The sequence below is a fragment of the Sander vitreus genome, chromosome 21 (genome assembly GCF_031162955.1).
Source record: "Sander vitreus isolate 19-12246 chromosome 21, sanVit1, whole genome shotgun sequence".
Taxonomy (NCBI): domain Eukaryota; kingdom Metazoa; phylum Chordata; class Actinopteri; order Perciformes; family Percidae; genus Sander; species Sander vitreus.
In genome coordinates, this window is record NC_135875.1 from 20,196,214 (window position 1) to 20,340,392 (window position 144,179).

The 144,179-nt window shown below is 41.4% G+C and overlaps 2 protein-coding genes and 4 non-coding genes across 7 annotated transcripts; 1 reads left to right on the plus strand and 5 right to left on the minus strand.

Annotated features, from left to right (window-relative positions):
• The first annotated feature begins 7,088 nt into the window (after positions 1–7,088).
• rab26 (RAB26, member RAS oncogene family) lies at positions 7,089–120,725 on the plus strand. The gene is made up of 9 exons (XM_078279163.1): positions 7,089–7,380; positions 10,000–10,110; positions 51,835–51,876; positions 55,796–55,862; positions 73,914–73,966; positions 104,347–104,412; positions 106,520–106,576; positions 108,988–109,064; positions 117,659–120,725. Exons 1-9 carry the CDS (start codon positions 7,204–7,206, stop codon positions 117,759–117,761), a joined length of 753 nt encoding a protein of 250 aa, XP_078135289.1. The 5' UTR covers positions 7,089–7,203; the 3' UTR covers positions 117,762–120,725.
• Positions 54,063–54,134, minus strand: trnam-cau (transfer RNA methionine (anticodon CAU)). Its single transcript has one exon. It is a non-coding gene; the product is annotated as a tRNA-Met (tRNA).
• Positions 54,141–54,213, minus strand: trnar-ccu (transfer RNA arginine (anticodon CCU)). The gene has a single exon. It is a non-coding gene; the product is annotated as a tRNA-Arg (tRNA).
• On the minus strand, positions 54,556–54,627 carry trnam-cau (transfer RNA methionine (anticodon CAU)). The gene has a single exon. It is a non-coding gene; the product is annotated as a tRNA-Met (tRNA).
• On the minus strand, positions 54,634–54,706 carry trnar-ccu (transfer RNA arginine (anticodon CCU)). Its single transcript has one exon. It is a non-coding gene; the product is annotated as a tRNA-Arg (tRNA).
• LOC144536503 (uncharacterized) lies at positions 91,927–96,699 on the minus strand. 2 transcript variants are annotated; one of them, XM_078279680.1, is made up of 3 exons: positions 96,569–96,699; positions 94,962–95,966; positions 91,927–92,881 (listed from the first exon to the last, which is right to left on the minus strand). In XM_078279680.1, exons 2-3 carry the CDS (start codon positions 95,941–95,943, stop codon positions 92,823–92,825), a joined length of 1,041 nt encoding a protein of 346 aa, XP_078135806.1. In that variant the 5' UTR covers positions 95,944–95,966; positions 96,569–96,699; the 3' UTR covers positions 91,927–92,822. The 2 variants fall into 2 exon arrangements, with proteins under 2 accessions (XP_078135806.1, XP_078135805.1); XM_078279679.1 differs by having other exon boundaries at positions 91,927–92,884.
• Positions 120,726–144,179: the final 23,454 nt, after the last annotated feature.

A 144,179-nucleotide genomic window follows, 5' to 3' on the forward strand; every position in this document is an offset into this window, starting at 1 on the left:
TCAGATTTGATCCCCCTTTCTCCCAATTTGGTAGCCAGTTACTCCCAACCTATTATCCAGTAGCAATGGACTACAGATGGAATGTAACCCTAACCCTAACATAGTAACATAACATAATGGTCTTTATTCCCCGACAGTAATAAAGAACTTATGGGCTCTGAAAAAGGAACAGAAGTTCGATCCGTCATCTGTAGCTGCTGTAATCCTGTAAAAACGCACCCACCGATCACTGCCTCGAGGTCCGCTTGGACTGTTTACACATGGCTAACAGTAGTCGTGTTTGTTTTAAACATTCGGTATGATAGTATTAGGTGTTTGCTTACCAGTGAATGATTAATGGAGTAACATTGCTGTGGGGTTAGATGGAGCCCCAAGGAAATGCTACTTTCAAATCTTGCTAGCTTTTACCAACCCTGCCTTTTAAACTGATATTGATGTTTATATGTTGTCCTTTTTTAGATGCTTGATTCTATCTGCTTCTCCAAACTGGAGGCGTGCCAACCGCCATCTACTGTAGCTTATACACTGACTATGGATAATTCCCCGATACAACCACACTTCAAAAGATCCAAATTATCCCTTTAAGGCTTTAGTGCGTAACCTTTTTGATATTAATGAACGTCCGTTACATTCAAGCCGATGCCGAATGAGTTGCTACAAAGCTAATCGAGACTATCGGCTCCACACAGCTCTCTCTGGATTTCTCAGCATGGCTATGTTCAGAAGATTGTGTTGTCCGGTGACTTTCGCATGCAGAAACTCGAGTGATAATGACCTCTTCTGAAGAGTCCATCATTTTTTTTTTTATCCTCCGTGTCCTCTTTGGCTACCAGCAACTGCGTGGAGGAGGGGTGGCAGCTGTGCGCGATCGCGGAAGGCTTGTATCATGTGGACGCGCTGACAGTTTTGTTGTCATTACTTAGAATTCCTCATGGGGGCGACAGAAACTACGCACTATAGCTTTAAGAGAGGCCAAATATATTTATAATAAAATTGTTAATATAAAAACAAAATTTAAAAATCTTTAGTAAGCATGAGGTTACATTTTAATGATTTTGTTTCACAATTTATTGTCCCATTTGTAGAACTTACACTGTTTACTGATTGTTTCTAAATGTGTTGTTGATTTATTCAATATTAATCCCTAGGGCTCCACAAATATGTGCTTTCAGTAATATGAAGTCACAAATTATTCGAAGGGTAAACAAACAGCTAGGTGGGATCTCTGTTTCAACATCAGTGGTGGATGTGTGTGTGTGTGTGTGTGTGTGTGTGTGTGTGTGTGTGTGTGTTCCTGTTGTTTGCGGCTCATTGGTTTTGACGATGCACCGCTCACACAGCATGGGTCTTTTTAATAGTCTCCTCATCAAACGTATCTGCATCCTGTTTGTTGTGTTCCCCCGGCCTTCGGACTGCAAATAAATTTCCCCGCAGAATCGCTGTCGCAGCTTTTCTTGCACTTTTATGTGACTTCTAGTGTTAACTTACAGATTATACGCTGGATCACATTTCCTTTTTTTTGGTGCTCTGATTGTGTATCAGACAGCAGGGACATGCTGTCTGTCTCATCTCTACAGCCCCAGTTTGGATCAGGCCATTTTCCCCGTTGTTCCTCTGATATAATATTAAAGCGGGTGAGGCAGCAATGCTCAAAGACTGGTTATGTCCAAAAGCGTTTGTCGGTTTGATACCCTGCGGGGAACGTCTGGACGGTAGAAGTGAGTGAATCACATCACAGCCAATGGCTACTCGTTGTAGTGGGCAGCTCTCGGGTGTGAACGTTTCTCACTAAAGAAGATTGTTGCAGAAGAAGGTGCTCAAGGGAGTCACCAGTGGACGGATCATCCTCTGTTCATTGTCACGTAAAATGCTTTATGGAATATGTATCGTCACAGTGAACGCAGGGAAATGTCTGTTTGCTTGCTATTTAAGGTAAAGAGCTGTATGACATAAGGAGTGAGTCATGATCACTATCACATTGCTAGTCCTATTTCCACAGTGCTGCGGAGTAAGGTCTGGCTACACCACACGTACATTCCAGGATAGGAGAAAAAAAAACTCTGGGTTGTTTGCATTACTTTAAACCAATCACAATCACTTGTTTTGGTGGAACATTTGCACTCCGCAAAAGTGCCAGACGCCATCGAATGCGAACATTTGCGGTTACGACGACGAACTGCAGTCAGGTCGAGAGAGAGAGAGAGAGGGAGAGGGATGAATCCTAACCCTAACCCAAACACCAGATACTGACTGGTTTTCGGACCTCCCCAATATAGTAAAACTGCACATTTTAGAGTGGCCTTTTATTGTGGCCAGCCTAAGGAACACCTGTGCAATAATCATGCTGTCTAATCAGCATCTTGATATGTCACACCTGGGAGGTGGATGGATTGTCTCGGCAAAGGAGAAGTGCTCACCAACACAGATTTAGACAATATTTGAGAGAAATAGGCCTTTTGTGAACATAGAAAAAGTCTTAGATCTTTGAGTTCAGCTCATGAAAAATGGGGGCAAAAACAAAAGTGTTGCGTTTATAATTTTGTTCAGTGTATATACAAAGAAGCTTGGACTACAACACACAAAGAGGGAGTGTCACTTCATTCTCTGCTCACGATGCCATTACTCCACTATATCTTTACATAGCAAATAATTGTTTGCTGCTAAATTAACGTTCTGAATATTGATTACATCTTCTTAAAACCGAGTCCGCAATAACAGACTTTTTTTTTTTGGGCCGCAGCCAAAACAAGCCTTAAAAATACAACACTTGACATAATTATCACCTTTTTAATACAGTTGATACAGTGAACTGGTTAGCTAGCAGTTTTTTTATTTACACATCCAGCAGGTACAGAGGTACATTAGCATTCATTTGGAGTCGTGTTTCTGTCCACCTGTTAAAAAGGGAGTCCAGGATTCACTCTTCTTTCAAGCTCCGTTTCAAATATCAGGCTCTTTAGCTGCTTAAACGTTCCACTATGTTCACCAGCTTTGTTTTTTTAATTTTTTTTTACATCTTTACGCTAATGATAGTGGTAATGGTGAAGCAAAATGCTAACTCTACTGGCAGGAAAACCACAACAATGAGCTGAAAGATGAGAACTGCAGGCAGGTCATAATTATCCGTGGGTTTGTCACTATATGCGTGGGATCCATTGCTAATATAAAAACATTGATTATAGCTGCTTTAAGGAGACGTAAATAAATAAGAATGAAATGCCTTTGCTGGATTGACTGATGTATTATGCTTCTATGGTGGTCTCAGGCCTGTTGTTGCTAAACCTTTGGTTTATTTTTTTTTTTTTTTTTTTTTTTTACAGTGGACAAAATTATTTAAACGGACATAACAGATGTGGTAACCTTCTGCTCACTTGAAATTTGCCTTAAATGGACGCTTATATTTTGATACCACCCGGCCTCTGTCCCAGTTTTCAATACTTTCCCACAGTCCTCTAGTCCTGTGTAGTGGCCATGCATGCCTACCCTCCATTTCATTTCACCTTTTTCCTGGGCTTCAGTTAGAGCTGCGCGATATGAAGAAAATTAAATATCACAATATTTTTTTACCAAATACATCGATGTCGATATTGCAGCGATGACTATTGGTGCTTTCAGAAAATATTTACACAATGCAATTTTTGATAAATAATCATCAATAACGTGGATATAATGAATACGTGGGTAAAGGCAAATAATAGAACAGCTAGACCAGTCTGATAAGTTCAGAACATTACATAATTTTACTGTAATGCAGCCTTTAAAACCAGGAAAAGACAATATCACATATCATGATATTAAAAATTTAAGACGATATGTAGTCTCGTATGTCGATAGAATATCGATATATCGACCAGCCCTAGCTTCAGTCACATTACCTGTATCAACTGAGGCTTAACCAATGAGATTTATTTCTTCTCTGAGAGCAACTCTGAATCCCAAATGCTTTATGTGAAACATGCACCTGCTGGTCACACTGTGAAAACGCACTCTATACCCTTTAAAAGTCCAATATGTAATATTGACAGTTAGCGTTTGAAATGGTTACTGTAGTCCAAATTCAAAATACTGAATGTATTCAAAATACATGGGAGTTGCAAGGTTGAGAACGCTAAACCCAACATCACAAAATGTCAATGTTAGCTTGATGCTAGTCTCGCATTGCCAGACAATCCACAGCGCAGCGGAGTTGCTTGATGCTGCTATGTTGACATTGTCATAAAAGCCCGTGCTCTCACGGAGCTCTGAACCCGGCTGAAAGTCATCTTTTAATCAACTAAATGTAACAACTACGGCCACTAAAAAGACCGTGACCTTGCGGAGCTTTGTGCGTGACTGACAGCCACCTTTTCTCGGCTTAACGTCACTGCAACAGCTGCTAGAAAGACCATGACCTCACGGTCGTCTGAACTCAGGGCACAGTCTGTCGGCTACGCCTGCTGAACAGAAGCGGGGAGACAATTTCGGCAGGGGGGAGATTGTCGGTACTACTACTTCCAGCCCTGTTATACAGCTTGTCTATACACTGTACAGTCAGTACATTACACATTATGGTCGCAGGCCAGTTTGTAAGAAAGTGGGAATCATCTTGCTGTCCAACATATAACCGTGAAGCTGGCGATGGTAACGTTAGCCACAATAACATAACGTTACGTACATTACAAAGCGACCTGTAGAGAACACTGTTGTACAATCCAATAATTCAGGCTACGGCGTGTTTTGCCAAAGTTAAATTGCATGTTTCCATTATGAGGAAGTCAAACTTGCGGTTTCTGACATATGTCATGGCTCCTACGTTAGCAGTTTGCGTGTATTAGCATGGCGGCGTTAGCACCAGTCAGGATCACTCTCATTTTCTTTTAAGAGTAACTAACTGGAGTTCTCTATATAATTTAATGCGAGCACATAAATGTTGAAATGAATGAAAATGACTATCCCTACGTTAGCCGTGATATAAATGAATTAAGATCAACGCTTACCTGTTTAGGAGAAATTAGTCAACTCGTTGTCCTTTTAGGCTCTAATCTGTCTCCGTCTTTTAAATGCATCTCCAATATTTACCTGTGTTTTTCCTCGTCTCTGGTTATGCAACCGTTTAGAAAGATGGCAAGTTTTTTTTTTAGGGCGGGTAGAATTAATCTATCTCCGTTGATCCCGTTCGTTTGTTTGCTGCTTCCATGGCTGTACTACAGCTGTAGCGCGCTGGGTTTTTGTTTTTTTACAGGTATATCTGGCAGCCCGGCCCGGCTGTCTAAATGGGCAGTTAATACCAACACACAGGCCAAAACACAAACAGACATTCCGTCACGGAACGGAAATTTCAGAAGGAGAAAATACTGGCTTTAGCATTGTTGTCAGAAAACATAGTGTTTCAACTTAGCATGTTACATTAATATCTGATGACACATTGTGATAATTTTTTGATTAAATACAGTACATATATTACATATTGCACATTAAGTCCCACATTGTACAACATGCCTGCTGAACGCCTGCTTGCACGTGTGCACCATCCATAACTGAGCGGAGTGATTCAGCCTTCAAATTGAAGGTGTCTGTGGAGAAAATGTCACGCTTCCCATTACAAGCGGTCATACAGACTGCACCTTTAAAAGAAAATTACACCCTAAATTACAATTTGTCATTTCTACTACACTGTACAACTCATTTTTTTCATTATACACTGGCCCCATTTAGTCTCTCCTTAAGATGAAGAGTAAAGTGATAAATGATGTGATCTACAAACAGATCCTGGAGCTGCCCCGTAGCGTACACTGTGATGGGCACTGAGCACTGAAGCCCCGCATTCAATTGATTTGGATTGAGTATTCAACATTTTTTTCTCCAGAATTACTCAGTGTAATCTAATCTTTCAAAAATGGCTGCGTCACATCATCACTTTGAGGAGTGTTCTCATTTCCAGCTTAGACAGACTGCTTTTGTTGGCATCAACTAATGTCCCACATAGGGCTGGGCAATATATCAACATTATATCGATATTAATATATAAGGCTAGATAGCGTCTTCAACGTTGGATATCGTGATATGACACGTGTTGTCTTTTCCTGGTTTTAAAGGCTGCATTACAGTAAAGTGATGTCATTTTATGAACTTACCAGACTGTTCTAGGCTAGCTGTTGTATTATTTGTCATTATATCCAAGTTATTGATTTTTTTTTTTTTAAATCTCATTGTGTAAATATTTCGTTAAAGCGCCAATAGTCAACCGTACAATATCGCAGCAATATCGAAATATTTGGTCAAAAATATTGTGATATTTGATTTTCTCCATATCGCCCCAGCTCTAATCCCACATAGCCTACAGTATTGTAACGGACTGTGTTATTTCTTCAGGTTAATGTGTTTGTGTTAATGTTAAGAGTATCACTGTTTAGAGGCAGCCGTTTGGGCCAGATTAGTGATGTTGAGGTAAACTCTGAGATTTCCTCCTGTCAGTAAAGTAAACATGTGAGTTTAGATGCTGTGAACCCTGTTTACATGTCTTCCTATGAGAGTGAGCCACGGGAGATTATACACCTGTTATACACCTGTAGTTGGCTGAGAGCTGGGGGGGAGAGAGAGAGAGAAAAAAAATAGACGGCTGTTATGTTCTGCAAGGAGGAGTTCAGTTTTTGGAGATGGGGAGCTAGCAAGTGGCTAACGTCAGGTAGTTGACTTATTTTTGGCGTTGGCAACGGCCCACAGTAGCCTGTATTCCGGTCAGTAATACAACTCCGTAAACTGGCTATAACGTCTCACTGACTGCTCATTGAGGGACGTCACAGTATATTGGAAATGTAGCCTACATTATTTCAGTGTTAGGGTGGATTTTCCCTACAAACGCACCGAAACAACCATGCCTTCACGCGCTCCCAACATCACAATACGAGAGAGGGAGGAGTGAGAAAGAGAGAGAGAGAGAGCTGTTTACATTGTAAGCCAGAGCTCAGATGTATCCAGCTACACCACCGGGACAACAACTGTCTCGCTTTATAGCCACTTTGTGTCCGTTGAACCGCTTCTAACTGACGGTCATGATTTAGACGCGCAGGTGAACTTCCTTCGCCACAACGCTCTTCGACCACAAGAGAAAAAAAAAAAGAAGTGTTTTAAGACTGAAAGAACCCCCAATATTTTAAACTCTCCTGCTTTTCCTAATTCTTCGACCTTAATTGCTCGGAGCTTAACAGGTTTTCACTAGTCATTATGTCCAGGAAGAAGGCAGTGAAAGGCAAAGGGAGCGCCAAGAGCCCCAAGGCGTCGCCGAGAAGCGGGAGGACGGGGAAAGGTCTGGCCGCCGCTGGCGCTCCGTCCTCCGGACTGGTTTACCCCAGCAGACCGTCCATCAGCAACAGCGGGGAGTTTTACGACTTCGCCTTCAAGGTAAGCCGACAGCTCAGGCTTATAATGAGACATTCTACAAGCGTGCGTTCAATCAAGCAATCAATTAGAATGTTAAATGACCACAGGTGCGAGGTTTGAAACAGTCAGTAAACGCCTTTCAATTCCCACTTTTTAAATGAGGTTTTAAGTATCTTATTGTTTCTTGGAAGTTTAAATTCTACTTGTTTGCAGTTTCGTTTAAATTTGTTCTAAGAAACCAGAGTAAATGTGTGTGTCGCTGAATTTAAGGAAATGATTGAAGCAAGATCACTTGAAAGCAGCAGCATGCCCATTATAACTGTCTTTTCGTAAAATAAAAGGTGTGTTAGGTTTCACATTTAGTTGTCATCTTTTGTTGAAACTCTGTAGACGTTTTCACGGACATGTGAGACAGCCAGGTATGGAAACCCATTTCCGCCCCCACATTTTTTTATTTTTTTAAATTTTTTTTGCCTAGCTACATGAAAATTTACGCATTGTTTTCACGGATGGGATCGCCTTTAGAACACAATCTCGTATTTTACGAAAATAGTTAACTGAAATGTGTTTCTGAAAACATTTTAAGCGAGAAATAGGCTAAGCAGTTGCTGAATCTGTCTTCATTTCAGATCGACAACGGTCAGTTTAAAAGATTGCCGTCAGCTTTTGAGAGGCGCCGAGCTGGACGCTCCATATTTGCATAAAGTTGGCTGGATTCAACTTTATGCAAATGAGGAGCGGGGCAACTCGATGCTTCGCTTCTTCAAAGTCCCCGCAACTCTACCAGAATGCATTGCACGGCTGCTCCCATAGACATGAATGGGAAGCGTGGAAAAACACATTCCAAAATGCAACAGCAACAGCCAATTTCCCCTTTTACCAAACCAACGCATTTCCAGAACTTTAAATTAGGGGTGCACGATTCAGAAAATGTCACGATTCAATATCGATTTTTAGGCTCAAGATTCGATTCAAAATCGATTTTTCGATTAAAAAATGATTCTCGATTTAAAAAAGCGATTCACAGTATGTAAATGTAGTTACTTTTACCATGTGATTGCAGTAGACATACAATTATAAAAATAAATAATAATAATTAATCGATTTTTGAAATTCTAGGAATCGATTTTGAATCGGTTTCGCTTAAATCGTGATACGAATGAATCAATTTTTTTGCACACCCCTACTTTTAAATGTATTTTTTTATGGAAAATGTCATAAATAGAATAGAATGTTAAATACCTACACATGAAATGGATCAAATAGTGTGCGTGCGTCTCTCCCAAGTCAGAAATGTGTCCTATCCTTTTTGTTTGTACAGCTTACAAAATACTGTAACAATTCCAAATTTTACCGTACAAGTAATTGTCTCAGAAATAATTGTGATTTAGCAATATTATGTCTCTTTCAGTCAAATAAAAAAAAAAAAAATATATATATATATATTTATTTAAGTATTACTTTTTAAAACAAATACAGTCTTGAATGAATCCTATGATACGTCTTTTGGTTCCATCACTGTCATGTGACCCAGATAATGTAATGTAACACAGTGTTACGACCCCTCCCATTTCTGCCTGCTGTTGGCTTCTCTGGCTTTCCTGGCTGAGCTGGCAGTATGGGAGGGGTCGTTAGTTAATTGGCGGACACCTGGGTAGGCCTCAACCAAGGCTATTTATACAAGTCATGTCTGGTTGTTTTCTCTCTGCATTCTCATTCTCCTAGGCTCCACATCTCCTGGTTTGGGTTTGGTTTAGCTCCATTGTTGCAGTTGTCCACACATCTTTCACTCGCACACCGAACACACTACTGATAACATTTCTTCCACACCTGTTCTGATTCTTTTGTTAATAGTAGTTTGTTTACTTTACAATAAACACTTTATTGGCATTTCTAACCCGTTTGGTCTCCCCTCTGTGTCGCATGCATTGAGCCGGTTTGTGACACACAGGTACACAGCCTATGAAGTGAATCACGCCTCCTTTTTATTATTTTTAAAACATTGTATTTTCCTCTTAAATGACTAAACATCAACAATTACCATCAACAGTCACACCACTTAGGACCTTAGCTAATGTTAGCAGTTAATTGCGGTTAAACGAAGAAACGGCCATTGCGTCAAATATTTGCGATTTGACAACGATGTAATAACTGTTACAGGCCTACAACATACACACTCTGTCTCCGTAGGACTATTATAATGTTGTAATGTTGCGACCCGTAAAACATTTCAAAGTGTTAACCAAAACTGCCAAATATTTCCTGGTCCCCTTGGGCTTGCATTTTTATTAAACTTTTTGTCTTGGTTCATTTTTCATAGACCAAAAATCTAAATGATTGAATTTGATGAATAATCGACCGATGAATCAATAAACTCTGGGTCCCACATCTCTCTCTCTCTCTCTCTCTCTCTCTCCCCTCTCTCTCTCATCCCCCTCTCTCTCTCCATCCCATTGGTCTGTACAATCTGCTCTCTCCCTCTGGAGTGAGTGTGACGCTCTGTTTCCTCTGTAGATGGGAGTTCGGGGAGTGTGTGTTGTGTTGCCTAAACTTCTGTATATTTGTAGATAGATTCCCAAACGCAGACACAGGGTTTCATTAAAACGTCTCTGTCTGTCTGTCTGTCTGTCTCTCTCTCAGGTGATGCTGGTTGGGGATTCAGGGGTTGGAAAGACCTGTCTGCTGGTTCGCTTCAAAGATGGAGCCTTTCTTGCCGGGAGCTTCATTTCCACTGTGGGCATCGACTTCAGGGTAAGCATGCGCACGCTCGGAGGAAAAGTGTACAAAGCCCGAAATGAAGGTGCATGAATGTTAATGTGACTTTTATTGTCTCCCTTGGGAAATTGCTGCGTCAAGGCCAGACATCTCAGTAAAACGCATTAACTACAACACGTGCAAACATCAGCCTGAGATCAAATGTTTCCATCATTGCTGCTCAGACCAACTGCATGCTTCGTCGGCCCCAAGTTGCAGCTCAATGTAACTGAAAGATTGAAACGTGTAAACTTTCACAAATCCTTTCAGAGTATGGCAGACACGTTATTGTTATCCTTAAAGCTGGATTGTGCTTCTGCAGAGTATACATGTAAACGACCTACGGTTACCCATAACACCCTTCTCTGGGTAGGTTTGCACATGAGCCGACCGGCAGAACCAAATCTCAAAAACACATCTCCTGTGTTCCAGTACCCATACTACCATATTCATTTCAATCACAGCAGTCCTCATTTGGAATGAATAATCCAATTTTATTCAAGTGCATAATTACAAGAGTAGTGGAGCCGTGATTAGGTCCAAATATTTTACCCTGGGGGTCTAGACACTCGAGATGCGGGACTCATGAACATTTTTTTTATTTTTAGGAAACGTCTGATGAGTTGACCGTAACCTATATCCTACCTACGTAACACATTACCGCCAAATTCTACCGCCACACATGAGAGAGGACTACAAACATGTCATCCGCACCGACAGCTGCTGTGCCATTCCTCAGAAGCTTTGGCTTAAAAAACTTTAGACAACAAGGCCCAAACAAAAGAAGCGCTGACTTAAGACTTGACTTGGACTTAAGCGCAGAGACTTGAGACTTGACTCGGACTCTAGCTCAGAGACTTTACTCAGACTCTAGCTCAGAGACTTGAGACTCTACTCAGACTCTAGCTCAGAGACTTGAGACTCCACTCGGACTCTAGCTCAGAGACTCTACTCAGACTCTAGCTCAGAGACTTGAGACTCTACTCAAACTCTAGCTCAGAGACGTGAGACTCTACTCAAACTCTAGCTCAGAGACTTGAGACTCTACTCAGACTCTAGCTCAGAGACTTGAGACTTTACTCAGACTCTAGCTCAGAGACTTTACTCAGACTCTAGCTCAGAGACTTTACTCAGACTCTAGCTCAGAGACTTTACTCAGACTCTAGCTCAGAGACGTCACTCGGACTCTAGCTCAGAGACTCTACTCAGACTCTAGCTCAGAGACGTGAGACTCTACTCAGACTCTAGCTCAGAGACTCTACTCAGACTCTAGCTCAGAGACTCGTGAGCATCTCTGCTCTGATATGATGAAGACTGGAGGTGAAGGGGTTGAGGATGCGTCGCATTTGTTCATACTAAAATAACAACTGACGGCAACAGATGAGAACAAATAAACATGGCACAGAAAGTAAGGAAATTAGTGTTTGGTAGATTATTTCTCTGTGGTAACAATGCTTTTTGGCAATAGCCTGTTTAGTTCCCTTTCAAATGGTGCCCCATTTGTAAGGAACATGCATTTGTGGGATGAGCAGCATTGGGACACAACACATTGGAATTGTATTAAGCTAAATGAAAAAAGTAATTTAAAGTGAGGTTATTTATTGACGGCCTTATCCTTTTTCTTCACTGCTAATGGCTAACCTATTTTCCCATTGTGCCCTGAGGGGAATTGCAGTGGCAGAAAAAAATAAAATAAATAAATACCAGCCTCACTTTAAGTGTCACAGCAGTGCAGTAGAAGCAGTGACCCTTTCAGTCTTTTGCTGTCTTGTTGCTTCCCAAAGCAAGTTTACTATAACTGCAGAATCTGACACAGCTGTGTGGAAAGCCCTTCCCGCAGGGAGGCATTCTCGGCCCCATTTCACCGAGGCTGTCACCCACAGCAACTTGCAGCAGAACAAGTGTAAAACGGTTATATTCCAGGATATTAACTGTGTGAGTGCGAGTGCTGAAAACACAGTGTTGATGCAGCCCAGCTGGATGTCTCAGGATGTGTTAATTGACACCCGTAGCACAAATGGGAGGCATCGCGGCATAGTACGTTAACAGGACCACACTGTATATGAAACATGCAACATAACTAAGCACATTCTCATGAAAGGGTCCGTTTGATATCTTACGAAAGCTGATGCACACCAATTCGTGTGATATCTTGCGAAATTAGTCGACCGCCGGCTACAGAGCTCCGTGAGCTGTTGGTCCTATCAGAGGCCGTTGCTAGTTGGGTGTAGCCAACAACATGTGACTTTGAGCGGGCTACAGGGCACGGCGCGATGATGGTCCTTTAGGAATTTGAGGCAGTTGAGTTTAGCCGACAAAAGGTGAGCGTCACGCGGCGACGACAGTTGTTTAGGCACCAAAACAACTAGTTAAAGCTTTAGCGCATGACTTTTTGACATTAATGTACGTACGTTACATTCAAGCCATTGCCAAATGAGTTGCTACAGGTAACAAAGATAAACTAATCTGCCTACCAGCACCTCTAAAGCTCACTAATGAACATGTTACATGTTGTTTGTTGAATCTGTACTGAATGACTAAACTGTCACTTTTTAAACCTTTTGAGCTGAGTCAGGCTAGCTGTTTACTAAGGCTTGATTCTTTCACGATTCGATGTGTGATTCTAGAGTAGTAGCAGTATTGCAATTCGATAGTATTAAGTTGAATAATACACTTCTAGAGACAATATATCATGAGACATTTCTAAAATCTCATTGTTTTCTAAATAGACTGCACATGACAAGTCCGTCAGTCTGACATTTATTTCATTTGTAAAGAAGAACATGGCACGTATTTTCTGCTTTCGCTCTGTTTACCTGGAAACGGATATGTAGGCGCCGTCAACGGTACCACTTAAACAGAAAATATTCAGGTGAATCATCGGTAAAAATGAAAAATATTGATTTTAGGGAAACGAAAATCTTGATACATAAGATTTTCAAATGTTTTTCCCCATCCCTACTGTTTACCTGTTTCAGCCTGTATCCTGAGCAGATCTAACTGTCTCCTGCCTATAGCTTCATATTTAGCCTGCGGATATGATGATGGTATCCATCATCATCATCATCATCATCATCATCATCATCATCTTTTGGCAAGAAAGTAAAAAGCAGGATTAAAGTGTCTTTACTTTCAAGGTCTAAAAATCTTAATATAGGTTCTCAAAATGATCTAAAAACAAGAGTGCACACACACACACACACACACACACACACACACACACACACACACACACACACACACACACACACTCACACTTCTCATCTCTTTAATCTGCTGCTTTGTGTATATGTTTTTGATGTCTACAGCTCTTTGTAACAGATCTGTTGGTTGAAAGAGTATTATTTGACTGGCAGTCTTTTGGAATGAGTCTGCTTCGTCAGCTTACCTAATATAGGATAAGCACATTATGTACATGGTCATGGTAATAATTTAGCAGGGTTAATACATCAGTATGCACTTTGTTTTGAGATAATCATTTTGGAGAATGATATTATTGTGATGATGTTACATGCTATGATGCTATTTTTAAATCGCAGAAGCCACTTCTCTGTTTCTTTAGAAAGAAAAGGCAGTGGACGATCGAGTCGGGTTTAATCATTTGCTGTCATGAGTGCCCCATGTAGAACAGATGGAACACACACGCACACGACTTTGTAATATGTTTTTTTGACCACACATTGTCTTTTTCATAGTACGTGACCTACCTACCTTGAGAAAGACCGTGTGTGATGGGAACCTTGACAAGCTGCACACAACTGAAATTCACCACACGGTGAATGTGGCTTATCGTCTGTGTACAATAAACCTGGCTACATTCGTTTTGTTGAGTTAAAGGGATAGCCTAGAAATCTAGACGCACCCTAGCCACAGCAAATGTAATTTGCAGCCAGGGTCGTCTAGCAACTCTCCGTTGGCTTGCGAGCTGGAAAAAACAAATGGAGTCGGTGGGCGGACTTAACATAATGACGGCAGAGTTACGCCGATTCCCTGCTACTTGAAAACAAAGAAGATGGCTGCTGCTGCTGGCGAACAGCGGCCTTTCGATCGGCTTTGGCCGCGACTCTGGAAGACTTGGATTAACCCTAGCCATTGACTTTTCTTTGAGAAAAGAACAAAGCACGGCACTGAAGTCATTCTTAAAAAAGGAAGCTGTGTTTGGAGGTTTGCCGACCGGATACGGCAAAAGTTTAATCTATCAAGTAGCGTCGCTCTGGTTGGTTGTAGCGCTGTCCTGTTGCGTGCAGAGGGAATTTGAAAGACAACCGTTTATCCCGCCCCTCGGATTGAGCCCTGCCAATGGTGAGTTCCCAGACCCAACATCATGATGTGGATCTGGCTTGTCAGGCTAGTAAAGGGACAGTTCACCACAATATTATGTACGTAATGACACACAATGGCTGGCTTTACACTGTTACGAGATGTGGCAAATGGAGACCGACGGCAAGAATACTTGCTGGCAAACGAGGAAGCGTGGCCTCAGAGCCGGTTCCGACTGTCTCGAGCTGTCCTGTTGGATCTCTGTGCTGTTTTGGGCCCAGCGTTACAGAGGAGGGCACGCCGTGCCTGTCCCGCTTCAAGAGGGGTCAGCTCCGGCGTCCCGTGGCAGAAACACTTCCTCTGTGTAGCGCTAGGCGTTTTTTTTTTTTTGCATCAACTTCAATATCGGACCATTTCTTTTTAATTTGGGCCACGGTCCGATCTCTGAGGCTGTGGCATTAACTGCGTCTGCAACATGTTGTCACGCTACAGCTTTCTTGGCATTAGTAATGCCCACACTGTGCACTCCAGACATATTTTCCTCTTTCCACCTCTCTAACAAGAACAACAACTTCACATTGAGTGAAAGTCCTTTGCTTTGCTTGTTTTCCTCTCTGCTCATGATGTCGGTATGAATGAATATTAATTTGAGGCGTTTCACTGACTATTTAAAAGTCTCATTGCATGATAATTTCACTTTATGAGGTTTTTTAACATTAATATGAGTTCCCCCAGCCTGCCTATGGTCCCCCAGTGGCTAGAAATGGCCATAGGTGTAAACCGAGCCCTGGGTATCCTGCTCTGCCTTTGAGAAAATGAAAGCTCAGATGGGCCGATCTGGAATCTTGTTCCTTATGACATCATAATGAGAAAGGTTACCTCCCCTTTCTCTGCTTGGCCCGCCCAGAGAAGTTGGCCCACCCATGAGAGAGAGGCATCATGGCTTTCAAACAAGCAAAGTGGCAGTTGGTCAAGGCCACACCCCCACTCTCCTCCTCAATATCTACAGACACAGAATTGGCACATCCTAAGTAAAGCTCATTGTGGGACTCGCTCTAGTGGCTGTAATTCTGCACCAAGGCTGAATTTCGGGAAAGAGACTTCAGATACAGCGGGGACCACTAAGGTCTATATAAAAGAGACTTCAGATACAGTATTAGGGGACCACTAAGGTCTATATAAAAGAGACTTCAGATACAGTATTAGGGGACCACTAAGGTCTATATAAAAGAGACTTCAGATACAGTATTAGGGGACCACTAAGGTCTATATAAAAGAGACTTCAGATACAGTATTAGGGGACCACTAAGGTCTATATAAAAGCATCCAAAAAGCACCATGTCATGGGACCTTTAACGGCGTGACATGAAGCCGCCAAAGCCACATTTAAAGACGAATGTGATTTATAAAGGGAAACCGGTGTAGGACGTGCGTGCGCACGGTTTTATAAATCCAAATATTTCTGTGCATTCTCACATGTTTGGTCCGTACGCCACAAATTCGCCGCACAGTTTTATAAATGAGGCCCCTGGTTGTGAGCAGTTTCATGGAGGAACTATTTTCTTTCTACCAAACTACACCCGCCAACCGTATCACTGCGCAGAAGGAAGCATAGTCATGGACGAGAGGCTTCTTTTTTTAGATAATCCTAGTTATGTATCAGTCAGTGTATGTCAAAACGTTACTTATTTTATTAAAATAATAACTGGGGCCGGACATCTTCCAGGGTCTCCTGGATGATGCTGAGTGAATTTCTGTAATTCACTCTAGTGATATTTGAAGAGATTAAGAGATTCATTTTTGGCAGTGCATTTGAAACTTGCAGCTGTGCATGTTGGTGTAAAGTTATAGAAAACACTAATTGAATCAGGATGTACATGTACACAACTTTTGTTTAAAAGTTTTTGTTTTAAAGTTAAGGATGGACAGTTCTTCCTTATGTTGTTAAATTACGTGGTCGACTGTTTGTGGGCAGCGAGAGAAGCTAAAGCTACAAAGATGAGACGATACAAGAGCATATCAGAAGGGGAACAAAACAAGCTTGTTATCCGTTCACACATCACTACCCAACTGTTCAGCTGTGTAGGAAACAAACGCACCTCCATCCTGATTTGATGTTTCTCCCAGTGTTGATGTGGGGTCAAATTTAATTGCTGAAGCTTTTGTGTCCATCAGGCTCCTTTTTAATTTTTTTTCAGTAGCACCACTGAGCAGATACCAGGACAGAAAAGCTGAAAAAAATGTGCCGGAATGTGCAGCAGTGTGACTTTTACACTTGAGATAATGAATAGGAGTCAGCACCCCGTGGGGGAAAAAAAAAAAAAAAAAGAACTTTGGGGGAGGGGGAAAAGAACAACCTAATTTCAGCCTGCTTTTCTCCATCTATTTATATTTCATTCAGAATGAAATGATGAGTCAGAAAACCAACTTTAAACTCTGCTCTCAGCCTCTCCTCTTTTCTGTCTCTTACCTGGCAGACGTCTGAGATTTGTCTCTTTCCACATAATTAGAATAGCAAGGTGTATTTCCGCTTCACTTTCTGTGTGTGTGTGTGTGTGTGTGTGATTATGTGTGCTACCTCTTATTTCCATAGTGTAGCTTTTCTCCCTTTCACCACCTATTCACTGCTTGAAATGATGCAGCTCAGCACCGGACCGGTTAATCATTAATTCACAACTGTGTGTGTGATTAATTCACAGGTGTGTGTGTATGTGTGTGTGTGTGTGTGTGTGTGTGTGTGTGTGTGTGTGTGTGTGTGAGAACTTATATTAGATTTTTAGACCTTAAAAGTAGGGCTGAACAATTAATCGCATATAACATCGCGTTATGTTAAAACGCGATTTCACATGACTCACGAGAGCAAATCAGTCTGCACTCCGCAGAGAAAGCATCAACTTGGCACGCTAACGCTACGCCGTACCTTGAGCAGATTTGTCATTCAAACAACTCTGAGTTGTAGTTTAAAACTTTTACAGCCATTTTAATAAAATGAATGGTTTTATTTGGGCTTGAGTCCATACAAGCAGTTCATGGATACAGGCACGCAGAACTGAAGGCTCGGTTAGCAACGATTAGCTCTGATTAGCGGTTAGTTCCGGTTAGCGGTTAGCGCCGTTATAAAGATATGGAGTGGAGGAGCTGCAACTGAGAGGGGTAACAACCAGAGTCTGATAAATGACGTTCGGGAGCTTTCACAGCAGCGTGGCCCTGTTGTTTCTACGGTTTTATTAGTACAGTTAATCCCACGACAAGAACACCAGCAACTAACGTAACAATAGCCTCTCTGAGCAAGTGCAACATTGATGCTGTCATGCACACGGCACGCAACTTCACGAGGGGGAGGGGCTGAAGGCAGCTCCTCTCTGTGCGCTGTTAAAGAAGTACACCGTTGTGTGTGTGTGTGTGTGTGTGTGTGTGTGTGTGTATGTGTATATATACATACATACATACATACATACATACAGTGGGGCAAAAAAGTATTTAGTCAGCCACCAATTGTGCAAGTTCTCCCACTTAAAAAGATGAGAGAGGCCTGTAATTTTCATCATAGGTACACTTCAACTATGAGAGACAAAATGAGAAAAGAAAATCCAGAAAAATCACATTGTAGGATTTCTAATGAATTTATTTGCAAATTATGGTGGAAAATAAGTATTTGGTCAATAACAAAAGTTCATCTCAATGGCAAACACAGAGGTCAAATGTTTTCTGTAAGTCTTCACAAGGTTTTCACACACTGTTGCTGGTATTTTGGCCCATTCCTCCATGCAGATCTCCTCTAGAGCAGTGATGTTTTGGGGCTGTTGCTGGGCAGCACAGACTTTCAACTCCCTTCAACGATTTTCTATGGGGTTGAGATCTGGAGACTGGCTAGGCCACTCCAGGACCTTCAAATGCTTCTTACGAAGCCACTCGTTCGTTGCCCGGGCGGTGTTTGGGATCATTGTCATGCTGAAAGACCCAGCCACGTTTCATCTTCAATGTCCTTGCTGATGGAAGGAGTTTTTCACTCAATCTCACGATACATGGCCCCATTCATTCTTTCCTTTACACGGATCAGTCGTCCTGTTCCCTTTGCAGAAAAACAGCCCCAAAGCATGATGTTTCCACCCCCATGCTTCACAGTAGGTATGGTGTTCTTTGGATGCAACTCAGCATTCTTTCCCCTCCAAACACGGCGAGTTGAGTTTTTACCAAAAAGTTCTATTTTGGTTTCATCTGACCATATGACATTCTCCCAATCCTCTTCTGGATCATCCAAATGCTCTCTAGCAAACTCCAGACGGGCCTGGACATGTACTGGCTTAAGCAGGGGGACACATCTGGCACTGCAGGATTTGAGTCCCTGGCAGAGTAGTGTGTTACTGATGGTAGCCTTTGTTACTTTGGTCCCAGCTCTCTGCAGGTCATTCACTATCTCCCCCCGTGTGGTTCTGAGATTTTTGCTCACCGTTCTTGTGATCATTTTGACCTCACGGGGTGAGATCTTGCGTGGATCCCCGGATCGAGGGAGATTATTAGTGGTCTTGTATGTCTTCCATTTTCTTATAATTTCTCCCACAGTTGATTTCTTCACACCAAGCTGCTTACCTATTGCAGATTCAGTCTTCCCAGCCTGGTGCAGGTCTACAATTTTGTTTCTGGTGTCCTTTGACAGCTCTTTGGTCTTGGCCATAGTGGAGTTTGGAGTGTGACTGTTTGAGGTTGTGGACAGGTGTCTTTTATACTGATAAGTTCAAACAGGTGCCATTAATACAGGTAACGAGTGGAGGACAGAGGAGCCTCTTAAAGAAGAAGTTACAGGTCTGTGAGAGCCAGAAATGTTGCTTGTTTGTAGGTGACCAAATACTTATTTTCCCGAGGAATTTGAAAATGAATTCATTAAAAATCCTACAATGTGATTTTCTGGATTTTGTTTTCTCATTTTGTCTCTCATAGTTGAAGTGTACCTATGATGAAAATAACAGGCCTCTCTCATCTTTTTAAGTGGGAGAACTTGCACAATTGGTGGCTGACTAAATACTTTGTGTGTGTGTGTGTGTGTGTGTGTATATATATATATATATATATATATACACTATAGTTTTACTTATTTAACTGTATAGTAAAGTTCAAAGACAGTGTTTAAAAAGTGCAATCCACATGTTTACATGTGTTTATTACAGTAAATAATAATTAAATAATCTAAATACTACTAAGTGTGGTAAAGCCACATATTTGTTTTTATATTTCTGCAATCTGCACTTTAGTTGTGTGATTTGTTTCTGACTTTCCTATGAATGTTTACACCAGGCTTGGTCAGTGCTCAATATACTACTGTGACTGAAGTAGTTAAATAAAAGATGTCATTCATATAAATTCATGCATCACCTGATTTCATCATCGCATACAGGCCTGGCCTCCAGGAAAGAACAGCTTGTTTAATCTATCTAATCTTGTGTTGTTCATACTATACAATGATTTATTGTTTGTCTTTGTTGAATAATACAGAAGACAAAGAGCTTAAAAAATAATGGCATATTAAATCGCAATATTTGTGGAAAAAAATCGCAATTAGATTATTTTCAAAAATCGTTCAGCCCTACTTAAAAGTAAGGACACTTTAATCCTGCTTTTTACTTTGTTGCCAAAAGTTTGATGAAGATGGATACCATTGTCATATCTGTATGCTAAATATGAAGCTATAGGCAGGAGGTGTGTGTGTGTGTGTGTGTGTGTGTGTGTGTGGGGGGGGGGCTGGAAGGAGCATGACAGGAGGATTATAGTATAAATTATATATACATTTTATAGCATAATTAATGGCGTGTCACTTTGAGTGACAGGGGGGTGATGTCAAAGTTGGCCGGCTTGAACTTCTTGTCCAAATATCACTTCTGGCTCCAAAAAACAAGATGGCGGCGGCCAAAATTCCAAACTCGAGGCTTGGGCGGCTGTGGCTCAGGAGGTTGAGCGGCCGTCTAGCAATCGTAAGGGCGGTGGTTTGATCCCCGGCCTTGCAGTCCCATTTCGAAGTGTCCTTGGGCAAGATACTGAACCCCGAATTGCTCCCGTCTTCGGAGTGTGAATGTTTATCTGATGAGCAGGTGGCACCTTTTTAGGGCAGCCTCGGCCACCAGTGTATGAATGTGTGTGTGTGTGAATGGGAGTGAATGCTGCCTGTAGTGTGTAAAGCACCTTGAGTGGTCATTAAGACTATATAAATGCAGTCCATTTACCATTCAAAACAGTAGTCTACAAACCAATGGGTGACGTCACCGTGGCTACGTCTACTTCTTTTATACAGTGTATGCTTGCAACATACTGTACAGTACGAATCTTCTTCACTAACAAGTAAGGGCCATTTGACAGTCGCTGCAGCCGAGCTTGCGCGCGCCAATGTGACGTCAAAATGACGTAGATCTCGCTGGCGCGCCACGATTTTGAGTGCGCGACCAGAGGGCTCTATATTTTTTTTTCTCTCTTGTAAACTTACTGGGTTAAGATGAGTTCTTTTATGGCGAATGAAAGGCTTGTCATCGAAACGTTGACGTCAATGCTGCTGCCAGTTGTGCCGTTGTATACCTTTTTCTTCTTCTTCTAGTCCGTAGAAATAGCGAAGTCGGTGCCATCTCTGTTCAGGAGAAGACTGCAACTAGTGTCGCGACCACCACGCGCGAGTATAAACAGTAACGGCGCTCCCATGACGTCACACTGGTGCTCGACAGGTCGGCTGCGGCGAGTATACCACAAGTTTAACAGAAACTGTAAACATTTCTCCTAAACTACTCACCAAAATAGTTGGCAGACATGGCAGTCCGCTTCTTTTGTGCATTTTTCTTTGTGCCCATGGTTAGATTTGAAGAAAAATATGCTTATGGCACAAACCTGAAAGAGGTTGGAATTCCTTCTGAGCAAATAGAGCTAAAGCTTTCAGATTTTGTGGTGATGGCGTAAGTGGGATAATAAAGAAATCACTTCCAACATGTTTATCCTCTCCGCTAAAGACAAAGAGGAAAAAACACTCGGTGACAGGCTGCTCTGGAAATGATCAGAAAACATCACATTCCTTCTGAACTGAACTGAACTGAAATTGTTTTTCTGAAAACGTTGCGGCATGGAAAGGCAATGATCAATTTTAAGGTCTGCAAGTTTAGTTTCCTATAGTTTATGATGAGATTCATGAGATTTGAGAGGCAGTGAATTCAATCGCCTGTTGTCATCATCCAAACTGTTCCCCATAGCTCCCTTGATTAGTCTGGCTGCCGGCCGCAGTAGATTCTCAGTGGATGTTTTCAAGAATAAAATGTTGCGGTGAACATTGTGAGATTTGCTCTTGCTTTACACGACTTGGAAGCAACAGTGTCCATGGGAAATGTGTCAATTTTAGAGCTGGCAATACTACTGGTGTGAGATGGAAGGACCTTGTCCTGGCAGTGGGCTCACTAATTAAATCATTGGGTTAGATTTTGAAGAGATGAAGGTCAATCTAAGTGCAGACTCGGACTAGCTGAGTAAAGCGATCTTAAAAACCTGTGTCGTCACCACAATGTAAAGTCTATGGGCCAGCGGGAGAAACACTACTGTGCACATTCAGTGGGCCCGCATAGCACTGGAGTAAAACCGAAAGCTTAATAACTTTTTTTGGCGTATGTGCCACTGAGCAACTCTCATATGAATGAACGGGGCTCCGCCTGGAACGCTGTGTCCAGGTCTTATATTACATCTATGTTTCATGATTGACTTACAAGTGTAAGCACGCGTGTGTGTGCCTGTTAGAATGATGATCGACAGACTGTAATCAGCCAGCAGAAGGACTGATGATGATTGCAGTCCCTCAGTGGCTCTTCAGGCTCTCATCGATCCTGGAACAACTTTTTCTTACTGTAGTGGCTGTGAATCATAATTCCCCTGCTAAAGACTGACACCATGCTAACACTGCAGGCAAATCTAATGATTTCTTCTAAAATATCCTTATGCTTGACAGTCCGCTTTGTAATTCCCTGACCACACTGGACAACATTGGTTGTCATAGTAACAATGTACAGGTAACACCAAAGGAAATTGTCTGTCTACAATATGAAGGGAGTCAATTGTAGTCTACATTACGCGTGCACTGGCACAGACACTCACACACAGACATTCACACACAGTGGAAATGCCAATGCATATTGTTGACTTGGTTTATTTGTTAGTGTGGGATGAATCATTGACATCTTCAAGGCCACACTGTACATCCATGTTTTACGTAAGTGTATTGTTGGCATTGGAAACAGTTGTCTATGACCTGCTTTAACCAGGATCTACTCACACTAGGGATGTCACGAGAACCGATACTACCGACACCTTCCGGTTCTAAAATGACAAAACACCGACGATGCCCATTTTTTTTAAGCACCGTAGGCACCGTTAGCGACGATGCCAGTGTTAGCAGTATATGCAGTTGGCAGTATATGCTTCATAGTGTTCCAGTCGATACATTCAGAAAAAGGAGGTCGCGAACAAGTGGCACTTCCGGTATATATTCTTTCTCCTCCGGTAACGTTAGCCGTTAGCAGGGTTAGCATGGCGGCGTTAGCCACGGTTAGCCAGGACCTGTCGGGATCACTTTACTGGCAGTGTCTTAATTGTTTTTGCGAGTAACCAACTCAGGTACTCTAGCTATATAATTCAATTTGAGTACACGATTGTTGAAATGACATAAAATGCCCGTCCCTTGTAGCTGTGATAAATTAGCCTGAAGCTAATGCTTAGCTACCTGTTCAGGAGGAAATTAGCCAACTCTTTGAAATACATCTCCAATATTTACCTGGGGTTTGTAAAGTCTCTGGTCACGCAACTGTTGTTGTTTTTGCACAGTACCTTTTGAAAAGATGCCTGGAAGTCTGGGATGTGTCTAGGGACACTAGTTGTTACACTATGACCATTAATTGCACTTTATTATGTTGTTCTATGCTCTATTGCACATGTTTTGTATGTCTTGTAATGACATTTTGATATTTTTCAAATATTTTAATAAAGAAGTTCATGTTTCAAGTTAATGTATATGGAATCTTAGAATTTTTTTTTTTACCGTGGTATCGAAATCGGCATCGAGGAATCGTATTATTTTACTGGTATTGGCACCGAGTACTGACTTTTTGGTATTGTGACACCCCTAACTCACACAGTACTTCTGGCATAAGGACGCTTATGACTTTTTCCGCTTACCCACTGCTAGTACCAGCTCGGCTCGGCTCAGCTCGACATTTTCCATTGCAGATTTAGTACCGCCTCATGCGAGAGGCGAGCGTGGCTGGTTGTCATTGCAACGCACACACATAATGTCGAAGCTGTGTTGTTTTTGATTCTCAGTATGTGGCCGTTGCCACAGCCAGAAGACACATTTTGTTTCAAAAGAAGCTGTAGGCAGCAAAAAAAACACCGCTGGCTAAACTATTTAAAAATGGCGGGTTAGTTTAGGACACCCCCGTCTGTCGCTAGCAATGATGACGCACTGATTAGTGACGATTCTCTCCGACCAATCAGTAGCCTGCAGGTTTTCACGTCACCTTTTGGTATCGGCTCAGCTCGCTTGCTTAGCTTACGTAACACTGTGTAAGCTCTCAGTGCTGTGAGCTGGCACAGGGTGGTGTGAAACAGGGCTCTCTGAGATAAAGATGATGGTAATAAAGGTCTCCACCTCAACATAATAGAAATAACCTTACATGTATACTGCATTTCCATATAGAAGCGAAGTACCGATGCCAGCAGGGCTGTACCAAAATCCAAATTCTGTCAGTCGAAATGGATTTGGTTTCATCTTTGTTTTTTTATCTATCATCATTTTCCTTCAGTTGAACTTGACACAAAAGACGAAAACCTCCAAATGCTGTAAAGTTAAAATAAGAGCAAATGACAATCAAACTTCACTTTACCAGTTGTAAAAGTACAGAATGGATCATTAGCATCATCAGGCTGTCAAAAGCTTCCCGTCTGTCTGCACCATTGTCTCTTACTGCTCTTCTCCTGCGGTGTCTGCTATAAAAAAAAAAAAAAAAAGCTGTGTGCAGATGCACTTCAGTATTCATGAATAAGCAAAATGATGAAACACATTCATGCTAATAAGCCGCCACGGGACAAACAACACCAGGAACAGTACCAAGTCAAAGTCACATTTTCTCTACTCTTACATAACCGATCATTCCTCTTCCCTTCATTCCCATTATCCTTTCTGCTGTAGGGATTCATTTACATTTATTTTCGTTTTGAGCTTGGTAAAGTGCTCTTATTATGTAATTTGATCCAGGTTTGTTAGCAGTGAAGTGGCCCGGTAGACCTGAAGACCTGCCGGCAGATATACAGTTGACTGAAGCAATTACAGAGGAAGGGGAGGCGTGTTGGTCTGCTTGGTTTTACCTTTTTCCGTTTGCGTCACGCGACTCCTCAAGTGTTTGTTGGGTTCCCAGGAAACGGTTGTTATGGGCCAGTAACCACGACAACGGTGCAAAGCAACGGACGTGTGGAAACCGTGCCTACTAGATTCCTCTCGCTTTGGCTGGCAGATGGCTTTTAGGCTTTTTTTCCCCCCCAAGCTTCAGGGTTTAGGATCAGGAACGGTTTAGTTGTTTAGTTGTACACAGAGCAAGCCATGGCCAAAATCTGCATTTGATGACACATTTACCAGATGGGTTTTAAGACCATTCCGGCCATTGCTTTGCTTCACACTCTCACAGTTCAATGCGCTCAGAATAGGGAGCATTCCAGTTCAATCACAATACTCTGCTGAAGGCCACAAAACCGCTCCACCGGAGCGAGTCAGGGTGCAAGTGTTGATCTGTGCACCGCGCAAGATTTCACACGGAGACAGATTTCTATGACAACATGTCGAGTTGCACATGGTGAGTTGTATAAAGCGTAACTCTCGCCAAAATGCAACCTAGGGTCTTTTTGTGAATGTACGCGAGTCAAACCTTTGTTTAAAAGCATAATTAGGACGGAAGCACCACTTTTAAGACTGACCGTATTTTCGTTTTTCGGTCAAATGGCCTTCTGAATGGGAGTGCTAGGGGCACTACTATGATGGCATCAAAATCACTGTTTTTAAAACACTAAGAAGGCTCGACACAACATGAAACTTTGCTCCAAGTATCACCAGGGGCTCTACACATGAACTCAGCATTGAGAACATTGTTTGTGTACACAGTTTACTAAAAAAGGTTTTGAACGACTCACTTTAGCAGTTGTTGTTTACGCTATCTGCCATCTTCTCTGTCAAAAAGTATCGATCTCAGAATGCGAATGAATGGACTCCATAGAAGGAAATGTCATTCGTATATGAGGCTCCTTTTTCAACTACAAGGTCAATATTGTTTTTCACTAACGACAAAACAACGAATTATCCGTGCATTTATATGGAACTAAGCTTTAGGAGCTTTCCATCTTTACTCTCCTCCCTCGACTCTTTTTGACTGGTTAGATGGACGGCGAGCGGAAAAACCAACTGCTAAAGTGAGTTGTTCCTAACCTTTCTTTTTAGTAAACTCTGTGTACACAAACAATGTTCTCAATGCTGAGTTCATGTGTAGAGCCCCTGGTGATACTTCGAGCAAAGTTTCATGTTGTGTCGAGCCTTCTTCGTGTTTTAAAAACAGTGATTTTGATGCCATCATAGTAGTGACCCTAGCACTCCCATTCAAAAGGCCATTTGACCGAAAACGACAATACGGTGAATCTTAAAAGTGGCGTTTCCGTCCTAATTATGCTTTTAAACTACAGTTTGACTCGGGTACATTCACAAAAAGACCCTAGGTTGCATTTTGGCGAGAGTTACGCTTTAAGGCTAATTGTGATAGAGTAGATATTTTTAAACGTACAATATGTAACTTTCTGCCGCTAGGGGTCTCTCAACCAAAACAATGGATGGTAAACACGGACTTTTGATGACGTTGGGAAGTTGCGTGGAATTATGGGTGTTGTAGTTTTTTGTGTTAAACACCTTCGCTGGTTAGAATGCATCTATTCACGGACAAGTTTACCCATTCAAGTTTATTCACGTTACGTTTAGTAACGTTTATTCATGTTATTGACTTTATGAGCATGTTGAACGATGTTTTAACCCTATAATGTCATCCACCAAGCATGAGCATTAACGTTAGCTACTTGTCAACCAGCACATATACATTGTAGTCACGTTAAGCTGGATCGATATTGATATGTATCAATAAATAAGATCTCTGTTGTATTACTGTGTTGCAAAGTGGGATGTAATCAAGCACAAAATGATGCTGCGTGGCAAAAAAAGCAGTGTTACGGTTACGAGTATTTTTTTCTGTGACATTGTATGATTTACAATTACTCCTGAACATATCATCTGGGTGCCCGTGTTTTGACGTAAGTTCCGAGTAACTACATGGTGAAAGGTTATATGACGCCACTGACGGGCGACTAAATGAAACGCGACGTGTCTGAAAATAAAATAACAGATTTCTCTGAGTTTGACATTTGGTGGAAACATTTGGGATAGTGTAACTACACAACTCATAAAAATATATAACATTGGTATGGTCGTTTTTAGACATTTTAATGCAGAAAAGTTACATATTGTATCTTTAAATGTGATCTTTTCACGCCAAAAATATAATAAAACAAGGTTGTTTTAGAACTTCCTCACCAGAATTATATTCCTGGCATTATTAGGAAGTAGGGCTGCTCGATTATGGAAAAAAAATCCTAATCACGATTATTTTGGTCAATATTGAAATCACGATTATTTGACACCATTACACATTGACTTTTGAAAAGATGTTTGCAATTATTGAATAAGAAAAAGAAACACTGAAACAGTTAAACAAATCAACAGTGAAAACACCTTGAACTGTGAAATTTCGTTTAAAATGTTTTAGAGATGCACCGATTACAATTTTCTAGGCCGATTCCGATTTTCTTTGAGTTAGGCCATCCGATACCGATTTTAGCCGATTCCGATTTCATTTTTTCTAACTCTTTACAGCACACACAAATATTTATTTTCTATCTTTTCTTTAATTGAACATTTTGCACAGAACATAGAAAAAATGTTGAACAGATAATGGATCACTATAAAATAGAACTATATAAAATTCACACACATCTAAAGTGCAATGTTAGAACCATTTCCTTCTTTTCACATCCAATATCCAACAAAAAAAATGTGATTCTGGTTTTTGGTGTCGTCCCTCCGCGCCCTACTTTTTCCTTGCAAGTGTTGCATATTGCAAACTTGTTATCTTCTGCACACACGCTGAAGAATTTCCAAACAGCTGACATGTTGCAGGTTAATTCACGAGGTTCCCTAGATGTGCGAGAATAGCGCCGACACGCGCTTCACACCGCGAGCGGGTACGCGCGACACATGGCGGAAAAGTTGAGAGAAAGGAAAAAGAGACTGTGCTGTCGCGTGCGTGTGTGCGTCCTTGAGAACTGTAACTCGTATAACGTATGTTGTCAGTTAATTGTAGCGTTGACCGGCATGAAATCGGCATATGTCAGACTGACCAGCCGGTCGCCGGTCATGGCCGAGCACGTGAAAACTGGCCAATTCCGGTCACCGGCCGGTCTATCGGTGCATCTCTAAAAATGTTCCCGTTTGAACCTTTTTTCTTCATTCAGAACACAAGACAAAATGAGTTTACTTGCGAAACATAATGTGCAAAACAATCATTTCTCTCGATTACTCTGCATTTGTGAGTCAAAATCGTAATCGCGATTAGAATTCAATCAGTTGCATAGCCCTATTAGGAAGGCTTTGAAGCTGCTTTTAGACAACCATGCAGGAAGATCTTATTTACATAACACATATTTAAACTGTTAAATGAACATAGAAACTGTAAAGGGAAAGATGATGGTCAAAATGTTGATTTTTGCGGAAGGTGTGGGAAGTTTCCACACCTATTCAGCAGACAAAGATAAACATTAGCATTCATTTTGAGTTGTGTTTGTGTCCACCTGAAGGAGTGCACACCGTTGGATAACGCGCTTGAGAAGGGTTGAAAATCGGCGTTTAGCTTTGTGCGGCGCCATAGAAACCATAAGCAACACTGGCTCTAGCAGTTTGCTGCTTCCTGTTTGGTGCTGGAGGGAGCGCACCCATTGGTTGTTGACAATGTTCACATGATTTAACTTCACTACGAAGACTTACAACTTACGATGATATCAAACGCGTTTGATTTTGTCGGAACGTCAAGACGGGAGAAAGACAACCTTGGCCACTTTACACCAAACGATTTCATTCGGATATTGGAAATTAGTCTGGGGCAGTGGAATCACTTGAAAAGTCGTTGAGTGTAAGGTCGGCATAAGGTGACTAAACGTTTGTCTTTATGAGAATCATCCTGCTTTCTTTTCATAGAGTCGGGGAAAATGCACATCTGGTAGATTCAATTACACAAATCCATGCCTTGCCAAAAAGCACCACAACGATTACATTTTTGAAGTAGAGGACCACACTGCTCATTCACTGTCCCCATACACCTTTTCTCTGCCGGTGCAGGGATCCAAACTGGTACCTGGCAGTCCTTCATGCGCCTGTGAGTGTATTGGCTTCATACGATCTTTGATCAAGTTGCTCAAATGTGTTTTGAACGAATAGCTTTCCAATTTAACAACGCTGTGAGTGTGCAGTATTGTTTGCCACTTGCTCTGCTTAAAGATGACAGACGATGTTCCTGTATGTGTTTGAGTGAATTATTGAAAGATGGATGGACGGAGAAGGGTTGTTAACAAACTTGTTTATTTAAAACCGTGTGAGGAAAGAATTCGTCTCAGTCTGTAATTTGTCACATTTATGGGGAATAACAACACGGCTGTATTCACTTCTGTCCTCCCCATCTGGGTTGATCTCATCTGAATTTGCCGCTTCGGCTCACCAGTTCAGCTTCACACTACAGTTCTTTCATTTGGTTTCAACAAATCAGTTTCACAGACTTAACACTTTCAGAATATTTGGGGAAGTGGTAACCAAGGCCTTTAAGGGACATGAGTGGCAAATTGCCTCCCATTCAAAACAAAGAAATACCAGATATCAGTCCATAGAGAAGGAGTTCAATTATCTTTTAAATGGTGGTATTGTAGTGTCAGATATGCACACTGGGGTGAAGTCTAGTCAGTACACACTGCCTTATTCCGGTCTCATTTGCATTTGCGATTTGGTCTCAAATGAGAAATTTTACATTTCTTGCCAATAAATTTTGAGGATTACCTTGACTAACCCCCAAAGTACATACAGCATGTTAAAAGTTACACAGAACACTAGCAGACCTGTACGCGAGCACCTGCACATGGCCTTCATGTATATTCATAGACTTGCAGAAACAGATGTTTCAGGCTTTAAAAGGAAGAAAAGCAGGTATGCAGTTTCATCAATCAGCAAACTCCTGCTTGGAAAGCGTTATTGTACAGCGGTCAGAGTATCCACTGATTAACTGGATACAAAACAGTGCCAGAATTGGGCCAGTATTCACCTGTACTGAGTACCAGCACTGATTTTTGTTCCGCATGAGTACCTTTTTAAATCTAGACATTCAGCAAAGCCCAATGCAATGATCCTTTGTTACAAAACCACATTTTCAGGCACTCTGACGATTCGAGATTGGTAGTCGGTTCAGACTTTGCACTTCCTTAGAACGAATCATCAAATAGTCGACTATTTAGGGTCACCCCCTACAAGACATACGTATCAATATAAAGTTATCCTAGACACATGTGATGATCATGTCATGCAACTGCTAAGTTAGGGTACTGGCACTTTGTTTGGTCCAATTCAGGCACTGACGCTAAAATATAGTGTGCTGGGATTGAACATTATCACTATGACTATGACGTACTTTATACTTAGAAAGGGAGGAGGCAGTAGACAATATTAAACTAGTATGTATTATAACACTCAATTCAATGGAGCGAGAAGAAGCAGAAGTGTGTGTTGTCTTACCTGCTCCTGCCCTTTTCATGTCATAGATCAAACTCCCCTTATATTTAATACGCATTATTAACGCGGTGGAAGGGCGAAGTGCTACCTAGGTGATCAATTAACGTCTCCGCTGGAAATAATGTGTTGTCACCATTCTGCCCTCCATAAGGAATCAACTCAAATCAAATCCCACAACAATGATATTCACAAATCACGGCTGTGGACAAGCTCTGCTGAAGAAGGCGGCGGGGTTGTATTTCTTTTTTTATGTGAAGTTGGTCAACTTTTGAGTGAAGTATACATTTTTTAATACCTTCTCAGCATAAAAATACAGCTGTAGCCATCTTTGATGTGTACAGTTGGTATGGTTACATTCACAGACAGGTTTAGCTTGAGAAGAGTAGCTAAAACGTCAAATAACCATATTCCCTTAGGGAACATTTAAGGGGAGATTAATGTAGGCTACATCAATCCTGCACTTCTTCCTACAGATATCCTATAACATGAAACCTAGTCAACTGAAAGTACTGATTACCTTACCTCCACATCTACAGCTAAGTTAGCGTTAGCTTAGCTTTTTATGAATGTTTGCATGGTTTTGTGTTTTGAGCAGTTAAACTTAGGGCGTTTTCAGCCTTTAGTTCAGTTGACTCAAACTAGAGTTGGTTTGCCGTTTGCTTCCACTTCCATGTTGTGTTGCGTTCCTGCTAATGGACACATCTTTACATCAAAAATATGTAGTGCGGGAACCGACCATTTGACTATTCAGATCTTTGTTCGTTGGGTAGGTATTTGGTTTTTAATTTTGGGATTTGGATATTCTTTTTTCGTTTGCGTTTTTTCTTCAACAATGTAGAACAACAAAATCTTGTTCAACCAAAAGACACATACTGAATTAAGGTGAACACAGAAACAGCCATGTGCAATGCCACCACTGGCTGCGTCAAACTGTTAGTTTAGGGTCTAGTTTAAGTCTCAGTTTTCATAAACTGGGTAAACAGCAGGTTGAATCGCTATTTTTATAGCTTTATTACAATTTCGTTATTTTATTGAATTATAAGCTGCTGCTCACCAAACTAATTCATTTATTATTACCTTTTAAGATATCCATGTCAGGATATGACGTCCTGCAAGGTTATGATCCTTAATAAAAGTATCGGGTAGCAGGAAATAGCTTCGCACTGAATGTTTGGAGAGTAGTTGACACTGATTACAAGGATGAGAACACCATGTTGGAAGGATGACAAGACATTATTGCGTCTTCCTCGCTCACACACTAAGACATTTTGAAGTCTATGTAATGTTGGGTTTGGGATTCTATAACAGTATCCTCTTTACCATGTTATAATATGATCAAACCAGTCTCCCACAGCACAGAACAAAAGAGAAAAAAGTAAAACGTAACCTTAAAAGGTTTTGATAACACGGTAGCGTGGCTTTGTAAACAATGATTTATACCTCACACTGCAACAACAGCAAGTACCTTTTCACAGCTGAGTGGAACTCAGTGACACAGGAAAACAAGTAAAAGGTATTTGTTCTGAACAATGAGTACTCAAAGCTCTGCCATGCCCATCAACCTACTGCTGAAAATAGTTTGCTCTGCGTTGTAGCTATTTCAAGGGTAATCCAACGCAGAACTCTGTCAGTGCTCTGCAAATCACTGTTTCTGTACTTTGTAGCTATAGCAACATCATATGTGCCCTTCGGTCTATGTTTCACATGTAAAAAAACAACATTTGTTTATATTTTTGAACTTTTAACCCTAATTATGATTTATTGACTTTCAGTAGAATCATATTGGGATAATATAAACATATTCTGGTTATCATTTGACAAAAGTATGTAATCTACAGTAATGCTTCTGCACACAATTTAATAGTAAACTACCCAAAGGAGTTCATTTTATTGAAGTTCTGGTTTTACATTTGCAAAGAGCTTGTGTGTTTTGTCTTAACAACTGGAACACAGTTCAGTGCATCGAACATAATTTTGAGTATTTCATGATTTTTGCTTACATTTGCTGTATTTTGATTATTTTTTGGGGCTTTTCCGCCTTTCATTTTTGACAGGACAGCCAGGTGAGAAAGGGGGGAGAGAAAGGGGGAAGACATGCAGGATATTGTCACAGGTCGGATTCGAACCCTGGACCTCTGCGTCGAGGCATACACCTCTCAGTATATGTGCGCCTGCTCTACCACTGAACCAACCTGGCCACCATTTGCTGGACTTTGATATGCTTACTGAAAATAATGACAACAAACCTACATCACAAAATCTGTTGTGAACTGCTGGACTAATTGTCGGGTCCATTAACTCCCTTGACCTGGGCTAGTTGCCGGACAACTGGTCCTGACCAAGCAATAGTGTGACACATAATCTCCCAACAAATGGCAATTGCAACGTTTTTGACAGTAAGGTCATCCTGGATTAGTGACCAAGGACAAAACTCTGAAATAAAAAGCTCCAAGGACTCGTTTTAACTATTGTAAGAGGACCTCAGGAGGTTCCTTGGTGAACTCCTTCATAAAGACTTCCAAAAACCTACTGGGTTTTAAAAAAACAAACATTGAAGTACTATTTAAAAAAAACAAAAAAAACATTTCAGATGAACTCCAGGTGGACCCCGTATGTTTAGAAAAGTGATAATACTGCACCAGATTTTGGGATACCAGCACATGCAGAAGTAATTGTATAACACAAAGTTTGCGTGTGTGTTGACCATGTAATGCTATTCTGGCTTCTCCTTTATCACAGCGCAACACTGCCTCTCACTACTGACCCTGGAGAGAAAGGGATGAACAGCAAAGCTGTGGGATGGACACACAGACAAATACATACTCTATACACACACAAGTGAGCAAGGAAGCAATTAACTGCATGACTGCACGTACAGAAAAAAGATTTTCCAGACACCATTTCATTTCATATCTTCACTTCCATCAACTCATTTTCCTCATCTCCCCCCCACACACACACACACACACACACACACACACACACACACACACACACACACACACACACACACACACACACACACGCTGCCTTTTAAGCTGTATCTCTATATCTCCATCTCCATCCTTTTCCTTGTTCCATCTTCTATCCATCTTTATTCTCCAGCAAACACTTTCTCTCTTACAAAAACAAGCCAGGCAGGACTGCACCTAGAAAACAGCAGCCCTTTAGAAAACTCCCTCATCTTTGTCAAACCACAGAGATACACAGCGACTATTCATCAAGCTGTCAGCCCCTACTTTCTTTACTAACCAATATCAAAGCCTCAACAACATGCTGCAATATCACACTGTGCTCCTAGCATACTTAAAACAAACCAAAAGAGCTGCCACGCTGTGTCCTTTAAATACAGAGGGATAACACTTGAGCTTAAGCAAAAAAAGAATTAAAGCCCAGTGAGACGTATTGGAAGAAGGCAACATGCCCTAATAGGATTCCCTGCCTATTGTCTGGATTATACTATCATGTCTGGGCAAGGATTGAATGGTTTAGGGGTGTTATATGTTTTACATTTAAAATAAGGGGTTCTGTTGAGTGTTGGTTTTACGGCCCGCAACTTCACTGTTTGATTCAGTGTCACTGCTCTCATCAACCTTGTTTCCGGTTGCAGCAGACAGCTGCTTTTCGGCAAAAAGCTCTCATAAACCAACTGCCCAAATGGCAGACCGACAAAGTCGGAAACAGAAAAATGATTCACCGTTGCACTGTTGTTGTTAATCGCTCTCCGCCAAGAAACAATACCAATTCCAACGCACAGTGGATTAGGCAAGGGTTTGCATTAGTTTGTGTAACAGACCAGACCTAGGTTACATCCCATGACAATAATGAACATGCCCGCAGCCTCAAATGCAATTCCTACTTAACCTTTCCCGCTTCCTCGTTCCAGTCCGTGGTTGAGAAGCACGGGGGAGACTTTGTTTTGCCCCGAGGGCCAAAGTTGACTTTGGCCGTGGAGGCGAAGCTTACTTCAATGCTAACCTCTTAACTTTATCCTGCATTTGGGAAGCATGACACAGGAACTTTACTTGGTCTTGTGGAGCTGCAGTGTTGTCAAATTATTTTGAATGATATTTTAGAGCTTCCCCTACATTTCTCAGAAGACGCTTTCATACAAATGATCATGCCGCTAATCACAAAGCACCATTACATGTTTTTCTCTATGATTTGAAACCATGGAGAAAAAAAAACTTACTCCAGGGCTTACATGCTCAATACCTACTGCATATATAAGGAACAAAGAGATAAAAAAAAGAGACTGCCGACTTTGTGATTACCATAATCATTGTAATGGAGGCCCGTAAAATACAACTGTGCTTTGAAAAATTAGCATGGATGGGATATCATGATATAAGTCCCCATTCAGATTCTTTCACTGCAGCAAGAAGTGCTTTCCACTGGCACCGTGTGTAAAAGCAGAGGTTAGGGGAATGTTAATGCTCTCTCCTGAGATGGAAAGAGAAGACGAGCAGCACAGACCAAGTTTTAAAGTGGACAAGTCAGACTCGCCATGGTTGGCTGCCCCCGATTCTAAATCTACGTTGAGATTTGAGACAGTGAGACAAAGAGGGAAAGAGAAGGAGAGAGCCCCCATGGGTCCATGGCTGTCCAAACCTTAAGCCAGACTTCTAAGAGCCAGAGAGACATATTTCATATCAGGTACAGCTAGACTAGTCTACAGAGGGAAGTCAGTGTAAGGAGGGGTAGGACGTGGATTGTAATATGGACTGACAATATAAATAAAACGGTAAGGGGATATTCTTGTCTCAGGAGTTTGATGTGTGAGCAGCAACACAGTCTCGCTTCTAGCGCATCAAAAACCGACGCTTGGTCAGGGGCTTTTGGCGTTTCTGATGCAAAAAGTCTCCTTTAGTTTCTCAGACAGACGCAGGGGGCTTTCAACTTATTCCAATGTAATCCCATCCGCGACAATATTGGACGCTCTGGGTATCCCTTTGGCGTTATTTTTCAACACGCTTGGCCGGGACCCCTTTGCGTCACCTTTTCACGCAAAGGGGTCAGTTTTTTGTGTTACTAAAGCCTTTCCCAATGTTCTTTTCCTAAACCCAACCATTTTTATTTATTTATTTTTTTTACACGCGTGTGACGTTGTTCCCGCGATAGCACAGCACGTTCTCGCGATAACAAGCGGATGTATGTTTACATCCGCTGTTTACAGCGTAGACATACACGTGGATAGCTCAAAATGCGCAAAGATAACACGCCATTTGGCTTTAGAAAGTGCTAACTAAGTGGACCCCTTGTTGACCACTTAGTTAGGGTTAGGGAAAGATTGCAGGACAAGAACGGGACACGAACTCCGGTCTCCTGGGTAAAAGTCCTGTGTTGTTTGACCCATCCACCACCACCTCTACTCGTTACCGTTGTCGCTCTTCATACTACGTCATCTGCTACAGCGCTGCGGTCGAACTGCTCCTAACGGTGCGTCCCATACGGACGCTAAAGGGTGCCTTGTGCATCGGTATCTGACGCTGAGAGCCACTGACCAAGCGTCAGTATTTGACGAGGGAGTGAGAACGGCTTGTGAACAGGAACACAAGGTTAAAGATTTCAAGACTTGATCGACAGATGGAGCGGCACAGATATTACAGAGGTCAGGCCAGAGCACAGCATGAGGGAACAAGAATCTAGGGTGGGCGGGAGAGGGAGGAAGAAAGGAGGCTGAGCATGGAAGATGACATTTTGAAAGGAAAGCTGGCATTTATGAGAATACAAATAAAAAAATAAAAAAAACACATACAGGAGAGAAATAGATTAGGGAGAATAAGTAGTGGGAAAGAAAGAGAGCCACAGAGGGTGACAAATCCAGGATTAGCTGGTCTTATTGCCAGATGCAGAGTGTGAGCCATTCTGCGCTAAACCACTGCATTGTGAGTGGAGCGGAGAGGAGGAAGAGGGGTTAAGAAGACTAGGGCTTCCAAATTACACTAGGCCGTGGTCTAAGAGGCTCAAGGTGCATTTCCCTAGGTTAGGTAATTCTCGCCAAAATGCAACCTAGGGTATTTTTCTGAATATACCCGATTCAAACTTTCGCTTAAAAGCATAATTAGGACGGAAGCACCACTTTTAAGATTGACCGTATTTTCATTTTCGGTCAAATGGCCTTCTGAATGGGAGTGCTAGGGGCACTACTATGATGGCATCAAAATCACTGTTTTTAAAATACTAAGAAGGCTCGACTTTGCTCGAAGTATCACCAGGGGCTCTCCACATGAACTCCAGCATTGAGAACAGTTTGTGTACACAGAGTTTACTAAATAGAAAGGTTATGAACAACTCACTTTAGCGGTTGGTTTTTATCGATCTCCGAATGCGAATGAACGGACTCCATAGGAGGAAATGTCATTCGTATATGAGGCTCCTTTTTCAACTACAAGGTCAATATTGTTTTTCACTAATGACAAAACAACGAATAATCCGTGCATTTATATGGAACTAAGCTTTAGGAGCTTTCCATCTTTACTCTCCTCCCTGTTACGTTGCATTCAGAGATCCACCAGTTTATTGAATAAGTGTTGACTGTCAATCTGGACAGCAGCTCTCTTAACTTAGCCAAAAACATGAACCGACAGTAAATGCACCACTCACTTGGCTGCCTTAGCATTCATTTTGAATTATCCTGGGAGCTTCACACCTTCAGACCTTCACATTTTCTATAAACTGTATATACACTATTCAGTCAGTTCAGTAAAATGATCGTGAACAAAACTAAGAGTCCACAGCCACTTTCGAAAGCTACACTAACATTATATCCATTTGGTAGACAAGTTTGGTCCAAGGTGAATTATGAAGGGCCTTCATACTCCATTAGAACAAGAGCTAGATGTCATCAACAAACAGTCGTATCTTGAGCTCAATGCTAACATGCAGTATTTGTTGAGATATTTTAGTGGATAGTAAGCATGAGTGTCTTTCATGTGCTATCTTTCGTCTGAATGTGCTTTCCTTGTTGACTTCTGGCTGTGTTGGCTTTCCAATCAAGAAAAAATGTCTATTTCCTCAAGACTACAATCTGTTTGATAGGTCGGCGTGTAGCCACGCCCTGAGGCAGCCCCTGCTTTATGGTCTATTTTAAATTAAATGGGACCGTAATTTACAGAATGAAGACTAGCGATTGAGACCATAATCTTGTTAGGAAAATGTTTACTCAGGTAATAAATCAATTGGGAAGTACAGTCATTTTCTAATAGACTTCTATAAAAACAGACTTCTTTCTGAAGCTAGTGGAGTCTCCGCCTGCTGGAAATTAGATAGAATTGGCTTCACTTTTCAGGGCCTGGAAGTTTCCACTTGGTTACACCTCACATTGCAACTTCTGCACTTCTCAGTCCAGAGTTAAGGTTGTATCAGTTGGTTCTGAATCGGCAAAGAACTGGTGGCACATGAAGATAAGGTCATATTATATTTTTATGCAGGCTGTTCTCATGAACCATTCATACATATAGCTACGAAAAATTAATGCACTGTAAATTGTATGTATTCCACGTATATTTTTTGCTGTATGCAACCACATTGACTGCTGCTGTATAAGGCGCTCTGGGCCACGTAGGGGCCAGGTCGGAATACAGAAGACTTAAACCCAGGACACGCGTGTTCCTTGGGAGTGTTTTAATCCAAACCACAATTTTTTTCCTAATCTTAACTAGCGTTTTTGATGCCTAAACTTGACTGTCGACGTCGCATGACGCTCACTTTTTTCTCGGCTAAACTCAACTACCACGGCTCCTCAAAGGACCATCATCACACCGTGCTAAACTCAACTTCCAACTGCTGCTGATACGAGCGACAGCTTCTGGAGCTCTCTAGCCGGCGTCACGTGACATATGATGTCATACGAACCCGTCCATGAGAACGCGTTGTTTTATTAACTATAGTGCAACAATGAAGCAGTTAAGAGAACAAAGTTCCCAATCAAAATTAGCGGGGTGTATTATGCTGATTAAAGTGTGAAAGTTCATTTTTCTCTCGTCGGTGAAGTAGGTCCTTCATTAACAATGCTTCTGTGCAGTCTTTGTTTCTTTGACAGAGGGGCAAAGTGGGTTCATGCTACAGTGCTTTATTTGAACCCAAGGCCAGCGAGAGGAAATTACTACCTTTTATTTCTGAACTTTGGATTGCAGTAACAGCTATTGAGCACATCTGTCATTGTCAAATAAGTGCCTACAGTTGTTTCTGTATTCATCTATCGAAGAACCACTCAGGGTTTTCTTTTAATTTGTGTTTAGCCAAAGTCTTGTTTCCACCTGAAAACTTGAAGAGTCAGCATACTGAAATAATAAACTCTCATTAAGTCAGTGCTGATTAGACAGAGCGCTGTTGAGACATCCATGGATAATGTGTGTGTGTGTGTGTGTGTGTGTGTGTGTGTGTGTGTGTGTGTGTGTGTGTGTGTGTCTGTCTGTGTGCACGTGTGTGCGTGTGTGCATTGGCAGGTTCGCTGTTGACCTCCCAATAGTGAAGTGGAACCCCGGAAGGAAATTAACAGCAGCTGAAAACCAAATGCTGACAGTTTTGTTTGTGTCTGTAAAGTTTGTCTGAACTGCTACTTTTTTTTTCTCCTATAAATATCTACAGTACAGTATCAAAAGATGGAGGAACAAAAACATAATGCCACAGCATTAGTGCCGCATCTGAAATGGATTGCTCAATACCAGCGAGTCAGCTCTTATTACTTTGTGGGTTGTTGAGATTTCTGGTAATAAAAACAGCAAGTGGTTAAAAAGAATCAATGAAACTATCACAACCAGGTTTTCAATGCCAAGACAAACAAAGGAACACCAAACTACAGTAACAGTCTTTTTACATGAAGGCCAATACAGACTGCATTGATGAATACATGTTACACTGGAACAGCAACTGTGCCAACGCCTCTGCCGTTTACCGTTTCTCAAAGCATGTTATCTGACTATACAATGGCGCTCATAGGTTTATGAACCCATGCTAAAGTTGACTAAAAAGAGGAATAAAAAAAAAATCATCTTTTGGAAATTGATCTTAATACCTTAATTAAAAACAAATGAGGAAAAATCCAACGTTTAAGGACACCAATTTTCTTTGTGAATGAGTAATGTATCGTCAATAAATAAATGTTCTTCCTTAAAATACAGGGGGCATAAGTAAGTACACCCCTATGTTAAATTCCCATCGAGGCAGGCAGATGTTTATTTTTAAAGGCCAGTTATTTCATGGATCCAGGATACTATGCATCCTGATGAAGTTCCCTTGGCCTTTGGAATTAAAATAGCCCCCCCACCCCCACATCATCACAGACCCTTCACCATACCTAGAGATTGGCATGGGGTACTTTCCATAAAATCATCTCTCAATGCAAATAGAAACCAGCTATTAGGCTAACTGAAATAAAACCATGCCAATCTCTAGGTATGGTGAAGGGTATGTAAGAACATTTATTTATTTACGATACATTATTCATTCACAAAGAAAATTGGTGTCCTTAAAGGTTGGCTTAACTTCTTCCATTCCATGTCCCTTTCAGTTTTTATAACTATGACGAGTTGGCACCATTAAACGCTGACTGTGGCGATACCAACATGCAATACTGTTGATGAAAAAGACCACACTAAAATATAGTTAAGCAGCAATACAGGAGGCCAAGCAATCAGCCCGTTCCAAACAGGACACTGCACTAGTAGATAGAATAATACGATTATAGTAAAATATTGATATGTATGATGAGAGTCCTTTTTGAGTTGGAGCACTTCTTGTGATTCAAAGTCAGTGTGGGCCAGGCTGGCAGGTTGATTGACGGATAGCTTCGAGGTGTCAGACTCTTAAGGCTGCTAATGAATATTAATGGTCGTTTGTCAATAGCTCAGCATTGTGTGTATGCATCCGTGTGTTAATTTTTAACGGGTGGATGTGTGTGTTGTCTTTGTTTCTTTGTAACTGTCTAGGGTTTTTGTGTTTTCATCATTGTCCACTATGTGTGGCTGTTGTTTAATATAAAACCATAACCGACGTTCTTTGGTTTAGATATGAGGGCGTATTCCCGCCACCTTTCCACCACAGCTAGGGGCGCTATTTTATGATACACTCCCGTGGGTCGTATGAGCGGGTTCGGAACAAACAACACATGTCCTCCTGTGGTTTGGAGGACTTGTTGGAATGATAGAGTGTATGCCTGTGGGGCCCTACAAGGTGACCTATTATTATGCTCATTTTTAGGTATATACTTGTGTGAAAACATGCTTTAATGTTCAAAAAAACACTACATTCTCATTCTGCCCGTGGCTGCTGCACCTGTATGAGACGCTCTGTCTGAAATGCTCTGTTGTTAGCAGGCAGAATTGCCCCTGTAGGTGTTATATTACTGGGATATTAGTACTGATGCATTAACACAAGGCAGTATTTTAATGCTGTAGCGGGTTGAGGTGGACTGTTTGGTGTCTATCGGGTGGTTTAATCCATAACGCTGCATTGTATTTATAAGATTATCATATATTTTGTAAGTACTGTAAAATAGTAAACAAGTGAGTATAGCTGTTAAATGTAGTAAAGTATTACTAGAGTGTTGGCATGAAATGGGGATAATTAAGTCAAGTACAGTATTACCTCACAATGTACTTAAAGCTACAGTGAGTAGAAAGCAACAACGAAAATGGCAGAGTAGAAAGTAGAGTGAGATCTCTTCCTGTATCTCTTCCTCTTCCGTCTTTGTCACATATGCATGCACAAAACAGCCAATAGGAAGGCTGTCTCTCTCTGAAATGGCCTGTGATTGGCCAAAGTCTCCCGTCACAGGCTAGATTTCCTAAAGCCTCAAAACAGAGCCAAACAGATGTGCACGTTTAGTAATGAAAGATTATTATGAAATGTTTGCCCAACAGCGCTAAAAGTAAATTGCCTACCACAGCTTTAAGTACTTTAGTTTATTTACTTAGCTACATGCCTCCGAAAGGCATTCATACATTGACGCAACAACACAACAAGCTTCAATCCTCAATGAATCCTGATAACACAGCTCTTTTTATTCGAATGAGCTGGCTTGCTTTGACCCACATCGGTGTAATCTAAGCTGGATGTGGTTCAAGGTGGCTGTAGGCAGGACCGCAGTCCTTGAGCTCACACTGAATCTGTTTTGTTGTCTGACCACAGAGCTTAAACTATGTTCTTCCAAAAATGACACTGGGACTTAAGGTTGGGTACCGAACCCAGTACTTTTACCGGTACCGACCGAATCACGACGGTACTACCGAGTATTGGTTCACGTAAAATCACACGGTGCCAAATTTCGGTACTTGAGAGTAAACACAAGCTTATCTGTCCTCTCTGCATGTTGACAGCGAGCAGAGGTCCGACACACGCGCGCGCAGAGGTGCGGACGGAGAAAACTACGTCGGCTCTGCAGTTTTGTTGAAGTCACAGTGAGTCACGGCAATGTGACTTCAACAACGGCAATGGTTTCAAGTGTGGTTACAGTTTTTCAAAACTTCACACAGACACCATTCACTGTGATATGATATTAATGGCGAGCCGAAAGCGGTCCTGCTTTCGGCTCGCTGGTGCTCTGAGACGAGCAGGCACAACGGTGGTTTCTGTGCCCTGGGGACTGACTGACAGGCTGAGGTTGCAAGGCAACAGCACCTTTCAGCAACAAGGCAATTCAAAGTGCTTTACATGAAACATTAAAGAGCAATTAAAAACGGTCGGTCATGAAAATAAAACAGGCTAAAATATAATAATATACAAATACAACAATAAAGGTTACGGTGAGTAAGAAATGTATAATTATTCAATTTAATAGGTTGTAGGGACGGGTTTGGGAGGAGAGAGGGAGGGGTTTTATTTTAGTTTTAGTTTAATTTCTGTCAGTGTAAAATATTCTAAATAAATAACATAATGTTCTAAGTAAATAGGTTTGGAATTATTTTTACAACTGAAATATTTTTTTTGTAATTACAGAGGGAAAGTACCGAAAAAAGCACCGTTGGGTACCGGAAACCGAATTCCAGGTACCGGTATCGGTAGTGGTATTGGTTCAGATACCCAACCCTACTGCGTACTGTAGCTTTCTGGTGTAAGAGATGGCTGTTGAGAAGTTATTGTACATGGAGAGAATAAAGAGAGACAGTAAACGTTTTTCATTTAGAACCACTTTTATGTTTTTGAACTTGTCCTCAGTCTTCCTTTCTACTGGTCTCTGCTTTCATTACTTTTGGTCATTGAGCAGCTCTGGCAGACCTCATCATAATATAAGAGGATGGAAGGGAGAGAGCGTGGAACGAGGGAGAGTAAAAAAAAAAACCCAGAGAGAGTAAGCGACGAGGTCGAGGGGACAATGAGAAAAAGAGTGGGGATAGGAGAAGAGATGAGATGGGATTTAAGCCTGGAGTTATTGAAAAATCGTTACCAGAGCGGCCATGCAGATTGGTGCTTATAAGAGAGGGCAAGAGAGAGAAAAAAGGGTGTGTGTGCTTTTTCAACGTAAATGTTTGGATTTTAAATTTGGGTTTAAGTTGAATGAATCTTGATTAGAATTAGTATTTGGTTCATGACTTTAGGAAATGAATGCAATCATTAGGAACTTAAGTTAAAGTGTGTGAGCTGTTTTTTAAACGTCGAGAACCAACACCTGCAACACCTGCAAAGTCTTCTCCACACTGTACTCCCTCCCAAAAATCATGCTTATGCTTTAACCGGGGGTAGTAATTGGATTTGCAGCTGCCGTATTTGCATAGACAATGTTGTGGTCAAGAATCAAACATTCCTGAGGTTTTCGGCAAGACTTGTGAACCATTTTCAGAAGCATTGAACAAAGGAGGTGTGAACTGGGCCCTTATTTATACAACTTCTCAGAATCCGTCCCAGTATTTGCGCTGAAAGTTAATCTATGACTAAAAAAATACTAGAGTTAGTTAAGAGTCATTTATACCTCTTACACTTACTTCCGGGGCTAAGGCTATTCCTTGGAGAGAGTGTGACATCACTGTTCTGTGACAATCATAAGCCGCGAACAGAAAGGAAGCCCAGCGGAAGTTCATTCCTGAAGACTGCTATGCTTCACGTTTCTCTCTCTCTCCCAACCCAATCAGCTGCATTGTGATCAGCTGAATCAGGTCTACACGAGCACAGGTGTGTGAGTCACATACAGTACGTGTCCATGTATGTCATACAGCGGGGGGGGAACAAATGTCCAGCTTCTGTTTTTTTTTCTTTCCAGGTCAGCAACGCAGCAGACGTGAGCCATTCGATTTAGTGTCAAATGAAGCTGATTATAGAGAGCCGAAGTCACGCCCTTCTACTTCAGGTCCATGGGACCTATCTTTCGGAAAAAAAATATGAACGGGAGTCGATGGGGAAAAGACAACTAATTTTTTTATCCTGTTTGAATTGAGCCATGAATTACACAAATGATGTTCATCAGTTTAATAGATAAATTCGCAAGTATGCAAGAATGTTTCAGTTCATTGTTAAACTGTTGAAGTATAAGACTGTGAAAAGACGTAATTAGAAAGACTACACACTTCAAAGTCGCATGGGTGACGTCTCGCTGAAGCTACGATGTCTGTGTGTATCGTACCGGGGATGTAACGTTACTCAAATGAGCAGAGGATCTTGCTTGTTCTTTTGCTTATCTGCTGAAAACACTTTGCGTAAGATAACACAACATGTGTTGTGGAACAGAGCTAAGCTAGCTAGCTAGCTAGCTAGCTAGCGAGCAAGTTGAGCATCAAGCTAGGTGACGTAAATTGCATGAGACGAGATGAAGTTCACTGAGCGGTTTCCCACAAAACTTAAGTGGTCATGTGACAAACCTACGGCTAACTGAGACTTTCTTCGGTTGAAAGATTATCTTTTAAATTGACGAACATCATATTTGTAATCCATGGCTCCTGATCATAATCACATTTGAAAACAATTTGACTAAAGGGCTTTTCACACGAGGAGCGACACTAGTCGCGTGGATCCGCGGCGTCTCACTGAATGAGATCAGCTGACTGTGGTATCAGATATCACAGGTCGATTTATAACAAATGGTGGTAATCCTAGTCTTTCCTAACCACGGACTGTTAGCGTTGATAGCTAAATTAGCTGAGTCATAATTACTGACATTACCCGGTAAATGCAGTCTCGTGCTGATGCTCTGACAAGCAGAAGCCCCGCTGTCTATGTCCTGATAACTGTTTAGAAAACAGTTTTATATTTTAGGGAACTCACAAATGCAAGCAAGAATCAGTCTCTCGTTCTTTGATTTGCACGGCGCTTTCGTTCGCGTAGGGAAAAGTGCAACGCATTTCATCTCTTGCAGGGGCAGGCGTGTGCGTGTGACGAGCACGAACGCGACAATTTCACGCGGCGATTGCGCCCGCTTGTCGCGTCTCCTGTCAAACTGCCCGCGCCTCCCTACCTGCCCGCTCGCCTCTCATTGAAAATGAATTACGAGGCAATCGCTTCCTGTGTGAAAAGCCCTTTAGACGTTCACTCCCAACATAATAAGAATAATGGAGCTGGACAAAGATGGTGTAAAAGGTGGTAGTGGCTAGTCCTATTGACAGGGTCAAGTCAAACTTCATACAGGTTGCCTATTATGTGGGATGTTAAAAAAAAAAAAGGATTTGAAGCAAACACAAAGGGGATTTATCTAAAACAGAGATTGCAATCTGCCTATTTCTTACTTAGGATGACTACAAGAATATCACTACATGTACAAAACCATTATTTCCTGTAATTGTTTTAATTTCTTCATAAAACCTGCTTCACATATCTACTTCTGCTTATCACAGAAAGCTGACAGATTTCACATCAAAGCTGAAACATTCTGCCGGATGGTGTTGTGGACTCACAGTTATATAACACCCAGCCTACACAATGTGCTGCTAACATCTTTACTCCGGTGTAAAGTAAAACATTAGTAACACTGTGTGTCACTGTAACACTCCAGCTGCTTCCATCAGACATTAACACAGACATTTCGGTTGTGGCTCTTACATAAAAAAAGAACCAAAATAAACGGCTTACTGGCAACAAACTCACAGTGACTCTACATAACCCTTACTGGTTACTTATAATGGTTGAAAGCCTTGAAACATCTGCTCCTAGGCAGCTGAATTAGAGTGGTGGTGGTGGAGCCAAAGTGCAGCATCAAATGGATTGCACTGGCTGTGCCTGTAAATCTCCCCCAGTGTGTCATTTTTACTCAACTTCAGCTTCCTCCTTCTCCATCAGTGCCAAACATATTGCTGTTTGCTTGGTGCAATTTAGTATCATGGTTATTATGTCTAGTTTTAGAAATAAAATTAAAAATACTGAATTAGATCCCCGTAGGTAAGTCCCACTTTACTACAATGTTGGTAGAAGATAGCCACACTCTTGTATTCTGATGTACAGTACATTATACCTCTTTGATTTGTTTACCCCTAAGGTGTTTCTGGAACTTTTTCTTGGACTGTGCTCGGTTCAGACACTTTTTTCGGACACGCCTCCCCTCTCCGGGAGTCAGGCATGGGGTGTTGTGTGGGCCAGTCGGTGGCGCACTGTGAGGTCAGCAAGGCTAAGACCATATGGCCTTAACCTCCTGACCCTGTTGGTGAAGGGTACATTGGTGGCCTGCATTTTGGTCTGACCCATGGCCGTGGCCTTGTAGTTGGATGGTGGAAGGGAATTCAAGCAATCTGGCTTTGAAACCCTGAAGCCGAAATGATACTGTGTTTGCGAGGGTCCCTCCTCCCAGAGCCAGCAGGGCAAGGGTCTGCCGGAGTGTGCGTGGCATAAATGTCGCCATCAGAGGGTATACGCGTAGGTTCTGGGCGGACGTCCGCGCACTGCCAATTTTTAGTGACCACACGGACATGTCGGCGCAGCCACTCAACTACCAGTGGTAGCGTAGCAATCTACTGCGCATGTGTAGTACACATCCTCCAAGCAGATAGTATAAACAGACCTACTATGGGCATGTGTGGTCCGCAGCTGTCCGTGTAAGCCTCTGTTACGGGGTATAATCAAGCCTTAAGTGGGCTTTCAGACCCTGAAAACAGCCCTGTATTAAAAAACGGTACCGGTGATATAGTGTAAAATGATGTATCAAGTTCAGTTTTAGTAGCAGGGCATGAGTTTAAAGGTTTATCAGATGCCAAAAACATCGCAGAAAATGTTATGAGTGAGGATTTTACAACTCTTTCCCTTTCACTTTCTTTTCCCATTACATACTGATTTACCCCAATGTGTGTGCTTGTCTTATCGTTGGTTTGTCTATGCCCTCTAGAAAGGACACATGGAGGTGTTTTTTTTAATCTGCCCTATCAGCAGGAGGGTAAATCGCTATTTCTACACCACTAAGAAGGCTGAAAATAGCACCACACTTCAACGGTAGCATAATGAACCGAAGCATTGAGAACTTTGTAAGCGTACAGACAGTTTATTAAAAAGATAGATTATAAAGACTGTACCGTTCACTATACAGGCAGGCGCCATCTTGGGAAAACAGTCATGACCGGACGAATGCCGTGCTTGAGCGGAGTGGCTCGACTGGTCATGTGAACGCCTAGGTTCATTTTGCACCGGAATTGTCCTTTAAAGGCCATCCACACCAAGAACGATAACCATACCATATCTATACTATAACTATCACGATGTGAGCATCCACACTGCTAAACAATAACGTTCCGCAAACAGCGACGTCAAGCACTGCACTGCACGCTCCTGCTGATAATACATCCATCACAGCAGACGTTGCAATGTACAATTACAGGAATGTCTGTAGTAATATTCTACATATTTGTGATTTCGGGTACATTTTATGAACCAAAAAGGTCTGACCGGCGGCCCCCGGAGCAACGACACAGCTGCCTTCTCCAGGAAATGGCAGGCGCACAGCGCTGCAGAGAGCCGGGGATCAGAGCGGACGGGCGGGTGTCAGATCTGTGCAGAGCACCGGAAGAAAACCACTGATAATCGCATCTAAAACACAAGATTCACTCTCAGTGGTTACTGTGACATGAGAAATACTTTCAAAGTACTGACGAGCTAAAGGATCGAAGCCCCACCGAGGGCTGTCAGTGTTTCTATCGTTCGTTGTCGTCGTGGTGTAGACCCCACCATCCACTTGAGTTAGAACGATTTTTAAAACTACAGATTTATAGTTATCGTTATAGCTAACATTCTTGGTGTGGACGGCCATTTGGGTTTAGGGAAAGATCATTGTTTGCATTGAAATGACTACTTGGTTAAAGTTTGGGAAGCTTTTTGTCATTATTACAATAATAAACACTTGGTTACGGTTCGTGGATAAGCGAGGTCATGATTAAAAGAAACTAGGGCTGTCAAATGATTCATTTTTCTTAATCGCAATTAATCGCTGAAGTTCTATAGTTAATCGCGATTAATCACATGTTTTATCACATGATTAAAATTCCATTATTTTGCATTTCAGAACTGTTTTTAAGTACATATTAACAATGGAAAGCAATTCTTACCAGTGTATCTTGATTGGGAATCAAATGAATGCAACGAAAGTGACTTTATGAAGTTGACTTTAAGATTTGTATTTGTTTATTAGTTATTTATTTATTTATTTATTTACTGTAAATAAAAGAAATATGTGTGAATCTAGTCCCACATTTGAATCTAGAGTCAATATAGTGTTTAGTAACTCCTAAATAATGTTGATTACTCTGATGTCCAGTGATCACCGGTTAATGAGACAGCGTTTGCACTTTGCAGCAGTTCCAGTTGGGCTCCTTTCTCCGTGTGGTACAGGCTGTGTATGCGTGAAAACTACTGTCCCCCTCGACGGCAATGAGACAGGTCAGAACATGCCAACCGTAGTCTTTAAGACCCGAGTCCTCTACGATGCTGACAGGTCTGCAGTTAGTTGCCACCCATTTCGCAAGAGCTGTAGTCATTTTTTTGGGATTTGGTTTCATCCGCAGGTCGGCAACTACAGCAGTAGCTCTCCAGTCCTGTTAACTGTACTACTGTGCTTAGCTCCGTAGGTGGTAGCTCAAGCTTGACGTGCTTCGGTGATTTTAATTCGGCTTTACACAACGTGCATGTGGCTTTCGACTTCTGAGCCGTCCGGGAGTTTTGGAAAATAAAAAGCGCCGTTTAGAATCGTGTTGCTGCTGTCTTCCTCCATCATGCCTGCAGCCTGCAGCAGCAGGATGTGTTACGAGGAAGTATGGCAGCTTGATGATAAGTAAAGGTGCGGCAAAGGGTCAAAATAGTAGCCTGTTAGGCACATGCGATAAAAAAAAAAAAAAAAAAAAAATGAACGCGTTATGCTCGGCCCGTAATCGCATCGTGATTAACGCGTTAATGCTGACAGCCCTAAAAGAAACCTACCGTGACTGTCAGCTGGAAACAGGAACGAAGCAGAGGGCTCCCTGTTAAAGTCCAATGTTTTGTCACGTCATAATTCCTCAGCCTCATTAAATGCATGAAGAGGCTGTGCTTTGTCACGCAGGCCTGTTGTCTGTCTAAAAGCGGCATAAGGCTTATGGAAAAAGATTCTTCCCGAGCTTCTGTGGGCATAAACTGTTCTGCACTGCAAAACCTCACTGTTTATTTCCAGAGGCTGCCTTTGAGTAGTTTCTCCTTCCAGGTATATTCTGCAGTAAATATATCGCAACTGAGGCTTTGGAAATGTTACGTGTTTCCTATTTGTAAGGTAAAGTAACTATAACTCACAATACCCCATGCAATATGGATGAAATGCATTAAGAATGAGGGAAAGTATGTTGTTGGAGTGTGGGCCAATGGCTCAAGGCTTTAAAGCCCACCAACACAGCCTCTGGATCTACAGTTTAACTGCAAAGCAGAGGACTGGATGTAAACCAAAAGGAACTTTTGTTGCAGGTGATGCAGCATCAAGCCGAGTGACCGAAGAAATTAGGCTTCATTCGCTCTTAGCTTATTTCCAAATGCACACTGTGCTAAGCCACTTGCCTGCGGGGCAGCTCCAGTCTGTGATTTGTAACTCAGTTTTACACTCCAGTCCACTACAGCCTAGCCGGGAGATATTCATTTCAGTTTAATGGAATATCATTTTGTGCGTTACGTGTGTGTGTGTATGTTCAGGGTTTTCCCCGGCTCAGGATGGGCCTTTGGGGGAGACGGGGGGGGGGGCTATGCACGGCAGTAAGAATTACCGGTCTGCGTACAGTTAAGGCAATTAGTCTGTGTTACTGTGAAAAATGGGCCTTGCAGCCCACGTCCACACAGGATGGTGGCGACAAGGACACACTGAGGTTGGGTGGTGACGGGGTGAGGGCACAACAAACGTGGATTGTGGTGAAAAGTGCAGATTTATTTACAGTGCTATAAAATACGTGATCCGGCACACTGCCAACAAAAAAAGACTTCCGAAAAAACAAACAAAAATGAACCCACAGCTTTCTCAATTTATATAGCACAAGCAAAGATTCTCTCTCTCTCTCTCTCTCTCTCTCTCTCTCTCTCAATAATTCTCCGTATATAACCTTTCAGCAAGTTGACACTCTCCAGACCCTTCCCTGAGGGCCAAAATCCCTTCGCTTTAAATAAAGCCCTTCAATTAAGTTAATTGGTAGAAACGTGACAGGGTGTTTTGCTATGTATAGATATTTAGCAGATATTCTATCTATCACACACATATTTGAAATATAGTTCATCACACATGTCAGTACTAATAATAATACTAACTTTATTATTTGCCTATGATTTAAATAATAATTACATTGCAATACAGCCAATCATTTTGTATTGCGACAATGGCTTCAAATCAACACTTTCCCCCGTCCCAAACAGGGAATAAAACTAGCCATTCTCATAGGGCTCGTGTTCCTTGGGGAAACAAAGTGATGCGGCACCAGGAAGTGAACGTAAGCGCTATCAGTGTATTGTTGGTGTTTGAGTGCACAGTGTATGGACCAACAGAATGGAATGGGTTATGGAGCAGAATCGCGTCGTCCGCCCCACAAAGTCCTCAAAGCATGTGATTGAATTGCAAATTCTGTGGTCTCATCATCCGAGGGACAGTCTACGCACCCTTAGCATCTGCATGCTAAAATGTCCCCATCCTGTTCTCCTTTTATCCCAAAAGACTGTCAGGATGGAGCAAACGTATCGCGCGTCCAGGGATTATCATCGTCAAGGCGCAGACACAGCAATAACATCCCATCAAGGGTTTGATGGACATTAATGTGTGTTGGATTTCAAACATTTCAGGATAACAGGATAACAAGACATGTTTAAAATGCAAAGGGAAACTAGCTTTGCGCTTGCACCAGCTGGAAACTTGTATCTCTGTGAACCACATTACACAGGGTTGTTAATATTCTCACTGGGTCCTGACCAAGGCTGTGTGCTCATCTTTCTTGTTTGCCAATTGTAACACATCCCGTGTAATGATAGATGGCCAAGTGAGATCTGCCTTCCATCTAGTAGAATAGTTGAAAAAGATGCAGGAGCTGCTGACATTTTGATCAGATCCCTACAACCAATTATATTTGTGTGTGTGTGTGTGTGTGTGTTCTATGCTAGTTGTGGTGTTGGTAAATGATGCAACTCCTTGAAATCTTCATTTCACTCTCTGCATCATAACAAAGGGTGTGCACATTTGCAACCCGTTCTCATTCCCAACTCGTAAAATACAGACGCTTGGTCAGTAAGTAAGTAAAGTTTATTTGTATAGCACCTTTCACGGATAAAAATTGATTAAAAAAAAAAGTGCTTCACAATAAAATGTAATACAATACAACAAATTAAAATACAAGAAAATGTAAATACAAAAAAAGCAAACAACCATAAAAACCCCTCGACTAACTAAAAAGCCTGCTTGAATAGCAGAGTCTTCAATTGCTTTTTAAAAGATCTATACAACGTAGAAAGGGAGGCAAGACATTCCACAGCCTAGGAGCCACTGCTTGGAATGATCGCGGCTCGGGGATGGATGGGTCAAACAGCACAAGACTTTCACCCAGAGGACCGGGGTTCGTGTCCCTTTCTCGTCCCGCGTCACTGAAACGTACATTTTGTAACCCCACCCACCACATTTTACTAACCCTAATTGTCCCGTTCCTGTGCCGCATGTCGGTTAAACGTACGTCGCGACCCAGAGCGTCAAAAAGTGACACAAAGAGTCCTGACCAAGTGGTCTAAAAATGACGCCAAAGGGCGTCGGTAAGAAATGCCAAGGCACCTGACCAATGCCTCGCTTTTTGACGCGCTGGGTGGGAGAATATGTTGACATTTGCATAGAACCACAGTTAGTACAGTGTGCTGACAACATCACAGTATAAAAGAGAGCCTCGCAGTAGAGGTTGAGCCCTTAGTACGACAACTGTGGTCACAATTAGCCAGCCGTCATACAGCTATACGTCACTGGAATTGCTTTCCAAACTCTGTTTCCTTTTAGAAAAGAGTATTGGCAGCCCTTGAAATCCTCATTTACTCTGGCCTCTGTAATGTTTTCAATAGCTGTTTTTAATCACTTGTGTCAAGTGTGTATCACTTTCGTACTTCTTTGTTCCTTGCTTTCAATGTCTGCAGATTTGTAATTATGTTTTTGGTTTTTTTTTGTCTTTCAGAATAAAGTAATGAGCATTGATGCTATGAAGGTGAAACTGCAGGTAAGAACAACAATGCATCTCTAATAATCTTGTAGTCTCTATTTAAATTCTTAAGAGTCTACTTTCATTTTGTCTAAGTGAGGATATACAGTATGTGTTCTATTTAATAACAAATCACAAGCAACTGTTTTTCACGGCGTACACACAACCCATACATCTTCATTGCCTGCCGTGGGAGGGCGAAGACGCCCAAACGATGACTTAATGAGGCCTTAGTTAATCTCTATCAGTTAATTAGCCTGCTGCTCTGCCTGACTGAAGACACTAGAGGGAATAACAGACTTTCTATCAGGTGATCGAGCCTGAAAGTTATCAGCGAGAGGCAGACAGAGATGCCGATGAAGCCTCGTTCAAAAACAGCATTAGATACTGTCTGATGAGTTTTTCGCCTCAATTACACAACACTCACGCTCTCTCTCCCTCCAACTCTCATCTTTAATGGATCTGTGTTCATCCTTCAATCTATCTGTCAAACGAGATATTTCAGGTGATTTCCCATGAATGAGCTTAATGAAAGTTGCAGGCATGTGTGCACTTTTTAACTTCTTGGCATGAAAATGTCACTTTCTGAGGTTTTTTAACATTAATATGCGTTCCCCCAGCCTGCCTATGGTCCCCCAGTGGCTAGAAATGGCGATAGGTGTAAACCGAGCCCTGGGTATCCTGCTCTGCCTTTGAGAAAATGAAAGCTCAGACGGGCCGATCTGGAATCTTGCTCCTTATGAGGTCATAAGGAGCAAGGTTACCTCCCCTTTCTCTGCTTGGCCCGCCTAGAGAATTTGGCCCATCCATGAGAGAGAGGCCTCATGGCTTTCAAATGAGCAAAGTGGCAGTTGGTCAAGGCCACACCCCCACTCTCCAACTCAATAGCTACAGACACAGAAATGGCACATCCTAAGTAAAGCTCATTGTGGGACTCGCTCTAGTGGCTGTAATTAGGGGACCACAAAGGTCTATATAAAAGAGACTTCAGATACAGAATTAGGGGACCACTAAGGTCTATATAAAAGAGACTTCAGATACAGTATTAGGGGACCAGTAAGGTCTATATAAAAGAGACTTCAGATACAGTATTAGGGGACCAGTAAGGCCTATATAAAAGAGACTTCAGATACAGTATTAGGGGACCACTAAGGCCTATATAAAAGAGACTTCAGATACAGTATTAGGGGACCACTAAGGTCTATATAAAAGAGACTTCAGATACAGAATTAGGGGACCACTAAGGTCTATATAAAAGAGACTTCAGATACAGTATTAGGGGACCACTAAGGTCTATATAAAAGAGACTTCAGATACAGTATTAGGGGACCAGTAAGGTCTATATAAAAGCATCCAAAGAGCACCATGTCATGGGACCTTTAAAACCTGCAAAACACAATGGTTAAATTAAAACGATACAGTGTGATAATGTTTTGATGTCTTCGACACGCTGCTCCTATTTTGACCAACCTTAGAATAATTATGCATTTCGAATTTCTTTGATGTGCGCTGTAACCAAAAAATAATTACATTACATCAAGGTGGGTGCGTGACCTACGTAAGGGTGGAGGAGTGCTGGTCGAAAGCATTTGAATAAATCTTTTCAGATTTAATCAGATGATGACAGCGTGCCTAAATTGGGTGGGGTCAGGGTAGTAAGGAGCCCTTGAGGTGACATGGATGGATTTTTTTAATAGTTCAGTTAACTGCGGTCAAATGAGCCATTGCTTAGATATTGATGAACAACAAAGAAAGATTCACATTAAAGCAATCATAAATCAGATAAGTCTTGTAAAATATGTGACATTACCATCAATGTTTTTACAATGCACTTTAAGGTAACTTTCCCTATAAATTTGCAGTAACAGTAGTAAGTGCAGTAACATTACTTCAAATCCTGAATTGAAGATCATAAACTCTTTTTGGATTATGCTTTGAGAGTGACTACAAATATGTCACTCAGAAAGCTGTGGAAGACAGTAACAATACCGTTAGCAGAGGATGGTTTCAATCCATCGACCTCTGGGTTATGGGCCCAGCACGCTTCCGCTGCTGAAAATCAAATCATGATTTGGCACAATAATATCACTTTTTGCGGGTGCTGTGACCAAATTTTCCTTGCAGGTATATCACTGTTCCTCTCTTGTTGGATTACCCTTCAGAAGAACTACAGATATGTCACTCAGGGGCCATTAAAAGGCCGTTAGCAGAGGATGGTTTCGATCCATCGACCTCTGGGTTATGGGCCCAGCACGCTTCCGCTGCGCCACTCTGCTGAAAATCACCCCAGATGGGACTCGAACCCACAATCCCTGGCTTAGGAGGCCAGTGCCTTATCCATTAGGCCACTGGGGCTTTACGTTGAGCAGATTTACCAGTTCTGGCCAAATAGAGCAAATGCCACCATACAGCAACACTGTGGGAGGAAAAATGACATGAGATAAAGGCCAATCAGATTTGACTTTAAAGATTATTATTTGGAATCAGGATCCTGACAGGAAAGTGGATGCTAATTTGTCTTAGAATATGGACAGTAAACCCCAGGAACATGATTTGGCACAATAATATCACTTGTTGCAGGTGCTATAACCAAATTTTCCTTGCGGGTATATCACTGTTCCTCTCTTGTACTACTGGTGTTGGATTACCCTTTAGAAGGACTACAACTATGTCACTCAGGGGCCATTAAAAGGCCGTTAGCAGAGGATGGTTTCGATCCATCGACCTCTGGGTTATGGGCCCAGCACGCTTCCGCTGCGCCACTCTGCTGAAAATCACCCCAGATGGGATTTGAACCCACAATCCCTGGCTTAGGAGGCCAGTGCCTTATCCATTAGGCCACTGGGGCTGTACATTCCAGTGATTTACCAGTTCTGGGAATATCTGGTGAAATGTCACTATAAAGCAACAGTATGGGAGGCAAAAGGTGTGCTTTTAAATTAACACAACAATGGCCCTACTTTTTCGTTCCCTCGCAATAAGTTTTGCGTGCCCTCGTAATTCTTTGCGTTCCCTCGCAATATGTTTTACGTTACCTCGCAAAACCTTTCTTCTTCCATTCCTTCTGAGCCATGTGTCTATTTACACTCCGCTGCCAAGCGCAATGAATCAGCTCGTTGCATTTTACTTTGAGCTGGGAATTATGCTGATATCGACCTTCTGCTCAATGGGCACATTCAAATCTCATATAGGGTATAATGCAGCTCCCTAGTAGCGTTACAAAGAGAGAACGTTAGTTCAGAGACAAAAACGTGAAAATACAGCCTGCACTGTGGTTACAATCAACTAGGCTACAACCCTTCCAGTCGCCTATATGTTCATTTTCTACCTGTAATATATTACAGGAATATTTGGGACGAATCCAATTTAATCACACCAGATTTACATCAACAATTACATCATGGTCTGGTGTCTGCATGTGGGCTGTAAGGGAAGTGTGAAGTAGTGACCAGATGTGAAATAATGAAGCAAGAAAACAATGACGGAGCAAAAGTACCAGAGTTCCCACTGTAGCATAAAGGAATAACATGGGGGATAAGATAAAACTGTAAATGCCCTTCATAACATCCAGTCATTGTTACATACTCTGTGTGAAAAGCATGCAATGCAAAGCACAGGTGTTAGTCTCAGTATTGTAAGTACGATAAGGAAACATTTCACGTCAGACCGTCGTTTTGGTCTACCACAATCCTATTTGGCTGCTTAGCTTACATCTTTGCATTTATATTTTCAAAGAAAAACCCTTTTAATTAAATGCAGAGTCACTTGAACTACAGCACCACAAACACCTCTTCAGCATTTGTAAAAATGAGTTGTAGTCACGCTTGGAGGATGTTTTAGAATGTTTTTGAATCAGAAAAAAGTTGGCTGACAGAGACATGCTCACTATTATGGTATTTGATGTTAATGATATAACCCTGTTGTTCTTCCTGTCTAGATTTGGGACACTGCTGGACAGGAGCGTTTCCGGAGCGTCACACATGCTTACTACCGCGATGCTAACGGTAGGATTCCATCATGTTTGTTTCTATGAGCCTGTTTGATTGTGTCTGACATCTTCCTCTCTACCTTACCTATCTTTTAATTTCTCCTGACACAGCCAGACTGCGTGACCGATGGTTCATTGCCTTTTGTTGTCTTCAAACGTATGTTTTTACCCTGTTGCCCCCTCTTTCCTGTTGGTATAGCAAAAAAACACCCCAAACGCCGCAGCTGATTTGATAGTGACTAGTGTGTGTGTATGTGTGTGTGTGCGCGCGCAGGCATTTACTGTGCAGGTGTTCCCTTAAGCAAGAGGCTAACCATTGGGTGGGAAAATGAGCCTGCCTCTCACACAGCAGGTGTGGGATAGCTATGAACTATTCCCGTGTGTGCCTGTGTGTCTGAGTGTGTGTGTGTGTGTGTGTGTGTGTGTGTGTGTGTGTGTAGCAGTTATATCTCGGAAAACAACCCCACTGAGCACAGATAGCAGTGGGCCTCAGGCCAACCTGAATGGGCAGGCGTCGCAGAACAATGAATCTATACAGCTGCGTGCAAAATAGCATTGTAATGGGTGGTTGTTGTGTATGTGATCCCGTTGCACCTTTACGTATGAGTGTGTGTGGTATTCAATGTGTGTTCAGGTTTGTATAAGTGTGAAAATATGTTTTGAATGGGTGATTACATACATAATTGTAATTGCATGTGTATGCTGGCCCGTTGCCCGGTGTTATCCGGATCTGTCAGTGCAACAGTTTACCCTCGCTGATCTTTAACAAGGCACCCGGGGAGCCTCGGGCCAGTTCCTGCGAGTTATCCATCTGTTACTGTCTTTTAAATGAAGCTCATTCAGTCTTGATGTGCAGGACCAAGGGAGAGGAAGCAACCCCAATGCAGCTGTCACTAAAGCTGTCAATTCTAACGGACGTTTTTTTCCGTGACTGACTTTGAAATGTAACGATCCGACAATTAGAGGGCTCTGCCTCGTTTCTGAGCATCGACATGTAGAATTGAGCAAGTCCGATGTCTTAAAATAGACAATAACAATAACAATTTACAGTGCCCCGGCATCTAGTCTCGCATTGCCAGACCTTCCTCCACAGTGCAGCGGAGCATTCTGGGATGGGAGAAAAACTCTGGCTCTGGTTTATTGGCATTTCTTTAAACCAATCACAATTGTCTTGGGCGGTGCTAAGCGCCGTACGGAGCCACGGTGCCGCTGCAAAATAGCCTCGGGTAGGAACTTGTTTTGGTGGTACATGTGTACGTTCAAAAGTTGTTTTAGTCCTGCAACAGAAAACTCAGATTGGACAGATAGTCTAGCTAGCTGTCTGGATTTACCCTGCAGAGATCTGAGGAGCAGTTAACCGTAGTCCTCAGAAATCCACCGGAGTTTAGAATGCCAACACAAAGAAAGCAGAAGGTACCAGACATCCGAAAACGAACATCTGAAAAGAGTGACATCCGGCAGAACGAGAGCAATCAGAATCACTGATTATGTAGATTTACATTTTGCTTTCTAGTATTTTTCATCTCCTCTTTCATCAAACATTAGCCAAGCGCATATGCTGGGCTCTTTCAATTACAGATATTTCTTTGGAGACCCTCACTATAACAGCTCCACCGGCATCTGCTATTAGTTGAGAAAAAGATTTGAGCACATAAGGTGCTAAACTGAAAAGTCACCACAAGTGTCAATGTAATTGTCAAGTGCACAGGCTGCCAGCAACAGGAACATCTCCAGACTGCCGGTTATGTCACTACTTAAGCTAAAATAGATTCTTCTACAGCAAATGAGTCACCATCCATCGTCATGAATACATGTCTGCTTTGTGGGCTGTTTCTCTCTCTGATATATATCCCACATCACCCTGTATTTAGTAACTCATACCTGGCATGAATCATCTGATGCAGAGAGTGAGTAAGAAAAAAAACCACAGCACCGAAAGATTGGCAGCAAACATGGAGACAAACAGAGATTTCGGACGTTACTGGGAAATTGCAGTTTCAAAACTTATCTTTGTAGTCTTGGCAATCAATCCTGTTAATTGCTCTGATGTGGAAATGCAGTACCATTTCTAAAAAAAAAAAAAAAAAAAAAAAGAAAGTCAAATAGGGCAAGCAGGAGAAGTCAATCATACAAGTTTCAGAGAAAAGTTAAAAACCAAAGTAAATGTTGAAATTACTGCCCAAGCTGTTTGTTGTACGTGTTCATCAAACCGAGTTTGTGATCCAACTTTGACCTACTTCAGTCAAAATGTATTATTACTTTCATTATTTGCAGATCCACACAGCTGAAATGTATTTTTTCGCAAATCCCCTTTTTATACACTCGCAAATTCAGGGGGTAGCGCAAGGTCAGCTATGGTATAGTTTATATCGACAACGTTTCATTTCCGGGATTGTTCAGGTCCCGCCGGAAGATTTGCTGGATGTCCCTCATTTCGGCCGGATGTCCCTCACCTTCCGCTTTTTTTGTGTTGTAATTTTAAACTCTGGTGGATTTATGAGGACTAAGGCAGATAATCTGTCATAGATATGACAGATTCTACGCTTACGAGAATACTTTGATTAGTTGGTGGACGTAATTACACATGAATGAGCACATATTTAAGGGTTTTTTGTTAAAAATCAACTCAAAAAATTACACAGTGTAGGTTTAAGGATTCAGTGCCATTAATGTTCATCCACAAAGCCCAGTTTAATGCAACTTAATTTGATACAGTATATGTCGTAGGGGGTCCCTACTCTTTTAGCTAAGGGGTCCTTGGCCTAAAAAACGTTGAAGACCCCTGCTTTATGACAAATGATGTGCAGGCACGTCACTACTTAAAGGTGCAGTAGGTAAGACTTATAAAACTAACTTTCTGTCATATTTGCTGAAACTGACCCTATGTTCCAGTAGAACTACATGAAGCAGGTCATTTAAAAAGAAATCCAGCTCCTCTGGCTCCACCTACAGCCTGTAGTGAGATTTGCAAAAATCCAATCAGGGCCAGGGGGAGGGGGGTGTCTAACTGCGTGTCAATCACTGCTCAGGCACACGCATTCATTCTCCCTTGTGGGGGAGGGGCTTAGGAGACCGTTTTGGGCTTTAGCGGAAAGGGGGGAGGGACTGAGAAGTTGTCGATGTTCAGTTTTTTGGCTAAGTCCTGGATCTTACCTACAGCACCTGTAATGTAGATGTGTAAAATGATTGTATTCCTAAGGAATGACTAGTGAACCATCTCTACCATTAACTCTGTGTGATCAGTCACTTTGTAACATAGATGTCACATTTTCAAATGATGCACATTTCAGCTTGAAATGGAACTCCTCCAATGTCCTTTCCCAATACCTAATCGCAGAAAAAAAAGACCCGACAGACTGTCTGTAACTCAATGAATATTGATGATTTCTTTTAACGTCTTACTGAGAAAAATGGGACATATTCCTTTGGGTTGTCTATATCGAAACCTAAGCGGGAATTTGAAGTTTGAACCAAGATGAAACATCAAATATGTTGTTGTTTAACCCGCTAGACAGGTGCATAGGAAATTGAAATTTGTGAAAACACAAAAGAGACCTAAAAACCTGATCAATGTCAACAACTAAATTGTTATATTTTCAATATTTTACAACTACAGCTCCCATTATGTTTTTACAGTGTGCAGTGGCTAAGAATCATTGGTATTGTATAGGGCTGTAACGGTCTGTGTATTCATGCCCAACCTTTATGGTACAGGGGTCACAGTCCGCACGCACAATACAGATTGATGCACGTAACGCGGAATCAAAGTTCACAAGCGCAAGTTCCGCGCGGAGACCTTAAGATCTATAAGTTGATTGCTGTGCGAGTCAGTCACACAGTCACACAGGGCAAATAAAGCGCTGGAGCTTGGGAGACCCGTCTCCCTGTGTGCTACAACAGAACCTGAGAAAGAGAGAGAGTTGTGTGTAAGACAGGGACGGCGGCGTCGACGTTGCTCCACTGTTGTAGCACATTCGACAGCATCACCCAGATGTGCCAATCACCGGGACGATAAATGTTTGGATGCTTACAATGTCTTAAACAATGTTTATGACAATAGTTTTCCAACGTTGCCAGTAGGCAAAATGTCACCAGTCCCCAGCAAGAGGATTAAGTCTTTGACACTTGTTTTACTTGTTGTTTGTGTTGTTTGTGTTGTTTTTTTTGCGACTGTGCCATACTCGCACAGAACCGTGATTTCTAAACCGGGGTATGAACCGAACCGTGACTTCTGTGTACGGTTAGACTCCTATTATTGTAGTAATTACAACGATTCAACATTCCAAACTGTTTCTGTTTCAAAGAACTGTTAATCCTAAATCTGATTATCTTAAAGTGCTCATATTATGCTCATTTTCAGGTTCATAATTTTAGTTAGAGGTTGTACCAGAATAGGTTTATGTGGTTTAATTTTCAGAAAACACCATATAACTGTGTCTATGTTTAATGCCAATGTTCGGCAAAGTGTGCTTTTTTCTGTTATAACCATTATTGTGTTATGTTCTGGTTCTATTTGGCTCACTCTGTTACAGACTACTTTACGGGCGATATGTGTTCGGGCATTATTTTATTTCATAGTCAGTAACTATGTCAGTTTTGAAGTTATGCACCTGGAACGTAAATGGTGTTCACACACACCTGTCAAACGGAAAAAGATTCTAACTTATCTTAAAAGGGAATGTGTTGACATAGCACCGTTGCAAGAAACACACTTAAATGACAGTGAGCATCTAAAATTACAACAGGGAGGATTTGGACAGGTTTGTTTTTCATCCTTCACTTCAAGGAGTAGAGGTGTGGCCATCTTAATCCAGAGAAATTTACCATTCAAACTTCTAGACTGTACAAAAGACTCAGCAGGTTGCTATGTGATAGTGAGAGGCGTACTTCACGGGGAAGAAATTGCTATAATGAATATTTATAACCCACCTGGATACCCAAGTAATCTCCTGACTACGTCTTTCTCTGAAGTGATAGATCTTAACATTAGAAACACGTTTTTTGGGGGAGATTTTAATTGTTATTTAAATCCCATTATGGATAAATCTCCACCTGGAAAATCATTTCTTTCACCTCAAGCTAAAATCGTCTCAGCACTTTGTGAAGACCCAGAGTATATAGATGTGTGGAGAGCACTTGGTTGAGAAAGAGTATACTTTTTTTTTCAAATGTCCACAGATGTTATACTAGGATTGATTACTTCCTTCTCCCAAGAATTATTCTGCAGTCAGTTATCTCTAGCTCTATAGGAAATATAGTTGTTTCTGATCACGCTGCTGTGTCTATACAATATCATTTAAGGAACCCAGTCAACCAAACTAGACACTGGAAGTTCAATCCTTCTATCCTGACAGACCATAAATTCATATCCTACTTTAGAGAGGAATTTCAGTCTTTTCTATCTGTTAATTCAGCTTCCACCAATGACCCGTCGTTGCTGTGGGAAACATCCAAAGCTTTTTCAAGAGGTCTTATTATATCATATATATCCACTAGGAGGCGAAGACAGAACGAACATAGAAAAATCTTAGAGTCCAAACTGAAACATGCTGAGAAAGAATATATCAAAAACCCATCTGCACAGAAGCTTAAAGAGATTTCTGCATTAAGATGCACCTTGAACTTACTATTAAATAAAGATGCAGAAGGTAAAATCAGACTTGCTAGACAGAAAATGTATAAGCATGGAGATAAAGTAGGGATATATTTATCATATCTGGCGAAGAAAAAAGCAGATTCCCACATTATTTCCTCAGTTACAGACAGCTTGGGTAAACAGGATTTCGACACCATAACCGTCAACAATAGGTTTAAAACCTTCTATGAAATTTTTTATAAATCTGAACTGCAAACTGATACAACTGAAAAAATTGATGCTTTTTTCTCTTCTCTCGACTTTTCTAGTTTATCTGCTGACCAAAAAACATCTCTCCAAGCTTCTATATCTAAGAAGGAAGTTCTTGATGCTATTAAAGGGTTACAATCTGGCAAAGCTCCGGGTCCGGATGGATTCAGTAGCGAATTCTTCAAAGAGTTCCATGACTTATTGATTGACCCGCTTCTAAATATGTTTAATGACTCTTTTAAGAAAGGTATTTTACCGCAGTCTCTGAGAGAAGTGCATATCTCTCTAATTTAAAAAAAGGGCAAAATCCCAGAGGACTGTGCATCATACAGGCCCATCTCCCTGTTGAATGTTGATTTGAAGCTCCTCTCTAAAATATTAGCAACAAGACTAGAAAGCTTACTCCCTGTTCTTATAAACGACGACCAAACTGGTTTCATCAAAGGTCGCAATTCATACAATAACATGCGCAGATTACTAAATACAATTCAAGCTTTTCAACAGCAGTCTTTGAATGGTCTGGTGCTTTCTCTGGATGTGGAGAAAGCATTTGACCGCGTGTAAATGCCATACTTGTTTTACATACTACATAAATTTGGCTTGGGTGAAAAATGTATAAACTGGATAAAGTTACTTTATACGAATCCCCTCTTAGCAGTGCTTACAAACAGGTTGTGTTCTTCTAACTTCCAAATTTTAAGAGGTACAAGGCAAGGATGCCCTCTGTCACCCTTGCTCTTTGCCCTGGCGATTGAGCCTCTCGCTGAGGCAATCAGGAGCAAAGAAAATATACATGGTCTCACCATTGGCACGAGGCAGCACAAGATTACTCTGTATGCTGATGATGTCTTGATTGTTTTGACTAAGCCTGAGGTATCTATCCCAGCTCTTATTGAGACCATCAATATGTTTAGTACTTTTTCTGGCTACAAGATAAATTACAGTAAATCAGAAGTAATGCCACTAGGCAGTCTGAAACAAATACCCAAAACTCCATCTTCCTTTCCTTTTAAGTGGTCACCAGAAGGCTTTGTATATTTGGTGATACGTATAACACCCTCCTTTGACCAATTGTATAAAGCAAATTTCCCACCCATATTTGAGCGTATAAGGTTGGACCTTGAGAGATGGAACACTCTCCCAATTTCCTGGCTAGGCTGTGTTGCACTGCTGAAAATGAACATCCTCCCCAGGCTACTTTACCCAATACAAATGCTCCCAGTTATGTTCCTCCATAAGACCATCAAGCAGCTAAATAGCTGGTTTAGTTCCTTTATATGGTCTAAGAAGAAACCACGCCTCAAAATAGCTACGTTATGTTTGTCTTCCACAGAAGGGGGCGTTGATCTCCCAGACATTAGGAAATTCCAGCTGAGTGTTCATCTACATACTATAGCTGACTGGCTGGGTAGTGAGGCCACATCTCTCTGGTTGGATGTAGAGAGTTCAATGTCCAGATACCCTTTAAGTAATCTTTTGTTTATTAGGAAAAATACATCTTTGAAGTCTGCTTGTACCAACCCAATTACGATTTCTACAGTTAAGGCATGGCATGCCATTAGAAAATTAGAGGGCAGATCTCGATTCACCTCTGTCTTTACTTCAATATGCGATAACCCTGATTTCCCTCCTGGAGTGATGGACAATAGCTTCCGGATTTGGGTAAATAAAGGAATATCTGTCTACTTTACACAAACTACTGGAAGTTTCTACCATGATGTCCTTTAATCAGTTGAAAAGGGGATATCACATTCAGCAACAGGACTTCTTTCGATATTTGCAAATAAGAAACTTCATTACAAAGGATACTACAATCCCTCAGTGTCAAAATGTTACACATGTAGAGAGACAGCTCTTTTCTACAGAAATCTGGTAAATCTATCCGTTTATTCTATAATATCCTTAAGGGATATAACACCACAAACACCTTATGAGCTTATGGGAAAAAGAACTTAACGTTACTATCACAGATGATGGTTGGAGTGATGCTTGGAGGAGTGCAAAAACGCTGTAACCGAGTGAGAGCCATGCAACTGAAGCTCCTACACAGGGCCCATATATCTCCCTCTGAACGCCATCAATTCAACTCTAATTCATCTCCACTGTGCCCCAAGTGTAAAATAGAAACTGGTAGTCTTACACATTGTTTGTGGTATTGTCGAAAAGTGCAGCGGTTCTGGCAGGTCATTGGGCAGGAAATCAATAAGATTCTATCTACTAATAGAAATAATAATCCCTTATGTTTGTTACTTGGCATATCTGATTTGTCCATTACTGATAAATTTAGAAGAAAACGTCATCAAACACTTGCTTTCTGTGCCAGGAAGTGTATTCTCTTAAATTGGATAACGGATAAAGTTCCATCCAAGGTTCAATGGCAAAGGGTGACTCTTGAATATGTTGCTCTGGACTATCTGACGTGTAAGCTACACAGCAAAGATGATGTGTTTCATAAAACATGGGAACCCTTTTTGTCATATGTTGGTTTAAATATTTCTACTATTCTTGCAAGAGGGTTTGTAGCTGAGCACGCTCTGCCTCGTAAATGACATCCCAGCATTTAATTAATATGTTTTTGTCTCTGTGTACCTTTCTTTGACTATATGAACGTATTATGCATGGCAATGTACACTTGGTTCATTTTACTTTTATTTTACTTGATTATTTTATTTGTATAGGATGACTCCTGAATCTCTCGCCTGTATAAATTCAAATTTAAATGTATGTGTGAGCCAAATGTATGTTTATGTTGTATGTAGGTTATGTTTGTTTCTGTCATATATATATATATATACTTGTTTTACCTTTGAAAATGTAATAAACATATATATTAAATAAAGAAAACACCATATATTTGTTGTACTGCACATTGCTGCAGCTCCTCTTTTCACCCTGTGTGTTGAGCTCTCTGTTTTAGCTACAGAGTGAGACATCACACTTCTGTTCCATCTTTGTTGGGAGTCGCACATGCTCAGTAGCTAGGTAAGGACTACTAGCCAGTCAGAAGCAGAGTATGAGGACGTGCCACGCTAGCAGCTAGGTGAGCATTATAACGTGTTACAAAGTGACGCACGTTTGTCTCTGAAGTAAAGGCTGGACTACAATAGAGCTGTTTGGAGCAGTTTGTGAACAGTGTTTTCTGTTGGAGATGGTAAGTCCCTTTGGGGTGGACTTTGGGCTTTTTTCACTTTGTAAACCTATTACGTGCACAAAAAAGATATATGACACAATAAAGGAAAGGGGAAAAGCCAAAAAGCATAATATGAGCACTTTAAAATGAATGCTGTGATGATTTATTGAATAAGGAAGTCATAAATATGGGAAGAGGAGTGGAGTTTAATATTTCAGTGTCTCATTTAAATTGGTCTATCAGAGGTTTTCAAACTGTCAGGCGAGTATTCCCAGAGGTTGCGTGGAGGAGAGCCATGAGGCAAAGAGAGTGCGCGAAGTGAAAGGGACAGGCGCGTGCTGGTGTTTTTAAAAAAAAAAAAAAAAAAACAGCGTGAACTCAGTTATTGTAGTTTAGCCTGATGATTTGGCCACACAGTCAGCAGTTGGAGCAATAAGGACTTATTAGGTCCTTAATTAGGACAGATTTCTACAGTTTCGTAAAGAGTTACACTACTTCTCAGCGTCATTACTCAAATCTGAACACACAGGCATGATGTGCTTATTTTTGGATTGCGGGGGTGGACGAAAAACATGGACACAGACGCCGCTACACTGAACAGAAATGATTTACAAAGAAAGAATTGGCTTTCAGCTAATCATAACATTTGACCCAAAAAGAGAGTATTCTTGACATAGATAAGCTTGAACAGTCATCTAATGGATGTATCATATTTGTTTTTACCTGAAGCTAATTCACGACACTTGTCCCTAGTAGGGCTTTTGGTTAAAAATAAAAACACAGATTAACATTATTAAAAATAAGAGAGAGATGAAATAAAATGGAATGAAATGAAATGAAAAAGGAAAGAAAGTATACAGAGAGAGCACAGTGTAAAAGAGAGACTACATCCGTTGCATATTCAATCAGCGTCATTACCTTATTATTTCGGCGCTCATTTTTTATTCCCTCTATTCCGTGTTCTTGGGTCACTGCTTTCATCACTAATGAGCGACTGGAGGCCTCCCTCACTCAGCAGCTTGTGGGGGCGAAGCCTGTCCCGTCTGAGGCAGGAGGAATGGACAGCGGCAGAGGGAACGCTGATCAAGAGTTGAGCGGGGACAGTATGAAGGGATTGAGGGAAATGATGGAAAAGAAAAGATGGGAGGGAAAAAGAAGGGGAAAGGAAAGAGGTAGATGGATGGACAAGAGGGAAACGGCAATTGGAAACAAAACGCTGAAGGTACTGCTCCACTATAGGGAGAGCCGTGAGCTGTGCCATCCATCATCAAACTCTCTCTCTGTCTTTTTCTTTACACGCGCACACACACACACACACACACACACACACACACACACACACACACACACACACACACACACACACATATCTTACTAGCTTCCTGCATATTAAAGCGGATGTGCAAAGTCACAGCCAAATGCATTTTCGCAGGCTTTATTCTCAAGCACATCAGTGTAAAGTGAGTGGAGAGAAGGCTCGAAAGGGTGTGTGTGTGTGTATATGCGTGCAAATGTACAGTATCTCCCTGCTTATAGCCTACTCTCCATTGAGCTTATTGTCTATACACTATAATATCTGTCTCACTTCATCTTCTTCAAATATTCATCCGGCTATCATATTCCACATGCTTTACCTGTTCATTTCTCTTCACCGTTTTATCTGGGGAGAAAAAAGGGGTTTTAAATATTAATGCACTCAGCTGTCACTACGCCTGGAGCATTTAGTAATCGCTGGTCATCGTGAGCGATCCACCGCTTTCAAAAATGGAGCCCCGCAGGTTGTGCTTAGCTAGGAGAAGAGGTAGAAATGACAACTGCTGCTGGATCTGTCACAGGAATAATGGACGTGATGGAAGGAGGGGACGCTACCTCTCATTTTGTCATACTGTAACATCAGTGCAGGGGCAGCAACTTGCCTGAGGGAACAGAGTGAAACTCATCAGTCACATATCACACACACACACACACACACACTTTTCAAGGCAGTAATGGAGCAGAAAAGGGGGTTTAAATGTAGCTGCCATTTGCAAGTTGACAGAAATATTCTGGCAGGATTTTTTGTGTGCATGTAAATCTGTGAAAGTCACCTCTGAAATCCAACTTAATTTTTGTCACAATAGCTAAAGTACATAGGTTTTGTCAGCTAAATGAATAGTTAGACATAGACATTTTGGGAAATATGGTAATATTTGGTTTCTTAACGAGAGTAAATACTGTACACTAGATATGAAGCTGGAGGCATCAGGTGAATAGCATAGCTTAGCACAAATACTGGAAGCAGGGGGAAACAGCTAGCCTAGCTCCGTACAAAGTTATCCAAATTGGCAAGCCATGTTTTTTTACAGGGAGTTATGTGCTGAAACATTCAGTGTGTTTACATGCACACCAATATTCCACTATTATTCTGAATTTGATACATGTCATGTAAATAGCATATTCCGGTTGGATATTCTGACTAAGGCCTTTTTCCAAAATATAGCATTTTCTGATTAAGACGTGGGCTATCCGGTATTATTCGGGTTTTAAAGACATTCTTTGGACATGTATATGGCGCATTTGGAATATGCGTCTCAATCTGGGTTTTTACCGCAGTTTACAGCCTCTTGCCTGTTTACGGCTTATGGTCAGCTCTCTGAGTTGCTATGGTTGCTGTACACAAACCAACCAGCCAACAGTTTGCAAGGCTGCAGACCCGATGAGAAGGAGAAACACAGCTACTTTTAAACATGATTAAGACTTGGATATCAACAGGTTTTTGGATATGCGCACACATCGCTACGCCGACCTTTTCAAGAAGCCTGTTGAAGGAATGAAAGAGGGACGCTGTGTTCGCACGGTCCAACTAGTCTGCCGCCGCTGGTAAACTTTGAAAAAATCCTGTTTTGCACGGCTACATGTAAACAGGAATATTGGTGGAATACTCACTTTCATTAGCCACGTAAACAGCTTAGTTGGAATATCATCTTTTTTTGGGAATTTTCAAACAATTTCATTAATTATTGAGGTTCAAAGGTGATACTAGGTGGATTCTTTTACCTTTGGTCAGAGCCAGGTTAGCTGTATCCCCCTTGTTTTCAGTCTTTATGCTAAGCTAAGCTTACCATATCTTGGCTTTAGCTTCAGATTTAGTGTACAGACATGAAAGTGCTATCAATTCTCTGAAAAACCAGAAAGTCATCACCGATTAAAAAAAGCAGTGTATTGCAGGCCTATGTATTTGCATTTGTATGCATATGTCTGCGTGCATCGCTTGTTTATGTGACTTATATTCAAGTGGAAGGAGAGCAGCCATTAAGGTCATTATTGACACAAAAACCATCAGAGAGATGATGGATGGCAGTGCTCCTTATGGATCACTTAACTCCATCCCTTCCTGCTTAGGGTTTCCTGCACAAACTTTGATAGTCAATGTAGTAGTGGCTCAGATAGTTGATATTGTGAGTAATATTGGTCTGCTGGCGGGTTGCATTTGGGTCATGTAGGGAGGTAAAAGTGTTATTCTGTTTCAAAGAACAGGGAGCAGAAAATAATGTAAATCAAACAAAGTAATTCAGATTTAGTTTCTGGGAACCGCTAATGTCTGTACATACATGTACTATCATAGCATGTCATGCTATACACGATATGTATATGTATGCGATATTACACAGAATAAATGAGAGGTTTGACCTGCTGGTAGTGCTAGAGTCGGGATCATCAACGTCCGTAGGAATCGGCCACTGGGCAACATGGACGTCTGTTAAAAATGTCATGGCAATCCGTTCAACAGTTGACCAACGTGGTGGACCGAATGACTAACCAAAGCCCGCCTCTCTGATGGCGCTTACCCACTAGTACCAGCTCTGCTCTGCTCGGCTCGACTCGACTCAGCCGCACTGCCCCGTCGTCCATTTTCCATTGCAGATTTAGTACCGCCTCATGCGTGAGGCGAGCGTGGCTGGTTGTCATAGCGGCGCCGCAGGAACTGCCGTGACCTAACGCGTCACACGCACAGAACACCGAAGGTTTGTTGTTTTTGATTCTCGGTACGTGGCCGTTGCCACAGCCAGAAGACGGAAGAAGACTGCAGGCAGCAAAAAAAAAAAACGCTGGGTAAACTATTTCAAAATGGCGGGTTTGTTCATACTAAAAAAAGAACCTGTTAGCTAGTAGCTAGCAGGTACTTTTTTTCATAATGGAAAAACAAAAAAGGCTAGCAGAGGCGAGCCGAGCAGGTACCATTTTGTTTTAGACCACTACTGCACTTTTTATTGGAAGACGGTTCCATAAATTCTGCTTTTGGTCAGCAGATGGTGCAGTTTAACCCTTAGAAAACTAAAATGAATCATATTATTTCATCATGTTTATTTTTTATTGCCCTGCACTAAAGCTTAATCACATTATCAACCCAGTGTGCGTTTTCACCCTACTTCTAAAGACAGCCATTATTACCAAAAGCTCAAAGAATGCATTTGTATTCTCTGTCAGCCTCTCTCACTAGCATATATTTGTCTTCTCATCGTGGTTTCGTCTCACAGTTTCTTGGTGAGGTTATAGGTCAATCTATCCATCAATATGTCTATTTTCCTTTTCATGGTTAACCTTACTCACCTTTTTGTCTTCTGTCTGTCTGTATCTCCTGCCCTTCTTTTCTCACTATCCGCACCATGTTTAATTGTGTCTCTTTCCTCTATCTTAAAGCAACTAAACACGTTACACACTGGGTGTAACGTGTTTAGTTGTTCATTATCAAAATCTGCGTTGCCCGTTCACAAACGTGTCCTTTTTCATGAATATTTACCACCACCATCAATTCCAAGTATTAATTTTGGCTTGAAATTTGACATTTGCATTCGCATGAACTGGGGTAGACGCTCCATATTCATGCGTCATCTTGAAATACGTTAGCCAGTAAGGGACATACAGGACATACTGCTCCGCCTTCCGCGTTTTCGCTCACAGGTGCTGCTAATGCTGCTAATGGGTATCGTAGCTTCCCGGCTCCGGCAAGTTTGAAGAAGGAAACATGGAGGACCACACATATTCAAAATACAAATTTCAGGAACAGGAGTCTTCTTCTTCGCCCAGAAAAAGAAAAAAGGTATTGAAAAGAGCAAGAGACCGGCTTTTTGAAGCGTGAAGGCTACCGTAGCTGTAATACGTACTTTGAACTGCGCGGTGCGAGAGAGTTGATTGCGATATATGATGTCAACGCTAGATGGGAGAAATTCCTACAGATTAGACCTTAAAAACGGCTTGTGTATATACTGTTTTGCAACCACAATGTAAATGCCTGTGATGACAAAACTCTGCGTCTCTACTGCTTTGAGAAAGTTGTCTAGCTTTGTCTGTCTTCTGCGCTTGGTAAGACGTAATTGGATTAGTGGAGGGTGAAAGAAAGCAACTTATTGTGGTTTACTCTGGTTTTCTTGTATCTGATAAACACAGAAGCCATGTGAGAGGGAATTAACTAGTGGGACAGATCGTTCCGTTTGTTTGTTTTCTAACCCCCACCCCCACCCCCCCCCCCACCCTCTCTGTGTTTGCTCAGTTTGACAGGGCCAAGCCACACTCACGGTGATTACAACTCATTAAACATCCTTCACGGACTTGTCTGACTGGAATAAACAAATAGAGGATTTAATTCAAAATAGATTGGTGAAAATGCGGCCACGGTAGGAGGAGAGGGATCTGGGACAGAAATTGATGAGGAGGTAGGGGTTAGGCTACATCTACACTACTACGTTTTGGTTTAAAAAATGAATATCTTTTGCTACGCTTGCGCTCGCGTCCAAAATACTACAACATTTCCGAGGCCCTGAAACAGAGACATTTGGAAACACTCCTGCCCCCGTTTGGTTTGAAAACTCCAACTTTTTAAAAGTAAACTTTCCATTCAGAATCTTATTGGCATCCATTTCGGCGTCTCACGCTCGCCATCCGCTCAAAACGTAACGTTAGCATTCTACTCTTTGGCCGGCTCGCAAGCCCAAACAAGTGTGTGCTACGTGCCTGTTGTTTCGTTTCCGGTCTAGCTAGATCCGGTGTGGTGTTGTAGTCTTTCTAACGTTACTAGTTGTTGCAACAGCATGTGAAAAAAACTACAAAGTTTGGTAGCCAAAAAGAACGTTAATCTCGCAATAAAAAAATTGATGCTGTTAAAATGCGTTAACGCCGTTAATAACGCGTTTAACTGACAGCACTAGTTTATATACCTTTCACCTTGTCGTCAGTCCAAGCAAATAAATCCATGCTCTTATTTTTCACCGTTGTTCTTTCTCCAAAGTATTTTCTGGAGAGTTGCTGTGGAGGTAATTAGCTTAGGCTAATTATTCCAAGGGAAAGTTGATCTGGCTGAGAAAATTGCCCTCGTAGGTGTTCTGAGTTTTTCTGTCTGACAGAGCTTTTTTAAATGCACACCCTGCAGGTTGTGCTAAAAAAAAATAGCTGAGGTGAGATTATCTTGCATGGCAGCATGGTGCAGTTGAAGGTAATTAGAATCCACACGCGTGGTTATGCTGTCAGGTGTGATACAGCTGCGGTGGTCAATGGTGGCGCTCAGCACTTTGCTCAGCTGACAGTGGAAGACCTTCTCTTGGCTAAGATCCAAAAACTCATGTTGAACATCACACGGTGGAACCATGTTTTGACACAAATCGCTACCAGATAAATTTTAAAGCAAGAAAAGGTTGGATATAAGAAGTGGAGGACCTGAAATCAACCTACTCATGAATGTCAGTAAGACTAAAGAGATGATAGTGGACTCTGGGAAGAAGAAGGGAAGGAACTACGCCGCCCCTTAATATCAACAGGTCCGTGGTGGAGATGGTGGACGACTTTAAGTACCTTGGTGTCCACATCACCGAGGGTCCAACCTGGGTGTCAGTGTTGTAGTACTCGAGTACTCTCAAGACCCCATTTTGAGGGTCTCGGTCTCGGAATCGACCACATTTTTACTCGGTCTTGTCTTGTCTGGCTTTCTCGGAGATCTCAGCCTAATCGTCGATTTTATTTATTATATTTTTTTATTGTTTATTTGCTATCTAAAAGAAAACGCACAGCAGTGTGTATATTCTGCAATGTTTCGCTAACCGACACAGCTGGGACCACCTAAATGTTTTTTTCTGCACTTAGTAAGGAAGCATAAAGAAAGGTAAGCTAAGTGTAAGTGACGCTAACGAAGCTAGCAAGCTAAAGTTATCTATCTGCCTTTGTACCAAAACTCTTCCAAAATCTCTTCACCCCTCACCCAAAGGGATATAGTGATATGGGATATTAGCTATTTGTGTATATACTGTATGATTAAGTAGTTTGGTCTGGTCTTGGTCTTGTCTCGGTTTCGATACACTCTGGTCTTGGTAATGACTTGGTCTCGGTTTAGGTGGTCTTGACTACAACACTGCAGGGCGCTGCGTACTGGCTCTGGTGGTGAGAAAGGCAGGGCAGAGTTTCACTTCAGATGCCCGAGGAAATTCTCGGTGTCCCCCTTTTCTACTTCCTGCTTCTAATCATTGAGAGCGTTTCATCTTATTCAATTGTGTCCATTATTGTTTTTTTGTACAGCTATATTTACTGTGCAGGCTACCTTGATGCTTTAAGCAGGAAATAAAAACAGCCATTAGACACTTTAATCATTTCTAATAGTTGCTCTGTGATGCTGGATGAAAAGCTATTCATGAAATTACAAGGAGACTGAAACGAAATGGATTCGCAGGGTTGCTGCTTATGACAAACAATGGCAGAGATGAAAGACAGAATTACGGGGGGGGGGCAGGGCTGGAAACATTCAGTCATTTTGGTTGGCTGACATGTCACGTATGCAGTTCCTAGACTATGACAGCTTTATTTATTATGTTTGTCATGCCATGATTCATCAAAACCTTGAACACCATTATGTTACACATTTTCCATTTTGTTCTTCTCTCATGTTCTTCTCACTCCGTGTCAAGTCTTATGTAAATCCCACATTACTGCCTTTTTCAGGACACTCATGATCTGCGAATCTAAAGCACCAAAAAAAGAGAAGAGGCTTCTCATCCAATGGTTTAATGGCAGCGTGGCACGAACACTAGTCATGATCAGCGTTGATGTAGTTAGTCACAGGCTGCAGTGACACGACGACTGCAGCAAATTTTTGACAACAAGAATAATCTGCACTTAGTAGTGAACACAGTGACTTTATGGGACATAAGACATGTTTGTGATTTAATGAAACTAGTGCATTGCCCATTTGGAGCGCGTGCCTGTTGGGGCTGATTGCATGGTCTTTTTTTCCCCACAACTTTATCTAACTATAAGCGCGGTTCAGTCAGTCGTGTGACAATAGGAATTGTTTGTGGTGTATGTGTTACAGCACGGACCGTTTTTGGAGGTTGCACCTAGAGGTATCAGAGTAGCCATGTGTGTGAGCCCACTTCTATGTTCGTCAGAAGAACGTTTAATAAACTATCGCCCGTTGGGTGACTAAACTGATATTCCGGAGTCTTTGTGAGTGTTAAGACCGGAATATAACATGGTGGCAGCGGTAGTGAACTTTGGCCGTGTTGTGACAAAGTAACACGGCCAGACTTCAGCTAACCCCGGCTCGGCTGCGGCTCATCTAGAGATTCGGCGTCACACATCCAGGTTAGCGGTGTGACCCGGGCATGGGAAGGAGGGAGCCCAGTTCAGCCTGCTGGAGAAGCAACCACAGTGCGTAGCGACATGCCCCCCGGCCCAGGCCGAGAGACGGGTGAGAGTCGGGCTCAGCCTTAACCAGCGCGCAGAACGGCTGGGGAAAGTTACGCAAGAGCGTATTTGCATGTAGGGTAGACGGCAATCAGCTTTTGGCGGATGATCACTTTTTGGCTGATTGATTGCCCGGTGATCAATGAGACTTCTAGTTCTAGAGATGCAGCAACTCCCCGCCTCCGCTGATGTACTGCGCATGTGTGGGGACACACGCACAGAGATATCCTGATTTATAGATAGATAAACTGCAGATTGATAATCCCAAGCGCGTTCCCCTGAACATTCTATTATCAAATGACTCTCGAAATCCCATTTCTGAATGTGGTTTGTTAGCAGAGTTGAGAACAGGATCATTTCAAATGTTTGTTCCTCTCTCTCCACAGCTCTCCTCCTTCTCTATGATGTCACCAACAAAGCATCCTTCGACAACATCCGGGTAAGAACAACCACACTCAGACTTGTCTGTCATTTACACCCCCCCCTCCCCCCCTTCTTCCCTTCTTTGCTATAACTCACTGCTGTTGGTTTCTGTCTTGTGTCAATCCCCAAAAAGTGGTTTCATGAAGAAATTTCAGTTATTGAATGTTGATTCATTTATACCACATCTCCGGGTTGGTAACTCATTACCGCCCAATGTGAAGGAGTTTAAGTATCTGGGTGGCCTTTCTGCGAGTGAAGGTAAAATGGAGCATGAGGTCGACAGCAGTCACGTGGCCGTTGTAAGGCGAAGGCCGTCAATCTACTTTCCAACCCCTCACCTACCTTTGGCCGTGAACTTTGGGTAGTAACCAAAAGAACGAGATTGCAGATCCAAGCAGCCGAAATGAGTTTCCGCCGTAGGGTGGCTTGGCTCACCCTTAGAGATAGGGTAAAAGAGCTCAGATATGCAGAGGGAACTCGGAGTAGAACCACTGCGCCTTTGTGTCCAAAAGAGCACATTGAGGCGGTTCACGCATGCGATTAGGGTGCACTGGAGGGATTATACTGTATATCTCATTTGGTTTAGGAACACCTCGGAATCCCCTGGGAAGAGCTGGAAGACGTTGCTGGGCAGAGGGACGTCTGTACTACCCAGATATAGGGCGGAACATTTAATGGAATGTCTATTTTGTATATAAACAAGATTCAGGAGTTGAATTGAACTCTTCATACCAGCAATACATTGGCTGGTTGCCTGAATAGAAGAGTGTAATGATTCATTGATGCTTGAAATCACTGTTGATCCCTCTGGAGGTACAAATTCAATGCCACTTGATGGAATAAAACATACTCACACATCCTCTAACATGGACATGAAGGTGCATGTTAATGCTGCTGCCTGTTTGACAGTTCTGTAGCTGTATGTTGCAGTTGTTTAACACAAAGGCTGGGTTAGCACAAACCTTTGGACACCTACATTGGGATTTTGTAGGAATACTTAAATTATGGCACAGAGTAGTGTAACATCCAGTCAGTCGTATATTGTTGAATGTTTCCCCTTCATGCTGCACAAGTTAGGGTAGTGCTCACTAAAAAATCTCTTTTCCACAGAATGTGTGTTTAAATACAAAAGTTCTCAAAGTAATGTGTAGAGGTGCCCATATGCTCATACTCACAGCAGGATGGGATGACGAACGATGAGGACAGTAAGTGAGGAAGACCACAGGGGCAACAAATGATTCAATCAGAGCTCACTTTTTTTCCCGCCAAATGGAGCCATCTCTTTGTAGTCACAGACTGTCTCAGCTCCCACTGTGATTTTCCAGCCATTTGGTGCCACTACCCTTGTAGGTGCAGCCCTCTCCTTTGATTAACGCAGAGTGGAGTTAAAAGCAGAATATGGCCATTAGAAAAGTGTTTGTCTCACACATCAAGGATAGGAATGGCTCCTAAGCCATCTGTTAGCATTTATGCATTCACAGCTGGAGATTGTGTGTGTGTGTGTGTGTGTGTGTGTGTGTGTGTGTGTGTGTGTGTGTGTGTGTGTGTGTGTGTGTGTGTGGGTGGGTGGGTGGGTGGGTGGGTGTGGCTGGCTGGCTGTGGCTGTGGTTGTGGCTGTGTGCGTGCGTGTTTGTGGGTATGCCTGTGTGGGGTGCCTGTGTGACCTTAATGTGCATGTGCGCTCATGTGTTTGTGTGTAGCTGCGCACATGCCTTTATTAACGGAGGATGGAGAACATTCCCTAGAGAGGGACACAGACACAGCTGAGCTTCTCTACAAACAGCTGGTTACCATCATTATGCTTTCAATAGTTTGCATTATATCACTCTAGCAGGTATTTATAGCCTTCATTCTAATGGGGATGGATAACAGAGGACAGACAGGCAGAGTATGAACTTCAATGCAAGTTGATTCAAAATTAAAACGTGGCACAACCAAACATTTCAGCTATCTTACCCTCATCAGGTCGGCTCCGGTCACCTAAACGTTTCATCATTATTGGTAATTTCACTTATAATAATGGGGGTGCTAACACCACACCAAATTCCATTCTCAAATTTGACACTGTAAAGTTTCTTACTACTTTAATAAAGTCTCTATCCATTACACAGCACAGCTAGTTCCCCTGTTACTCTCGTTATTTCCTTCTTCCCGTGGTGAAGAACACCTGTTTTCATTAAACCACAATGATGACTGGTGTGGTAACTGCATGTCAAAATAATCAGAGTACACAAGGCCAAACTGACTCTTAAGTTACTGTATAACCGGTAATAATTTATTAAACGGCGTCCGGCACAGTCACTCCAGATAAACACACCGGGGCTACATTCACTTCCAGCTAACTTCACGAAGAACAATGAGGGCAGAACATCGTCACTGTTCTATTTACACCGAATATTCTTAGGCTAGCTCAGCTAAAAACACACGGATCTGTAGCATGTTACCGTGTCGCACACTACCGAGCCTGTTTGTAACCTGCAGGCTACTGACAACGTGGGCTTCACCTGTTGAACTAACTTTACCAGTAGTATGCAGCTGTCCTGCTTTTATTACAAACATGTCAACTAACCACGAACACTTGTCTTGTGCATGGACTCACGACTGAGAATGGATCGGGGAAACACTGGAATGGATATTTGGCGTTATATTAAACAAACAGGTGATGTATGAAACTGCCGATTTAGATTCATTTACTTCTTAAATATGCAGTAGGTTAGCCTTATAAAACTAACTTTCTGTCATATTTGCTGAAACTGACTCTATGTTCCAGTAGAACTACATGAAGTAGGTCATTCAAAAATAAATCTGGCTCCTCTGGCTCCACCTACAGCCTGTAGTGAGATTTGCAAAAATCCACAGCTCCCTGTTCAGATGCACCAATCAGGGCCAGGGGGGGGTGTCTAACTGCGTGTCAATCACTGCTCATGCACACACATTCATTCTACCTTGTGGGGGGAGGGGCTTAGGAGACCATTTTGGGCTTCAGCAGAAAGCGGGGTAGGGACTGAGACATTTTTTGGCTAAGTCCTGGATCTTCGCAATCCTACCTACCTACCTACCTACCTTTAACCAAAAATGCCTGAACACTGTTCTGGATAGTTCCGGCCCACTTTAACCCTTGCTTATAATTACAGGGGTTACCGGAACAAGACAAGACAACTATAAATGACCAAAATCCAGAACATGCTAATACCACCAACCTTTTAAAATATGTTCTACCAAGTCTAATCTTTCATCGAATTCTATGAATGGGTAAAAAGGTTGAATCTTCAGAATGTTCATTTTTCAACACAAAGCGGCGCAGTGTGTACTCTTTCAGCCTCATTTCACAGAACACAGCACTGTGGAAGCAAACCCCATACGTCTCTTAATATTTAGCCACAATCCTAACCAAGACATTTAGCCTCCCACATGAGAAACTAATAGAGCTCAACAGCCTGGTTCTGAAAGTAAAAAAAAACAAACCTTTATTTTCTCCAATTATCAGCCATAATGTCTTAACCATCCAAGGTAGACTGACCACGAGCTCCGAGGTTGTGAAACAAAGGTTCATGCCAGAAGTCTGTGATATCAACCTTGAGAAAAAAAAATTTTTTTATTCGTGATCTTATGGATAAATACTACACTACCCACAATCCTAGGCTTAACAGCCACTTTTCTGTTCGGTGGAACTCGCTGTTACCATGGAATTTTTTACTGAATCCGTGAATGGCTAGAGCGAGCTTCTACCATTGATTGAAGTCTATGATTGTTTCTGTACACGGTCTTGTACCTTTGCCTTTTTTTTGCCTTTTTCTTTTGTGGTCACGATTCATCTCTTGGCTGTGGGCTTGGTTCCAGGCTTAAAACTCTTTATATAAGCATTTAGTGAAACGCCAATGGAGATATTGAAAGGGGAAAACCACTTCCGGAACCAGAGCTGTTAAAAAAGTAGGCGGTCACTGTTGAGCTCTATTAGGTGAGTGGTTTAAATGCTGCCCGCTTTGCCACTAATGTTAAAATGTAAATACAATAATAGCAGTATAATAGTTGCAGTTATTGATATGACAATTATGTACTATGGTTTAAGTCTGTCACTGTATTGGATGGAACACCAAAAATGTCCTACCTCATCTTTAACGTTTCAGAAACGGGTCCTTGGCCTGTGTGCACTGTACTGTATAGTCCACCTTCTTATCCAGTGTTACAGTATGAGCTTGCTGCTTTGCTGTAAGGACTGACTCTAAGGTGACATACTTTGTCCCTCAAGCACAAATGGCACAAACAGGTCATGGGTCTGTGCATGTTAGAGCTGTCCATCTTCTGCTATAATACCATTCGAATTCCATTTGATTTTTTTGATTTTTTATATTCGAATAATGAAATATTTAATGCTCAATTGCAGCCTGTTAAATATTATGTACTACACTACTCAGGCTTATTCATTGTCAATGCCATTACAAGCATGTGGTTGTTGTTACACGTTCCGTCCACTAGAGGGACTTCCAACATCAGCCTGGCCTTGAGGGGACCTGCACGCAACTTTGTTTACATTCATTTTCCACCACGCACACAGCGACAAACACAAATCAACAGAGAATAAGAACTCTATAATGAAACATTATCAACAAATTCATTGAAGCGGCTCTGCTGTTAAGGCTAACAGTGCTCTGTTAGCACAATGACATCATGTTAGAAAGCACAGCTGAAACGATTTGTCATAAACTAGGTAAGTAACAAACAATGCTAATTGCATTAATAACTATGCCAAACGGTGCTGTCACTACTATTTTAGTGACTTATAAGCAACCTGTTACTTGCAGATTGTCTCGTTACTGAGAATACAGCTGATAGAAGGTAACGTTAATATATGAAGTCGAAGCTAACTCTGACAGCTGTAGGGCAGCTAACATAAACTTAAGCTTTCTCCATGAAGCTCCCAGCTATGCTAACGTTACTATACCTTGCGACGCAGTTAGAAAACAAGAACGAGCTAACTAATGTTAACATAAGCACTTTGGCTCGGTGGGTGTCGATTTTAAAGTTATGTTAAAACTATTTCCCGTCCTTTCCAGCCACAGCCTGTCACTCTCCCTGTACTAACGTTACTCGGTACGTAACGTTAGCTCTGTAAGAAGTACTAACGTTACTCGGTACGTAACGTTATCTTAGACCTCACAATGCCTTGTGTTTCTCACTCCCGCTAAGTTATTGCTCATAAGATGTGACATGAGTGACACATGCGGGTAGGCCAAGCCGAGAAGAGGGAGATTAGCTAACGTTAGCCAACATATTTATAAAAAAAGTCACATTTGAATAGTAATTTCAGCATTTGAATAGTATTGATTTTTTTATTATTCGAATTATATTCGAATTTCGGCATTCGTTCCAACAGCCCTAGTGCATGTTGGTATTCCTGAGAACCACAGGAGCATCTCAAATCACACTGCCAGGTATTCTTGGATCAATCCGAGAACACGGGAACAGGAAGGAGTGCAGATCATGTGAAATCGGAAAGCCTGTTAAAACCAAAAACTGGGGATTGAACCATGTGAGGGGATGTATAGATGGAGCATGTACCTGCAGCACACACATGGTTTGCTGATCGATTTTTAGCTTAATTTGAATTCATGAAGCGTTAGCACACTCTGTAGTCTCTATGCTGCATTTGTATTACTTCACTTTTTAAATCTTAGAATCTGGGCTCTGGAAATAAATCTTCCTTATACTGACATGATTTTTGTCCTCCAATGTCCCTTTTGTCATTTTTCTTCATTATATGTGGTATTAATCATATCCTCTACATGTATAAAGCATCCACCCTGCCCAAGTTACTGTACACTTTGTATATTTCTCTATATATGAGGATGTTAGCCTATTGGTATTAGTTACAGACGACAGTATTAGCATAAAAAATAGGCTAGCTTAAATGCTCCAAAGATAGATGCAAACTCAGTGGGAGGCTAGTGGACTGTGTGTGTGTGTGTGTGTGTGTGTGTGTGTGTGTGTGTGTGTGTGTGTGTGTGCGTTGTAATAGTAAGCTGTAACTTACCGAGTTGTAACGCCAGGCGTCTCAGAAAAAAACCTTGAATGTTTGTTTGTGTTTTACACGCCATCTTGTCCTGTTTAGTAGTTTAGTAGTGTCAAGGTTTGTATGTGTGTGTTTCTAGGTGCGTGTGTGTGTGTGTGTGTGTGTGTGTGTGTGTGCGTGTTTGTGTGCGTGTTTGTGTGTTTCTAGGCGTGTGTGTGTCTGTGTTTCTAGGTGTGTGTTTGTGTGTGTGTTTCTAGTCGTGTGTAAGTGTGTTTCTAGGTGCGTGTGTTTTTTCTAGGTGCGTGTGTGTGTGTTTTTTCTTGGTGCGTGTGTGTGTGTGTGTGTTTCTAAGTGTGTGCGTGTGTGTGTGTTTTTTTTTCTAGGTGTGTGTGTGCGTGTGTTTTTCTAGTTGCGTGTGTGTGTGTGTTTTTGTAGGTGCTTGTGTGTTTCTAGGTGCATGTATGTTTCTAGGTGCGTGTGTGTGTGTGTGTGTGTGTGTTTTTCTAGGTCCACGTGTGTGTGTGTTTTTCTAGGTGTGTGTGTGTGTGCATGTGTGTGTGTTTTTCTAGGTGCGTGGTGAAGGGGCTCTAATTCCTTCAGAAAGGTGAGAAGGCCCATGTGTTCAGCCACAGTGCTGACCTACAACCTGCGAGACACAAACACATGCACATGGAAGAGCATTTTGGGCTTGTTAATGTTGAGCAATTCTAATTATAACTGAAGCAAGCTTGTGCCGGTCTAGTCTCGCATTGCCTATCTCCACAGTGCTGTGGAGTAAGGTCTGACTACACCACACATACAGTACATTCTAGGATTGTGGTTTTTTTGCATTTCTTTAAACCAATCACAATCGACTTGGGCGGTGCTAAGCTCCGGACGCAGCAACTGTGGTTTTTGCAAAATAGTCTTGGAAAGGAACTTGTTAACTGTTCACACAATACAGTAACGTGAGCTATTTAAATTAGCTGGATGTCAGGCTTTATCCTGGAAATGTACTTCCATTGATCCAAACTAATGCAGGCCTACAAATATGTGCATACACACACGCTTATTTTATATGGGTAGCATATAAGGTGGAGCTTTTTCCTGAGGTGCAGCAACGATTTCCTTCGTCTCACCTTTCACCTGTTTGATATATTTGGTGGCTGGTCATGTGTCGCAGTGGCAGGAGAAGCACAGTGTCACTGGAAATCCAGCAGTGCACCGAAGCTGTGTGTCAAGATTCACTGCATGATGTGCCGTCCTCTACCCACCTGCATGCATATTTTGTATAATTTTTGTCACTTCAGTATATGCAGCCAAGAAGAACATTCCAAGATCCCAGAAATACATACAAATATATGTAAGTCATGTAAATAATTACATTTTTTATTTATGCTACCTCATACGCCTCAAGTGAAATATAATCTTTACTCCACTACTTGTGTTGCACAGCTACAGTAACTGGTTAAGTGCTTTAGATAATGATTTTACATGTAGGGAAGACCGGGGGTAATTGTAACAAGGGGTGATTGTAACATCTAAAAGTGCACCAATCAGAAACAAACAGAACCATGAAAACCAGCATGCATATTATCTGTGATGATCCCTCTCTGCCGGCCAGAGGACAAACTGATGTCTCATGCTTATCCAAGTTTTTCTGCCAAGTCATTTTTTTTTCATCTGTCCTCATACTGTCTTAACCTGAAATGTCTACGAATTTAAATCTGTCTAGTAGAGCCCGACCAATATATCGGCGGGCCGATAATTGGCATTTTCCAAACTATCGGTATTGGCATTTATAATGGCCGATAAATGAATATTTAAAAAAGTAAAATAAAAACGGACGAAACACCCTTCAATCGTGTTATGAGTGTTGGCGTTGCATAGTTTGTCCACCAGAGGGCGCTCTACAACGTCACGAGTAAAGCGAAACAGATAGTAGTTGTATGAAAAAGGGTGCATATTAGACATTTGAGCTTTAGCCAAGATGAGTGTGTATACATGTGGCACACACAGTTCTCACCATATACATGCACATTCAAGTCTACTGCAGCACACTGTACTGTATGTGCACACACCGATGTCTCCCAGAGTGTGAATCCATTAGCAGCAGGGCCTCGGGGTGAAGGCTGGAGAGCATCCAGATGATAAAGAGATGGAGACACTGCCCAGTGCTTTCCATCACTCACTCTCTCTCATTCTCTCTTCTTTCTCTTTCTCTTCTCTCTTCACTCTCCATACCATCTGTAACCATGACCACAGCCAGCACTGCTTTATATCTGCCCCTTCTCCGCCTCTATTTAACTCCATCTATATCTTCTGCTGCCTTTCTGTTTCAGGAGTCCGCTTAACATTTTATTTTTTTAAGAGCAGTGCATTTGCAGTTATTCTGATGAATGCAGACAATCATAGTAAAAGTACGGAGGGAACAAAAATAATGAATAATCAATCAATCATCTCGCATTTGGCTTCAAACCCCTTTCAGGCATGTTACGTAAATGGGCTGGCATTTAAATTTATAGGTCTTATGTAGGAATAAGCCCCGAGTCACTTCTACGTGGTCAGAATGACAATTTTATTAGGTTGGAATTGAATCCTATGAGATTACTGTAAAGGCTGCTTCGACACAGAGAGCGATTAAACACAGCTCTTGCTCTGCCTTTTTAAAAGCACATGTATGTAACAAACGTAGGCTACTTATTTTAACCCAAACCACGATCTTTTGCTAAGCCTAACCATTAGGGGTGGTACGGTTCATGAAAAAACATCCGAATCGCTCGGCCCACTTGTCTCGGTTCGGAGCGTGTGTGTGCGCCGCACGGTTCGACGCATGAACAATGTAGCTTCGTGCCCGTCAGGTGCCCGTATGTGACCTCAGACAGTGTGTTTCCCTTTCGCGCAAAAAAAGAGGTGTGGACAAGTTACCAACAAAACGTACAGCTAAAGACCGTGCAAAACATTTCAGACCGTCCTGCCAACCTGTAAACATTTTAACATCAATGTACTGTAACGTTTTTTTCACTCTAAATTCGCTGAAGCGACTGCAGTTTGGATCCTGTCGGGTCTCTGCAGCGGGCGGGGCTCCTCAGTTCTCCCCGCACACACACAAACGCACACACAGACACACACGGTGGATGCAGGAAAAAACGGAGATGAGACGTATACAGGAGGACCTGACAGCTACGCTCGTTATTGTAAGTGCAATGATAAGTCCAATAAGTACTTTATCAAACCGTATGAGTGTGTGTCCCAGCCCAGGCCAGGATAGGAAATGAACTAACAATGTAAACTTATTCAAAAGAAGGAGCTTTAAGAGTTCCTCTCTTTTTTCTTTTAAAGGATACATTTTTGTAAGAGCTACACTGAAGTTGGCAGTTTGATAAATGCAAGTTACTTCAATTGATATTTTGTAATATTTCAATCTTTGTGTGCTAAAAAGACACATACGTTCCTGTAGATGGCAATACACATTCTCCTTTTTTTGCCAAATAAATGAAAAGCATGTTGAAATCATCAATGTCTTCCCTCTCGCTGTATCAACATCTCAGCTAGCTTTCCTCAGAGATGGTCCCAATAATGTGCTTAATGTCAAGTCAAATTCAGTTTGTGCATGATTACATGATCTAACTATATAATTATTTAATACTGTATCCTACATTGTGGATAATTAAGCTATATATCATATGCTGAAGTATATTTCTGGAGTGTTAAAGATTAAAAGAAAAAATAACAAGAACCGTACAGAACCGAAAACCGTGACCCTAAAACCGTGATACGAACCGAACCGTGGGTTTTGTGAACCGTGCCACCCCTACTAACCATGTAGTTTTGTTTCAATTCATATATATATGTGTGTCTCAGGAGCCATGCCTTTATATATACTTTGGCACTATACATTAGAGCTTAGATCGGGCCCAAAAAATCAAGCCCGACCCTACCCGAGCCCGTGAACGTTGTGTCTGAGCCCGGCCCGGCCCGACACTTACATTAACTGTAATTATGAGCCCGATTTAAACCCGACAATGTTTTAATACGTGGGCCGTTATAACTGACGTTCTCAACTACAATTCTGAGTTGTTTGAACCACAGAAATCTGTTTAGAATTATCTTAATGGATACCGGTAATGCAACAAGGACGAAGCACGTAAACTGCGCTGTTTGTTTATTTAGAATGGAATGGATTGCAATTGGATCCGAATGAGGAAACGTAAACCTCGACCCTAGCTGCTCCCTCAGCCGAATAGTGTGGGTAACAGAGTGTGGCCGCAACATAATCAAAGCCCTGGAACCATATAGGAGACTTTCTGGTCTCGATCACTTAATTGGCCGATAACAGTGCTGCAGAGGGGGGGAGACGCACAGTGTAGCACAGTTTACCTCACACTCAAGTCAGTGCAGGACATACACCCAGAGCTACGGAAGAAGCTGGAGAGGCATAGCTTGCTCCCCACCGAATAAGGCTAATAAAGTAATGATTAAAAAAATGCAAATGCTTGTTTAAGGGCCCGGCCCGGCCCGGCCCGATCATAGCGGCGTAAAATGTGGGTCGGGCCCGGTTCGGGCTCGGGCAGAGAATCTAAACTCTACTATACATCATATTGTCTAAAGAAACTCCTCAGTTGCAGATTTGCACTCACTCACATGCCAAACACACAAATGAATACACACCGTGGCACACACACACACACACACACACACACACACACACACACACACACACAGATTTTATCGGTATTGACCAGCAGCATGCTTGGGAGCAGAGGCCACAGAGAAAAATCATTACATCGTTACATCAGTGAAAGCCTTCTCACAGCAGCGAGGCTTTGTTGTTCAAAAGATTCCCACAACAAGTAAAGTAAAAATCAATTTGATGTACACCCGGTGTCAGCTGGCACATGGCCAGCTTTATGGTTGCAGCAATGGAGCGGACTGTAGCAAGCAGAGTTTCGGAAAATATCAGTGGACATTTTCTTTTTCCTTTTTATGTAATCTGTTGAATTAACCAAATGCAGTTCTTACAATTTAGGTCTTGAAAATATACCCCAAGCCCCTCTTTATGTTTTCCAAGTAGAACAGATTAACATCAAAGATAAGGCAGAAAAGGGCAGAGCTCTCTTTAGTAAAGATGCTAATACAATATTGATGAAGGATGATGTCTCTATAAATGGGATTTTTAAAATCCCATTTATTATTTTGTGCAGAATTTTGACCTTAAAGAAATAATAAAACCTGAAATAAGATAATATTCCTGAAGATGGGATGAAAAGCAAGTGCCTGGATTAAAATCAGAGCAACATTTGAAGCTGTGGTTAATTTGAATCACACACACATCAGAAAAGCTTTATTGCCAACACACGCTACGTTCACCATTGGTAGCATGTTCTTAGCTAGTCAAAGCAGTCTGTACTGTTAGCTGGGCTGACCATCTCTGCAAAACAAATACTCCAGCGGTAAGATTTGCACAGATAAAGCTAGCGGTCTGACCACACCTTAAATAAGATCCGGCAACAAACCTACGAGCGAGAAGAGGGCATTCTGTACTAAAAACATAAGATAAGCCACTTAATCTCTCCAGGTGAGAGTGATGAAGCCTAACTTCTGCTGAACTTTAGAATTCCTTTTGCCACATTTTACCACATTCATTTTGCATCAATTGATGGCCGATATTAGCCTAGAAATCTAGACACACCCTAGTGGCAGCAAATGTATGTAAAAATGGTCGTCTAGCAACTCTCCGTTGGCTTGCGAGCTGGAAAAACCGAACTCTAGTCAGGCCAATCACATCGTGTATAGAGTCGGTGGGCGGGCTTATGGCTGCTGCTGGGAACAGCAGTCTTGGAGTTAAGCTTTTCTTTGAGAAAAGAACAAAGAACGGCACTGAAATCATTCTTAAAAAAGGAAGCTGTGTTCGGAGTTTTGCCGACCGGATACGGCAAAAGTTGAATCTATCAACTAGCTCCGCTACCTTCTTCGTTGCTCTGGTTGGTTGTAGCGCTGTCCTGTTGCGTGCAGAGGGAATTTGAAAGACAACCGTTTATCCCGCCCCTCGGATTGAGCCCTGCCAATGGTGAGTTCCCAGACCCAACATCTTGATGTGGCTCTGGCTTGTCAGGCTGGACATCAGGACCAATCGCAGCCACTAAAACCACTTTAGACGTATATATACCAACAGATTAGTATTCCTAGTTCTCAAGCAATGGACTTGAAAAAAATCCCAACCGGCCTTCAACCAATAAATGAATGTTATGTTAGAAATCAATTTCAGACACATGGATCGTCTGTAAGTTCATATGAATCACAGTAAATTAGACGTACTAAAACAAAAACAAAATGGGAGGCTGGCTTCCCATCAAAAGAAAAACAAACAATCATTTCCCAGCACAGCCTCATACCAACATAGACATTGATGAATCTTTGTGCCAGTTTTCCTAATTAAGCTGCAGGAACACCAAAAAGATTTGGGGTGAACAAAAAAGCCCCACAGTTGATTGGCAGAGAGAGAGCGGCGATGCTTTGCTCACCGAGGTCCTTTCCCAGAAGAAAACCAACGATGCGAAAACACTCTCCAGCTCTCTGCCTGTTTTATTTTTTTCAGCAAAATCATATCATGTTTGTCCTTCTGACTCCCTCCGCTTTCAGCTTCTCAATCTGTCTCTCTTTTCTACTCACACAAACTCATGAGCATATTTGTTTATTTTCTCCATCTACCCAGCGATATCCCGCCAGCCCTGACACTTTCTTCTTCTCCCTCGGTTTATTTTCCATGCTTTTCTCCCTTCTGTCGACGCTGCACGTCTCTAAAACCAAGGTAGCGTTCACCCTCTTCTCCAATGATAACAAGGGCATTTTTCAATTGACTTTAAACATTCCCAGCTTATCAGACAGGAGGGAAAACAGCTTGAAAGGCCCAACGTGCTTCTCATGAATATGTAGAAGACAAGGAGCAGGACATTAAGATGTAAAAGTCTTGTGGTAGTTGAATGCTAATTGGTTATTCAGCCTTTCGGGGAATTTGATTGCAACTTTAATGGCCCCATCTGTAGTTGGCTTGTTGCAGTGTGTGAAGGATCTGGAAAGAGTCGACACACATGCACACATCACACACTCATGCTCTTGCATGCGCGGTTGCCCTTAAAGCTTTAGTGCGTAAAGTAATACGACGACAAAAATCTTGGCGCGTCCACATGATACAAGCCTTCCATGACCACGCGCACCACATATATATATATATATATATATATACAGTATAGGTGCGTGCAGCAGGCTAATAAGTGTCAGTCTGTTCTGCCTCGCTCTGAAGGAGGAAGAGATCTCTTCTTCTTTGCCTTTTCATCTTTCCTCTCCTTGTTCCTCCTCAGAGTTGAAGTGCATCCCACCCTGTCATTTCGAATCTTGCTTCTTTTTTTTTACGTTTTCAAGCTTTAGTTATTAATCACTGAGTTTGAAGGAAAGCTTATATCTGAGGGATTATTCACACCAAGCGTGTTTGGAGCGTTTGATCTTGGTCTTTTAAGCTCAGAATAAATCCACTAACATGCCCTAAAAAGTATTTGCTGTGGTTTGTTGTATGTAGGGGTTTACCAAACCCACTTTTTTTTTCCTGATACCTACACTCAGTACTCCTCACTGTATAGAACTGATTGGGATTTTTGCTGCCATGTGTAAAGTAAGACAAGCCCGTAACTGCACATCCCTTCCTAACTATAAGTTGAGATGTTCTTTGCACCAACTTTCTTTTGGGGCTGGTGCAAATGTGTTTTGTTGTATGAGGGTATAAAAGAGACTGTCCTTCCCCGAAACAAGAAGAAAAAAAAAACGCTCCCAGACGTTGTTTGTACGAGCAGCAATTACTTAACTTATGCTGTATTTACGTTTGTAGTGGCGGCGCCCTCTTGTGGTCGCAGTCATTATGACCGAAGGCAGAGCAGGAGGTAATGTGACAAATATAAGGGCGGCATAATTTCCACGTAAAGAGGCAGGTTGGGGTGGTGGATGGGTGGAACAAACACAAGACTTTCAACCGGGAGACCGGGTTAACGTAACGAACGTCGCGTTCAGGGTCACATTCATAACCGGAACCGAAGTAACTTCTGATTTTAACCAAAACCACGATCTTTGGTGCGTAGTTTTGGTGCCTGCAACATAACCAAACTGCGACCGTGGTTAGTTTTTTTCTTTTTACTTTATGAATGTGGCGAGTTAACTTAACGCATGATTTATACTTCTGCATAAAATCTACGCCGTGACTACGTACGTAGGTACGTGGAGACACAAACCTACACCGGACCCTTACGCCGTAGCCTGACGTGCACCTCTCGAAAACTACAACTACCTGTCGCGCCGATGCACGTCGCTCGGCCGTGGCTTGGTAGCGTTGCATTTCCCCCTACTCATTTCCTGGATCTCCTTCTCTCTAAACAACATGAAATCGAGGAGACTTTTCCTGCTCCAGATTTCCCACCGTGGTCAGAAAGAACAGGGGAGACACTTTGTTTCTTCCACTACGCCTCTAGAGTCGGTACTCACTCCGAAGCTAATCCCCGTCCCTCTCTCACTTTCTCTACCACACATTCCCCACGCACACACACACACACATGCCGGCCGTGCTATTCTCTTACAGAGGTCGACGCACACACCAACGCACAAGTATAAACTTCAGGCCACGTACATAGGCTACGGCGAAAGCTCTGCGTGGAGCTTCTGCACAACCATACATTAAGCTTAAGTAGTTTTGGTGCCTAAACAAGAACAAACTGCGACCGTTTTCACTAACTATCCTTACCTTAACCTTAGATATCCTTTCCATAATGTTGTCAGACAAAATATTAATCTGAGCCTGTCAGTGGCAAAACAAGCACCTTTGTGAATGTAAATTGACTATGCACAATTGCCCTATTAACTTACATTGCAGCTTGTTTCGCCGTTGCCGACTACAGCGATCTCGCTTCAAGGACCATTCTACCACTAACAAGGCTCAAAATAGCACCACACTTCAACGGTAGCATAATGAGGGTCCCTGCATATGTACCGAAGCATTGAGAACTTTGTAAGTGTACAGACAGTTTATTAAAAAGATGGATTATAAAGACAGTAGCATTCATGTTTACATGCAGGCGCCATCTTGAAAAACCAGTAACCAGTAACATAGCTCAAACACAGCGTTCGTGATTCGACTGCTCATGACTGTTTTCCAAGATGGCGCCCGCATGTAAACATGTAAACATGTAAACAGTTGTCAATGCTTGGGTTTACATATAGGGACCCTCATTATGCTACCGTTGAAGTGTGGTGCTATTTTGAGCCTCGTTAGTGGTATAAAATAGTGATTTACCATCTGCCCCGCAAGGTAGCGGTAGCTTGTTTAAAGCTAGAGACGCTTTCGATTAGCATGAAATGTCCCAGAGAACGGTCGACTCGGTACACATATGTTATTAAACCCTAGGTTCATTTTGCGCCAGAATTGTCCTTTAATACTCAACCAAAGTCAAAGATTGTTGTTCCCATCCGTCACTTAGACACAAAAACATAGGTAGTTAACAAAACGGTAGTTACCCTTTAAGTCATGGGGTTTGTATTGCAATTGTGTGTCAGTGTGTGAAGTTGTTGTTGTTTTTTAAACATTTATCTAGTTACTTTTATTGAGTTTCAGACCTAAAGAAATAGATATTTTGTGGAATAATTCCTCTTTGCTGGCCCTCGCTTCTTAGAGAGGATTAGTTCAGTGCAAGGTTTACATTTCCGATCAAGATTGGGATTAGATTTCAGTTAAAGAAAGTTAACCAACTGTAATTCATGCAAGCAGAACTGTTCCTTCACTATTTGTAGTTCTGTAGTCCCTATCGACAACGTTTCATTTCTGGGATTGTTTAGGTGCCGCTGGAAATTCCGCCAGATGTCCCTCACTTGGCTAGATTGTAGATGTCCTTCTGCTCTCTTTGTGTTGGCATTGTAAACTCCCGTGGATTTCTGAGGACTATGGTTAACTGCTCCTCAGATCTCTGCAGGGCAACAAGTTCCTTCCTGAGGCTAGTTTGCAGCGGCACCGTTGCTCCCTCTGAGCTTAACACCGCCCATGACGATTGTGATTGGCTTAAAGAAATGCCAATAAACCAGAGCACGTTTTTCTCCCATCCCGGATTGCTGTGTGGACTAGCCACACCCTCCACCGCTGCGCTGTGGAGGAAGGTCTGGCAATGCGAGACTAGTAGTTCAGCAAATGTAAAAGTGAACCAAGGAGGAAATATAAGATGCAGACGCTTCAGATTTGCATGCCCAGGGTGTGCTATCGAGTGTGTGTAAGGGTGTGTGGTATCTGCATGTGTTCATGTGTATGTATGATGATTTGTGGTCCCACTGCTCACCTGCCTGCAGCGTTGCTTTAAGCCTACACTGCAGATCTCACTCCGCTTGGCTCGACACTCTGCAGCTTATCTCTGCAGACCAAACCCAGATTTTCACAACTGACTCCCTCCAAACTTCTGTCTGCATCTTTGTTACTTTTCACTCATATTAGAACGCTTATAGATTTATTTGCACTACAGTATATCCTAAATGTTACCCATTGATTTAGTTTCCTGCAACCTTTAATTCTGTCTAAACCTATTGTTTTTTTGTCACACGTTTATAATGTAAATACATGGTAAGTCTGCAAACCTGGGCAGAGGCAGCAAAAGGCAAACAAGCATTTGTATGGCCTTTGGCTGCTACTTACTAGATTTAGAACGATGTTTTGTCATTTTAGCATTTCCTTTTGGATGCTCTCCCTGGTCCTAATTGTAAATTTGCCCCTGCTGTTGTTTCTGTAAAAACACAGCATGTGTCTGATGCGCATTACTTGGCATTTGTAAGACTGCTATTGTTTGTAGTTGTTACCAGTGTTTTCCCAGTGATAACATAGTTGTGTGTTTTGCTTCCTTCGCTTGTTCCCAGTGATTTCCCTGTAAGCGGCTGTTTCTTTGTGATTAGATGTGCTGTAAACTTTAAGCTTTTTTCTGTCTTGAGCCCATTTTTCTGTTTATTTGACGGTCCAGATAAGCAGCAAGATTCTCAGCCCTTTGCACCTGTGTAAAGTCGGCATACGCTTTCAGTCATGTTGCACTAGTCTCGCATTGCCAGACCCTCCTCCACAGCGCCGCGGAGGAGGGTCTGGCTAGTCCACACAGCAATCCGGGATGGGAGAAAAACGTGCTCTGGTTTATTGGCATTTCTTTAAACCACTCACAATCGTCTTGGGCGGCGCTAAGCGCCGGACGAAGCCGCGGTGCCTCTACAAAATAGCCTCGGGAAGGAACTTCTTTTGGTGGAACATGTTTACGTTCAAAAGTTGTTTAAGTCGTGCAACAGAAAACTCATATTGGACAGATGGTCTAGCTAGCTGTCTGGATTTACCCTGCAGAGATCTGAGGAGCAGTTAACCATAGTCCTCGCAAATTCACCGGAGTTTAGAATGCAAACACAAAGAAAGCGGAAGGTGAGGGACATCCAAAAAGAGCGACATCCGGCGGAATTTCCGGCAGAACGAGAGCAATCCCGGAAGTGGAACGTCGTGGATACAGACTACGTTGCAGTAACAAGCAAGTTAGATTTCGCTGCTGCACAATGTGTGTTTGTGTGTTTGTGCGTCGGTCAGGCAAACACACCATTGTATTGTTTGTGCTAAGGGCCTGCTAAGCCTGAACTGGAGCATAGCAGCAGAAAGTAATCTGGTGGCAGAGTCAGAGTCATCAGACCATGGGAATTTCTGATAAAAACAAGCAAAAGAAGCACGAGTATTTCACAACATCATTCTTCCACTCACATGGCTCCAATCATTTTTAGGCCTGTGGTCATTATTTAAAGCTTAAATCATCTATAAAATATCACAAATAATGACAGATACCACATACATTACCAAAGACCACAGTGTCAGGTCTCTATTAATAATATTGTATTCAACTAACAATGATGGAAAACCAGTAAAATCATCCCACTTAGGAAGCTTTAACCAGTGTTTTTACTTTTATTTGACAGAAGGGAAGAGGATTATTTTAATCAGCTCATATATGTTATTATAGGTAACCTACAGTCAACAGAGCACATCAGGCAAATTCCACACACTGCACAGGCAAATATACAGTAGTTACTTAAAGGAACATATGATTTATAATCTCTATTAGCTGAAATTGCAACATCTGCAGGGTTTGTGTCTTCCTACACTACAGCAATGCAGCACTACATGCCGAAAGCAACATTTGCATGAACAAAGTCATATTCCCACAACAGAGTATATATTTACAGCAGATATTCAACAGGAATGTATGGCAGAGAGGTAGAACATCATGCAATACTGATGGAAAAACACTCATTTTGTGTTGGAGGGCGACTACAAAAGTGTGTCCTTAACTTTAGACCTTTAACTCAGACCTTTGAGTAGAAAATTAAAAAATATACACCATGATGTCCTAATAGAGTTAGGCGATATGGAGAAAATCCCATATCACAATATTTTTGGCCAAATATACATCGATATCGATATTGCGGCGATATTGTAGGGTTGAGTATTGGTGCTTTCACAAAATATTTATTTTTGATAAATAATCATCAATAACTTGGATGTAATGACTAAGTGGGTAAAAGTAAATAATAGAACAGCTAAAACAGTCTGGTTAGTTCATAAAATGACATCACTTTACTGTAATGCAGCCCAACCAGGAAAAGACGAGTTATGTCATATTACGATATTATGATATCCAAAATATAAGACGATATCTAGCCCCATATATCGATCAATCGATGGATATATTGCCCAGCCCTATGTCCCATCCCCAGCCCATACAGTATGAACTGTAATCTGTACAATAGTTCCTGGTAGTTAGCGGTGTTGGAGGTTGAAGGAGTCTCCTCAGCCAGGAAAGCGGGGGTTGGCCCTCTCCCTGTCGCAGCTGGTGGCCACACGCAGCCCTGCTGAAACACAGAGAACACTGTTACTATTGACTGACACTGTAATGCCTCTCATCTTGTCTCAGCACGCTGTAAAGGAAATCAATCAAAAGCTAATCATTGTGAAAGGCACTCAAGCATCTACAATTAGATCTTCTAGTGTTGTGCAAATGTCTTATGAACGTGTAAATACAGTTTGTGCAGAGAGGGACACCAGCAGTGTTACGTGAGTCTGTTAATTATTTCAGTTGATTGCATCACTTCATCACCACCCCTTACAGAACATCCTGTGTTGGCTGCCATGCGGAACCCTTGTATGTCCAAAACCGTTACTTTTCAGGAAATGGAGAAAAAAAAGGCGTTTTCTTGAGCTATTTACTCACCAGGGACAGAATCACCTTGTCACAGCTCTGCTTGTGTGCGGCACTACATTCAAGATGGGGGCGGGGTGGAGTTATGAGGTTTTGCCGACAGTTTGAGGATCCAATGGAGTTACAAGATTTAGTCACAAGCTCTTTTACTTACTTCTTTTCATTGGATAAAGATTTGCAAAACCCACAGACAGACATAATGGGTGACCAATAGCAATGATTTATGAACAAAAAGAAATGACAAAATATGGAGATACGAGGTTTCCGCCCGACAGCTTCTTGTGCATATGTTATTTCTACCGTACAGTGATGTTCTATGACAAGTTATTCTTCATGTTTGTGTTGAAAATAGCTACCTTTTCAACGAGGATGGCCATGCACACCATAGGGCCTACACTTTTGTAATCACTTACGAGCACAGTCTGCATGTCCAACTGTGCCTTTAAACTACATTCCCTTAGCTGTATTTGTATTTTGGTTCAGAGCACCTGAATATGTGAGTTAATGATCCTATATCATAATCTGGACATTGGAGAATGCCCAAGACCCTCCCACAAGTTGACCTTCTTCTCACTCTAAGTGCAATGCTAAATTGCTGGATTACTCCTTTAAAGGTCCAATGTGTAGGAATTTCTCCCATCTAGCGTTGAGATCATATATCGCAATCAACTCTCTCGCGCCGCGCAGTTCAAAGTACGTATTACAGCTACGGTAGCCTTCACGCTTCAAAAAGCCGGTCTCTTGCTCTTTTCAATATCCTTTTTCTTTTTCTGGGCGAAGAAGAAGACTCCTGTTCCTGAAATTTGGATTTTGAATACGTGTGGTCCTCCATGTTTCCTTCTTCAAACTTACCGGGGCCGGGAAGCTACGATACCCATTAGCAGCATTAGCAGCACCTGTGAGTTTATCATGTGACAGTGAAAACGTGAAAGGCGGAGCAGTATGTCCTGTATGTCCCTTACTGGCTAACATATTTCAAGATGGCGCATGAATATGGAGCGTCTACCCCAGTTCATGCAAACGCAAATGTAAAATTTCAAGCCAATAGGAATACTTGGAATTGATGGTGGTGGTAAATATTCATGGAGAAGGACAAGTTTGTGAACGGGCAACGCAGATTTTGATAATGAACAACTAAACACGTTACACACTGGACCTTTAAAACAAAACCATAGTAGAACTACAGTGTGTTTTGTAGTTTTTTTTAGGTGTTAACCTAGTCTATATCGACAACGTTTCATTTACGGAGTTTGTTCCGGTGCCGTCAGAGCGTCCGCCGGATGTCCCCCCCACCTTTTGTTTTTTTTGTAAAATTCTCATCGCACACTCGCAGCCATTTTAATTCCAGAGCTCGCCTCTCTACGTGCAAATGTTGCCCCAAAACAAGTTCCCTCCCGAGGCTATTTTGCAGAGGCACCGTACCTCCGTCCGGCGCTTAGCGCCACCCAAGACGATTGTGATTGGTTTAAAGAAATGCCGATAAACCACAGCATGTTTTTTTCTATTCCAGAATGCTGTGTGGACTAGCCAGACCCTCCTCTGCAGCGCTGTGGAGGAAGGTCTGGCGATGGGAGCCTAGTGTTAACCCAACTTTATTCTTTTTTCTCAGGGATTATTAAGAGATTGTCACGAGTGTTTACCAGTTGTCCTAGCATTCAGGCCGCTGTGTTCCTCCGTCTGGTGTGTAGGTTTTGGCTTTATAACCCTGGTGTAAATGATTTCCCCATTACCTGTAACCGGTCTGCAGCGTTGGTGTGAATGAGCCATCAGTTGTGCTATTTGTCTTGCCATGGCGGTTTTCTCGGGAACAGCTGGCCCTATTTTGCGCGGCCGAGTGTTCACCTTCACCTCCTTCTCTTCATCCCCCCCACCGAAGACATCGTCGGACTCATCCAAAAGTCTGGCGGGGCGGAGACGCACGGTGGAGAGCTCCTCGAGCATCACCACGGGCAGAGGGCTCGCCAGAGATCTGAGGAAGGCGGTGGAGTCGGAGTGGCGGCGACGGGGCGGCTTGGGCCTGACGGGGGGTTTGGTTTTAGGAGAGGGATCTGGAAGAGCTGTGTTGACTGATTGAGAGTCAGCAGCGGGACTGGACTCGGGTTCATGATAGATGTCTGGGAGGGGGATCTGCAGAGACAGCCTGTTAGCGCGGGCCAGCGGGGAGGCGGCGGCGTACTTGGGACGAAGCTTCCAGCCTCGAGGGTCTTGGCCTGTGATGACAGATGTCGGGACAGGAGGAGGAGAGGAGCAGGAAGAAGTTGAGGACGATGAGGAGGTAGAGGAGGATGGGTGACTTGGTGAGCTACAGGCCCTGATGGGGGGGCAGGAGTTGCGTTTGACTGAATAACGAGAGTCTGTGTGGGGTCGGAGGAGGGATACTCCACGCTGAGGAGGCTGGGGTTCCTTCTTGTTCTTGGTCACAGTGATGACGGGGGACGTCCCACACTTGCAAAAGTCGGCCGACCACCGCCGCTGATGGGAACGCGCGGCCTCATTCGAGGTGGAGACGGAGGAAGATTTCTCTCTGGGCTCCTGGCTGTGTGTCGTGACGTGTTCCGGACTGTGTCTGCTCTTGCAGTCTCTGTTCTGTGCTCTGAGACTCACAGGGTTAGATTCAGACACTTTTTCACTCATCTGGCCACACTTAGCATAGCTACCGTTAGCACCTGCTGGGCTAGCAGTGCTATTAATAGCAGCGGGACATTTGTTCATCTTGCGTGGAGTGTCTGTCAGGGCTGGTGAGCGTAGATAACCATGTGAAGAGAAAGGTGTAGAGAGTGAGAGGACGGAGGGTGGGTCAGGATATTTTCATTTTGAAAAGAGGAACAGGAGACGCACATCTCGACTTCTCAAATACAGTTTCATAGCTGAAAACCACCGGATTTACTTAAAAAGGCACGACATTTATATTGTTATACAGTACTGTACTGTTGAGCTTTTAGCTAAAATGCTAAGCTATTATTATTGTGGTGCAAGTGGACTTGAGTCATAGAGTCAGCAAACTGGCTCAGTTATGTCCTTTTACACAGCTATATATAATAACGAAGTTGGCTATCATTAACAATAATGCAACAGTGCAGCATAAGCTAACCATACCAGAGAAGTGAGGCATTAGCAGCATTGACTTCTGTCACTTATGAATTCAGCTTTGCATTTGTAAGAGGAAGTTTGTGATGTTTCTTCTCTCAAAAGTCTTGCTTTAAATTATAAAGAAAATACTACTTTGAAAATACTTAAAAAAAACAAAAACAAAGACTTGACAATGAACGCTGACATGTTTACACTGTGAACACCTTTGTGTCCACGATGTGAATGTAAAATATAAAACATTGTTTACCTGCAGAGCGGTGTTGATCTCAGTTCCTATCAAACCTGGACTAATTTCTTTCTGTCATCTCTTTCTTAATATCACGCTCCCTCTCTGTATTTCCACACCCAGCGCCCCACTCACATCTGACCACAGCTTCCTGAAACTAACGCCCAGAAACCCATTGAGTACACACACACACACACACACACACACACACACACACACACACACAAACACACTAGTCAGGGTTGGTTAACAGCTGTATTTTTTAGAAAAAGTAAGGAAGTAAGACCAGCATAGGAAAGTAAAAGCGTTCACGAGAAACCTCTGGCCTGTTCATTAAAAAGGTAGTCCACTAAATCATTATCATCATCATTATCGTTATCTCCTACTTATATAATGTTAGCTTTTATTCATACTGTATATAAATATCATATACATTTATATATTTCAGTACTTAACTTTTATCTTATATTTTCAGCTCATTTTATATTATTATCTCATGTTGTTATTTTATAGTATATGTGATTCTAGGTAAACTTACATTTATTTGATTATTATTATTATTATTAGACTTATTTATATTTGTTTAATTGTTCCAGTACTATCGAACATGTACTTTATCACTTTTAGTGTACCCTTGGGCTGTCACAAAGTAATCTCGTTGTGTTACACAATGACAATAAAGTGTTTGAACTTGAAACCTAGCCCAGTTTTTGACCAAATACATATTTACAAATGAAAACTGTCCACAGTGAGGTCTGAGTAACCACAACATAGTTTATTAGGGGAAACGTTGTTGAGATCCCTATTGCGCCATGATGAGTTTTTTTTTTTTTTTTTTTTAAGATCATTTTTGGGGCTTTTTTGCCTTTTAATTGATAGGACAGCTGTAGACAGGAAAGTGGGGAAAGGGAGGGTGGACGACATGCAGCAAAGGGCTTAAAAAATGGTTTTACCAAAGTAAACATGATGCACCAGCATGTTAGCATTAATATTGTGTGCATGCTAGCATGCTGTTGTTAGCATTTAGCTCAACACACAACCAATGTACAGCCTCAAAGACTGTAGAAGAAACTTTTTTAAATCAGTGGGAGCAAGGTTTATTTCTTGACTTGTGGGGCATTTGGAAACACATTGGTACTACTAATGAGCTAATCTGTTTTGAAGAAACCCACAACGTCCAGAGAGCTGTAGCAACTATGCAAATTAGAATGTGACATTTTCTAGTGACTCCAGTGACCGCTGCAAACACTTTTTTACTTGGCATAGGTTGCACTCTTGTCACATTTCTAAGTTGTTTGCTGGCCCTCAGGAAGTACCGGGCTGTAAAGCAAATTGAACGTAGTGACCAAACCGTGGAACTACTTACTCCCTTACTCTTACTACTATAACTCCCAGCCCGTCACTTGATGCCATCTGACATTTGACCCATAGACTTGCATGGTGAAAGACAAGTCTGTAAGTCAGTTTTTCGAGCGTCACAACCTCTGCGAAATGACTCGTTTCACGATCAGATTTGGAAAGTCCAGAAGAGCTGCACGATTAAATCATTTAATATCCATTCAAGTTAGCTGAGCGCTAAACCAGAAGTAGTTGGCCAGCTGAAGTCTCTAGTGCACCTGCTCTATGGGCCGGAGAGTGCGGAAGCAGTGCCGATCATCCAGGCAATTGTATACACTGTTTTGGGCTCCGTGATGGCTTCATGCGCAACTGATCAACTTTGATAGGAATGAACGGGGCTCAGACTCAAACGCAATTTCCAGTTCTTATGATACTGCCATGGTTGTTTTCTGACGGCTGGTTTTATTTCAGTTAGCCTAATAGCTGGTTTGATTTGCATTGAGAGATGATTTTATGGAAAGTACCCCATGCCAATCTCTAGGTATGGTGAAGGGTCTGTGATGATGTGAGGGTATTTTAATTCCAAAGACCAAGGGAACTTCATCAGGATGCATAGTATCCTGGATCCATGAAATAACTGGCCTTTAAAAATAAACATCTGCCTGCCTCTATGGGAATTTAACATAGGGGTGTACTTACTTATGCCCCCTGTATTTTAAGGAAGAACATTTATTTATTGACGATACATCGATCAATTTCCAAAAGATGATTTTTTTTTTTTTTTCAACTTTAACATGGGTTCATAAACCTACGAGCGCCACTGTACACACATGCACGTGTCCTCCTCCCATGCTGCCACATGCTGTTTAACTTCTAAAGCTCAGTGTCGACAGCGAGCCTTTTGAAGTTTGATCACTTTCAGCACAGAAGCCACGTTCCTGCTTTCACTTCCTCACTCCTCATAATCCACCCACAGGTCGCTGAGATCTTCCAAGGCTGTGTGATTAATTGGCAGGTTCGCATGCTGTCGAGAGTCGGGGCTGCTAGGTGAGCGCCCTGTACATTAATCTCTGTGTAATGAAGTGATGTAAACCCCCGAGGAGGGAGCGCAAAATACAGTAAACCTGTAGACGAGGGGAGGGATTACCGCTGATCCGAGTGGTATTCGTCTGATGATTCACTCCGAGAGAGGAGATGTGTGTACTGTAAATTGTACAGTATGTGTGTAACTGTAAGAGAGACCTGACCTTTCTTTTGCTGTTTCACTCGATAGCAATAAAATACATTTTCCCCCCTGCTCCCCGCAAGTCAGAAGCGATCAATATGTGCTCATTGATGCTTGACATGTTAACAGCAGCTGTCTGCCCAGCTGGTTTTATTTATTTATGTGCACATTATCACTCTTAGCAGCCTTTTCTCACTCTCCGAATCAAGGTCCACGCCAAGGTTCATGTTTTTTTTTTTTTTTACATTGGATACATTTGATCTGAGAAGTTCTGGTTTCACACTGCAGATATCCAAGCGCACTATTGAACTATAAATGACATAACTACGTCCTGTCGTCATTACATACGTTAGCTGCGTTTCCTGAAACTTGTAATCAATTGGTTTGTAGACGGGCTTCCCTGTCCTCTCCTATCCTCTCTAAATCAAAAAAATCTTAGAAATGTGGGAACATAGGGCTGTGGGAACATAGGCACACTCCCACGTACACACTAAGCACGAAGCTTTTCCTTAAGGGAGCTACGCTTCTCTTATAACACGATGATGGCCTGTCAGACTTTTGGTCCGAAAGTCCGAACCATCCAAAAAAAAAATGCTTTAACTCTAAAGAACCGGACCATGGTCCAGTTTGATCCGGACCGAAACCATGTCTTTTTTTATCGGTTTGGTCCAGACCGTGGTCCGGGGGAGGTTTCACACCTGTTACTTTGGTTTTGATCAAACTAAAAAGTTCAAAAGTATGGACCAAACGAGGTAAGTGTGAAAGCCCCCTAAAACACATATACTGGGAACTTTTCAATACCGGTTGCTCTATTACAAAATTGGTAAAGATGAACTTTAAAATGTTTACAATCTTGACAAAAGTTACACATTTGAATTGGGCCTAAAAAAAAGTCTAAATGTCTAAAAGACGAAGGGAAATGGTTTACAACAACACATTCTCACTCCCAACTTGTTACATGCGGACGCTTGGTCAGGACATCTTGGCGTCACGTCTTTATGGCTCTGTGTACCTGTTTGGCGTCATTTTAAAATGTGCAAGTTAAGTTTAGGCAACAACACTACTTTGTTAGGTTTAGAAAAGATTGTGGTTTGGATTACAATAAGTACGTTTATAAGTACGGTACACAATGTAAGTTAAGTTAAAATAAGTCAACCTTGACTTTTTGGACATGAACAGCGGTCAAAGTCCTGTGTTTTCTTTGGCCCATCCATCCACCCAGACCTCCTCCCTATGTAGACTTTTGCACTCTTTAGTGTCATCTCACAGCGCTCTACGTCATCTCACAGCACCGCGGTCCAAAGCCTAGCACGTAGTACAGAAGCTAAAGGGTGCATTGTGCATCAGTATCAGACACTAAGGGCCACTGACCAAGCTGCCATATTTGACCGGTGTTTTTTAAAAGGAAAGAATATAAGGTCTAAAGTAATACAAGATTTCAGAAATGGGGTGGGAATGTCTGAAGAGCAGGAGGAGGATTTGTATTCTTTTAATCTGAAGTAGACTGTGAGATTTGCTCGCAATGGGAAAGCGCAGAGACCGGCTCAGCAGAGAGGTAAAGTATAGCTTTGTGGAACATGGAGAGATTTAAAGCCTGATCGCTCAGGTTTGGGAGCCAAATCATTTAAAAATCCCATCAGATTTGTTTAAGGGAAAGGCTCCGAGATCCAAGTCTAACAGCTGTTCACACGATTAGGGTTTGGAGGATTCCTGGAAGTGTGAAATGTCCCACATTTTGATTAATTCTACACTGAAAAACATAAGGATGGAGTTGCAAAATAGTTCTATGCCATCTAGGGGTGACCCCGAATAGTAGAATATTCAATCGAAAGAGCCTGATTCGACTGCCAATTTCACAGTCAAATCCTCACAGAGGAGTAAAGCCACGTTCAGACCAAACATTCATGACGAGATGAGTTCAAACTTGCAGCTGCTTAGACGAGCCGGTCTGCGACGTTCTGAAACCTGCAGACGAGACGGTGTATGATCTTCAACGACTCTTTGTACTTTCGTTCTAACTTTCGACTTTTAGGCTTTTTTTTAGTAGCTGGATATATCATTTGTTGCGTCTAAATATGAATGTGAATAACGTTAGTGATAGTGTGATACTTGCTACAGCTGCATTTCTAGTAGAGATGAAACGTTTTATTTCTCTGATTCACTGCTTTGTTCTAACGATGCTAACCCTAACCCTTAATGTCTGATTTTACATAGGTCTAGAACTACCTGTTTGCTCCAAATAATATACAGCCTATTATGATATAAATATCAACATATTGCTGTAAATAAAAATGTGAAAAAAGAAGCTTTTAATAAATCTTTTTAAATCCAACAACCCCGTGACAGATTTCATTTTCACTTGCCATGATCCGTGACCGACGGTGGCAATTGAGTGTGCCATCCTTTATAATTTGTTATAACTCTTCATATAAGGCAATACATTCATAGCATGTATGATTGGTTTTCTTGCAAAGAATGTTACGCTTAACAAAAAACAGCATGATGTGGTAATTGTCTGAATAGTTACACATTTTTGTGAAGGACATCTTTTTTACAGCTTCCTGAATACAATTGTAATACTGCTGAAATGTCATAACATCCTAACCTTCCTGTTCTCCTCCCTCAAACCGTAGAAGTGTTCTGACACAATCTTGAACCTCTCTTAAATGCTGACTTCACTGTTGCATAAGTTCTCCATTTGATTTCAAGTACCTCCATCTCACTCTTATCCAGGCTTAGCAGCAGAATCTCTGTCCTTCACGCTATCCTGTGAACAAAAAATGAGGCAGGCTGTAACGTTACACAAATACAAAATACAAATACAAATCCTGTGATTTTCTGTGGCTCATTCTTTAGTATCTTTACTATGTGAAAATTCATTCATTAACTTTTTAGGATTCTTAATGTACAATGGTTGGAAGTAAGATTGGATTTAGATTGAATCACATGTAAATGCACACACAATACAATATCTGCCCAGAGAATGCTAATAGGCAGTAATTACCATAGCTGAAATGATTTCCATAATCATCTGGGCTAATTAGAAACATTAAAGTAGGGCAGCTACTCGGCTGTAATGTGAATTATTGTAGTCTGCATATATATATATATATATACATATATATATATTTATATATATATATATATATATATTCCTATTTTTACTACTGGCAGATGGTCAGTATAACAAGACACGGGCACAATGTCAAACTACATATTTTGTTGGGGGTTGGAGCTAAATAGTTGGTGTTTTTTACATATGCCCTTCCGCTTTTTGTATCTTTTAACTACATGACATTTTTATTTGAATGCATTTTATTAGTCTGGATTATAGTGGAGAGTTTTGAGTATCCCATTTTGAAGGCATTTACTCAAGTTGTACTTTGGAAGAATTCATTTTGTAATTTGACATTGAAATTGTTTCATCTTTTGTCACGATGATCGTGAGGTAACCAGTAGAAATACAGCGTCCAAACTTTGATGCGTTGTTTTGTTGGAGCCCCCTGCTTTGGCGCAGCAGCTGTGTCCTTGGAGTTTATTGGAGACAATCCATTGGAGGAAATGTATCTGAACGCAGACTAAAGATACAGTCAGACTGCATTTCGCCAGGGGACATTTACCCCTGTAAGCGGATTTTAAGCGAATTTTTGAAATGTCACAAAAATTAAGCAAATTAAGCGCCTCAAACACTCAGAGATTTTTTTAGTTAGTTGAAAGAAAATATCAGTAGAAAACTGCACTTTAAAATGTCCTTAAACTCTCATTATTTTATTAGTGGTGCCTTTTTATATTCAATTCAATGTTCAATAAAAGAATGATGGAAATGATTTCCTTTCATTTGTTTTACACAACAAGAAATTTCTTGTATATTAGCAGAATACTGAAAGCAGTAGTACAATTTAACATCTGTTTATTTATGGCAAGTAATATTATCACAGTATTCAACAACGCAATATCATGAATCCCATATTTTCCTCCTATAGCGCAGCTCTAATGGGTTACGCTTTACGCATGGCTGTAGCCACCAGTAAACAGAGTACAAGAAGTAGAGGTTATGAACCGGAAACAAAACATGACGCCTTGGCCATCTAACCCATCAATGAGAGAAAAATGGAGAGAGGTCTTTAGGAATTTGTATTAATAGTTGTAATTGTTCTTTCATGTCTGGCAGTATTGGCCATGTTTCATGCTGTCCGACTAAGACAAATGTACGCTACTTTAAAACTTATTCAGCAAAGGCAGTTCCATACCCCATTTTCTTTTCGTCAAAGGCATAATCCACCTCCAGTGAGCGTTAAAAACTTTTTGCACAATTGCGTACGTTTTATCTAATTCTGCCATTTTTATTTGGCTTTGGCATGTATGTGCTGCAAGTTCTTGTTGCTAATTGTTGGACATAAGCAGATATTGATGTATTTGTGATAAGCTAATAAAAGCCAACAATATTAACCTGGCTGATCACGTATCGATGATGTTACCAATGATTGCTTTGATAAGCAGGTCAGTCTCATTGTGCAACAAATGTTGTTTATGCATAATATCTGTCCATTACAACCTCCCAGGAATGTCACATCTACTTCTGTTGTTCCCACATACACTAAGAGCCTATCATAATTGTATTACCTTTAATCAGTGTACTGGAATATTGCCAGGCACATTCATTTGTTTGTTTTCTGTGGATGAAATTAAATGAACTACTGTGAAGACTGACCTGTCTAATACGAATCAGGTCTGGAAGGACTGCAACCATTTTAAAAAAAAAAATTCTAACCTGCTCAGTGACATCACTGGTCATTTTTAAAAGGTTGCGTGTTTGCTGTAGTGAACTACCAACAAGATTTCTATGAAAAGTGCATGTGAGAAGAGAATCAGAGTACCAAAGACCCCCATTATGGGCGTTTTAACCAAGCCAGGTAAAAGAGAGCCAAGACACTACTGGCCTATAATTGCAAGAAGATGGATGGATAGAGATGCAGGGGGGAGAAGAAGGGTGAAGAGGGGATCTACAGGGAATAAGGGAGGAAAAGACAAACTGCACCCAGTGAACAATAAATGAATCTTTTGTCCTTCTCACTCTCTCCCTCTCTGTGGATCCATCCATCTCCTTTGTCACCACTATATAGCTCCAATCCCTCCCCTGTATCGTGCCTATCTCCTCCGTACTCTCTCCTTTCCTTTCCTTCGTTTCCCATGTTTTGGATTTCTTCACCACTCTGTGCTCTTTTTCCGTCTCCAGGCATGGCTGACAGAGATCCATGAGTATGCTCAGCAGGACGTGGTCGTCATGCTGCTGGGCAACAAGGTGAGACCTTGTTGCCAATACTGGGAGATGGATGGACAGATGGACTCATAGAGGGTGGGAAAGGAGGGATCATAGAGGGAGATATCAGAGAATCGGAGTGTAGCGATGGATTTATGGATGTGTCTGGAAGGAGGGAAAGAGATGTAGCTACTTTATATGTATTGCAGACTGGATATTCAAATGTCCACATTCAAATGGAGTGTTTACTGGTCATTTCAACAAATAGGCTATCCTGTTGGAAGATTGACAATAGATCAATTTATCAAAGCTTAACTAATCACTATTTGATATTTTTTGTTAAAACTTGTTTGTATCAAATGACTTTGTGTAATATGAACAGAGGCCACCCACAGAGAATTATCACCCAACTCTACAGTTCCACTCAGTTCTATGGAGCTTAGCATCATTAAGGCGCTGACACACCAACCCGATTATCGGCTGTCGGACAGTCTGGCGAGGTCGGCGACTCGAGTCTGTTTGGTGTGTTCCGTGCCGTCGTCAGTCGGAGGAGCTGTCGGCGTTCATTTTGGCCGATTTGACTTGTTGAATCGGCCAGTGGGCAGTCGGACTCCATGACCAATCTGATTGGTGGAGTGCTAGCCCTTGACTAGCGAATCAGTGCACGAGCTGACAACGCCAGTATCTTCTTATTACTAGCCATCGTATTTTCTTCCGTTCAGCGAGTAATGACAACAACGATCCTTCTTGACTACTATCAACACTCTCTGATGAAAACAATGACTGACGACAGCATGCTCTGTGTTTACTAGGTCTAAAGAGATGTTCCGTCATTTCCGGTTAAAATTCTTTGGCCGACAATACAGATTAGCGCCGCCTGCTTTTATGGAGACGTATTACGTCTTGCGCACGTGCAGAACGTACGCTCAAGTTGGCGTCGCTTCAATGTGTTCCGAGGCACTTTTTTGACCTCGGGGAGCCGACTGATCAGTCCGACTGCCTTTTCTGCCGACGGTCACCTGTCGGGTTGGTGTGTCAGAGCCTTTAAGCTTTCGGTTTTTCGACTGTACCATTTCGCTTCACCAGCTCTCTCGTCAACCTTGGTTCCAGTCTCAGCAGTTAGCTGTTTTCCGTAAATAAGCTCTGACGAATTCAGTATACGCAACCTGTTCAGCTCTAAATGGCAAAAAGTTACGGCAACTAGTTGCTAAAAACTGTGGGTGAATGTTTAGCTGAAGAGCTATCTAAAGCTGATGAAACGAGACTTAGGCGTTGATGGTGAGCAAAACACAACAAATGAGATTTTTTTTACACTAGGTGGCCTAAAACACAACTAAAAATAAATGCTGTTGCTCTGTAGCTTCTGAATGTGTAAATCGGCAATGTTTGCTAACACGTCCTTAATATCAACTTTGGCAATGTTGCTCCTCAACCTTGTTTGAAGCCACAGCAGGCTGCTGTTTTCAACGAAAAAGCTGTGTTAGCCGACTGTACGCCCCCTGACCACCAAACAGCAGGCAGACAAAGTTAGCGACAAGCCGGTAAAGGAAGTTGGGCATTTAACTTCAGCAGCCTAAAAAGCCACAGATTTTTCTCAAGTTGGTGGAGACCAAAGCCGAGCTAAAATAGGGGGGGATATTGCTCATAAGGTTAAGGCTCCAAATGAATTGTCATGTTTTTCCACATCTATTAAAGGTGTACATAGGCAACTGTTTGCTAGCAAGTTAGCCATAACAGCTTTGTAAGGCGATAAAATGCCAGATGTTGTATTCTTAGCTTTTTATGGAGCTCCCCTGAATCCAAGTGAATACAAAAAGCTAATTAGCAGCTTTAATCAATCTTCTACATCTTCTACATCTTATGTATGTGACATTTATGTCCAAATTATTATATTATTTTTCAGGGGAGGTGGTCATGAAAATCCAAACCAAAAATTAAAATAATGTTAAAGTAGCTGGTAAAACTAAATCCAGATGAAAAATGACTAGGTATTGAAATGTATGCCGTAAGAGAGGAAAAATGATGTAGTGTCAAACATGGACAGCAAAAAGCTGTGAATTCCCTGATAACCATTACCCACTCTCCAAACACAGTGTGTCAGTGTGAGCTACAGTTTCTAAATTGATATTGTGTGTCCAATGTGTTCTAGGTTGACTCGACACATGACAGGATGGTGAAGCGAGAGGAGGGAGAGAAGCTGGCAAAGGTGAGCTTCACAATGCACACACACACATTCATTTTGACACATGTAACAAGGATAAACGACTTGATGTGCTCTGCCCACGCAAACACGTGGACCCTAAAAACCCCCCCATGTAGCTGCTGTGTCTTGATTAGTTTGTGTAATTACGTAATAATGGAGGCACATAATGTTGTTGTTCAGAATAAATGAGGGGGGCTTGCTAACTTAATTTTCCAGGCCGGTTCGCTCAGATAAGCTCTGAGAGGCGTGTTAGAGTAAATGCAAACAGTAGTGGTAGTGAGAAGCTGGAATATTGATATGTGTGTACACACACACACACACACACACACACACACACACACACACACACACACACACACACAAAGAATGAGATAACTACACCTGGGAGCATCTTTCATTAATTACACACTGTTTATCTTCTTTCTCTGGGGAGAAAAATAGTTTTTATAAGCCAGAAATCTCTGCATCCATTAAAATGAGGGTAAAATTATTGGCATTATCAACCCTCCCATCCCTCTCCTGGTACTTTAAACTAGAGCTGGGGCAATATGGAGAAAATCAAATATCACAATATTTTAATATATCGATATCGAGGCAATATTGTAGTGTTGACTATTGGTGCTTTCACAAGATATTTACAAAATGAGATTTTGAATAAATAATTATAAGTAATGTGGATATATAAGTGGGTAAAAGCACAAAAAAACCCCGCTAGAACACTCTGGTAAGTTCAGAAAGCTACATCACTTTACTGTAATGCAACCTTTAAAAATCCGGACAAGACAACACTTTCGCAAGTATAAAACTCATAGAAGAGAGAACACTTCAAAACATTAAAGTGCTCATATTATGCTCATTTTCAGGTTCATAATTGTATTTAGAGGTTAATACTTTTACTTTTAATACTTTAAGTACATTTTATCGATGATACATACTTTTACTTAAGTAACGTTTTTAATGCAGTTTAACTTAACAGTGTGATATTGGTACTTTTACTTAAAGTGCTCATATTATGCTCATTTTCAGGTTCATAATTGTATTTAGAGGTTATATCAGAATAGGTTTACATGGTTTAATTTAAAAAAAAACCATATTTTTGTGGTGCTGCAGCTCCTCTTTTTCACCCTGTGTGTTGAGCTCTCTGTTTTAGCTACATAGTGAGACATCTCACTTCTGTTCCATCTTTGTTGGGAGTCGCACATGCTCAGTAGCTAGGTAAGGACTACTAGCCAGTCAGAAGCAGAGTATGAGGGCGTGCCACGCTAGCAGCTAGGCGAGCATTATAACGTGTTACAAAGTGACGCACGTTTGTCTCTGAAGTAAAGGCTGGACTACAATAGAGCTGTTTGGAGCAGTGTGTGAACAGTGTTTTCTGTTGGAGATGGTAAGTCCCTTTGGGGTGGACTTTGGGATTTTTCACTTTGTACACCTATAAAATAAAATATCAAAAAAGATATATAACACAATAAAGGAAAGGGAAAAAGCCAAAAAGCATAAGATTACTTTAAAAAACATACAACAAGAAAGAAAAAACAATATCACAGTTTCAACACGGGGGGGCTAAAGATATATGTAAACATGTTTAACACTGTACAAGCTGTTACAGTTTTAATTGCTTTGTTAAGGGTGTTGAATTGAATGAATGTATTGTTTGAACTCATTGCTAAAGGCAATAAAGCAGGGTTTTCTTCCAGTGAATTTACACTTATGAATATGAAATTTGGCCATTATAATAATATTATATATATATATATATATATATATATATATATATATATATATATATATATACTCATGAGTATCTGTTTGTGGATTATTTCCCAGGAGACCAAACACACATTCCTCCAAAGCAAGACAAAACTCTCATTAATATGGTCCTGGGTTTTATTTAGTTCCTGTTTTACTTTGTAGGGTCACTTCCCATGTGTCATGTCTTGTTTGACTCTCTGCCTTGTGTTTTCCCGCCTTTCTGATTGTCTGCCCCGCCCTGATGTGTTTCACCTGTTCATCAGCCCTCGTGCCCCCTGTTTCTCGTTACGACCCTCGCTACCTTGTGTATTTAGTCGGTGTGCTCCCTTTATCGGCTGTCAGTTCTGCTCCTGCTTTGTGTCAATACTTTCTGTCTGTGCCTAGTGCTTTGTTTCCAAGTGTTCCTGGTTTTTCCCTGTTTTTGGATTGCTGCCTGCTTACTTGGACTGTAAGTTAATGTTTTATTATGAAATCATTGCAACTCTCCCTCTTACTTCCTCATTTCTTCTGCCATTTGGGTCCTAACCTGCTAATTCTGAGAACGTGACAAAACCGTAATTAATCTTGAACCTAATTGTTCCTGTCAGTGTGGGACCTACAAGAGTGCCAAGTCAACACACACACACACACACACACACTTTAATAATAGACATTTCTCTGTGCAGGAGTTTGGAGTGCCCTTCATGGAGACGAGTGCTAAATCTGGACTGAATGTGGAGCTGGCCTTCACTGCAGTGGCCAAGTACACCTGGGAGCATCTTTCATTAATTACACACTGTTTATCTTCTTTCTCTGGGGAGAAAAATAGTTTTTATAAGCCAGAAATCTCTGCATCCATTAAAATGAGGGTAAAATTATTGGCATTATCAACCCTCCCATCCCTCTCCTGGTACTTTAAACTAGAGCTGGGGCAATATGGAGAAAATCAAATATCACAATATTTTAATATATCGATATCGAGGCAATATTGTAGTGTTGACTATTGGTGCTTTCACAAGATATTTACAAAATGAGATTTTGAATAAATAATTATAAGTAATGTGGATATATAAGTGGGTAAAAGCACAAAAAAACCCCGCTAGAACACTCTGGTAAGTTCAGAAAGCTACATCACTTTACTGTAATGCAACCTTTAAAATCCGGACAAGACAACACTTTCGCAAGTATAAAACTCATAGAAGAGAGAACACTTCAAAACATTAAAGTGCTCATATTATGCTCATTTTCAGGTTCATAATTGTATTTAGAGGTTAATACTTTTACTTTTAATACTTTAAGTACATTTTATCGATGATACATACTTTTACTTAAGTAACGTTTTTAATGCAGTTTAACTTAACAGTGTGATATTGGTACTTTTACTTAAAGTGCTCATATTATGCTCATTTTCAGGTTCATAATTGTATTTAGAGGTTATATCAGAATAGGTTTACATGGTTTAATTTAAAAAAAAACATATTTTTGTGGTGCTGCAGCTCCTCTTTTTACCCTGTGTGTTGAGCTCTCTGTTTTAGCTACAGAGTGAGACATCTCACTTCTGTTCCATCTTTGTTGGGAGTCGCACATGCTCAGTAGCTAGGTAAGGACTACTAGCCAGTCAGAAGCAGAGTATGAGGGCGTGCCACGCTAGCAGCTAGGCGAGCATTATAACGTGTTACAAAGTGACGCACGTTTGTCTCTGAAGTAAAGGCTGGACTACAATAGAGCTGTTTGGAGCAGTGTGTGAACAGTGTTTTCTGTTGGAGATGGTAAGTCCCTTTGGGGTGGACTTTGGGATTTTTCACTTTGTACACCTATAAAATAAAATATCAAAAAAGATATATAACACAATAAAGGAAAGGGAAAAAGCCAAAAAGCATAAGATTACTTTAAAAAACATACAACAAGAAAGAAAAAACAATATCACAGTTTCAACACGGGGGGGCTAAAGATATATGTAAACATGTTTAACACTGTACAAGCTGTTACAGTTTTAATTGCTTTGTTAAGGGTGTTGAATTGAATGAATGTATTGTTTGAACTCATTGCTAAAGGCAATAAAGCAGGGTTTTCTTCCAGTGAATTTACACTTATGAATATGAAATTTGGCCATTATAATATTATTATATATATATATATATATATACTCATGAGTATCTGTTTGTGGATTATTTCCCAGGAGACCAAACACACATTCCTCCAAAGCAAGACAAAACTCTCATTAATATGGTCCTGGGTTTTATTTAGTTCCTGTTTTACTTTGTAGGGTCACTTCCCATGTGTCATGTCTTGTTTGACTCTCTGCCTTGTGTTTTCCCGCCTTTCTGATTGTCTGCCCCGCCCTGATGTGTTTCACCTGTTCATCAGCCCTCGTGCCCCCTGTTTCTCGTTACGACCCTCGCTACCTTGTGTATTTAGTCGGTGTGCTCCCTTTATCGGCTGTCAGTTCTGCTCCTGCTTTGTGTCAATACTTTCTGTCTGTGCCTAGTGCTTTGTTTCCAAGTGTTCCTGGTTTTTCCCCGTTTTTTTTTTTTTTGGATTGCTGCCTGCTTACTTGGACTGTAAGTTAATGTTTTATTATGAAATCATTGCAACGCTCCCTCTTACTTCCTCATTTCTTCTGCCATTTGCGTCCTAACCTGCTAATTCTGAGAACGTGACAAAACCGTAATTAATCTTGAACCTAATTGTTCCTGTCAGTGTGGGACCTACAAGAGTGCCAAGTCCAACACACACACACACACACACACACTTTAATAATAGACATTTCTCTGTGCAGGAGTTTGGAGTGCCCTTCATGGAGACGAGTGCTAAATCTGGACTGAATGTGGAGCTGGCCTTCACTGCAGTGGCCAAGTGAGTCACACACAACACCACAGTGTGAAGGAGCGCACAAACCGAGCACACAAACTCAACATTTTTAAAGAATATCTAACTTTTGAGAGAAGCCGTTACACAATCTTCCTCTTACAAATCTTAGCATAAACACACCCCTCCTCAGTTCAATACACTGAGGTTATGCCCAATAGTCTTACTTGATTATGGTGGCTAATGTAAACCAATGCAGTGCATTTACATGCAGTTTAAAAACCTGATTTATATTCGAGTTAAGAAAATACCCCAGTTTCTCAAATGCCATGTAAACCCCTTACCCTGGCTAAATCAGAGTTGTCATACCCCGGTTAACAGACCTAGGGAAGTCCTTTTGGTAACTGAGGTATTCGTGCATGTTTACATCTTAACTGGGGTAAGCTTGCATGCTCTGTAGGTTATAACTTCCCCACTCCGCTGCAGAGGTTTTTGACTCAGAAATAGAAGAGAGCAGTTGGAAGCAACGGCTAAAAAAACCGCAATAACACAAGCTTTAAACCTTTAAACCCACTGAGGACTTCGTCATGGCAAGTACTATCAAGAAGACCCATTTCTAGACGGACGAGGAGACACTTTTCTTTTGTTCTGATTTTTGACAAAGCTCAACCTGAAGATTTAAAGCCTTATTCTGACTAGTTGTACATTGGCGGAGCACCACCTGCTGTACCGGAGGTAGAGTCACTCCCACAATGTTTCCCATTCTTCCCTTCATGTACACTGGGAGAACTGGCATCACCCAGTTATTAATTTAAGACCGTACCCCGGTTACTGCTGTGCATGTAAACACACTGAAGAACAGTGGTGGAAGAAGTATTCAGATCCTTTACTTAAAGCTTTAGTGCGTAACTTTTTGATATTATTGAACGTCCGTTACATTCAAGCCTTTGCCAAATTAGTTACTACAAAGCTAATCAAGACTATCACCTCCACACAACTCTCTGTATTTCTCAGTATGTCTATATTCAGAAGATTGTGGCGTCCGGTGACTTTCCTGCACAGAAACTCGAGTGAAGATAATGACCTCTTCCGAAGAGTCCATGTTTTTTTTTTTTTTTTATCCTCGGTGTCCTCCGTGGCTACTAACAACTGCATGGGGGGGGGGAGGGTGGTGGTGATGCGCGGTCACAGAAGGCTTGTATCATGTGGACGTGCCGACAGTGTTGTCATTACTCAGAATTCCTCATGGGGGGGCGACAAACTACGCACTATAGCTTTTAAGTAAAATTACCAATTCCACACTGTTAAAATACTGTTACAAGTAAAAGTCCTGCTTTAAAATGTTGTAAAAGTATGTAAGTATCATCAGGAAAATGTACTTAAAGTATTAAAATAAAAGTACTCGATGCAGAAAAATCCTCACATTTTAGTAACTGGAAACAATCCAAACTGTTCTGTCAATCAACTAAGTGTTGAATCGGCTAATCTTAAGTAGCCGATCTCAAGTAACGTAAGTACCTCAGATTTGTACTTAAGTACATTACTTGAGTAAATGTACATAGTTACATTCCACCACTGCTAAATAATAAACTTTAGATGGATATTGCTGTGTAACTAACGTTCACGAGTCAGTATGACAATTTCTCTACTTCTGCTACTTTTAGCATGCCACAGATAACCCTTTCAATAGCTTTATCACAAAAGTAAAACATCAAGTAATCACACCATACCTCACCAGACAGGAGTCAAGCTGAGACACGTTTAAAAGCAAAGAGCAAGATAGCCAATGCTCTTATCTTTAAAATAAGTCTGGTAATAATAGGGGAGAGGAGGGATTATTAGGATTTATTTTTTGACGTGACATACATTGGCAATTGTTCCCTACGGCTATGGTATGATAATGGGGGGAAAAAATATCAAACTTAAAGGAGAATTCCGGCCAATTTTTACGTTAATCTTGAGCGCTATAACTACGCGAGTACTTTCGATTCCCGACCCGAATCAGTGCAGGTAACACGGAGAAGCTGCAGCTACGTACTACAAGCGTCCCCTGAGCTAAAACAGCAGTGGTCGGGGCAAGTTTTAGAGTGCCTTTGTGCCTCTTAACAGACACAAAATGCAATTAATGTCTGTGCCACATGAACAGGGCCCTTACGCGTCAACAAGATGCGTTTTCAACTCAGACATTGTTTAAATTCACTTAACCACCGCTGCTCCGTGGATTATTATTGGGATGACATCACAAAAGCCTGGCTGAATACACTCACCGGACGGCAGCTAGCAACTAACGGCTATCTGGCTGTACACACTCACCGGAGGGCAGCTAACAGCTACTACCGCAGTACTGTTTATTTTAGGGGGGGGGGGGGAATACACTTCAAGACGTGACATGAACTTTCCTCTGGAGGACATAGCCACACCACCGCCGCTCCGTGGATTTTTATTGGGATGATTATCACAGAAGCCTGGCTGAATACACTCACCCGGACGGCAGCTAACAGCTATCAGCTAGCAGGGCAAGCTAGCTACCGGCAGGATCGAGACAGGGACCAGGGTAGGTGAATTTAAACAGTGTCTGAGTTGAAAACGCATCTTGTTGACACGTAAGGGCCCTGTTCATGTGGGACAGACGTATAAATGCATTTTGTGTCTGTTAAGAGGCACAAAGGCACTCTAAAACTTGGCCCCGACCACTGCTGTTTTTAGCTCAGGGGAACGCTTGTAGTACGTAGCTGCAGCTTCTCCGTGTTACCTGCACTGATTCGGGTCGGGGTTTTTTTTTCTATTGAAAGTACTGACGTAGCTATAGCGATCAAGATTAACGTAAAAATTGGCCAGAATTCTCCTTTTAGGCATTCGAATAGACGGGCGCACCACTATAAATTGAGCTGTTAACAGGGACAGCGGATGTAAAATAGCCTCCAGGCTAATTCTGGCACATTTTTACTTTTGTTTTTATTAGTGTGCATTGTCCCTGACAAATAAACCTGAAATAAAAATGAATAATAGGAGATCAGCAGCTAAGCCCAAATGTTTTTCTTTGACAGCAGCACATCTTATAGTATTGTGCTTCTCATATTTCTTAATGAGGATGCTATTTTCTAAATGTGTAGTGACGAGACGGTTTGTGTGGAGTTGTTTAACATTCATAGCCTCGTTATTGTAACAGGCTGCCATGTTGGGGTGTTGCCAAGAGTAGCTGGACAGTGTGGCACACAACGGGGTGAATATACAGAAACTGAGACCAGCTCTTCTCTTGTTGCTGTCCTTTTGCTCATGATAACACCTTTTTCAGTTTTCTCATCTTTCTCTTTATCTGCTCTCTCCAAACTTCTCTAGCACCTCATCTGTCACTCTTCTAATTTCTAACATTCTAATTACACTTTTCCTTGGCTTCTGTGATATTGAATCACTGAAAACCCCTAGCATTATGCATCTTGTATGTGCCTTAATTGTTCTATGTACATTTTGTTTTTCTTTAACAGTGAAAGATAATGCATGTTTCTCTTAATATTCTAAGTCACATTCTGTCAGCTCTTATGAGCTAATTAAGACTTCAGCATAAAGAGTTCTTCTGGCTGTAGCTTCATATTTATCGGACAGATATGGGAGTGGTATATGGGCTATCTTATCTTACTTTAGACAAAAAAGCCAATAATTGTACTTTGTAAAGTGTGTGTATATATCTCACACACGGAGTGTGTATATACTCTCTCTCTCGATCTTTTGATGTTTACATTTAGTAAATATTAAAGCCCATGTTTTTACAGCTGCACCAGTTCATTTAATGGAAATACTTATTACACATTTCACCAAAAGTCAACATTTTGTACCTTTTGGCAACTTTAGGATCTTGGGCCCAATGTCAGTCTCTGGGGTTTAATGAATTTACTTTTATGAATCACACATTTAGAACACTCACAGGCAAATTCACAAAGAATGGATTGCGCCCGCCTATAAATTGCGCATCACTTGCCACCGCTTTCTGCCCCATCTCAAAATCTGATTCACAAAATGTATTGCGCTAAAGATGCCATTTGCGCCAAACGTATGCATATTACCTTGTGTAAATACATGAAAATAGCACAGGAGCACTGAACCACCATTTTGCTTGCGGTGCAGTTAGCGATGCATTTCACCCTGTGCAGGGGCTTTGAGAATTGCAAGCTTTCTTATTTGTGTAGGTTTAGCGTGCAATCCTTTTGTACATTGGCCTGTCAGAGTAGAGCCGTTTTTCCATATTTGGATCTTTACCCATCTGTCACATAAACGAGAACTGTTCAAACGCATGTGGATGGACCAGATTATAAAGATGATGAAACTGACAAACAGTGGGGAAGCAAGTAATACTAATTGATGAACCTATTTGAAGCTGATGGCAAAACAATTAACACCTATTTAATTACAAATTTACAGTTTGGGGTTTCCTCTTGCTAAACTCCTGGAATGCATCAACTGTGTGCACCAAACATAGTTTTGAAATAGTACCGACTTGCAGCTGCAGTACCACACATTGATACAGTGACTATCTCAATCAAGTACCAAAGAGCTTTAAGTTTGTGGAATGGAAAACTGTTGCAGCCTGAAATTTCCAACCCAGTCTCTCAGAAATGTGTGAAATGACCACGATCTCTTAACACCACATTCCGTGGTGGCACGTTCTGTACTGTACCTGCAAAGCAACACCTGGTCAGGTGCCTTTTGGCATTTGTTACTGACGCCAAAAGTCTCCTAGTGTCTAGCCCTTTGGCGTCATATTTAGACACCCTTGGTCGGGACTCTTGGCGTCACTTTTTGAGGCCCTGGGTCAGGACGTACATTTAACTGACATGCGGCACAAGAACGGGAGAGTTAGGTTTAGGAAAAGATGGTGGGTGGGGGTTATAAAATTTACGTTTCAGTGCCACGCAGGACAAGAACGAGACATGAACCCCGGTCTCTTGGGTGAAAGTCCTATGTTTGACCCATCCACCACCCCAATCTGCTTACGCGAATTTTCGGTCTTTCATACTACTCGCCACTGTTGTCGCTCCTAATACTACGTCATCTTACAGCGCCGCGGTCGAGCTGCTGTTATGCCCGGTGGGTTCCATAGAGCCGCTGAAGGGTGATTTTTGCATCGGTATCTGATGCTGAGAGCCACTGACCAAGCGTCCGTATTTTAAGAGTTGGGAATGAGAACGGGTTGGTACGTGCACCACAGAAACAATTTAGGTTTAGGCAACACAACCACAAGGTTAGGTTGAGGAAAAGATCATGGTTTCGGTTAAAATAAGCAAGCATGTTTTACGTAACTTAAGTCACGTACGTAAGTTGAAATAAGCCAACTTTGACTTTTGCTTTCACACCGGACACAAACTTGTGGTCGTCTTGTTGAAAGTCCTGTGTTTGATTGGCTTCTCCATCCCCCCCCCCCCGTCTCCTGGGTGAAAGTCCTATTTGATGTTCAATACAGACGCTAAAGGGTGGGGTTTTTTTTTTGGATATCCAACGCTGAAAGCCACTGACCAAGCGTCAGTATTTAATGAGTTGAGCGTGAGAACGGGTTGGTATCAAAGGAATGGCCAATATTCTCTGTGTTGAACCAGGGAATTTGAGTGTCCACCACAACAAAGGCTCCTAACTGACTTTCCATTGGTGGTGTTTCTATGGTGCTGGCACATCATTTGCCGTCACCCATGTAATGGGGTGTTACGAGGTCTTTGGCATTTCGCGTATTTCTGTGAGATGAGGCTGCGAATTTCATTCATTTAGCTAAAAAAATGGAAGGCTTTGGAAAATATGCAATTATGCTGAAGTGACATGTCGTGTTTTTTTTTTCATAGGGACAGAGCACGTTAATAAACATCAGTATAAAATACAAGGTGTAAACATGCCAGAGTTGGCATAAATGCTAATTTACATCTGTTGATTTAAAAGAGAAAATGGGCTCAGTAGTCTGTCTAAAACCAGTGGTGGAATAAGTACATTTACTCAAGTACTGTAAATGTACTTGTACTTAACGTGAGTCTTTTCTTTTCCTGACACTTTCTACTTCTACTCCACTACATTTCAGAGAAATATTGTACTATTTACTTTATAAATTAAGATTTTTGCACACAACACATGTAGTTTATAAAATGTTATAAAATAAACTACCCAACAATATACAGGCCTACAAGTCCAGCTGAAATGATTAGCCGATTAACACTTAGTTGATCGGTTCCAGTTTCTAAAATGTAAGAATTTTTCTGCATTGAGTACTTTTTAATACTTAACAGTAAGTACATTTTCTTAAATATGTTCACTTAAGTAGCATTTATAATCCAGGACTTTTACGTGTAACAATGTGGTATTAGTACTTTTTACATAACTAAAGGATCTGAATACTTCCACCACTGTCTAAAACATGCCATGGTGCATTCGTTAAGTATTTGACTGCCATGACATGCTGTTGTGATATTCTATAATGCAAAAAACCCAGTGCAATTTGAATTCTGCCTGTCTCTACCTATTGTTAGTTAGGGTTAGCGCAGCCTCATGTGTATTCTCTCTCTCCCTCTCTCTCAGAGAACTGAAGCACAGGACCATGAAGGAGCCCGATGAGCCTAAGTTTCAGCTGCAGCAGTACGTCGACAAAGAAATGAGGACTGTCGGCTGCTGCCGCACGTAGACCACATCGTGTATGCGTGTGAGAGAGAACAGGTACATTGTATTAGAATAGTAATTAACCGGGTGTGTCTGGGGAATTATGACCTTTGTCATGATTTGTATCAACAAATGTACGCGTTGGGAGTGAGAACAGGTTGGTATCAAAAGTATGGCCAATTTGCTTTCTCTCTCTACTGACCCACCTATCCTCTGCAACTGTGAATGTAATATATAACTCCTAGCTACATGCTTGCACATACAAATGCATGTACACACACCTTTTTGTAACTTTACTTTACAGCCCATTTCATCCTTTAATCAGCGTGATGTACATATTTTAAATGTAATTTTAATTTTGTGCCCATGGAGCTTTCTAGTTTGAAAATACCGGTCTTGTTGAAACAAGAAAAACATAGACACACATATGTTGACTGTTAAATCTGTCTGGTTAAAGTAATAGAAATGATTAGAGCTTATCAACAGGTTTGTACAGAAACTGTTGCACCTAATGTAAGCTGCCAAATGGCACCGTGTGCTGTTTATGTACAGGATATCATATGATAACTGTTTTGTAATACTTGTGATCATGACTATCATTATACTGATGTGTGGAATTTTAATTTGAGCTCTTTACCTTTTTTATACACAGATTGTTTCGTTTAGGTTTAAAGCTGTTATGCGACGCATTTTAAACCTACCATAGTAATGAGTAGACCATATTAAATGTAAAAAAACAAGATCATCAGCAAAGAGACTGACTCTACTCTGCGTTTGCTTTATGGCATGAAACAAGAGGGTCCCGTTCTATGATAGAAAGCACTTCTTGCAGTCAATATTTTTTTTTGAGAAAGGGAAAGTCCCTTGAATGTCCTGTGCCAGGTGGTCCATTAAGGGGCCTGGGCCGCCGTCCCTCCTGCAATTCAAGTTGTGAAATACATTTGTAAATGGAAAAGTTGTTGTGTATGGATTTCAATTGTTACTTTCATAACTCATTCATTATTACAGAAACACGTGACTATGTGTAATGAAATCGCGCTACCTACCGTCTTTGTATGCTATGGGGGGGGGGAAATTGTGTGGCCAAGAAATGTTGCCAATGGATTTTGGATATTTTGGTTGTTCGTAGTGCTCACATTTTTCTATATATATAATTTCATTAATCCTATTCTTTTCTGGCTAAAAATGACCTTTTTAAACCAACGTGGCAACACTGCAGCAGCTAGAAGGCTACTTGACCAAGCTGGTCAACCAGTTGGTAGCAACGTAGTCTCGCATTGCCAGACCTTCCTCCACAGTGCTGCGGAGGAGGGTCTGGCTAGTCCACACAGCATTCCGGGATGGGAGAAAAACGTGCTCTGGTTTATTGGCATTTCTTTAAGCCAATCACAATCATCTTGGGCGGTGCTAAGCGCCGCACACTGCAACGGTACTGCTGCAAAATAGCCTCTGGAAGGAACTTGTTTTGGTGGAACATGTGTACGTTGTTTTAGCCGTGCAACAGAAAACTCAGATTGGACAGATAGTCTAGCTAGCTGTCTGGATTTACCCTGCAGAGATCTGAGGAGCAGTTAACCATAGTCCTCATGAATCTACCGGCGTTTAGAATGCCAACACAAAGAAAGCAGAAGGTAACGGACATCTGGCCGAAAAGAAGGAATTTCTGGCAGCACCGGAGCAATCCCGGAAGTGGAAGGTCGTGGATATAGACTAGTAGCAACGTAATCTCCCATTGCCAGACCATCCTCCACAGGTGGGGATAAGAGCTGGCTGAGTCTGTGCAAAAACCTCAACACATCACCGACCGTGACATCCAAAACACAAGATTCACTCTCAGTGGTTTCTGTGACATGAGCATTTCTTTGCAACAAAAGTTGAAAAAGAAATCTCGACGCAAGGTCCACTTAGAGTAGGCTTTTCTGGAGCTTTCTACCACATCTCACACTCTTCATCAGCACATGGAGTCGATCTTCTGATGAATACCAGATAAACCCTGTCAGCTTTAACAAAACCCAAACAATACTGATTTATTCAATATTCCAAAAATCTACTCCATGGTCAGATGAAGACTGTGGGATGTGGTTCAAACCTCGAGATAAAGCTAGTAAGTTGACTTTTAAATTTTTTTTCCCAAGTTAATTATTGCTGATTTGAGAGATCTATTATTCTACACTTTTATGTAAGTATACAGTGAATTTTCAACTATACATAATGTATAAATGTCTTAATGCTACACCAGACGTGTGTGGGTTTTTTTTTTTTTTCCAATTCTAAATGTAAATATTGATTTTAATATTCAAAAGTCCAAACTCAAAAAAACCTACTCCATGGTCCGGTGAGATGTGGTTGTAACCTCCAGATAAAGCTAGTAAGTTGACTTTGAGTTATTGATCTTGATTATTTATTTTTTTTCAGATTGAATTTTGCCAATTTATAAGAGGATATATTAATCTCCACGTTTTGTAAGTACATAGTACATTTTCAACTATACTGTACATACTATTGTATGAATGTCTAAAAGTGCTACACCAGACATTTATTTTTTATTTAATTCTTCATTTAAATGCTTAAATGTCCAAACAATATAAAATTACATGAACTTTGCATATATGCAAAATGCCAGTGTTGTACTTCTTACTCACGATGGACGGAGGTTTGACTGAACCCATTTCACACTTAGTAGTACAGTACATGTTGTTGCGTAGAATTGTTATTGGATCTTTGCTGAACTATGGCATTTCACAGGAATTAGTTGTTTTTTTTTGTGTGTTTTAACAATTGTGGTTAAATAATGCTGTCTGCTTACAATTAAAATATGAATTGTATCATAAAATACTATAAATACAGATTGAATGTGCTTACATTATATGTACACTAAATATTGATATACAGATTTTAATAGATTTTCAGTATGAATCAGAAGTCATTACTTTGTTAACTTGTAACCTGTATACTGTTCTGTTGTATCAATCTCCAGTGTTAACAATAAAGAATCAGTCAACAGACTGAGTTGTTGTTACCTGTGGATGAGCCGTGATGAAGCTCACACATGGATCTACACCGCCACCATCTGCCCGTCTTGTTATTACAACACTGACAGGGCTGGGGTTTTTTATTTTTTTATTATTATAACCTTTTATTTAACCAGGAGAAAACCCATTGAGATTAAAAATATTTGTCAAGGGTGACATGGCCAAGACAGACAGCAGCATATTAAAAAAAAACAGATTACAGTTACAGACAAGAAACACAAAAGGACAATGTAAACAGAACTAAAATAAAGCTAAACCATTCACATTACATCAATTTAAAATAGCCATTTTTGTAACCAGGAAAAAATGAAGACACTGACATCTTAAAGAGTCTGCCTCCGTTTCTTTCATTTTGGATTTAAAAGCATTTACCGAGAATAATTAGTCTCAAGTCATTGTGCAGCGTACTCCATTAGAGGGGCAGCTTGTATTTGTGCAACACGATGCAATATCTATTTATCACAACACTAGGCAAGCATTTATGGGATGCTTCACACTTCCTTTACCTTAAACTAATGCCATAAAGAAAACGTAATGTATATACTCTGATGTAACACCAGGGGCGATTGTGGGATCAGAGCTTTAGGGTGGGGGGGCGGGGGGGGCTGTCACCCTTTTAACATAATTTTTTTTAAACGTTATTCTACTGTGCTAACTGTGCATTTTAACATCATTTTGGACCATCATGGTAAGGGAAACACTGAATTATGTAACTAGAAGGAAACAACAATTTTGAGAGAACTCACTACAAATGTGAGTCAGTATTACAAATGAAATAGGACATGTATCTATGGAAAAGCAGACCTTTCCAATATGCAGTATCAATAACTTTTGAAAATTAGAGATGTATGCGATTTGGACTAATAGCTGACAAACACTCATTTCTAAAAAAAAATGAATGATCCAGGGGTCTAGATTCTGGGTTTAGTTTCCACGATGCTGTGATATTCCTACAGCAGAACTCCTTAGCTCACAATAGACTAACCACAGAATTTTTTTTTTTTTTTTGGAATTATCTTTTAGGGGTGCCAGGATCAAGTTAAGTAAGGGCTAAAATCGCCCCTGTGCAGCACCGTCTCTTTACAGTGCATTGGAATACCAAAAGAGGTAAATGTAATGGAACTTGTTGTGGTGCTTTTATAAAAAAAAATACACTCACTTGACTAATGGACCTTTTTTCATGGCAGACATGTTGACATGTCATAGTAAGAACAGCACAGGTGTATTCAAAACCATTAATGGTGGCTGCATTCCACTTAGGAGAGGTCCTGGTGTTGTGTATGCTGACTCACTGAGATAGCTCACTGGGACACTTGATGGAACTGAGCCATCGTTAAGGTTATACATTTCAGCTGTGCTTTTCCTACTATGACAAGTCAACATGTCTGCTGTGAAAAAGGTCCATGGCTGCTGGTGGAATGTAACTTAGTACATTTACTCAAGTACTGTACTTAAATATACATTTGAGGTACTTGTACTTTACTTGAGTCTTTTCTTTTCATTCCACATTCTACTTCTACTCCACTACATTTCAGAGAGAAATAATGTACTTTTTACTCCACTACATTCATCTGTTACAGCTTTAGTTACTTTACACATGAAGATTTTTGCACACAAACACACATGTAGTTTATAAAATAACATGTTTTCTCATAAACTACTCAACAATATACAGACCTACAAGTCCAGCCGAAATGATTAGACCATTAAACACACAACTGTTTGGATCGTTTCTAAAATGTGAGGATTTTTCTGCGTTAAGCACTTTTACTTTTAATACTTTTAACTTGTACTTTGTACTTTACCTGATGATACTTACATACTTTTACTTAAGTAACATTTTCAATGAACAGAAAAAGAGTAAAATAAATGATAAAAATGGTAATGGAATAAAATAATAAAAACACAAAATAATAAAGTCACTACAGTACGTAAAAGCCAGAGAATTAAATAAAAACACAAAAATTACACAAACGCTGTTTGACTGTCAGACTAAAAAGATGGGTTGTCAGTTTACGTTTTAAAAATATCAATATTTTCAGATCCTCTGGAAGTCCACTTCTGGTGCTTATAAACTAATACAAATAATTGTTAAATCACTAAGACAGTTCATTTTGAATTCATTGGAGCTGATTCATTTGATTCCGGTTGACCAGAAAGCAGAGTGTAGCCTAGTAAAAGTCCTACCAGCTAGTTATAAAAAAGCATGCATTAGTCTCTGTGTTGCTCAGAGGCGTTATTATGGAACCCACGCAACTTCAAGGCAAGACCCGCCCTTCAATAGCATTCACACGCTACTATTGGCCAGGCGTCCATGCTTACGCAATGTAACGGAACCTGATTTGTTCAGGTCCTATCCCCTGACCAGTCAGATATCCTAACCTTAACTTCTAGAGGTCAATGCCTAACCCCAACCAATCGGGCTGCTTCGTAGGGCGGGACTTGCCTGAGAAGTTGCGTGGGATCCATAACGACGCTGCTCAGAGAGAAAAGGCCTCACTTTGTAGATGTTCCTCAAATGATAAAAATGCAGTTTTTGTGACATGAGCCTTGAAATTACAATTCAAATCTAAAATCACTCTTGAGTTTTCGTGCATCTAGGCTTGGGTTGATTCCCAGTGTATGTAGTTTGGAGGCCTGTTTCTCCTACTCCCTCGTGGCCCTGAATAGTTTGTCACGGAACTCTTGGAGAACTCCGTACCATAAACAGACTGCACTGACTCAGGCTACATTTACATTGCTACGTTTTGGTTTTTAAGTGGAGTTTTAAGCCAAAAAGCGATCTCTGTGCACACCAGTGTTTTCAGCTACAGTAGAAGAACTAATCTCTGTTTAATACTAACACGGCCAAGTTAAGTAACTTAATTAATAGCTATGGATTGTTGTTAATGGATTTGATAGTTTTCACCTTAGGAACAAAACAGTACGATCATTTCTGCCTCCAGAAATGTTTGTGATACCTGAAACTTTAATGTGCAAGGAGGTGGGAGGGAGAACGGAGACAGTGAGGCCAGGCCGCATTAACCTGGATGGTACAATGTGTCACAGTTGGGAATGGGAACATTGGGTAAACCCTGTTTTTCAAAAGCATAGAACACAGAGGGTTCTTGTTCAGTTTGTATTTCTCTGTTCTGTATGTTTACATAAAAACAAAAAAACAATAAAAAGTTGACAGAACACAGTGCAGGGTCATGTTAACGTGTTCCCTTCAATACTGAGCCTTGCTTTAATAGGTCTTAAAATGTCTGACGCCGTGACATTTTGTAACAGGGTAGAAGAAAGGGAATGAGGAGGAGGAGGAGGAAACACAGTGACCAGCAGAAAGGGTCAACATCATACACTACAGGTAAGAAAGAGAACATCATGACATTTTTAAACTATTCTTTCAGTACCGTAATAATTAGACTAGAATTTGGAGATGGAAATTCTTGCATTCTTTTGGACATTCAAAGCATTCATTCATGCCAAGCAGCTGAAAATGGGAAAGAATCTTAAAGCTTTTAATCAGGGAGGCATGCAGACCCAACTTGAGGTTGGTAGGTTTCAAACCTACCGTCTGGTAGTAGAGTGTGTAGAGCAGGCGCGCGTATACTTGGAGAGTCCAGGGTTGAAGTCCGACCTGTGACGAATTCCTGCATGTCTTCCCCCCTCTCTCTCCCCTTTCTCACCTACCTGTCCTGTCGATTAAAGGCAGAAAAGCCCCAAAAAATAATCTTAAAAAATAAAAATACCATCTGCAGGACCTGGAGCTCACCGCCAGTGTTACAGTTTGACTGTTACAAAGTGTTTAGATAATTAAGAGGAAGAAGTTAGTTGGCTAACGCTAGCATTGCCACCCTGAGCCCCCCTTCTAGCCCCGCCCCTGAGCTTTAGACCACCATCGAAATTTACAGAGTCCACATTTACATTTGCGATTTGGTGTGACAGCGGCGATGGAAAAACGTCCTTTTAAAGTTCATCTCTATTGTGTTCTGTCCACTTTTGCTCAATCTGGTGTTCTCTCCTTCTGTTATTGTGTCCCTCGCTGCGCGTGGAAAATAAGGTTCCATGCATACAAGATCAACACCGTGTGCTCGGACAGACTGTGACTCACACTCTGACTAATAGTTATTCCAATGTCCGAAACATGTCCCAGTCTGGAACACTATGACAATAACACCCAGAAATATTACCTCTTCCTCCCTGTTTTATTAGAAGGTGGGCAGTTTGAAGCACATGTTGACTTTCACTACAGCTAAGAAAGCCTTTAGGTTTAAAGTCCCTTCAGATTGGAATAATCTACCTGTGAACATTCGATCCATTCTATCTCTTCACTCCTTTAAAAAATGCCCTGTTTTCCTATTACAAGACCAGCTGTACCTGTCCATAATCCTCTACAACACCATGATAACACCTCTTCTAATATTATTAAAATCCAGTTTCATTCTTGCTCTGTCTCAAACTTGATTATGACTGACTGATTATTTTGTTTGTTTTAGTTTTTTGTCTTTTTTGTCTGTTTTTCGTTGTTAACTATTGTGTCTAATTATGATTGTACTGTATATTTTATTCATTGTTAAGGACCCCCTCGAAAACGAGATGCTGCATCTCAAGGGGTTACTCCTAATAAAGAAATGTTCAACAATGCCTTTAATTAGATGGAAATGAAAGGCCTGCTGACCTGATTTTTGTATGGTGACTGCCATGCAACTACACTTTTACTAAACTTGAAGTCATTTAAGCGTGAATCATTAATCATTCTCTTATCACCCACATTTCCCGAGCAGTTTTAAACCTCGGAAACCTTCGGTATGCCACAAAATGAGTGTGTATTTTCTGCTGCAGTATTACCCCCTGAATTTGCTAAATGTGCGCAATGTTTGAAACGTACGGAAGACGATTAGGGCCACGTGTGGAAAAAGGTATTTCAGTTCTGAGTTTAAAGTCTGAATTCTGAGAATGAAGTTAGAATTCCGAGTTTATGAAGCCAGAATTCTGAGAAAAAAAAGTTAGACTTTAAACTGAGAATTCTGACTTTTTTTTTTTTCTCAGGATTCGGACTTCAAACTCAGCACTCAAATACATTTTTCACGCGTGGCCCTAATCCTCTTTTGTAGAAACGTAACCCAGATTTCTGTTCAAAGGCATAATAGGCTACAGGAGATACACACTAGTGACAGTGAAAATGAACATCTTCAAGTCAAAATTAGGACTTTTGGAATGTTACAAACTCCAACACAAAACTTTGTTTAAATGCTTTGAGCAATTGTTTAATAGATTAGAAACTTTCAACATAATACACAGTAACAGATAGTCAGACAGTGTTGTGGGCGGGACATTATGTCAGACTAAGTGGTGAGTGAAACTGAAGCAGAGGGACACTCACAGAGCTGTAGCCGATCCAGAGCAGCCCACTTTTTTAATTCATTAACTTTATCGGTTATCAGGCAAATAAAACGCCCGATAATCGGCCAGGGCCGGTAATGGGTCTAACCCTAATACACACTGAATAGCATTCATTTGTCATCATCAGTTCACATATAAATACATTTCGTAACCTTCTGGGATGCAAAACAGAAACTCAGTTATAAGTCTCATGATCAGATTCACAGTGACCCTCTAGCGTCAGCCTGACTCATGCTGCAATGCCTTTCATTGTCAGCAGGGGTCGCACTCGTATCACAGATTTCCCGAGTATAGCCACAAGCAGCACTTGTTGCTCACTGCTGTTTTATTAACAGAAGATGTAAGAAATGAAGAACAACATATGTCATGAACAAGGACTGGGGGGGTGCATTCAACTTCATGTATGGCCAGAGAGATGAATTATTTCTGAAAACCGCTAAATGCATTGTTTCTCCTTTTTAACTGTGTTAGGGCCATGTTTTTTTCCCGTCTACTGTCACTTTTTTTTCCTGTGTCTTTCAGTCACTCCACTATGTTCCACCATAGAAGGTTTAGATCAATTTGCTCCGAAGCTCTCTCTGTTTTTGGCTTGGTTTTGGCCATTAGAATAATTGCACATAGGTTAGAGCATGTTCACCATTACCATACAATATAAACTCGAGAAGGTCCTGCATTACACAGTCTTGTGACCACGTATAGAGCAGTGGCCCCTAACCTGTCAGCTGATGTTATGTCGCCTTTATGTAATGATGAGGGATCACAAGTAGACATGGCTTCTGTTTAAGGGGTCATACCATAGACTGTAAAAAATTGGCTCATACGCCAAAAAGGTTGGGGATCGCCGTCGTGGACTGGTATTGTAACAATATCCAGTTTTAAGAGCTTTATAATCTTGGTTCATATTGTGCTCACATGGAGCGTTTTCATAAATATTGTTATTAACAAAAGTATCCCAATCAAGCTGACAAACAGAGAGCCTTGGGGCAGGTACCTACTCCAGATTAGGAATAGTGGTTGTTTCTCGATTCGGGGCAAACATTGCAGCTGCTATTTGTAGTCTGCTGTGTGCACTATATGTTATGGAACTTTGGACGTGACAGGGAACATCCACAATTTTCAAAGGGCGGAAGATCAGGGGTGATCAACAGGGATCCAAGCAAATCTTTAGCCTTGGATCCCCGCCATGCATAAAGCACACCAGCAAATTCCACACCGACTTCGTCTCAACTGTAGGGATGTAACTATGCATCGAGAATCGGTTAAAAATAAACAGAAATAAGTCAAGATTACAACCGGTTGAGATTAAAAAAAAATTTAATTGCGATGCAATTTTTAAACAGCCTAGGGCGTAATCTTTTCTTTCTTTTTTTTTTTAAATATGTATTCATATATAGATCCTAGTCGTAGGAACATAAACACTCCACATTTTTTATTTCCATCCACAGAAACAGAGATGCAAGCAAAAGACAAAGAATGGGTCCAGGAGTGACCATGATGCCCCAATATGTGTAAATGTGTGCAATGGAGGGAATAAGTAAATAACAGACAGTCATAGTCATGGCACTTGCTAACGGAGGCCGTCATATGAATTAGCGAGGGCCATCTGTTGCACCGGTTGCTCTCCCTGTCATTAACCCTACCTGAGGGCACCATAACCCCGATGGCTCTCCTGTATGTGTGTCTGATTGTGTCCGCGTGCTCATATGTCACTAGTTGCCAAGCAGTCCACTCTACTCTCCAAATGACTATGAAACCCAAACAAAGCCGTGTGTGTGTGTGTGTGCGTGTGATCTGAATGGAGAAATGTTATGACACAACTAAAAAGATGTAATGCACAAGGCAACTATATGGTGAAGAACATCCATGTATAACAATTAACTAATAATATTGTGCAAAGTCAGTGATTGTCCTGGTTGATGAACCAGCATCTCCTCTACTGACAAACTTAAGCATAGCACCTGTAAATTATAGATAATGGTATTATTCATTTTATCAACTACATCAGACCCATACAAACTCCCCCAGATTTCCTTTTATACATTTTCAATTATAAAATAATGGGGGACTTTTCTTGTGAAGAAGTTATAGGAAATTAAACCTCTTAACCTTTTACAGATGCTGCTTTGACCACTCAGGCTTGCCGTCTTCTAAAATAGCAATATATAAAATATCATTTTTATACTATGGCTTGATTGAATACTGATGGTTATCAATTACTGAGAGCTGTGCATCCATATTGCCCCAGCTAATCAACATTTTAGATTCAATATATAATCAATGATCAGTGTGAACTGTTGCTTTCCATCATGCATAATTCCAGAGTTGTAACTAAACCTTGACTGCGAGACTAGATAATCATTGTCTTGTTTAATCATGAGCGCCTATGAGGAGTGCCATTGTCTGGACTGGTCCCCACAGAGCTTTTTGCGAATTTCATTTTGTGCACATGCATATGAACGCATGTTCACACGTGACATGGTTATCTTTCCTGAGCCATTGCCCATTTCCAAGCGAAATAAATACCATTAGCTGTCTTTCACTCTCACTTTAGTTAACGTGAATTCACTGAACAGCCCTGGATGTGGCTGCAAGCAAGCAAGACACAGACTGACAGACTAGAGAGTAGAGGGAACACGAGTTTACTTGATTGCGGTTCCTGCATTTAACTTCCAGGGTGTGTGTTTTCTCGCGACCGGATAGTTCTGCTTCATTCTCTCATTGAAGTTGTAAACATTGACACACGAGGGGGAGGCGGGGCCCTTGCGTAATTTGCTTATGCAACTTGCGTTGTGATCTCTGACCTCTGGTAGCCAAACGGCCCTATGTCTTCCATTTCGACTGTGTACACTCCCCATCCAGACAGACAGAGTTTACTAAAAAAGGTTTTGAACAACTCCCTTTAGCAGTTGTTTTTTCCGCTCGCCGCCATCTTGCCAGTCAAAAAGAGTCGATCTCCGAATGCAACGTAACAGGGAGGAGAGTAAAGATGGCAAGCTCCTAAAGCTTAGTTCCATATAAATGCACGGATTATTCGTTGTTTTGTCATTAGTGAAAAACAATATTGACCTTGTAGTTGAAAAAGGAGCCTCATATACGAATGACATTTCCTCCTATGGAGTCCGTTCATTCGCATTCGGAGATCGATACTTTTTGACTGGTTAGATGGACGGCGAGCGGAAAAACCAACTGCTAAAGTGAGTTGTTCCTAACCTTTCTTTTTAGTAAACTCTGTGTACACAAACAATGTTCTCAATGCTGAGTTCATGTGGAGAGCCCCTGGTGATACTTCGAGCAAAGTTTCATGTTGTGTCGAGCCTTCTTCGTGTTTTAAAAACAGTGATTTTGATGCCATCATAGTAGTGACCCTAGCACTCCCATTCAGAAGGCCATTTGACCGAAAACGAAAATACTGTCAATCTTAAAAGTGGCGTTTCCGTCCTAATTATGCTTTTAAACGAAGGTTTGACTTGGGTACATTCACAAAAAATTTTGCATTTTGGCGAGAGTTACGCTTTAAGGACAGACCGTCCAACACAGAAAAAAGCTGTAGAAATCTAATAATAGTTTGGTTTGATTGATGACTCTTCTGGGATTACAGAAATATTTTGGCCCTCCTGTTGTCACAGTGCATCCATTATGTCCCTTCATCTGGTTTTGTAATGTGGGTTATGCAGGAAATGTGTTCCAGTGTTTGTATGCAACACGTCTATGGGCCTTATTTAAATAGATAGATTATCAGTACTGGGAATAAACACTTCCCACTGGTTTGTGACTGGGCTGACAGTAATGGGGGCGTGTGGCAGTTGTCATTTGCACATGTGAATGGAGAAACATTGGTATCTATATTTGCGTGCGTGCGTGCGTGCATGTATGGTTTGTGTAGTGGAGATGACTGGGTTTCCAGTTATGCAGTCCAATTAAGATAAGCTTCCTCTCCACTCAGCCAAAGAACGTCAACAAACCGTAAGGAAAACCTTCTGCTGCAACACACAAGCACACACGCACACAGAAAGTGGTGTTTAAAAGTCTGTGTGTGTGATCTCTCAGTACATGTGTAGCTTCTAACTGAATAGCTGTGGTTTAAAGTTTAGTTTTATTTTACGTTTCATGTTGGCTCTTGGGAGTCGTGTTAAATTACTGCTGATTACATTTCGTGATTATGATGCTTAAACAAACAATGGGGGACTTTTATTGTGAAGAATTTTTAGGAGATGAAACCTCTCTACTGCTTTACAGCCGCTGCATTGATCAGTTTTTGTTGTTATGTTTCCACAGGGGTGTTTTTTGACGAAAGTGATTGCTCCACTTCCTAGCATTGGACGCTTGGTGGGCTTACTACTAGAGGTTATCAATTTCTGCCCAATGACCACTGCCACGCAAACAAAAAAAACAGGCTACACCCTCCTACAACTGCGATGGCTGCACCTGATTGGACGAACGCTTTACTCGCGGGCTGTGTGCTCCTTGATTTCAAAACGGACCAACATGGCGGCTCGTTTGGAAACCTTCGCTTATTTTACGAAACGGAATTTGTTTCTGAAAGCATTTAATACGAAAAATAGGCTATGCAGTTGTTGAATTTGTCTTCATTTTAGATTGAAAAAAGGCTAGTTTAAAAGTTTTTCTGGAGTTTTTGAGAGACGGCGAGTCGAGCTAGACGCCCCTGATTTGTATAAAGTAGCCTGGATCTCAACTTCATGCAAATGAGGAGCGGTCAACTCGATGCCCTGCTTCTCAAAAGTTACCACATACAACCAGAATGCATTATTTGGCTGCTTCCATGGACAAAGAATGGGAAGAGTGGAATTGATGTTGCCAGTGGACACATACCATCAGGCTCGTCGGTTTCTAAAATAGCAATGAGCAACGTTGTCACGTAAGAGCAGGAATGTCTGTAGGAATAGCCTACACACTGGTGAATTTGGGGACATTTCATAAAACTTAAAATAAGGTCATTGGCTACCGGCAGCTGCCTTTTCCAGGCAACTTTGGGGCACAGAGCTCCAGAGAGGATTTAAGAGCAGGCAGCACAGGAACAAAAACAGCGACACATCACAGACAGTATAATAACATCAAAAACACACAGTTCACTCTGTGTTTCTTTGACATGAGGAATACTTTGAATGAGTACGTCGTTCCACTCACAGTTGAGTAGACAGTCCTTGAAGGTATTGTAAGTGATGTTAATCAAATACACCTTTTGTCAAATTCAGTGAATATCTCGTCATGGTCACCTCGCTCTCTATTTTCTGTGTGCACTTAAAAACATTGTCGTTAATAAATGGAAAACAACAAACATGCCACAAAACATTATTCCAGCCAATCAGCAACAGGCGGCGACAGTTGATGGTGGGGGGGAGTCAGCATGTGAATGTGCCGGCAGCCAGTCGTTGTCTGTCTGTGAATCTGGGGGGCGGAGCTTCTAAGGCGGGGGGGGGGTGTATTTGTTTGGCACCTCTGAATGTGGTCTGAGGGATCGGATCTCAATGCGTCCTCAATGTATCCTGGGTGCACTTGTACTTATTATACACACACACACAGACACAGACAGACTCTGCTCATTTTGTTACTTTTCTGTAGCGTAGTCAGAGGGGCTACGTGTATCTACAGTATTGTAAGTGTTCCTCCACAGATTCCACCCTCGCTGACATTTACCTGGTAAGATGAGACAACAAATGAAGAGGAGGAAGAGGCAGGGAGCGACACTCAATGAATGCATAGCCAAAAGAAAAGAAGGAGAAACACAGCTTCTTTTAAACATTGGATATCAACAAGTTTTTGGATATGAGTAAATATCACAACGCCGACCTTTTCAAGAAGGTGGTTGAAGGAATAAAAGTGGGAGGCTGTGTTCTGCAAGCCCGCCGGCGGTGGAAAACTTTGTTAAAAAATCCTATTTTTGCACGGCTGCATGCAAACAGGAATATTAGTGGAATATTCACTTTCATTAGCCATGTAAACAGCTTAGTCTGAATATTGTCTTTTTCGAAATAAGGCCACAAACTGGAATATGATGTGCATGTAAACATGGCAAGTGAAGGCAGATCAGATAGGAAGATGTGGATGCTGCACCGCAGGGGGCTGGATTTGCATGCGTTGGTCATAGCATGACTGTGGCAGCAGCTTTTTAGAGTGATTGTGCCATTGTGGAGCATCAATCCTGCAGTGATTCCAGAAGGGAAAGCATGTTCTCTCAGTGCAGAGGTAATGGGGTATGATTGCACGGACACTCTTTAGCCCTGCGTTATACATTTTATGCATTTCGAGATTGATTTGGTCCCTTTATGACTGTGGAGTGCATCTTTGTCTTGTCTTTGATTGCTTTAGCTGGTATATCCATTGGGCTAAACATGATTCAGAAACTGTAATAGACCTACTGAATAGATTCACTGTCGTTTTTTTTGTTTTTTTTTCTGTTGCTTTGTGATGAGAACAAAGTTGATATATTTCCCATTTTAGTCCCCATTTCATTCCTTACATTTCATACAGTCTTTTCCATTATGACCCAGATCTGCTGTTTTTCATCCTTTTGTTGTGTTATTTTCAGAGAAAATCCTTTTCCATTCCCTGATTTCTCCCAAATGTTATAAATAGCTTGTACACTACACATCTAAAGGACACATCCTGTTTAGAAGGCCTTTGATTTGTCTCAAAGGGATATTTCAGTTCGACACCTCCTAAAAGTTCGGAGCCATTGACACAACACTATAGAAAAAGGCTCTCATAGGTAAATTTACTCTTGGTACACATTTTTAATTGTCTTCTGTTTGCATCTAAAAATGACATTTTTAGCCATATTAGCAGCATGGCTCTAGAGATGGCAAGTTCAGTGTGTCAGTCAGTCCACCACTTTAGTCTAGACTGAAATAACTGTTTGATGGATTACCATGACATGTTGTGCAAACATTTGTGGTCCACATGGATACCAACTAAAAATAAAAAATAATAATTGGAGCATCAACCTGATCTCGCCCTCTGGTACAACGCACACCATGAGTTTGAAGCATGTCGGAGCCGGACCCAGGCTCACGCCGTAGGCTATGTAGATGAAGGCGCCGACCTTCCATCCACTCTGCTCAAATGCATTTGTCAGGCACACAGTTATTGAAACACAGACTGATAGACTACTGAACACTGTTTACTGACAGTAACACGCTTGCAAAGATGAGAAAAAAAGCGACACAGTGATACGCTTGACTCTGCGTTGGGTGCGACGTGACTACGTCACCGCGCTTATGCGGTAACTGCGACAACCTGTGACATTTAAATAGCTAAGATACCGTCAACAGACACTGCAATTTCTTATTCAATAGACCCAGATTTGAAAAAACGACAGCCCTGCAAAACTGCCGTACACTACGCTGTACCATTGACGAAGTGCAGACGCTCTTCAGTTTGGTTGGCAAAAAGACTAGTGTCGTGTTGAAAATGATATGTACATGGCAGTTCTACGTGGCGGTAATATGGCGATCAGCTGAGAATGTTGGGGTTACTAGCCGAAACGAAAGAGAGAAAAGGACCTGGTAACAAAAGTGAGTCGAGTAGAGCAGAGCCGAGTTTCTCGTATTGCTCATTTACTACATTAAGCTAATCAAAATTCTAGTTGGCTCCAGTGCTGGACTGGGGTAACAAATCAGCCCTGAATTTTGAGACCCAGACCAGCCCACCAAAATTGGCCGGACACCAACCATCCTTGCACTCCTCTTCAACACATGTACATACCAGCAGGGTTCAACATTGGTAGAATGGTAGATTTGCTTGACTCACCAGCCAAAAAAAAAGTTCAATTTTAACATTCACTAGCCATTTGGATGGTGGACAAAAAGTTAATTTTGAACCCTGCATACCAGCCCCTAATACTCTCACTTAGCTGAGTGGAAAGTAAGATAGTATGATAATATAGTATATATGTTAGTAGCTTACTTACTGAGTCTAAAAGGCTGCCTGGCTCCTGGTGGCAAGATGGCTAAAGGTTGAGGGTGGAGCATGGCTATCATCAAGATTTCTTGTATAGTAAACAAGTGACAAGTCTGTAAGTTAAACTAAAGCTGCATTTTGTACACAGTATGCAGCTTATGTTAGTGGAATGTGGATAAATCAGAAAGTTATAGTACTATGTTTGTTATATAATAGCCTTAGCTTGCTAAAACACAACTAACATTGGCTTACTAACAGCTAACTTGTACTCTCTGGTAGACAAAGGGTGCTAAAATAATCGTTTGACATGCTTAGCTAAATCTTAAATGCGCTCGGTCTCTAAGATAGGATGGAAGTGGGCCATAGTGGGATGTGATTGGCCAGTGTTCAGATGGAGACAAACCAGTTGGCCAATCATATGATCTCTCTCCTCTCTGTGGGCCGGTCAGTCAAAGACAAACGATGTGAATGGCCAGTGTTCATATGAAAGACACACAAGTGGGCCAATGATGTGATCTCTCTTCTCTTTATGGGCCAATTAAAAAAAAAAGAAAGGGTTTTGCCTCTCAACTCAGGATATAAACCAGTCCCTCCAAGATTTCACAGCCTTTTTTTGAGATTGTTGCGCCCCAAAATGCCTGATTTTGCGGGAGCTTTTGTAAGAAATTGCGATAAAAGTTGTGATGTCTTTTGTATGTTTGTTGCAATGAAGTTGCGGGAGACAGTCAAAGTTGCAAAAAAAGTGCGGTGATTGGTCAAAATTGCGAGTCGCACCAAAGTCACGGTGATTGGTTGAATTTGTGTGAAATGGCGACATCGCGAAATCCTGGAGGGACTGATAAAACCTTCTCCTGAAATGAGCTCATAACAGTCTGAGGGGATCTGAACTATTTCCTAACAGCTGCAAGCAAAACTTAGCAGGGAAGCCAAAAGTCAGCACACATTTCAAGTCGTTCTTTACAAGAGGCTGCAACATTCTCTCCAGCTTGTTGACTTTGAATCCGGCCTGTCCCGGCATGCTGCCAATGGGCTCCACAGCTTCTGCACTGTCTGTGATGGAAAATCGGGTAGATGAGATCGAGTGGATGAAATTGTCTTTACCTGCTTTCCAAAAGCCAGGTGAAAAAATGCGACATCATTACGACCCAGCAGCTAAAGTTAGACCAGGAGAAACGTTCAGGGCATCCAGTATGGAGCCATGTCTTACATGCATCTTTAAAGCAACTGAGTCATGAGAATCATGGGAAATGTACGGAGGTTCAATATGTCATTAAGGTTTGATTAAAGTGCTCATATTATGCTCATTTTCAGGTTCATAATTGTATTTAGAGGTTATATCAGAATAGGTTTACATGGTTTAATTTTCAGAAAACACCATATATTTGTTGTAGTGCATGTTGCTGCAGCTCCTCTTTTCACCCTGTGTGTTGAGCTCTCTGTTTTAGCTACAGAGTGAGGCATCTCACTTCTGTACCGTCTTTGTTGGGAGTCGCACATGTGCAGTAGCTAGGTAAGGACTACTAGCCAGTCAGAAGCAGAGTATGAGGGCGTGCCACGCTAGCAGCTAGGCGAGCATTATAACGTGTGTTACAATACGTTCGTCACGGAAGTAAAGGCTGGACTACAATAGAGCTGTTTGGAGCAGTGTGTGAACAATGTTTTCTGTTGGAGATGGTAAGTCTCTTTGGGGTGGACTTTGGGCTTTTTCACTTTGTAAACCTATAACATGCACAAAAAGATATATGACACTATAAAGGAAAAGGAAAAAGCGAAACAGCATAATATGAGCACTTTAAGTTTAGCCAACCACACCTAAAGTTAGAGAAAGATTATTGTTATAGTTACACAAAGATGGATGGATGAATGAATGGATGGATGGATGGATGGATGGATGGATAGATAGACTTTATTAATACCAAACTGGGAACAGAGTCTGCTGGTGAGGTCCCATGCACCTTGGGGTGCAGGTCTGATTATCTGAGGTGAGAGAAGGTCTGGCTGTGAATCACTTCACACAGACAGTCTGGTAATGATACAGTGTTAGTTGTCTTCTCCGAATCGCCATCCTGGATCCAGCTGCTGCAGGTATAAATATAGACAGTTGCCATAGCAACATCTGTACAGGTGTCTGGCAATCACGCTAGTGGAGATGTGTGATTATAGAGACTGTTTGTGTGTGTGTGTGTGTGTGTGTATATATATATATAAATGTGTGTCAATATATTTATTATCGCAACTACCTGCCCCTTGTTTTGTGATGAATGTTGAATGAATGTTGTTTGTGTTAGGTTATACGTGGATGTGTGCAATATAGTTTTTATTTAAACACCGCTGGGAGGGGCACTCGTAATTTCGTTGTATACATTGTAACATAATTACAATAAAGGCTTCTTATCGTCTTATCTTAAATTATGTAATATGTAAATTCAGCTTAGAAACTGTGTACAGCTGTAACAGAACGGGTCTATTTGTTGGCTTGTTCTTAATACGTGGGTGAGTGGATGTGCTGTTTTGAAATGTGATAATCATGAGAACCTGTTAACGGTGCGATTTGTGAAAAAAGCAGAGGGGGGGGATGTTTTTTGGTCATTCACAACAAAACAAAACATGCAATAATCGTCGCACATGTGCAGTAGTTAGGTAAGGACTACTAGCCAGTCAGAAGCAGAGTATGAGGGCGTGCCACGCTAGCAGCTAGGCGAGCATTATAACGTGTGTTACAAAGTGACCACGTTTGTCTCTGAAGTAAAGGCTGGACTACAATAGAGCTGTTTGGAGCTGTTTGTGAACAGTGTTTTCTGTTGGAGATGGTAAGTCTCTTTGGGGTGGACTTTGGGCTTTTTCACTTTGTAAACCTATAACATGCACAAAAAGATATATGACACAATAAAGGAAAGGGAAAAAGCGAAACAGCATAATATGAACACTTTAAGTTTAGCCAACTACACCTAAAGTTAGAGAAAGATTATTGTTATAGTTACACAAAGATGGATGGATGAATGGATGAATGGATGGATAGATAGATAGACTTTGTTAATACCAAACTGGGAAAATTGCATTGCAAATCCAGTGTGAATTAGTAGTTAGGGATGTTTGCTGTACGGTGGCCCTAAAGTGCAATACACAAAAGCATATCAGAATGAGAATACAAGAGAATGGATTGTATGTTTTTATTTTAACCTCTTGTGGATGAACAACAGTCAAAGGGAGAGTCAACTGGTGAGGTCCCATGCACCTTGGGGTGCAGGTCTGATTATCTGAGGTGAGAGAAGGTCTGGCTGTGAATCACTTCACACAGACAGTCTGGTAATGATACAGTGTTAGTTGTCTTCTCCGAATCTTCATCCTGGATCCAGCTGCTGCAGCTATAAATACAGACAGTATATAGTAGATTTGTACAGGTGTCTGGCAATCACGCTAGTGGAGATGTGTGATTATAGAGACTGTGTGTGTGTGTGTGTGTGTGTGTGTGTGTGTGCACATGTGCTGCTTTATGTTTTGCAGCCAGTCATGGATATAGATACTGGGGGAATAATAATAAATCCCCCATCCGAAACCTAGTGCCAGCCATGCCAAAAAACGTATTTATGAACTTCAATGTTCAATGAAAAATAATCTTAAAAGGAAATAGCACAAGTTGGCGTCAACATAAAATACAACTCAACATAAGGCCCAGCGCTTCAAGCCGGCGAGAGAAGTTCACTTCACTCGGAAAATAAAAATACTTTCACCCAGAAAAAAACCTGCTCGTTCCTTGGGAGTGTTTTTATCCAAACCACGATCTTTTTCCTAAACTTAACGAGTCGTTTTGGTGCCTAAACTTGACTGTCATCGCTGCATGACGCTCAATTTTTTCTGGCTAAACTCCACCACCACGGCCCCTGAAAGGGCCATCATCTGGCTCTCAGTCACCTATTGATGGCTAAACAACTGCCGCTGAAACGACAGACCTCTGTAGCCGGCGTCCCAGAACTCTGTAGCAGCTAAACACAACCATCAACTGCCACTCGGATATTATCGTTCTAACGCGCTATAGACTTTTCACATTACAGCGCTTTACTTATGGGTATATAATATATGGTCTATTGGTAAAGAAGCATTGATCACTTTGAGGGGAGCAATACCCCTGAAAACGGCACCCTGCCTATAAATGTGCAACACAAGTGAGGGGGATCGCCACAGTGATCAGTAATCATCCTCTGAGAACCATGAATGTCTGTAAAAGAAATCGCACCCAACATAGCCTATTTTAATCATCTATGTGCATGGTCAAAGCGTATGACTTCCAGTGTTTTCCCTGGGTTTGTGGAAGACTTAGGTGCAAGTATTTGGCGGGGGGTTTAGGGGTCATCCCTCAAGAAAATATGACAATTTTATGCAATTTCACACATCATTTTAGACCGTTTATTATCACCATATCTGTGTCTAAAACATTGGAAAACCTAGTGAAGTTAATGAATAAATCACACTGAAAAAGCTTAAAGACAAAACTCGCTAAAGTCCACTTGGGACCGACTACAGTCATTAGATCTGAGGAAAGTCATTTAGTTAGTTCTGATGAATTTACATTTATTCGGCTTAGGTGGTGGACAAAACGGCTTGGGTGCTGCACCTAAAGCTTATAATGGAAGGAAAATCTTGCCTTCTATGCTCACACTGAAAGTAAATGTAAACCCCTTATTGGATTGGAAAACGCCACTTTGAAGTAGATAGCAGGGAGATGCAAACATTATGACAGCAGCCATGGAGTCTCTCATTTTACAGGACATTGCAACACATTCTCATGAACGGTCCATATGATATAGTACGAACATATATGCACACCAGTACATATGATATCCTACGAAACTAAGCGAGCGCCGGCTTTGTCAGATGACGCTGGCTACAGTGGCCAGCTACGAGCTCCGTGATGCAGAGCGGGAGTTGCTAGTTTTAAGCCGCTACAGGGCTTCGTGACACCAGCCACGGACCTCCATCATAGCTTGGTCGTATCAGCAGCAGTTATTAGATGTGTTTAGCTGCTACAGAGCTCTGCGACGCCGGCTACGGTGCTCCGCATGGTGCTCCGTCATATCAGCGGTACAGTAGTTGGTGGTTCAGTTAAACTGATAAAAGGTGCCTTTGGCACAGCAAGCTGCCGGTCGTTTTGCCGGACATTACAGTTAAGTTTAGGCGACAAAAAGTGAGCTTTATGTGGCGACAACAGTTAAGTTTAGGCACCAAAATTATTAGTTAACGCTATAGTGTGTAGTTTCTGTTGACCCCATGAGGAATTCTAAGTAATGACAACAAAACTGTTGGCGCATCCACATGATACAAGCCTTCCGTGATCGCGCACCACTCCCACTCCTCCTCCACACAGTTGCTTGTAACCAAGGAGGACACGGAGGATTAAAAAAACATGATGGACTCTTCAGAAGAGGTCATTATCTTTGCTCGGGTTCGCAGAGAGAGTTGTGTGGAGCTGATGGTCTTAATTAGCTTTGTAGCAACTCATTTGGCAATGGCTTGAATTGAAGTTCATTAATATCAAAAAGTTGCGCACTAAAGATTGTGGTTTAGATTAAAACACTCCCAATGAGCACACAATTTATGGGTGAAAGTCTTTCGTTTCCCCCTGGAAGTGAACTCCGCTCCCTGGCTTGAAAGTCCTGTATTTATGACCCACCCTGATCTGCTCCCTACGCAGCCAACTGAGTTCTTACAGCAGCAGTCACTGGGGTGCATACAGCAAAAAAAAACGTGCAATGCTTACGAATTACTGTACTTAACTTTTCATAGCAATATGAATGTATGGTTCATGAGCACAGCCTTGGCATTGACATGACTTTTTGTACGAAGTTGTACAGAGCACACACTCGCATTCCACTCACATGCAGTGTAGATGTCATTGTGCTCTCCAGTAACCTGAGTCAGTGTGGGATTACCCTGTGAGAACACAGTAACCCTGTTAAACTAGAACACAACACTGCAGTGATTCATGTATCCATCCCTCCACTGAATATAAAGCACATTTTTCGTGTAGAGTTTCCAGCAGTCAGCCATTGCATCATGGCAAAGTCTCGCTTTGAAAGATCACTGAGTACGGAACACTTAAAACAAGAAAGCGATCTTTTCCTCCATCCGTGTCTGGCTGCTGTCAGTCTGCATCTGCTGCACTGTTGAATATAAAGGATATCAACCCGGCTGGCTCACTCTACCTCGACAGGGTTTACATTTTTAAAATGTGGAACAAACTGAACATCTTTAAACTACTGACCAACTACATGCAATAATAATTCTTCCTGTAATGTTAAATATTGAGTATCCAGGCAACTCTATGCAAATTAGGAGCGGCCGGCTCGGCTTGACGCCTCTCAAAAGCTGACGAAAATCTTTTGTACTTTTGTGACCGATTCAGCAATAGCGTAACCTATTTCTCGCATAAGATATTTTCGGAAACATGTTTCAGAAACTATTTTCGTGAAAAAAGAGATCATATTTCAAACGAGCCGCCATTATGGTCCGTTTTGAAGTCTAAGAGCAGACAGCTCCACGCGACGCGTTCATCCAATCAGGTGCAGCCGTTGGACATGTAGGAGGGTGTAACCTGTTTTCTTTGCTTGTCAGAGGTCAGTGAAGAAAAACTGATAGCTGCTAATGGCAAACCCACTAGCGTACAATGCTGGGAAGTGGAGCAATCCCTGCCGTGAAAACAACGCCTATATGGACACGTACCATAAGTTACACTGCTCCTCTGAACTTATTTTGTATCACAGCGACCACCTCACATCCCATTCGCTGTTCAACTCACTACTTCAGGCTGCGGCCGACAGTAATGTTAGGCCTACACATGGCTAGTTTGTCTTGTAGTTAATTATACTGTCAAATCATATTTACTGTTTGTTGACCGTGCACAATGTTATTGATTTTAAATCTTGCTAGCAAAAGGTTAGCTTTATGGCTCATAGCTGAACCAAAGGGTTCTATGAGCTGAGCAGACTATAAATATATCCGTTGCGAGGTCGTAGCCGAGGTCTGTCCTATTTACTGGAGCAGTGAACAACACTTCCCTTGCATAAGAACTTTATGGGATGGGAATGACTGTCAGGTATTAGTTTAAACCCTCATGTGTTACCAGAGAAACTGAGTTATTGTTTGAAAAAGACTTTAGATTTTGATTGCAAAACACATGAAAATATAGGTAAATGGTCTTTGAAAAAGAATTATTTGGCAATTGACCGTAGTAAACACAAGTTATGGTCCTTAGGCGGAGGCAGCTGTCCAACTCGCAGCAGCCTTCATGTTGTCCATTAATTCCTGATAATAGACACCTCGTCTTAACCTTACTTATATTGTATTATATTACATTAACTGGCCATCATAGTGTATGAAAAGCATCTACACAGCTGTTTTACAATAACAACAGTATATGTTTATATGTAAGATTTCCTGAGATATGAAATAAATCCCTTTTAATTTAAAGTTTTGATTTCGGACGGTACATTCTGTCACTGTCATACAATCACTGGTCAGAAATTCTTTCTGAATAAACAAAACCTAATCCCCAAAGCAGCCTCTGACAAAACAGCATGACTTATTCCTTAAAGCCAAACATCACTGTCCTCAGCAGTCATTGCTATGGCCACCATTACCATGGCAACAAGGTACGTATCGCTAAAGCAGAATGGTCCGTCCTCATTAAAGATGAAGACTAAATGTGAGTATGAGCTACTTACAATTCATGTGATGGCCAAATGTGTCCCTCTTTTGACCTCTTTTGTCTTCCTACCTCACTCGTTCCTTGCACACTGTACCTCACTAGCTCTGGGAAGTAGGGTAAGAAGTGATGGGGGTTGGCTAATTATAAAATGTAATGCTCACTCTCCGAGATTATTTTTTTGGGCATTTTTAGGCCTTTATTCGACAGGACAGCTGAAGACATGAAAGGGGAGAGAGAGGGGGAATGACATGCAGCAAAGGGCCGCAGGTCAGAGTCAAACCCGAGCCTGCTGCATCGAGGCGTAAACCTCTATATATGGGCGCCCGCTCTACCAACTGAGCTATCCGGGCACCCTCACTCTCTCTTTCTGTGCCCATTTTTCGTCGTTTTGTTATTTCACCTTCAACCATTTCTTGCACCAGACTGTCAGTTCTGGATCGTGGTATTTTTCTCACTTATGGACACTCTGTTCTAATCACTTGCCTGCATGCAAATCATGAATAATGCTTTTCCAATCACGTACTCACATGCAAATTAGGCTAATCTTGTCTAATAATGTGTCATAAGGTTGCCTGTGTTAATGCCATACAGAAAGGCTGAGCCTATACCTAGAGTGCATAGGGAATGGACATACAGTATGTGACCTTTCCTGTGGGTCTAATGTACTCATGCCCTGTAAGGACCTCAATATGGAAGATTTTTGTAGTCAAATGATAATGTATTTTGAATCGCAGTACAATTCACAATTTTTTTTTTTCATGCAATCTGAAAATACATTTTGTAATTGCATTGCCACTTTGCATATTCAAATTGAATGAAAAAATCAAAATGTTTTGCCATTTGAATAGAGACTAAAATAACATATAAAATGCAATTGATTGAGCTTTCAAAACTTTCAAATAGCATGACAAAATTGCAATTTGAATTGACAATTGCAAAATACGTTGTCATTTAAATAGAGGCCAACAATCTTCCATATCTTTAGTGATTGGACAGGCCTTGAATGAAAAGACAGGGCAACTAACATTATAATACAAGTTGAACTACGACCAAACTTTGACATGAAGTCAGCAGTGCAATCAAAGGAAATCCAAAAGACAAGTAGAAAGAGACCTATTGCTTCTGGACCTTCAAATGTCAAAGTGAAGATGTCAAACTGAGCGAGTACGTGTTCGACACCAAGCTATCATAGTTTACCAAGAGGTAGAAATACATGTCAACACAGACCATCGCAGACAGCATTATTGCATCCCACCCACACGCAAGATACATATCCAAACCTATTATGTTCTCCAAAAATACACCCACAGAGATGAGTTCATTCTCTTCCAATTGATATGGTTAATGAAGGCAAACATCAAAGTAGAAAGTACTGTGTGTGAGCTTTAACTAAACTCAGTGTTCCCACAATGAGGAAGACTAATAGAAAGACGTGCAGTCCCAGATTTTGAACATATTTTATATGAGGAAGATCTTCTAAGGAACCTAATGCAGCACTGAATGCAATGCAGTATAAATCATACACACTAGTACAGTCCCAGGCTATCACACTCCCACAGTACAGCATTTCCAGATTTTTTTTAAATACCTTGGAAACACTGAATATGCATGTCACAATGCAACTGTGGTCGTGAAGTTTGTAATTTCAACTAATGTGAGAAAAAGCATAATCCCTCCAATTTTGACTAAAATACCAGATAGTAATGCCAGATATGCAATGCCAGCAAATACGACTCAACAACAACACAACAACAGACAGACAACAACAGTTTAGACTCAGCCTGGGGCAGTGTCAGAACCATGGTTGGGTTAAATTACAAAGCTAAGAAAAGGGTGGCTTTAGAAGGCTTCTCATCAGATCTAGCTCTGGCTCAGAGGTTTAACACGTTTTATTCAAGATTTGATGTGCATGATTTTAGCAATGAAACTGCTGCTTTAAAACACAAACTACTGAACTCTGGTCAATCTGTCTCTTCCTTTTCTGTACGCAGTGTTGTGAAAACTTTTAAACATTGTAAAGCGAGAACAAGCCCTGGCCCTGATAACATTGGTGGCCGTGTACTGTCCCACTGTGCTGATAAATAAGGTCCTATTTTTACTTATATTTTTAACATGTCATTCTGTCAGCAAAGAGTCCCTGATCTATGGAAACAATCTACAATAGTTCCAATTGCAAAACATAGCCACCCTAAAACTCTTAATGATTATAGGCCTGTAGCCCTGACTTCACTAGTTATGACGTCATTTGAAAAGTTGATAAAAAAGGAAATCCTAGACAAAACAAAGCATCACCTCGACCACCTACAGTTAATTTGCTTATCAAACCAACAGGGGCGTTCAGGATGTACCTATAACTTTGCTCAATTTAATTTGTAAGCACTTAGAGGTTAGTAAAAACCATGCCCGA

What these genes read in the sequence shown, in the direction of transcription:
- rab26 (XM_078279163.1), top strand. Translation starts at nt 7,204, where the DNA reads ATGTCCAGGAAGAAGGCAGTGAAAGGCAAAGGGAGCGCCAAGAGCCCC. An exon ending in CTGTGGGCATCGACTTCAGG is followed by an intron (nt 10,111 to 51,834) that starts GTAAGCATGCGC and finishes TTTGTCTTTCAG; the next exon opens with AATAAAGTAATGAGCATTGA. An exon ending in AGGGAGAGAAGCTGGCAAAG is followed by an intron (nt 106,577 to 108,987) that starts GTGAGCTTCACA and finishes TTCTCTGTGCAG; the next exon opens with GAGTTTGGAGTGCCCTTCAT.
- LOC144536503 (XM_078279679.1), bottom strand. Translation starts at nt 95,943, where the DNA reads ATGAACAAATGTCCCGCTGCTATTAATAGCACTGCTAGCCCAGCAGGT. An exon ending in ACGCTGCAGACCGGTTACAG is followed by an intron (nt 92,885 to 94,961) that starts GTAATGGGGAAA and finishes TCTGTGTTTCAG; the next exon opens with CAGGGCTGCGTGTGGCCACC.